The sequence below is a fragment of the Conger conger genome, chromosome 9 (genome assembly GCF_963514075.1).
Source record: "Conger conger chromosome 9, fConCon1.1, whole genome shotgun sequence".
Classification (NCBI taxonomy): Eukaryota; Metazoa; Chordata; class Actinopteri; order Anguilliformes; family Congridae; genus Conger; species Conger conger.
The window spans coordinates 36,388,845-36,523,634 of NC_083768.1; the positions used below are offsets into that span (position 1 = coordinate 36,388,845).

A 134,790-nucleotide genomic window follows, 5' to 3' on the forward strand; every position below is an offset into this window, starting at 1 on the left:
TTATTGTTGGAGTGTAATCAAATACATATCCCAAAAACGGCTCAATGTTATAGCGCCACCATCTGACAACAGGAAGTGAGGCTTATATCATAGTTTTATCCATTCCAATAGCGGCACCAACATCTTCATTGATCAAAGGGGAATTCCTGTGCACACTATACGTTGTCCTAGGAAGTAGATTTTTTCTAACTTGGTGCTTGGGCCCGCTCATTGCTGCTTGCAGCTATATTTATCATTATTCTTGTAATATATTATTTTTCATATTCATGTAAGGTGTTCTGTTTACTTTCATTAGTCTTTGCATTCATCTTCCCCTGTGATGTCTGAGTCTGAATGTTTCTGATCCAGAGTTGTAGATAGCAGTAGTATACTAATCCAACAAACACAGAATGTGTACAGTACTAATCATACTAACACACTAATATGTTCGTCAAACTAACAAACTAACATTCACTAGTTTTTTTGCCTCTATTTTTCTCAAGAAAGAGTGAATGCAACACAAATAAAAAAGAGGATAATGGGACATTTTACATGTTAAGTAACTTATACAGTGATGTTTCCACCTGTACATATATAATTACATACATGCATAAATATTTTATTTTTATATTTTTTTATATTTTATTTTATTTATAGTTTTTATTATATTAGCCTCAGGTTGTGTGTGCCATAGGAAAAATGTGTTGTCTTAGCTAATTTTGTAAATGATAGAAATGAAAGAGACAGAAGTAACAAAAACATCTGTGTCGCCTTGACACTGCAACAAATTCACTTTAATCACTCACAGTTTTTACCTCAGAGTAAAATTGGACAAGTATACTCCACATAGTAATTTTAAGAATGGACTAAAGTGCACAATCCTGTTGGGGGAAACTACTATATAATTCTTATATTTTATGCTAAAGCTGTGCAATGACACAAAAACATATTTTCTTCACATTTGCACAAACTATCAAGTCTCAGCACATGTAGGCTACTAGACAGTGAGTACAGTATTCAATGTATCTCTTAGCCGTGCACCTATAACAGAGAACATATGAATAGCTCCGTAAGATAGGAACATTTTAAAAATTATTTTGAAACATGCAGTACGTATGACACCATGATTCCACATTGAGTCACTTGTGCTCCTAATAGTGTGCTTTCCATCAGTTGTATGCCCTCTAGCAGGAACATGAATGCAGCTGCAGTGGCTACAGGTACCCTCCTAAACTTGTGTGCTACTATAAGTATTTTATTGCATATCATACATATGAACACCACTCAAAGCACATAAGTGCATTTTAACAACTGCATTTGTCAAAGTGTCAAAAATGCTTTAAATAAGTGTTATGTTGTCAGCTGGAAATTACTATTGTTGCATTTCCGTTTAGTGCTCACTTTTTCTGCTCATTTTGTTTTCTGAAAATCTTCTGAATATAATTTGTCAACTGTCAAAAATATCTATGCAAGGCATTAATCATGCATTTCTGAATACGGTTTTCAAGTTTGGATACACCCCATGTGTCTGTGTGTGTGTGTGTGTTTGTGTGTGTGGGTGTTTTTTCTTTTGTTTGAAAGTTCAAGGTTTGGTCCAATGCTTGCTACTGTCTGACTATAATATGCCACTCACAGTGCTAATGAAGGAAATACTGACTAATCAAGTCAAGACAAAACTTGGACAGAAGCACTGACATACGTAAGTCACTGGACAATGCTACTCACAGCAAGACTGACACATTCACAACACCGCAGCATGTCACCTGGGGCTGCTTCTCTGAACGCTAGCCTACAGGTCTTGCCCAAGACGCTCGATCTCTTCGATGAGGAAGTCGATGTCCTGGAAAGTGGCCGCTGGATTGGAGATGACCATGCGGAAGAAGTTGACCTTGTTTCCCTGCGGCTGGTAGCTGACCATGGTGGTCCCGTGCTCCATCATCCTGGTCTTGATCACGGGAGCCACCTGTCAACATAGAGGGACGAGTTCACAGAGTAACTGTTTCTCTGGCTCACCCTTCTCACCCTGTTATAGGGACATGAGTTCAATGGTAGAACACACAGTACATGCTTTTCTGCCCAGCTTGGTCCATAATTCACCTGCATTCATGTCAAAACCTCTCCAACACCTTCATATTTTCTCACAGTCTGTCAAATGTGAATTAGAATTATAATATGTCCATCAAATAGATTATGTATGAATGAGTGGTCTTGAATGGCCCTAATAGCCTGATGGATGGAGTGGGAGCAGAGGGAAGTTTGCTGGCTGCCAGTCATTCATCCTTTTAGATGTCATTAGATTCTGCATTTCATTCAAAATGGCTGCCTTTAAAACAACCAGAATCCAGTGTCTACCCTCAAGCCTCCTTCTCATCTGACACTGTTTCTTTGTTATTGGCCGTTCACACTATCTTTTCTCCGTTTTGTGGATTTAAGTTGGCAGGCGGACGTTTTTGTGCATTAACAGGGGACAATAACTAGTGAAAGCCTCCATTTTGTCAGAGAAAATTAAATGAAAAAATTGGGAAAAGGAGAATAAAGCTATACCTTGTGCAGGCGGCGCCTCTTTTCTTCCTTGTCCTCCAAATAGCGAATCCCCGGTGGAAGGTACCAGAAACACACATTGGTATGCTCTGGCTGTGGATGGCAGGATGGGAGGGGGGGTGTTGCATGACACATTGTTGACTGCATCATAATCAATTATCCTGCTATCCTGCTAGATGGAACTGTTATCGGGAGAAGTACAGCTTCCCTCTCTCTCCCTCTCTCTCTTTCTTCCACACACACAACAACAACAGAGATAATAGCAGCTGCTGTAGTTATCTGACTCAGTGAGAATATCCTAGCAGGATATTCAGCCTGCCAAAAGGCTAATGCTAATGGACAAATCATGCAGATGCATCATCCGGGCAGGGGGAAAATGGCTCATTTAATGACTAGACTAATGGAAGTATTTTTCCTCTCATTAAATGCATCGTATTCCACACTCCCTGGAGGGTGCATCTTCATTGCTAGTCTTCATCACTGGTGGGATAAAGCTACTGAATAAACATAAATAAGCATTTTATTTTATTGCATTCGATTAGATGGTGGGAAGATTTATTCAAATAGAATAGAATAGAATAGAATATTGTTTGCAATGGGGTTTTGTTTTAAATCCCACATAGCTAGTTAAGCTATTGTCCATGAGCACTGCTATAACTCCTTACATGGCCTGTTGGTTTCATTGTAGTCTTGAGAGGACCAGTAAATGAGGATTACTTACTTTCCCATCAAACACCAATTCAAACCCTTCCCTGTCCTTGATTTTGTTGTACAGGTATTCAGAGAGCTCCAGACACTTGTCAATCTGAGCTTCAAATCCAAATGTGCCCTAGAAATGTACAATCATAAGTGTTAATAACTCAAAAACACAGCCATCAACAGCTCCAGGGTATGTCAATATCTCTAATATAGACAAGTACATGCAATACATGTAGTTTTGAATTTGAATTAAACGCCATATCATCGTCACTTTGCATAAAAATATCAGCAGCAACATCTGTTATTTCCTGGCTAAATAACAGGAGCACACCACAATGCCTGATGATCAGGAATGATTTCACATTAAACCATCCGGGGAGGTAAAGAGGTTTGTTTTCCAGATAATAGCAATCTTCTCCACGCCTAAGGATCAGTTTATCAGGACTACCAATGGTTTTAATTTACAGAGAATCAATACAAAGCACAATGTGCCAGTGTCAGCAGTTGCCTATCTGAATATCTACCGCAATATATCAGAGGAGACGTGTCTGTGTTACAGACAATTCATTTCATATAAGAGTAGATAAACACTTGTGAATGCTAAAGAGAATAAGAGGAAAAATCGTGGAGATAGCAGTGAGTTTCAGCCTCTCCAGCGAGCGCGTGTGCTCTCCCCCACCTTAGCCCTCCACATGAGCCACAGCTTAAAGATATCCACGTGCCGGCCACACTGCAGGGCTTTGTCGCCTGTGTCATAGGACAGGTCATAGTGCTTGTCTTTCTGAAACAGGTAGCAGGCGTGAAGCTGGTTGCAGGTCTCCAGTAGTCCCTGCAGATAGATAGCAATGGGGGAGTGGCAATTTAACACAACAGGGTCTTGCATTGAGCTTGTGAGGAGATGGATTTCAACAGAACTGTCAACTCAGATAAAGTTCAACATGCCCACTGATTTTATCTTCGAGATATGGATGTCCGCGTGATGACTCTTTATCGACGCCATTTCTTCCAAGTATGTGGCATATAGGCAATGTGTATACCTGAGCATGATGAATTTTGATTCTTCAGCTTTTAAAATAATAATGCCTACCTCTTCTCTGACTAAAAGCGCAGAGGACTGTAGTGGAACGGACATCATTTTATGAGGGTTCCACGTGACCGAATTTGCCCTGAAATGAGAACATGTGAAAATGTACAAAATGTAACCACATACTGTATCGTCAACTCTAAGGCAACATTGATGCTTCTCACCTACAGCATATACAATATGTGCACACTGCATCAATACTTTTGTTTCTCAGTTTCGTGTTAATATTTCTCTATGCTCTCTAATGCAAAATGACAAGAAAACTAGAAACTAGAAAATCAAACAGTGTTCCACAATCGTTGGAAATGGCAATCCAAAAAGGAAAATAACGGAAATTCTGCACAAGTGATGCTTGTTTCTGTCTAAACTGGCGCTACAACACGAGATAGAAAAATGAGATAAACTTAACCTCTCCACTCCGTTCAGCTTCCCCCTGTGCTTGCGGGACATGAGCAGGCTTCCGCCCCAGGCCCCCTGATAAGAAACCACAGAAATGTCACGTGACCTTTCAGTAATCGCTGCATTCTCATTCTAAATAGTTCACATGCTAATGTCAGGCTGTGAATCTATCGCAGAATCTTTTATCTATAGACCAACAGATAAGCCATGTATTCACATATAAAACAAGTATTACTCTGCTAAATATATTCAGGACTACCAGCCAATACTTGTTAAGACTTTAATACCTTCTGGTCTGGCCTCATTTAATAGTTTACATTTGTTCAGGGCAAAGGCTCTGGCCTTCCAAGACATGGTTTTGTTCAGAAGATCGGGGAGACTGCTACCACCATGGTGAAATATAGTCCAAAGGCTAACCAAACCATGTGACATTTCAATGCCCTGGTGAGCTCACAGCATACAAGGAAGTACTTAGTGTGGTGATGCCATCCAGTGGAGACAAGATACGTGAATTTCTGGTTCCCAATATGGGGGTTGGGTTCTAGGTATTTCTGTACTGTGAGCTACAGAGGGGGCGGCACGGATGGTGCAGTGGGTAGCACTGCCGCCTCACAGCAAGGAGGTCCTGGGTTCGAATCCCCGTCGGCTGGGGCCTCTCTGTGCGGAGTTTGCGTGTTCTCCCTGTGTTTGCGTGGGTTTCCTCCGGGTACTCCGGTTTCCTCCCACAGTCCAAAAGACATGCAGGTTAGGCTGACTGGAGAGTCTAAATTGCCCGTAGGTATGAATGTGTGTGTGTGAGTGAATGGTGTGTGTGCCCTGCGATGGACTGGCGACCTGTCCAGGGTGTATTCCTGCCTTTTGCCCAATGTATGCTGGGATAGGCTCCAGCCCCCCTGCAACCCTGATCAGGATAAGCGGGTTCAAATAATGGATGGATGGATGGATGGAGCTACAGAGGACGCTACTGCTGCTGTAAAAGTACTGCTGGTTCATTCTCCTCTTGACCACGCCAGTGACACTGTCATGAGAGGGTGTGTCTTAAGTGGCGATTGGGGGGGGTCCCTGGGAGGTTCTGCGCCAGGCCTCACTCACATCCACATGCATCCAGACATTGTGCCTCTTGCAGATGTCGGCGATGGTGATGAGCGGGTCGAAAGCGCCGTACACCGTGGTGCCTGCAGTCGCACTCACGAAAAACGGAACCAGACCCTGGAGGGATAAACAGCGACACACTCATTCAGACTTCATCCAGAAGATTCAAAATCCAGCCCCGGTGTTTAAATAATAATGGGATGAATCGGGCTGGAGATTGAATCCACGGACAGACAATATCTCAAAATAATGTATCATCCGTCACTTTTTAGATGGATTTGATGTTTCCCCAACCCGCTCCCCTGGAAACAGACAGCACTGCAGATTGAAGCGGCAGTTTGTACACAGACACACAGTCAATTCTACTGGGGGACACAGAGAACGCGTCGCCCAGAACCTGTGCTACAACACCTGCACACAAAGCAATCACCCAAAGGCATTACAAGCTATTTTCTAGTGTGAAATTACCTTCTGTTTGGCTTCAACTATCCTCTTCTCAAGGTCTGATGGCATCATTTTGCCCCTGGGGAAGAAAATGGAATCTCGTTTCTAGTACATCCTTGCTGTCAGGAGACGGGGCGCTGCTGACGCGCTCGAATGACTCGGTGAATTAGCGGTGCTACCTCTCGTCAGCCTTGATGCAGATCACGCTGTCTGTTCCGATCCCCAGAGCCGCCGCTCCTTTCTTGATTGAAAAATGACTCTGGGAAATCATCGAAGTTCAGACATGAACGAAAATCTAAATGCACTTACCAACCATAGCAAGCTATTAACACGGTTGGAAACGTAATGAGGAGAAGACAATGAAAGTGACAACAGGTAGATCACAACGCGTTTATAAACGCTGCCTTTTTCTGTGTAGTTCTACCACAGCTGCATAGTGAGAACAGCCTGGGTTTTCATTACTGGGTGTCTCATTACTAATCACATTAGTTCATCCAGGAAACAACATTATATAAAACTGTTAAACTGTTTTACTGTATGTCCTTTAAAAGACACCAATATAATTTAATAAATAAATGAATGAAGAAATAATGGATGCAGATACGCCAAGGATTCTTGCTGAAAAATGAGCACAAAGAGCTTCATGTCTATCCACACTCATAAGCAGAGCCTCAGACTCCCACTAGACTCATGTTATAAAAAAGTATTTAAACACTGAAGTAATTAAATATTTTCTCATACAATTTAAATTTGTTGCATTTTTCAGTTGACAGTTGAGCTGATCTACTTTTATCATAAATGCAAAATTGGTTGAAGTTTGCATTTTGTTGTGTATGGCCTTCGGCCAGTCTGGCCAGCCAACATCAGTTTATGATACCAGCCCCAGACTTTCCATATTGTGTGACCTTAGAAGCAGTAACAAGCTCTTACGTGTTCGGACGTGAAGGCGGCCAAGCTGGGAATGGAAGAAACACCCTTCTCCTTCACCTCAGGGAACTTTTTGAACCTCGCGACCAGCATGGCGTACATATTAGAGATGGCGCCACCTAGAGGATGGAAATACCAACCGCTTGATTCATCCTGCCAAAGTCATGTACAGCTATTGTGTCCCACTGAAGATCCAAGAGTAAGTGTAATTATCATCATCCTGCTTCCAAAAAACCCAAAAACAATAGCTATAAGGCTGGTCAAATGTATCTGATGGCTCTGCCTAAAAAGCACTTAAATGAATGAGTGTTATGGGCATGTGTGTGAGCTATGGTGTAATTGTAGTGCTTTTACACTGTGAAATGTAATGTGCAATAAAATGCAAGTGGAAATAATTGGACACCAGTTTGTTCTGCCTTAGTAAATGTAAAATTACAATTATTAGAAAGGCTCATCTGCATCCCCATGCATAATGGCATATTCTATCATTATTCTACCATGTTCAACATAAATATTATGAGAATAGTTATTGGATTATAAATGTGGCTATAGAGTGTGTCTTCTCAAAGAATCTGTCTCGATCCTTTTTAAAAAAAATGTTATTCAAAGTAACAGAAAGTATGTTGCCCATTCACTGAGAATACCTGTCACTGTATTAAACAGCATTGCATTGATATCCACATCTGGAGACCAAGAGACCCGCCCACTCAAGCTGACACGTACCTGGTGAGAATATTCCATCCCCCTGCCCGTCCGGCCAGCCAATGATCTCCCTCATCTTCCTTAGAGTGACATACTCCAGCAGCACAAACACTGGAGCAACCTCATACGTGAACCTGACCAGGTTCAAAACAAGGAGAGGAAATATCTGTTCATGCAACCTAAGCTTTTCACAAAGAATAAAACAATGCAATTTTAAAGTCAATTAAAAGAATATAGTCACTTTATAAATATTGCTTATAGCTGGGTGTAAAAATGTCACTGTTAAGGAAATGAGTAGATTACCAAATTGGATAACATTACATTACATTATTGGCATTTAGCAGACGCTCTTATCCAGAGCGACATACAGTTGATTAGACTAAGCAGGAGACAATCCTCCCCTGGAGCAAAGCAGGGTCAAGGGCCTTGCTCAAGGGCCCAACGGCTGTGCGGATCTTATTGTGGCTACACTGGGATCAGAATCACCGACCTTGCATGTCCCAGTCATTCACCTTAACCACTATGCTACAGGCTGCCATAACATTCATATGTAGCCTTCAGTGCATTAATACGTGCCGGTTCATTAATACAGCCCTCATTATACGGTAATTAATGCAGCCCTCTCCTTTTGTGCAAACTGTTTTTAAAGGCATATTTAAATGATACCTATTTAAATGTCGTTGCTTGTGGAAAGGCCTTGATCTGAATGAGAGCAATCGGGTGCATCACAGAGAATGTCAAAAAGCAGGGGAGAGGAAATAAGCTTTCATAGCCTGAGACTGGATGTACTCACATATTGGTGTTAGCTGTGGATGTCAGCCATTCCGCTGCTAACCCAACCATATCTAATCCTGTAGAAAGTTGATTGAAGTAGCGGGGGTGACCTATAAATAGACAGCAGAGAGAACACCCAGAATGAGTCAAGTATTTTAATACACACATGCCAGTGTGTGAATGGATAACAGCATTAATAGTCTCCTGCTATGGAATGTAGCATGTTTAGCATGGTGGATATGATACGCACCTCCTAGGGTTCAACAATTCACATGAATGTTTAAAAAGAAAATTGATATGAGCAAATGAAAATGGCTTCTGGTTTGGTGTCATTTAAAACGTCATATATATTGACTGCACAGCATTCATTTAAAAATTATCACCATATAACATCATAAAAGTATGAGCATCATAAAAAACTATAACATAGAAAGTTTACTAATCTTCACACCCACTGGATTCAAAAGATGATGACGCAATGACTCCACATTAATCAGATATCGAAAGGTGTCTTGTTCATTGCATACACGTGTGCCTTGAACCACATAATTTGCCTCCTGCACGTTAAAAAAAATGTCTTAATCTTGGAAACTACGAACTGGATGAACACTGGTGAGAACAAAAATCTGGCTCACCTGTTTTGATTGCGTATTTCAGGGCCGCTCGACAGTTTAATAACACATCATCTAATGTTTCTGGTTCGTCCGAGAGTTCCCAATTGTTTGCTTCGAGCAGTTCGTTTGGGTAATGGAAATCAATCACTTTCGTTGACCTATCAAACGACTTCACAATATAAGCGAGCATTACGTCCACAACTTCCTGCAGAAAAGTCATTGTTGCCTGATCCCCGTCTGATGCAGGCAATAGGTCTGAAAGATGGAAAGACAGAGTCTGTGATAAGTTACTATGCAAAGATTGTGACTTGACCTTGAACAAGTCCGCGCTGCTTGGACTTGCACACACTCGATGTGTGTGGCTGCCATGCAGTAAACATGTAGGCTATACACATGCCTAAACCTAAACATGGCTTTTCTTGACATTTAATGTTGACTCTGATGCATTGAGATCCATACCTGTTGAGTACAAATTAGACAGATCAATGTTTCCTTTAGAACAATCGCAGGGCTTGTTGCAGCCGCAATTCTCTGTCGTACCCTCGACTTCTTTGGCGGAAGCACTGGCCGTTTTTTCGCTCTCTCCAATGTTGAACAGAGCTGCAACATTAAAAACAACTCAACTGAGAACACAGACCATGTCTGTGTCTCCAGACTCAATTAGCTGTTCGCATGCATGACTAAGAACGTTCTCAAATAAAACATACCATATAATTTTGATCCAAGGTCCCCGGACATTTTTTGGGCAGCCTGGCACCAAGCTCTTGCTAAATTGATGAAAGACATACATGTTCATGAAAAACACACATGTTTTGTGTATCTCATCAATCCATGTAAATTGTATGTATTTTATTAAAACATGCACAATGTTAAATAGTAACGCGATTTGTGATTTTTGAAGGGCTGTCACATCTATTATAAACATCCATAATAAAATGTATTAGGCTAATGAGTTCCCATTATAGTTTCGCATACTTACGTGCGTTCTGGCTTTGGTCGCTGTCATCACGCCCGTTTTCACCTTCCTGGGACAAAAAGCCAGTTGATGCCATTGGAAATTTTCTCCGACAGTTGTAGCTTCTCAGAAAAAAAGACAGGACGTATCCATGAATACGGAAAAACACAGAAAAGAGCGTGCGCTGTTCAGTTATGTGGTGCTGATGGATAGGTGTACTATCAACGTCTCACCAGGTCGAATCCTATTGCGCAGCAAGGACAAACAGTAACTCGCTCGTGCAGCGAGCACATAAAGCGCAGCTTCTATTCCAGAATTTAAACCATGCGCACAGGACTGCGTCAGAGGGAGAAGGGATTTATTCAAACGTTCAACGTTTAAGAGTAGTATATTCTGTAGACGCCGGCTCTGTATAACCAATATACGACAGGTGTCTTCTGAATTAATTGTGTTCCTTTTGTAAATTGACGACAGTGTGTGTTCAATAAATCAATTAGAATTCGCTACAGCACAATATGGGGGGACTAAGATTGCAGTTACGTCATTTTATTGTAGACTTTTTTTGGTTCTCATAAGTAAGCCCTTGTGTGGTCTTCATTTTGTCTGCAGTCCAAATTGTCCTTAGTTATCTCTATCGTTCTATTATCTACACATTAAACTTATCTTAACCCCCGTTTAACTTTTTTTCCAAATCGAAAATCTTCTATTGCGTTTGCAAGCGTTAGTCTAGACCCGGTTCTAGACTGGGGGGGGGGGGGGACTTTTTATTCAGGGCACAGAAAGGAAAAAATGGAAAGGAATATGAGGTTACAGTGCAGACTGTTCATTCTGATTTGAGGGTATTTACAGGCAGTATGATAAAAAACTGTTCTTCTGGTTGAATTGATTTATTAAAGCTTTTTATGTCAGCCTTGACTGTTGATGGAGAATGGCTTCTCTTTTTATGCCTTTGGATAGGGACCGGTGACTTTAATGTGCTGCATACCTCTCCCGGTTATTACTCTTTATGCCTTATGTAGACATGCGAATGTCGAATATAAAATATCTCATGGAAACGACACTGAATTGATTCAGAACATTTGAATCTCTTTTAGTTAACATTTATTAACAATTATTTAACCAGAAAATACCAAGAGAGACATGGACAGAAGACCGTGCAAAAACTATAAGAGCCAACAATGAATGATACATAACACATCAATATTAAGAGTTAAAAACAATGGCATACTTCCAGTACTGCTTCCTGAATTCCTTATTTGAATTAATTCAGTTAAAAGAAGCTATCAAGGAAGAATGCAGGTTATTCCAGCACCAAGAATCCAGGAAGTCGAAACACTTCTACCCCCAAGTTGATTCATACTCTTGGAATTTAAGCAAGGATTGTGGCTATAGATTGGAATAGCAGCATTTTGAAGGTTTTGTAGTTGGTTGTAAAGATATTATAACAATGTGCAACAGACTGACACATTACATCACACATGCATATCACTGTTGCAAATGCTGTTTTATGTGATTCACCTGCTTAGGGTAGTTAGAAGCCGATAAACTATTCCTAAACTTCACATTGTCAGGTGAAATAAACATAACTGAAAATGCATCAAAACAACTTTCAACTTTTAAAAATGCAAAAGAAAATTCTCATTTCTGCATAAAAGTGATTTCATTTAGATCCAAAATAAGAAGCAGTTCTCTCAGGAGGGCATATATCTTCTGCCCAGTCTGGCACTATTACCCACATAAATCAGGTGAGCTCAGTTCTGCTCTCCTACACTGTGAGTCGCTGTGGATAAGAGCATCTGCTAAATTAATGTCATGCAATGAGTTCTAATATGCATGCTGGGATGTGGATGGGAGGGTGACCTGAATGGCCATGTGATCCCACAAAAAAATACCCAGAGAGCTGAATGGTAACCATGGCAACTGTGTCTCTGTCTCGGTACCAGACCACACATTCGGTTCCTTTTCCAGCCTCAGTATCAGGTCCCCAACCAAGTGTCAAAAAGCTCTCTCTCTGATCTAGATATTCTCGACCTGTCTGCGTAATGGATTGAAATGTCTCTGTTCACGGTGACAAGCAGCTAGCAATTACACTGGCAAAGAAAGGTCAACATAGCTTGGTGAACATTAGCCTCACAGTTGCTGCACCCTGAGAGAATGTAATCTCTGTGTTCTTTTGTTATGCCTTTGTCCAACTCAACCTGAAATTCATTGTGGGTTGCTAATAACATGTAAAACCTTGCCATTGTTTTATTCAATGGGCATTTGCCTTTACTTCTTTAAATTAAAATAATTACGGGGGTTTCCTGTAATTTATCCTGCTAAAATGCAAATGTTAGACACAGTTTTGAGGACAGGTTCCCCCATCTTATATGATGACGCATGATGATGAGGGAAATCACAATTGCACAACTCCACTGCCATCCTTCACACCTGAAATGATTTTGACTGGATGATATGTATATATATCTTTTTTTCAAAGTACTTTCAATTCATGCTTTGCATGATAGATTTAAAATGTGTCCTTCGTCGTTCCTTCTTCCTTGTGTGCAAAGTAAACGCGAAGGAACAGTACGCTTATTGATATTTATCATTAGGAGGCGCAGAGGCTGCTGGGAATAATAATAGCATTTTCCCGGCGGAAGAAAAATAAAATGCTTTTTTTTCTTCTTAATGGAACATTGCCATTTATTCTGGCGCGCGCGCACAGTTGCCGCTACAACTCACCACTACCATCTACAGGACAGTGCAAGTAACAGCATAACAAATAATGAATAAAATGATATGTAAATACTTTACATTAATTTTTTACATGCTATTTTCTAGTCAGGGAGTTTTGTTTGCAGTTGCACCCGTTCATCGCAAATACTTCTTAGTCATTTCAACATTATATAATATATTACACGTAGCGGCTATTACTAGACTACTGCTACTAATAGTCTGATATTATTATTATTCATTTATATTATTGTTATTGTGTATCATTAGCGATATTAGCGATACAATTAGCGATACAATTTTCTTCCGGACGGTGTGCAAAACACTGCAATGGCCACTGTAGCTTGTCATACGGGCGTGGACAAACTCGGAACATTGCTGTCATTCTTATTTAATCACATGGGCAGAGTGCAGGCAAAGAGTGAGGAAAAGTTAAGAAGGAAACTAGTACCTCTGTAAACGAAACTAAGGCACCGGGATCAGGTGGCTCCGTTTGCGACTTGGATCCTCTTACACCATGGAGCCCACCAACTTGCAGGTAAAATAACTAAAACACGTACCATTTTCTAAAACGGAAATTGTACACTAAGTCAGTGTGTATAGTGCCCACACAAGGAATTTTAAGGAGAAATATCGTGATACATTAAGTAAAAACCTGCGTGCCCTGCTTTGTACGGTCGATTGTCGAGAATATCGTGTTGCTAGCCGAATGCTTTCCCAACTTTGAGGAAGCGACCGCGAACAAGATAAGGTAGCCAGAGGTTGTTTTAACATGTGACTAAAACTGAAACTGGGCAACACAATGATATGTTTCCAGAGCAACAGTTAAAAGCTTCGCCTATGTTTCTTCAGTGATAAATAAAAGCTGATTCTGTAACCATCACGGTCGGAATCCTCGTCGGACGAGTTGTTTATCTGGTCGTACATGCGCATGGCTCCAACAATAGTGCTATCCAATAAGAACTGGTCCTGTAAACGTCATTTATTTCTACTATAGGCCCGACAAGATACCATAATATTTCTACTGTAGGGCCTACAATATACCAGAAAACGGATATATTTATTACATGACTATCTACGATGATGACAATTTTAAAAAAATGCGGTAAATATTATATTAATTGATATAAGTATTTGGACAGTGGTACAATTTCTGTACACCAGCACATTAGATTTGAAATGAAATAACGAATATGAATAGCGGGTGATCTGTGTAGGATTTACAACCCTTTTTGTGACCTGATAAAGACTTCCTTGACTTTCATCGGCTCAACTCAGATCCTCATGTTGACAAACGCCAATAATAGATTCCAAAGGCAATCAAAAGCCTAGAATCTAGGTACTGAGCTTATACCTGCTCCAAGGGAGGAATACACCTGACTAATCAGAAACAGCTGAGAAGCCAACTGTCCAATTATGTTTGGTCCCCTGAAGGGACAATGTATGAAAAAGGATGCAATTCCTACACGGATCATCTGATATGGATGTATATCAAATAAAAGGTGTCATTCTGCCCCTTATACTCATATTAATTGTTTCATTTCAAATCCAATTGCTGGAGAACAGACCCAAAAGAACAAAAATTGTACCACTGTCCAAATACTTATGGACTGCACCATATGTATAGTTAGCTGTTATTATGTGTTAATTTTGACATATTTTTGTTCTGTTGAAAATGTACTTTAATTCCAGCAATTTTGAAAGATATCAGAAATTCATAGAATTGGTACAGTATTTTATATTTATTCAGCCTTGTTACTACAATAAACTACAGCACCTACCAATCATCACAATGATAAACCTGCAGCTACATCCTAAAATCTTTGGTTGAGATTTGGGAGTTTGTATGACAATGTTCACATCAAATATTGAATGTGAAGATTCAATATTTAATCAGTGATATCCATCCAGAAGTGAATAAAAGTTGTAGCTTTGTTTTGAGGAGTCTGGGGGCAGTGTAGTTTTGGTGATGAGTCTTCCAGTTACTATGCTCCAGCACATGAGCAGGAGAGTTCACTGAACAATGTTCTAATCTGTTTTACTTTCCTCAAATTCTTTCCTATGCCAACACTGGGAGCAGTGCTTTTATGCATAACTGTATCTGTGAAGCAGGATTATTGAGTTAGCTGGAAAACTGCACTGACTACCAGAACCCTCTGAAATCTGAAACTTGGACTGTACTAAAAAGAGCTGTTTTGGGTTTTTACTCAGTACAGTTATCCAGCTAATTTAGTAATCCCGCATTGTGATACAGGCCCCAGGTGAATCTTACTGAGCAAAGTGTCTGCTGTTTCAGTAAATGTGTCTTTATTTTCTTTATAATAGGAAAATGTCTATTATTATTATTATTAGTAGTAGTAGTAGTAGTAGTAGTATCACCCCGATGTATAATGCTTGAATTATTTCATAGGCTTGAGCAATCACTGTTGTATCTTGCCTCCATTTGAGTGAACACATGCATATTGGATTGCCTGTCACTACTTTAGCAGAATCAGCCACTACATTGTATAAATGTATTCTGGGAACAAATATCTAAGACATTTATTACATTTACTCAATGGACAGTATTGTTATAGTGATTTTCTGTGGTTTGCCATGGGTTGATCATAAGTAGTATTGGAGTACTGTCTCACAATGTGTCCTCCATTTCAGAAAGCTATACAAATTGCGAACAAGGCTTCTCAAGAGGACCAGGCCGGAAACTATGAGGAAGCCATCCGTTTGTACCAGCATGCAGTTCAGTTCTTCCTTCACATCGTGAAACGTGAGTGCCTGTGGAATTTTGTCCTGTCCTGGGGTGGTTTGAGAAATGGGCTTGTAACACAATGGTTGCAGGTTTGATTCCCAGGTGAGACACTGTTGTTGTACCCTTGAGCAAGGTACATAACATGAATCGCTTCAGTACATATCCAGCTGTATAGATGGATGCTATGTTAAGAGTTGTGCAAGCTTGTGTAAAATTCTGCAGTAATACGGATGTCTAAATATTCTGAGGCTGTTTGATCCAGTGGTTCACCCATTACTATCTTCAGTTGTTATTTATTCACCTTTATTTATTTGTGTAGTTCACTTCAGAGAATGCAGGTTTTCTTTGGCAGTGAGAACTTCCACACAGTCCACATGGGTTGGAAGCACATTGAATTGTGCTATCAGTTTTGGAGGGGGATTTGATCGTGATTAAAATGCCACTGGATTCTTATTGACAACAGGGTGTTTCAAGACCTCTTTTTAACGTGTCACACTGAAGTGTCACTACACTGGGATAGGGAAGTTTACATGATCAAGCGGGGAGACCTCCCCCTATCTGCCCACTAATACCGCTTCCAGCTGAAACCTGCTTTTGTCCAGTTTTCTCCTTATTTTATCCTGTGGGAAAACCTGCCCCTAAAACCTGCTTTTTATCTGGGGAGGAAACCTGCATAGTCTCGGGTGTGGAGCAGCAGTGTATCCTAACGGCTCAGGAACTGGGCCTGTGGGTTTGTAACCCTGAGGTTGTGGGTTTGATTGAGCCAAGTACTTATCCTGAAAATATCCATGAACAAATTAGATTCATTAGAAGAAAATGCTTGCTCTAGATTGAAAAAATGAAATGATTTATTTCTCAATACATTGAACTCTAGTATGATCACTTACGTTCATACATCTCTAATGAGACTGGTTGGGGTTTTAGCTATTTATTTTATTTTTAACTACTTAACTAAAACTGTGTTTTACACATTGGCTTACTGCAATGACATTTTACATTTCACTCCAAGATGATCTCTAGAGTACATATGTGAAAATGGCTAACGCTTCCATTTTGCTTTTTTTATTCAGGAGAACCACAGGGTAAAGTTGGCAATCAGATGATCAGAGACAAGTGCAAGGAGTACCTGGACAGAGTGGAGGAGCTAAGGGACTACTTTCAAAAGAAAGAGGTCTCTGTGAATTCTAACATTGATGTTTGCCTAAATAACCTTTTCAAGTCTCTCAGAGTTAGTCTGCTGCTGCATGGTGCTGTATTAGTTTTAGATGGTGATATTAGGTCAGTGTTTCTCAGTCCTGTTCTGAAATGATTCGGATTGCCCACCAGATGCAGCGAGAGAAACCCATGAAAGGAAGATATGCTTACATGCACACTGAATGCCAATCTCAAAGATTTTCAAATAGACATATTGCCAGATGTAACTTTGCTGTACTTCACTGACACAGAATTGAGGTAACAATGTGATTATGATATAAATTGAAGTGTCAACAGATGATGATCAGACATGTCCACTTTTGTACATATTGTCAGCATCATAGATGAGTAAGGAACTACTCTGAGGTTATTAAATCTCCAAGCTTTGGAATTATGCATATTTATTTATGGCTGCTACTACAGTAATATGCCCCTTGAAGACTTGCCTTATTGGTGATCAGTACATTTGCTCTACTCAACTAGTTTTGCAGCATATGATTCTGCAATTCAACCATCTGTGCTGAAAAATATTACCATGATCCCAATCAATACCTACCAGGTGGGTAAGGGTGAGTTGGGTAAGTCCTAATACAAAGCATGTACACTGTTCCCTGATTTTCATCCTTATTAATACCTCTTGAGCTATCCAGTGATAAATGAAACTACATAAGCCACAGACAGCTGGGAGGAGCCGCCTTGCCTTTGTCAGTGTGAAAAGGGTGCGTAGGGTGTGTCTACAGAACCAACGTCAGAACATTCTTGTAGTCACGTGAGTCCTCCAGACGGAAGTGACATTCGACATCTTGATGCGGAAGTTTTTTTCCCCCTTTTCGCCTTAACAATTATCTAACGCTCTAAAAGGAGTCTAAAAAACATCAATTTGGCTAATTTGTTGTCGTAGAATTGTTAGTTCATCCTTGGTTTAGGATTGAACGAAACCGTAAATTGAAGTAACCTGGTATTTTGGTGAATTGGACGGTATAACAGCTTTTCTTGCCAAACAGCCCAATGGCTACCAACAACAATTTACAGGTAAGTTAGCAGAAACAATAACATGTTCGTACACTCTTAGCTAGCTATTTATCTAACAGCTAATTACATTGTAAGAACACGTAAAATATTTGTTTTAGCCTGCTGGTAACATAAACATATAGCTATAGATGGTTCAGTAGTTAATTTGTCTTTATTTTGCGATTGCTCAGTTGTAAATGTCTAATTTACGAGTGAGCTAATGTTAGCCGTTTGGCTATTGTTAGTTAGCTAGCTAGCTAGCTAACTATATACTTTGTTAGCTACTCGGCTAACATTAACGCTTAGGAGTTTAATAATTCGACGTTAATAGTAGCTAGCTAGCTAGCTAGCTAGCTAGATGTATAAGGCGAACGCTTGGCTAAACTCGCATGGTAACGTTAGTTACACATCACCTAACTTGGTTGTGTTTCCAAGCAAGCTAGCTAACCCGCTTACTAGCTTCCACAAGTTACCACTGAAGCTGGCAAGATAACGCTAATATTATTATTATTTATTTATTATCGTTTTGAAGTTCCGGTCAAATTGGCTCATTTACAGACTTCACTTAATCTCTGCAAAGTCGGATAGTTCAGCTAAATAATCAGCCAGTTGGTTGAAACTGAAACAACGTGGCTATCCACTTGCAACGTAACCTAGCCCAGTCACGATTATGATAGCTGACTGTTTGGCTAACGTTAATTAATTTACCTAACGTTAGCTAGATACATTTTGATATTGAATCTGCTCATTAATTTGGCGATTTTTATAAGGTCTTTTTACATGTTCGTTGCCATTGCAGATTAGCTAACGTTATCTGATTAGCTATGTATATGTACTTGTTAATGTAGCTAACGTTAGTTGGTTATTGAACATTTACATTTGCTAGGTAAGTTAGTATTTATCACTCAATCAATCAATTTTTTCTGCCTAATTCAAATCACCCAACTATCTTGCCAACGTTCGCCCGTTAATTTAAGCTAACGGGCTAAATTAGCATTAGCTAACTTTTTGTAATTTAAAGTCATTTTTACTATTCTGAAATCTGATTTTCTAGAATATGAATTGCATTCAATTGCCAATGCACGTACAATTTCATGACATTAGCTAGCTGTGGTACTGAATAAATGTGACGGATGAATCAATTTAATCTCAACACTGATTGTATGACGTTATTACCCATCGAAACAGTTAACGCTTGGAAACGATCCAAGTGTACCCACTTGATACAGTGTCACTGTCGGTAGCGAAAGTGGAATTATTTAGTTAAGTTGACAATGATTTCTTAGTTAATTTTGTTTGTGATAAAAATACTGCAATAAATCCCCCGATTAGCCCTTGAGCAAGGCCCTTAACCGCAAGTTGCACCACGGTGGATTGTACCCTGCTTAGTCTAATAAACTGTAAGTCGCTTTCGAATGTAATGTAAAGCCAGGTAAACAAACGTAAGGGCAGTACTCTTATTAAATCAAGGGAAAGCTGGACCTGCCCTTCCAAGACGAGGTCTTTCAGAGTAAAGAAACATGAATCCGTTGCATCTGTGTAAAAATTACTTTTGAAGATGTTATTATAAAGGTACTTGCTGTATCAATCAAAATAATTAATATATACTTTTTGTGAGTTTCCCTTATTTTTATCCTCAATATTGCAGTCTTTTTATTTAGGGAAGTTGGCGGAAAATGAAAACCGAAGGGATTCTACTAGTCTTCATATGCAGAATATTAGTATGTAGTGCTACTTAATTCACCTGTCAGTCAATGTGTTTCTGTTCCCTTTCAAGATCAGTCTCTGTCCATTTGTCCTCACACTGCCGCTAGTTTATATTTGTGTAGAACTGTCATAAACCTGTGGCTTCAACAGGGGTGTCACCAAGGTTTGAATACATTTGGGGCTGAGCTGGGAAAGGGCGTTCCTTGCATTTTACCTTTGCAGCTTAAATTGCTGTAATGTTTATCAGTCTGCAGGCCGGTAACTACCATTGAGGTGCGAAAAACCTTCAGTCAAAAAAGATTCCCGGCTGAAGCCCCGGATTCCGGATGACGCCACTGGGCTTGATTGTCATTGATTATGACGGAGGCAATTCCCTGCATCACTGTACAAGTCAGGATTAAGTGTCCTGGAATGTTTAAATATGCTACATGGGTTACGCAATATCTGTCCAATGGTTGACTGGTTATTTTCAATAGGTAGTATATATAATCTGAATCTAAATCTTTTTTATTTTTTATTTTGCTTGTACAAAAAAGACACAACCAAAGTAATTATGCAGTTCATTAGTACAAGCGGTTAAGGGGTCATTAAGAGCTTAAAGCAAGTGCTGGTGTATGCAGAGCCATCCAGGAGTAGTGTGTCATTTGACACATCTGCCTTTGAAATACTTGAGAGTAATTTAAAGAGCTACTGTAACCATTGATGTCACTGTTAATCTCAGATTGAATATCTGTCATTTAAACATGATATTCACATCTTAATGAAGGTCTTTGTCCTACAAATTGACTTTTTTATTTTTATTTCAGAAAGCCATAGATTTGGCGAGCAAAGCAGCCCAAGAGGACAAAGCGCAGAATTATGATGAAGCCCTGCGCCTATACCAGAGTGCCGTGCAGTACTTCCTACATGTTGTCAAATGTAAGAAATAACAGGACTATATGTGTTACCGTTTCCTCATTCTTTCTTTTTTGACTGCCGCAGTCGGTGCATGATATGGGCTGATGAGAGAGATTGCTGATGTCCTTTGAAGGACATTGTAACCAAATATTTCATAATCGGCTATGTAAGGAAATGAAACTCCGTGAAATGTTCTGCACAGGTCACTTGCTTGGGTTGTGGTTAATGTGTCCCAATTAAGTCTATGGTTCATTTTCTAATGCAGTAGTATTTCTAAAAAGTATTTACTGTATATGGTGAATATAGCATACTAGTATTTAGTGTATATAAGTGTATAAACTGCAGGGTTCCGTTGGGGCCCTCTCCGGACTTGTTCTTACAGTGGCTCTGTCGACCCATCAAGTCGACACATCTCAACGTAAAATCTGCCACTTACTCCAATGTCATGAATAGAGGAGTTTGTTATGTACATAAAACCCTCATCAATGTGTGTCCATCAAGATTGAGGCTATTGAAGGGCTTATCTCTGAAGATGTAGCGCTCATTCTTTCAGCCTGGTCAGGTGCCGATAAATGGGCTTTAATCTTTTGATCAGCGAAGGCTGTGCTGTGTGTTGTTTGGGATGTTAATGAGCAGGGCCCAGTGTTATGACCGTGACAGCCGGGTCCTCCCTCCCTTTCCTTCCTCAGATGAAGCTCAAGGAGACAAGGCCAAGCAGAGCATCCGCGCAAAGTGTGCCGAGTACCTGGACCGTGCCGAGAAGCTGAAGGAGTACCTGAAAAAGAAGGAGAAGGCGCCTCCGTCCAAGCCCGTGAAGGAGAACCAGTCCGACGATAAGGGGTGCGCGGACGTGGCTTTAACCGTTCCGTCCAATGCTTTCTTTAAATTCTCTGTCCTGCAGTTTCTGAAAGACTAATTGAGACACAGCTGTATCTCCTCACATATTTCTGAGGCAAATCGTTTTGTGTTTAGTGTGATTCCGGTTTGACGAGACTGAATTGTATGAAATCTTTCACAGAAACGAGAGCGATGATGGTGATGACCCAGAGAAAAAGAAATTCCAAAACCAACTCCAGGGTAAATCCCTCCCTCACTGCCATACATTTCTTTAGACCTCGAAATTTTGTGTGGCATTTGCTATTTTCCAGAAAATGCATTTGTTTGGGAAGACCTACATCATTGTATATCTTGAATTTGATGGGCTTGCTATGGAAATGGCCTATATGTATTTGGACATGGTCTTAATGGACATGTATTTAGAATTTATACTTTGGTTTTTGCTTAGCATAGTTAGCTTGTACTGGTGCTGTTATGTTGTGTCTTTACTCACTGATTTTAGAGAAGTGTTTGCCAGGCCTGGCATATTTGTCCATATTAATCAGGTGAATGCACTTGTGTTTTTACCTATATTGTAAGTTGCTTTGCGAAGTTATTGTAATGGATGTGTTTTTAATTTCAAATGAGACTTTGAAAGTTTCTCTCTGTTGCAGGGGCCATTGTCATGGAAAAGCCAAATATCAAATGGAATGATGTCGCTGGATTGGAGGGTGCAAAGGAGGCTTTAAAAGAGGCTGTCATACTGCCGATCAAATTCCCTCACCTGTTCACAGGTACAGAAATCCCAGTGCTGCCTATCAATGGAGGGGAAAACCCCATTTAATCAGAAATGGGCTTTTTGTGATCCTGCCACTCATTAACTAACAGGATGTCATCATTTTTAACCTAATGTTCCTGTGCTCAGGGAAGAGGACTCCCTGGAGGGGCATTCTGCTTTTTGGGCCTCCTGGTACCGGGAAGTCCTACCTGGCCAAAGCCGTCGCCACAGAGGCCAACAACTCCACCTTCTTCTCCATTTCCTCTTCAGACCTGGTGTCCAAGTGGCTCGGGGAGAGTGAGAAGTGAGATGGTTTATTTGCAGTTGGGGAATTGTTCTGGGTCTGTAGAATCTCAGTGGTGGATTCTAAGACCAAGTTTTACTGCATTGTACTTCTATGTGACAGCAAACATATTTAATTTAAGAGAAGATTTAATGAAAACTTGCGGTAGTTGTTGTTGTAGTTGTAGATTTTGTTATTTAGAGGCATATTATGCAGGATTTATTTCCTTGCTTCGCTCCTATGTTTACACACAAACATCTCTGCCCCCATTCTCAGCTCCCACTACACCGCCGAGAGATGATTCTGGCTAGCTGTTGGTAGCTTTGTAGTACTGTTGAGAAAAAAAACGAAATATTAATTTAACCTTCCTTCCTCTCCTCCCGTCCTCTCTCCGTCCCTCCCCTCCAGACTGGTGAAGAACCTCTTCACCCTGGCTCGGGAACACAAGCCATCCATCATCTTCATCGATGAGATCGACTCGCTGTGCGGCTCTCGGAGCGAGAACGAGAGCGAGGCTGCCAGGCGCATAAAGACAGAGTTTCTGGTTCAGATGCAGGGTAAGCAGGCTGCAGAGACGCACCCAGCGCCTCTTCCCGCTCTCTACATGTACTTCGCCTCCACATTTTATTAGCGTACACTGAAGATTCCGCTTTTCCCTGCTGTATTAGAAATGTGCTTAATGTGTTTGAGAGAAATCGGTTTGGACATCCACCTGTTGAGAGTGATGGATGTTTGTTATGGGAATGCTGTTACTCATGGCTTTGTGTCATCTCAGGTGTTGGAATCGACAACGAAGGAATCCTGGTTCTTGGGGCCACGAACATTCCCTGGACTTTGGACTCTGCCATCAGGAGAAGGTAGTGTAAACTTAAGAATTATGGATTATGTCATTGCCTAATTTGGTAATTTGTGATTTCGTTGATTTTATTGAACATTACATGAATGGCATTTTGCTGATGCTCTTATACAGCGATGTACAGTTGATTAGACTAAGCAGGAGACAATCCTCCCCTCGGTTGAGGGTTAAGGGCCTTGCTCACGGGCCCAACGGCTGTGCGGATCTTATTGTGGCTACACCGGGGATCAAACCCCCGACCTCGCACGTCCCAGTCATGTACCTTAACCACTACCAGTCATGTACCACTATGCTACAGGCCGCCCCAAAGTAGTACCTCAGTTTTAAAGGGGCCTCCAATGGTAATGGTAAATGGTTGGCATTTATATAGCACCTTTATCCAAAGCGTTGTTCAATTGACGCTTCTCATTCACCCATTCATACTCGCACACCAACGGTGATTGGCTGCCATGCATGGTACTAATTGGCTCATCAGGAGCATTTGGGGGTTAGGTGTCTTGCTCAAGTACACTCCAACACACCCAAGGCGGGATCGAACCGACAACCCTCCGACTGCTCTTACCACCTGAGCCAATGTTGCCCCTTTAGCATTATGTGTGCTATGTCATGGACACATGCTTTAAAGGACTGTGTGCAAGCATGATTTATACAATAATAACAATAATTATTCAAAATATATATTATTCAAACGTGTGTGTGTGTGCGTACGTGTGCGTGTGTGACAAACGGGGAGGGAAAACTGAAACGAAAAGTAGACCTGTGAAAGGCAGCGGATTCATTTACATAGATCAAACTGTTAAATAAAATGGAAATATTTCTCAGAAAACTAAGACCATCCATTCGTTCTCATTATGAAAGACAAATGAGCAGAGCCACAATGGCACAACAGGCTAAGATCCAGCGAACCTTGCTGTCGCAGTTCAGGCTGAGTTTGGCCGGTCCTGAGTTTTGGCGAGGGAGGGGAGAGGACCCCACAGGGGGAGGCTCGCCCGCATACAACAACAGCGCCCCGATAGCCTCGGAGTCACGCTCGCGGTTAGAGACGATGCCGTCGTGTGAATGAACTGAAGGTTTACGGCAATTGGAAGAACTCAATGTGGAACATTGTGATGAGCAGTTTTAGCAGGCTCATTATTGAGCGTGAAGACTAGTTCAGCCAAATTTGAACCCTGTTCTATTAGATATTAAGTAGGTTTCACTCATAAGAAGCTTAGTGTAAATGAGGTCGGGACTTTGTCAAGAGATTATAAAGCAATTTGTCTCGTGTAATTAAATAATCAGGCTAATTTCATTGTGTGTATTTCAGTTGCCCCAGCTTATTTCTTAGCTTTGTATGATGTATTGTCGGTCTTATTTTTAATCATCTTGTTAGACACTCTGGGGTTCATGCATGAAAAGTTCTGAGAGCTTGTGAAGAGTTTGGTGTATTGTATTGCACTTGAGGTGTTCAGTAGATGGTACAGACTTAGTGAGCTACCAATGAGATGTTGACTAAGCCTTGGTCCTGCTGCCCTGTGGTCAGGTTTGAGAAGCGTATCTACATCCCCCTGCCCGAGGAACACGCCCGCTCCTTCATGTTCAAGCTGCATCTGGGCACCACGCCCACCAGCTTGTCCGAGTCTGACTTCATCACCCTGGGCAAGAAGACGGAAGGCTACTCAGGGGCCGACATCAGCGTCATCGTCAGAGACGCCCTCATGCAGCCCGTCAGGAAAGTCCAGTCTGCCACACACTTCAAGCGGGTACGTGCCTGTCCGGCTCTCAGGCTGGTGTGGACGGTTGACTCTAAACCGCGACGCTTTAGGCGCAGGCGTCTTTGAACGTGGTTTCCTTCTGCGTCTATAGGTACGAGGGCCGTCGAGGGACGACCCCGATCGCCTGGTGGATGACCTTTTGACCCCCTGTTCCCCTGGAGACCCTCAAGCCATAGAGATGACTTGGATGGATGTGCCTGGGGAGAAGCTATGGGAGCCACTTGTCTCCATGGTGAGGAGGGACCACATTTGTGACCGCATTGTACTTCCGTTTGTGTTAATGATGATTCATGTAGCCGAAGTTGGAATACACCTTTGTGCATATTTTATAGCAGGACAGCAGTGTAGCATAGTGGTTAGCTAAATGGGCTAGTAGCTCCAATGTCATAGATTTGATTCCCAGGTGGGGCACTGCTGTTGAACCATTAAGCAAGGAACTTAACTTTAATCGCTTCAGTATATATCCTCATTTGCTGTATATAGAATTTACATACATTTAAAAGAATTTACAGTGAGCTATGCGAGTTGCTCTGGCTAAGAGTGTCTGCTAAAATTAACTTGTGACATTCACAGTCGGACATGCTGCGGTCTCAGGCAAGCACCAAGCCTACCGTCAACGACCAGGACCTGGAAAAACTGAAGAAATTCACAGACGATTTTGGGCAGGAGGGCTAAGGTCGCGGCTCTGCAAAACCAAATTGGATGGATGTTGTTTGTGAAGCAGTTTTTCTGTCCTCTCTCATCCTACCCTTGGGATCATATCTTGGTTTTACTTCAATCCTTTCCATGCCTCTTTCCACACAGACAAGTGGTGACTATTGTTGAACATGGCTCATCGAGTGTGTCAGATGTACCATTTAATTGTCCTTAGTTACCAATAGAGAAATTATATTAATTTTTATTCTCCTTAGGCAACATACAAAAAAGATTTTAATGGATACCTTAAAACATGTAAAGGTTGTTTGTCCTGAAACAGCTCAAAGCAGCAATGCATGCCGTTGTGCGGTTATAGCCAGTTTCTTCAGCCCAGTGTATTGGTACCCCTTTGGTGCTGTTGGTCATTAATTAATCAGCTGGCAGCAACTGTAGAAGTAAGGTGCTGCAGCCTAGTTTGCTAACCACCTTATTGCTGTGTATTCTTGTATTTCTACAGAACGGTAACCAGATCTGTGCATTGCAGTTTTAAGTTTGTTCAGAGGGATCACGTGACAGTTGCAGGACCAGCTGCAATTCTCGATTTCATCCATTTATTCTTTGGCATGTTTTGTTCATCGTTTCCTTTTCCCCTCACACTACTTATGGATTATATTTTGCTGTTCTCCTTCTGGCCACCACTGACATGGTAATGCCTTACTTGTGTGGGGGCGACCAAAGTAACCCCAAAAGGCTTTGGAAACATTTTTCAAGTATCCCCAATTGTACAGTAAGCCTTAAGAAGGGCTTGAAATGGAGATGGCCTTGAAGCAGATGAGAGCATGAAATCCTGACCTAGCATGGCAGAAAAGAGGCTTTCTCTGCACCATCTGTGAAGGCGTCCGTTTCTAGCAACGACATACACACGTGCCTTTTGATACAAATGTCTATATTCTTTATCTTTTTGTTTTTAAATTCAAAGTTGAGATCCAGAAAGAAACCTCTTCATTATGTGCATTCGATACTGAAATAGTTTGGAAATGGGAGATGTTCGGTTAATGTTTGCGCATTTAATTATTCAACATTACTCTATATTGATTGTATATTGCTGTACTTCTATGCACTTAACGGTGTTGGTTTTCCTAAGAAGAAAAAACATACTAAAATAAATCCAATATACAGGAATAAAAGATTATAGAACTTTTGCAACATGGGTATGTTCAGTCCTGCTTTACGATTGGCTCTTAGCTTTGACCGTAAACAAGTGTCCCTTTTATTAAATTTTTACATGAAGTCAGAAGTCACTGAATTTGGCAATATTTTGTGAATAAATATATAAATATATATATATAACACTTGCAGGAATGTGTTTCTCAAAGTTGAGGGCGGACTGGCTTGCGGTAGGATTGAGTAGGATTTGGTTATTTTATTAAATCTCTTAGAAATCTATACATACCTAAAGGGTTCCATGGGGGAAAGTATGTTTTAAGGGATTTCAAAACTATAGAATTATTTGGATTTGCCTTGTTCCATTTATTTCTTGTATATGTAAATAAAGATACTATTATCGAAAATGCATTGATTCAGTCTGTAAAAATGTAATCCTCACTCATGAAAACGTTACAGTACAAAGGTGAAATATGCTGTAATGTGCAACCAATACAACAGGGTGGTTTTAATACAAAATGATGTCATGATGGGCTGTATTACCCACGTTTGTTTTTAGGCAATCTGAATTACTTGTACATGTAATAGATGGTCACGATTGTTTTATATTTCATTCCAAATAATTCTTTCAGATTTACTAAAAAAGATACAGTTCATGTAGGTTCATTATTTCCAGTTCCGTGGGAATCTACACAGTAAATTGTAGTCAAGTTTAAGATTATACATTTTGGCTGTTTTAACATTGGATTTCCTAAATTCCCCCGGATTTCTGTATACATAGTATTGTGTCAAAAAAATACAATTCTACCGCGTCTCCGAAGGATACACGCATTACGTTATCTGCGCAGCTCTTCAAGTAGCTAGCTGTTGCGACGTCCACTTTTTGACAGGATCAGCGAACAGCTGAGGGCCGTGGAACGAACTACGGAAGTAGTATATTGCATTTCGGGAACTGTAGTCTCGTGTGTTGCGATCTTCATTACGTAAAAACGGCACCCTTATCAACAAAAACTACAATTCCCTAATCTAACCACCGCAATTACAGCTTCCGATGTGGCAGACGTCAAAGTGTATGGTTCGTTTTGTTTTGGTTCGTGTTGCATCTGGATGGACGGAGTGTTTGCTGTCGAAAGAGAAAGACTCGCGGTCACAATTAAACTAGACTTCTCGCTTAGTCTGTCACGTTGCCAAAGGCTCTCAAAACTCCTCCTCTAAACGAGTGATCACCTCCCCTGGTTGAGGAGCGCCTGCCCCTCTACTAGATACGCTCCTCCCGTATTCTGTGGCTAACGATATCGTTAGCATCTAGCTAAATTTATCCATGTCCGCCGAAGAGGGCTTGAGTTCTGCGATCTCGGACTGGTTCATCTTCAATTCCTGGTGGCTCCTTCTGCCTTTCGTCATGTTGCTGGTTGTTGCTGCATTTATTGTCGCCTTTGTGCTGTTGCTGTATATGATATCCCCGCTGATTAGTCCCAAACCTCTCAAATTAAACGGGGCCCACGTCGTGGTAAGTGCGAAATAACTGTGCAAAAGAAAAGCCAGCCAACAAGCAGGCGTATTCCCAGCTCTTAATTACTTTCAGGTTGCTAGCCAACTCGCTCCATTGCCTGGCAGGCTAGCTTGCTACCTCTACGTCGTTCGTCGCATAGCTATATGGACGATATAGACTAGTTTGCAATAATTCTCATGATGGAGCTAACGCTACTAGGAATATTTAGCACTTAGGTGGCTAACGTTAGCTTGCTAAGCATGACCTTTGTTTCTTATGCTGTGAAGAAAATGTAGATATTTGACACGTAACTTAGAAGCTTCTTTCTTGGTCGAATTAACACCTAGGTTAACATGCATAAGTTACTGTAGAAGCTTTTGTTGCGTGGTCTCTTGCTACGTTGACGAAACCGCTACTCAACAGCAAGCTACGTTAACATTAACGTAGTATACAGTAGCTACATAATTATAACGTTACCAAGATAACGTGACAGCCCTTGCTGTCAAGTGTCTTGCTCTTTTGAAACGACATTGACTGACTAAAATTGGTTTAAAAATGCCTGAAAACCTATAGTGTTTTCGCGACCAGTGGTTAACATTCTCATATTGTATGTTTGTGACAATACTTTTCGATTTTAAATGTATTTTCGCGGTTCAGTTGGACTTCTCTGTTAAATTAAGCGTAACGAGTGGCAGTTAATGTCTGATATGACCTTTACTCTGCCATTCACAGGGTATCCGTGTTAACATTTGAAAAGTAGCTTTTGCTTTCAATTTAGTAGTGATTGTGACATCAGCATTAGAATTTTCATATTTTCATATTTGTGATATCGTACCTTACACACCCCACACATATCTCTTACTGAACTGTGCATATGGGTATTGAGCAAACCGTTGTGTATTTACCTCTTTTTCTGTTGTAGGACCCTGACCTGTGTGTGTGCTCAAATGTATAACGTTTTCAACGTACACGCACTCAGAGTAAAAAGTAGGTTTAGAAGAACACTCACAAACAAATTACATTAAACATTAAACAAATTAAACAAATTAAATACTGGAAAGCTGGGTTTGTGCGAGCTGGAGAGTTGCTGGAGAGTGCTCTGAAGCTTCAATCATGATTTATAATAATAATTTTCTGAAAGGAATGAACAGCTTCATTAATCTAGTCATACTTCAATACACTGATCTACAGTAGGCTCTTGGCTGATCTGCATGGAACTGTTTGATACAAACATTTGCTTGAAACATATGACCAAAAATTGATTGGTAGTTGAATAATAAACTGTCAGCAGTCTGCAATGCAAACCTATGTTCTGAATAGCAAAGAGTAAAAAATATCATTCAATAAAATGTGTCAATACTTTGTCCCTCTTTCTCAACATAAAAATCAATGATATTGTGTGGTTGAGGAATATGGTCTATACTATGTGTTTTCATAAAATAGGTTACTCTAAAAATACATTTTACGGGCTAATTAAAAAACACTTTGGCATTCTAGGGCATCCTGGTGATCTTTCAACATCCTGAATTGTGAGACGTCAGAGGAATGCGCTTTCAGACCGCAGACCTACAGCTTGTGTTATTCCACATAGGCTCTGCAGTCTCTGCAATTTCCACAGTCTGTTTTTAAAAATATTATAATGGTGTGAAATGGTTTAATTAAGCCCTCAGAAATACGATGTTCGCCCTTAATAATGGAGCTGGACGTGGTATATCTCTCCCCAGTCCGCACAGACGCGTGTCCTGTTTGTGCAGCCTGACCCAGAAAGCTGCTGGTGGAAAGAAAGAAAACGCGGGTCAGGACAAAGAATAACCGCCATTCCTCCCTGGTCCCCCCCCCCCCAGGTGACTGGCGGATCCAGCGGGATCGGAAAGTGCATCGCCATGGAGTGCTACAGGCAGGGAGCCTTCATCACGCTGGTGGCGCGGGACGAGGTGAGTGGCGCTCCGCCCGGTTTTCGTGCAGCACGGTCCCGACAGGGCACAAGGAGTACTACGTGCGTGCGATCCAGCTGGGAACCAGAGGAAGGGAACACAACTGTGAAATGTGCTCCCATTTCACACTGCAGATCACAGCGCAGAACAAAATTAAGTTTGGTTGTATGTGCTGCCTAAGTAGTTTACTTTTGGTTCGCAACTGACTAATAAATTCAATGACATCAGTTTAGGTAGTTCTGTGGGACACTGGGCACTTGCAGGCACCTTGATCATCTTTTATGAATTATATGGTGTACAGCAAAAATGTACCTAAAATGGGATAAAATAGCTTGTGTTTTACATATTAAAATATTAGAGCGAAGGCAGAATAGGTCTCTATCCTGAAAGTATGAAACGCAATGTGCAAGCCCACGTAAATTGATGTCTTGCATGAAATAATAATTGTACACCGTTGCCCAATACAGGTGTCAGTGGCTGATGGAATCTTTGACTGATTGGGCCATTCAGATTCACTGCTGAAACACATTTATGGCCTAAATGTTGCTTGCTATTTGAAATCTTACTCAATGCCGTTACTAATGGTCTTACCATACACGTGAAATTGACTTTAAGCCAGCATTTCAGTTCAGATGAAAAAGCTGTTCTCTTTAAACTATCATTGCCGCACATCACATGATTATGTTTAAATGGTTATTGTGTGATGTCACGGGAGACATTCTTGTTAGTCATGAAAGTTCCCTGAAGGCAGGATCATTCACTATGTTTGCTATTATATTTCTAATTTCTTATTGCTTGATTACCATTTCTCATTCTTTTTAATATTCATCATTAGAAAAGGCACTAAGCAATTACTTTTTAATCGTGTTGCCTTGCCTCTTTCAGTAAGTTCCCTAATCAAGTAGATGGAATTGTGTGACTGTTATTTTTGTTTCCTCCAGAGTAAACTGGTTCAAGCCAAGAAAGAAGTTGAAAAATGTGCTATAAATGACAAGCAGGTTAGTAATGACGCATCTGTAGTTGTAACCCAGAAGGTGACTTGAATGGCACTTTCTGGAGTATGAACAGCTTGCAGGAACAAGAACCTCCACTGGCTCCTGCACTTTATGGAGCAGTTTTATGTTTTTTAATGACAGTCTTTACATTTGCACCAGTGCTCTGTGAGTTGTGAATGAAGTGAATTGGACTTGGATTAGTTTTTAGGCCCATATCTTATGACTTCCCTTCTCCTATAGGTGGTGCTCTGCATTTCTGTGGACGTGTCTAAAGACTACAGCCAGGTGGAGAGCGTCATCAAGCAAGTAGGTCCAAGGCAATTAGTGTCGCGTAGTGGTTAGAGAGCCGGGTCTTGGTAAGGTTGCAAGTCTGATTCCCTGGTTGGACCTAACCTGAATTGCTTCAGTATATAACCAGCTGTATAAAGTGATGTCTGAAAATGCAAAAATTGCTCTGCTAAATGCCTGTAATGTGACATAAATGAACGCAAAATGATGATAATCTTTTGGGAAGTATTTTGGACCATATGGAAGAGGCCCTTCGGCCTCCAGAGCCTGGAGCGCTGTGTTTGTGATGGAAACGTTGGGTGAGCTCTGAGCTGACGGGTTTTCGGGTCTCCTCATCGCAGGCCCAGGAGAAGCTGGGGCCTGTGGACATGCTGGTGAACTGCGCCGGCACGTCCGTCTCTGCCAAGTTCGAGGAGGTGGAAGTGGACCGCTTCCGGGTGAGTGCTGGACACCGCGCCCCAGGAGATCGCCTGCATGTCCGTCTCCCTCACCACCTGTCCTTTAGCCGGCCGCTGTTTAAAGGCCACTTCTTTAAGGGAGTGAAGCCAGTTGATCGTATGTAGTTTACCTTGCTATTAACATGAGTGTCTATCGGCCGGGGCCTCTCTGTGTGGAGTTAGCATGTTCTCCCCGTATTTGCGTGGGATTCCTCCGGGTACTCCAGTTTCCTCCCACAGTCCACATGTAGGTTAGGCTGATTGGAGAGTCTATGGATGAGTGAATTTTGGATTTTGAATGAATGAAGTAAATTAAGGAATGATCTATATGTCACTTAAGTATTTTCCCTTGGTTTGATTTTCATCATTATTCCACCATCAGTGTTTAAATAGACAGGCTTAAGGACATCTGTTAGAGTGGCTGATGTTCTTGTCCAGGGAGGAACCACTTTACTGCAGTGCTTTCCCTTTCTATAATTGGTCGATTAGCTTCATTTGGTTGGCCGAAGCTTGCCTCTGCTGTTCACATTCCTCAGGTCACAAGCTTCTTGAAGAGTGAAATGAGTGTCCCAGAGAAATGCAATTATACAGGCATGATAATGTTACCAAAATAAACTACACATGTCCCTGTGGCTGTGCTCAGCCTTTACAAGAAAGCCCTACAGACCTGTCTGCCTTGGAAACCCTACCCAACATGGTGTATCTCTCTCTCTCTCTCTCTCTCTCTCTCTCTCTCTCTCTCTCTCTCTCTCTCTCTCTCTCTCTCTCTCTCTCTCTCTCTCTCTCTCTCTCTCTCTCTCTCTCTCTCTCTCTCTCTCTCTCTCTCTCTCTCTCTCTGTGTGCATGCGCGTGTCTCTCTGTGTGTGTGCGTGCGCATGTCTCTCTGTCTCTCTCTGTCTCTGTGACAGAGCATGATGGAGGTGAACTACCTGGGCAGTGTGTACCCCACGCGTGCGGTCATCACCACCATGAAGGAGCGCAGGATGGGGCGCATCATGTTCGTGTCGTCACAGGCGGGCCAGATCGGCCTGTTCGGCTACACCGCCTACTCCCCGTCCAAGTTCGCCCTGCGCGGCCTGGCCGAGTCCCTGCAGATGGAGGTGGGTCTCCACGGCGACCGCTACAGACTCAGCATGGTGTCTTTTCACAGGGCCTTGCCCCGAGGAGCCGAGCATTATTATTAATTATTCATTATTGTTATTATTTATTAATTCGACAACTGTGCAGTGTCATAAATATCCAGCCCTATACGTGAATTTTATGCATTAAAGAATTCAGCCAGTTCAGTGTGCCTGCGTCATTGTGGTGTGGTAGAGTGCAGATCTGGGGTGTGCGGGTTTCAGTTTTCAGGGTGGGTCACTGCTGCTGGAGTACTGCTCTACAAGGAGACTTGCCTCACTGGCTGTTCAATTCCGCCCTGTTAATGAATCAAAATTGTAGTTTTGTTAATGTGGATTGTATCTGATGAGATGATGGTGAATTTAATGACCGATTCCATTTCCGTGTACAGATGAAGCCCTATAACATCTACGTGACCGTAGCCTATCCTCCAGACACAGACACTCCTGGCTTCGCAGAGGAGAACAAATCAAAGGTGGGCCATTGTTACTGTAACACTGTATGCTTGTGTGTATTTGTGTGTGAGTTGGTCAGTCAGACACACTGACGGCTAGTAGCTCACTGTGCTAATGGCTATCTGTGCCAATAGGCATCCATGTTAAACGCTGGGAATTCAGCCTGTCCAATGTGGAGAACTGATTTGGTGAACTGAACACTGATTTTTGCTGCCCCCGCAGCCTTTAGAGACGAAGATGATCTCGGAGACATCGGGGATCTGCCAGCCAGAGCAAGTTGCTAAAGTTATTGTCAAGGATGCGGTGGTAAGTCCTCTACTTTAGCTTTTTTCTAAGACTGTTTCTTAAGAAAAGAGAGAATATATATGTATATATTTTTTTTTAATGTATTGTGCCCTCATGAATGTATGGAACAATTCCATATTCTCAAACTAAGACATTATCAGAGACATTAAAGTTTCCACTGCCTCCTTCCCTGGCAAAACCACAGTGACAGTGAGGTTTGTACCAATAGGTCAGGTGACTTTGGGTTAAGGCAAATTAGAGTGACCCAGTCTGGCTTCCTGGCTTAAACTAGTCACTCATTCCATAATCGCAGAGTAGGAAATTAACCGTCTTGTAGCTTCTGTTCGCTTGTCAGAATCTGGACAGAGCTTTCAGTATAGAGAATGCCTCCCACTCTTAAGTGTGTTTGTCAATGTCTTTACCCTCCACAGCAAGGGAACTTCAGCAGCTCTGTGGGTCCTGATGGCTACATGCTCTCTGCCCTCACCTGTGGAATGTCCCCCGTCACCTCCATCACAGAGGGCCTCCAGCAGGTATGACACACACGCGCGCACACACACGCACTCTATCTGGAGCAGTGATTTCAGAGTACAACGTTCAGTTTGTGGACTGGGTGCAAAGGTCGGAGCTGAAGTTACAGAACTTCAGTTCACTTTGTGAAAATCTCTCATTCAAACCCACAGTCTCCCGGCTTCCTGACAGACACAAGAACGGCCTCGGTTGACCCGTCACAGACTGTGGTTGTGTAGAGTGAGTGTGAGCGCACCTTCGGTGTGAACAGCATGGCGGAATGCTAATTGTAGATGGCGAAGTGCGAGCCGTGGGAGTGTGAAACGCACGTGAGGTGTGTGAGCGCAGAGCAGATGTGCCGCTGTGATTGGGTCAGAGACGAGGGGGTGGGTCGCTCGGGGGAGACTGACTCTCGCGCCTGGCCTTCCTTCCGCAGATCGTGACCATGGGTCTCTTCCGCACCATCGCCCTCTTCTACCTGGGGAGTTTCGACAGCATCGTACGCCGGTGCATGATCCAGAGGGAGCAGTCCAAGGTCACGGACAAGAGCGAGTAACGCCTGCCCCTTCTCCAGCTCGCCCTGACCCCTGCCCTGACCCTAACCCCCAAAAAAATCCCCACCACGAGCAAGAGGAGATTCTAACCCTACCCCGTTATTCACTCACACCCCCCCCCCCCCCCTTCTACAAGCCCCCAGCTATGATGTCAGAGAGGGGCAACAGGGTGAGACGGCAAGGGAGGACGTGGTGGTGGTGATGATGTCATCGCAGGGCCGGCCTTGGATGAATGACCTCCAGTGCATATCCACCTGACATAGTCCAGATGTGTGTGTATGTGTATGTGAGTGTGTGTGTGTAAACTTGTTCTTAAACTGGTGTTCTTATTTTCCGCTTTCCTTCCCAAGTGTCTCATTGTGTTTGCAGTCCCAGAACATTTCAGTTTCACGGTTTGTCTTCACACTCAACCGCACTAAAAAGCCATGTCTCTAAAACTCCCTTCGTTTTGCTCTGATATAATCTAACATTGTGTCTGTCTTTATTTGCATTCCCTGTGTACAGACATTAGGAGGAATTCTAAACACAAATAAGTAGCAGGCTAATTGTACAGCACGTGTCCTGCTTGTGCTTTTGTGTTTGTCTGGGCCAGTGTGGTGAAGTCGGGTGCGCTGAAGTAACTGCTGTGCTTGTGTTTGGTTGGGATATGTACGTGTGCTTCATAGGCCTAACCAGTTCTCTGCTCTGAAATAGGAGATTAACGGTGTGAATGTGCCTCTTTTCATCACAAATTTCACAGGCTTTGAACTTAAAGAATTGGAAAATACAGCTTAATGTTGCTTACCTATTCGTTGCTGATTCTCTCTGCTCCCATGAAATCCATCCAAAAAACCGGTTTGTGGTGTCTGATTAAAAGACAAGATTGTGTATCGGTATAACACAGCAGATTTGGGAAAGTGATCGTTTTGTTTTGCGAAGGAGCGTGGTATTCATCACACTCTTGGTTCTTTGTCTCGAAGTCAAGAGGAGGATAGAAACATATATCGATGTATTCCCTGCGTCCCATGGAAACAAAATGGGGTCGGTCACCAAACGCAAAAAATTAGTCTGGGCGTCTTTCCGTTAACTTCCAGAATTAGCTGGTCATTCCAGTTCTTTGCGGGCAAAGAATAATTAGTATTATATTTGTTATTTCGGTGTTTCACCAATATGGCAGACTGATATTTGTGCCGCGCTCAGGTCTGTGGGAATGTGTCGGTTGGTACCGAGAGAGCCCGTTAACGCAAAGCCTTTTCACAGAGCGTTACCTCTGTACCAGGAATCCGTTTGTGACAGGTGTGATATATAACATAATATAATATGAGTTCCAGTTTGAGGACGGGGCTCTTTGACCGATTGCGTTCCTGTACTTGTGTAACTTGCATGCACCAGTTTTTTGGGGCAGGGTGTATGTGTGTCAATGTTGTTATGGAAACGCGCTCCTGGGAGGGAGGGGTGGGGGCGTGCGGGCTGAACAGGCTTGGACTCGCGGGTTCGAGGACTGCCTGTGTCAGCCTGGCGGGGGCGCTGGAGGGCACTTTATTGGTCAGTGTGTCCCGTTCCAGGTAGTCTTTCCAAATCCATTGGCTGTCCTGTGCTCTCCACACCCGCCCTCCACTGCACACACACACAAATGACCATTATTTAAAAAATAATAAATGATGTCAGTTCAAGTCTTCCTTTTCCTTGTGTCACCTTTTGGGAAGAATGTACTTCAGTACTATCCTTGACATTCAGAGAGGAAGTCACCGCACCGTTGTCTGAATGCCAAAATTATACTACAAAAATCTAGTCAATGCAATGCCACTGTATTTCAATTCTGCTGCTTTGTGTTACCTTAGAAATCGTTTGCAATTAAGCCAGGCACTAAAGCAGGGCCCATTCTAAGCCTTAAGAGATACCTACGGATTATGTTAACGCTAAAAGAATGGATCCATACGTAACTGTGGCTTAGTTGTTTATAGTTTTGCCGATGGCAGTCGTTTTCATTTACGTTTCGTAAAAACGGCCTTGCGTCAACCAGTGGAATGACGGTGAGACCAGATGACTCCATCGACGATGTTCTCATCTGACTTGGGCTCGAGGTTCTGTCCAGAACATGGTTGACGGAGCGCAGAATAGTGTCATGTTTCCAATATCTGTATATTTAAAATCTGTTTTTCATACTCTCACCATTAGGTTAAACTGTAGCAACAGGTAGTTCATAGCAGTTTGATATGTAGCTTATTGAAAAGCAATTTGTTTTTAGTTGACTGTTTTAAGCTATGCAAATCAAGCCTATGTTCTGATCTCTTCAAACAAAATTACATGTGAACTCTTTAATGCTGAGCACTAGTTCTAGAAGTTGTTGATGTTCTGTTGGAAGATGTGTAAAAAGAAAATGGCCTATAATTTGTATGTGTTGAAATTGACCAGAATAGATTCCGTTCATGTTTTTTTATGTTCCTTTTTGTTGTTTTTTGTTTTTGTTTTTTGCCAATCTTGTAAGAATTTCACCTCGTGTGCCATTTTAAAGAGGAAAATGAAGAGTGGAATGATGTTACTGTCTTATTTTTCTTACATGGGAAAAAAAAAACAGAACAAAATAAACAACTGGAAAATTTCCTATTGGTTTGTTTTGATTGCAGTGGACACATCACATCTTTTCATGTCTAGACGTTATTTTATGCTGATATTTGTTTAAATATGACACATTGTAATTGCACAGTTCTCCTTTGAATCTACTACTATTGCGCCTTTCGGCAATAGGGGGCAGTGTTGGCCGTTTCCTGAACACTACAGCATAAAACAGACCGCAGAACACGGTGTCTTCTGTGATATTAAAAGATGGTAATTTGCTATCTATTCTGTGCAATGATTTTCATTTACAAATTGAAGCAAACAAGTAAACCTTGTTGGAATTCAAACAGTTGGCCATTGTGTGTCTATTTGCAGTCTTAATCCAGTTTTCATAAAGGGTGTTTGATTAGTGAGCTGCGCAGAGGGTGTGGTTGCACCCGTTCCTGACAGACGAGCACAGTGCAGCCTGTTTACCGCTTTGGATAAAGCTACCAGAAGAACAGGCTCTTCGTCCTAACCAGCTTTTCATTCAAAATTCTTACCTCTGTGCCACCCCCAACAGGGAAACCATTCAACTCTCCACAGACGTCCTTATTTAGGGTGAACCGTGTAGCTTTCATTCCTATCTATTATCCAGTCATACCTATTTATACAGCTTGGTGTTTACTGAATAAATGTAGTGTAATTGGGTTGAAGAGGGAACATAGTGCTATGCAACCTCAGCTCCTCATGCACTAGATCATATTTCTGCCATTTCTGTCCCTTCTTAATTCATCTAAAAGGACATGCAAGGATTGCTCTGTCCTTTAACAACAAAATCCCATGCATTCACTCTTATTATTGCTGACTTCAATGTAATGCATTGTCACATTTTGCAGAGCATGCAGTATACAGGTGCATCTAAATAAATACATGTATCATGGAAAAGTTTTTTTGTTTTTTTCATATAGTCTACATTCTTTACACATAATGTGAAATATTTCAAGCCTTTTTTGTTTTAATCTTGATAATTATGGCTTACAGCTCATGAAAATCTAAAATCTATTTGAATATTAAATAAGACCAATCAAAAAAAGGATTTATAATATAGAAAATAATGAACACACTTCTGAAAAGTGTGTTCATTTATGCACTCAATACTTGGTAAGGGCTCCTTTTGCACAAATTACTGCATCAATGCGGTGTGGCATGGAGGCAATCAGCCTGTGGCACTGCTGAGATGTTATGGAAGCCCAGGTTGCTTTGATAACGGCCTTCAGCTCGTCTGTATTGTTTGGTCTGGTGTCTCATCTTCCTCTTGACAATACCCCATAGATTCTCTATGGGGCTCAGGTCAGGCGAGTTGGCTGGCCAATCAGGCACAGTAATACCATGGTCCAGTTACTAGTAGTTTTGGCACTGTGGGCAGGTGCCAAGTCCTGCTCGAAAAGGAAATCAGCATCTCCAAAAAGCTTGACAGCAGACGGAAGCATGAAGTGCTCTCATATCTCCAGGTAGACGGCTGCGTTTACTCTGGACTTGATAAAACACAGTGGACCAACACCAGCAAATGACATGGCACCCCAAATCATCACTTACTGGAAACTTCACACTGGACTTCAAGCAACTTGGATTATGTGCCTCTCCACTCTTCCCCCAGACTCTGGGACCTTGATTTCCAAATTAAATGCAAAATTTACTTTCATCTGAAAAGAGGATTTTGGAGCACTGAGCAACGGTCCAGGTTTTTTTCTCCTTAGCCCAGGTAAGATGCTTACCTGGCGTTGTCTCTGGTTCAGGAGTAGCTTGACACTAATAATGCGACAATGTAGCCCATTTCCTGGACACGTCTGTGCATGGTGGCTCATGCACTGACTGCCTCAGTCCACTCCTTGTGAAGCTCCCCCAAGTTCTTGAATTGGCTTTGCTTAACAATCCTCTCAAGGCTGCAGTCATCCCTGTTGCTTGTGCACCTTTTCCTACCACACTTTTCCCTTCCAGTGAACTTTCCATAAATATGCTTTGATACAGCACTGTGCAGCCAGCCCTTTCAGCAAATTTCTGTGGCTTACCCTCCTTGTGGAGGGTGTCAATGAGTGTCTTCTGGACAACTGACAAGTCAGCAGTCTTCCCCATGATTGCCCAACCAAGTATTGAGTGCATACCTGAACATACTTTTCATACTTTTTTTCGGTTCGTCTGGATTTTCATGAGCTGTAAGCCATAATCATCAAGATTAAAACAAAAAAAGGCTTGATATATTTCACTTAATGTGTAATGAATCCAGAAAATATGAAAGTTTCACTTTTCCACGATATTCCCATTTTTTGAGATGCACCTGTATTTTGCTCTCATTTGAAGTCCTAGGGTCAACTGAAGTGGATTGACAGTGACCTCAGTGATGCCACACTGATGGTTGTCATGGTGTTCGACACAAGCAGCTGGCCTGTAACTGTTGTTGGAAGGTAGATAGGTAAGGATGAAGGATTGACTCAAGGCCATAGTGGGACCCAACTCTATGGGCCAGATGGACAAGAAAAAGACATAAAGGCCCATGTTTTGACTTGATTCATCAGAAGATTTCGATGCAGTCCTTGGTTGCAAGAGAATTTAGACTGCAAAAGAAATGAGCAAGGAAGTAATTTTGGCACAAACATGAGACTGAGGACGAACAAATGTATTACATTGCCTTTGCTTTCCTCACTGGAGAATTATAAATATCTGAACATGCAGGGATTCTTAATGAGCTTAACTAATTAAAGTAATGTTACTGTTTACTGGCCACACACTAGTATGTCACATGCCCCAGTGCTGCTAGTGAAGGAATGCAATGCTGTAGATCCACATTCTGAACAATGTTCTGTGACAGCTGCTGCTATTTCCTTAGCCCTAGTTGGCCTGACATGCAAAATCCTTCATTTACTATTAGGGCTAACTGTAAGACCGTTATCTCTGCAATAGAGCCAAATCAGTCTCCATGAGAAAAATACTACCACTGTTTATCTGCACAAGTTGCTTTGTTGAAGTTTTTTTCCAATCACAAAAATTGGATCTAGAGCTGCTATACTTGACTATAGCACCAGGTTCCAATTTGAGTTTGCTTTCTTTAAGAAATTAGTTTAGAAAAATTTTAACCTATTTTGCCGTTTATTCACATTTGTGGATCTTTGAGAGGACAATCCACCTCCAATCTGGCTGCTGATTTCAAAGAGGCCATCTGCTGCCCCTTCTTAGGGTCGTGTGTGCGGTGTTCCTGCATGCGGGATGATTCGCATCACAAGGACAACATCAGTATTTTTGCATACAAGCTGGACAGTGATATTTTCTGTATCCTTTCACCACTGCCTCATTTTCCCAGACTGCGTTGAGAGATTTCTGCTTTACTGTGAACAAGAGAGAACGCAATGCAATATGGGTGGTTGTAGTTTTAGTAATAGAAAAATAACAGAGAAATTGTCAAATTCTCATTTTAATAATTCTACTGTATATACTGTACATACACAATGTATATACTGTTGCATTTGAAATACAATAAGGACAAAAATACAAAAATAATAGTTGTGAAATTATCCTTCAATGCTTATTTGGTGGGGCAACTAAATGGAGGCAATATTATAATATTATCATATGATATATCATAATACATATCATATTATGTCTGTGAAATTGTTTTGCCGGATTGTTCAGGGATTTAATGCCATACCATACACTGCAAAACAAAACAAAACAGTCCATCTTAAATATTTTAGAATTATATTTACACTTATTTCTATTATTGTTTGTAAACACTATTTATAGTGAGGTGAGTTTTTCAACATTTACCAACGGGGTAAGATAATTCCACTTGATAAAAAGTAAGTAAAAAGTAAATTGTCTGTAATTCTTTTAGTTTTCAGAAAATCTCAATATTTCTATCAGAAAACCTGATCAATTTTGATGATAAATATAATTTAAGGAATATACACCCCAGCAGTGCTATTATTTACTCCTTTACCATTTCATATTGGGTTTTTTTTTCCAATTATTATTATTTTTTATGATTTAAGTGGTTCTTTCTGTTTTTATAAGTCGTTTTTCAGTGTGACACAAAATTATTAAGCTGACAAATATTGACTGGTGAAATAACTGCCTTAAATGTGCGCACAGTGCAGTGCCATTGCCACTGTGTGCCTACCTCTTGTGGTGGCTTTTGCTGTAAACATGACTGTTTTCTTTTCAGGAGACCCGTGCCATTGCCTTGCGCTCCAGCCACATCCATCACGCTCTCTCCCAGCACACCACTCAGCAAGGACAAAGTAGCCATTGTCTCAATCCCAGAGTCCCACTTTCACTTCAAGGAGAAATGTGTCTGTGGGTAACCTCTTTAATTTCAGTCCAGGGTCCATCTGCTTGCTTTTCATGGCTTGTGCTTTGTGTGAATTCGGCCCCAATAGCGATTTAAAGGCATTCGCATATGTTTGCATTGTTTTGTATGAATTCATGTTTCTACACAGTATGTGATTCAGTGTGTTTCTGTGTGTGTGTGTGTGTGTGTGTGTGTGTGTGAGCATATGCACATGCACATGTGGCTGTGCATTTGTGAAGGCGTGCATGGGCCTGTGTTAGTGGTTATAGGCATGTGTGTGAACTGTCTACATGTCTGTCTTTTTCTATTATTTCAGAATCCTGTTTGAGAGACTGTCTTTTGTGAGAGAGAAGCATAATGGATAGAGAACTAGGATGTAGATGTAGATTCAATTACTAGGTGAGACACTGATATTGTGTCCTTGAGCAAGGGTACTACCGAATTGCTGTAGTACTTTCTCAGCTGTATATTTAAAGGCAAATGAGAGAAAACATGAAGCGTTGTATTAGCAGGTGCAACCCGGAGGCGTGAGGCGATGACATGGGGGTAGTGCTCCATATTGTGTCTGAGCTGTGGGCAGTGCTCCGGACCAGTGCACCAACATCGCCTGACCACCAGGGGGCCCTCATCAAAGGGTCCCCCCCCCCCCCCCCCCCAGTGTCTGGCACTTTTCAATTCAGGGTGAATATTGCAATAATTTATAAACTGCAGCACTTGCTGGTTTTCTTAACATGCAAGTAGGGCAACAGCAAGGGCCTCAAGATCAAAGAGAGTTCCTTCTTACCAATAAAAAAAAGTGCATCAATTACATTTCATTTGGAAACAAGGTGTTCTGAGGAAAATGTAAAAGTGTCCTTTTTTATTGCAGTAGAACAGCTATACAATACAGTTAAGGTTATAATGTAGTATGCATTAATGTAATACCAATATTAGCAACAATAATAATTACTTGTAATAATTATATAATTATGTTATTATTGTAATTATTGTTGTTGCTTTAAGTTAAGTTCTCCATCCAGTACACGTCACGTCATGTTGAAACGAAAAATATTCTACTGCACTGCATTACACTAACATTCTCAAATACGAGCTCCACTAACCCAAAACGTAATTAGTCTAGATTGGCTAATTGCCTGTCATATCATATCATAGCATTCAAGATATGCAATATGAAATATGAACGAGGAAGGATAAACGAGAATAAAGAATAAACAAGCCAAAAATATTGAGCATCATTCGACTTTTTCCATCATTCGTAAAGTCCATTCTCTATCTCCTACTTGCTGATTAAAAACTGTGAATGGTGTGACGTAGCGGAATACCTCACGAGAACCAGTAACTTCGTAAACCGAGAAGCAGAGGGGTGTAGCTCCAGAGTAACCCTCAGCTCGAGGCTTCTCTGCGGCATAGGCTACTGTTGCCTACGCGAAACGCCGCAGTGTATTCGCTGTCAAGCTTGAACTAGGTGCTCTGGACTTGATATCTGATACAGGCTCAACACTGCTTTGTAGAGGGGCTCTGTTTGCCTTAAATGTGCAGTGGATGTCATTTTTGTGTGATAAGTGCATTACGAGGGCTTACGCTTTCTCTTCCGTCTTTTTGGAGACGGTAGGCTACAAATATCAGAGGAATCGTAGGCTATACAAACAAGGATAATCAGTGTTGCTAATTTTATTTTTAAAGATCCTGGAAGACAGTCGTCGATGGAAGAATATAAGTGAAAAAACATTTGTTATTTTGGCTAGTGTAGTGAGTTCCATTTTAATACGGATACACTGAACTTGCTACTTTCCCAAGGATCGCTAAAAGGGGCGTAGCATACCGAGGAATACTGGTTGCTACAGTATCAAAACGGCAGTGGTGCACGTTTCGCCTGCACCATGAAGTAAGTAACCGAATGCGTTCGATTTGCCTTTTTTAAACAAAGTGTTGTCTTTTTTTGTTGGTTCGTATTTTCGCTTTGTTGATTGCTGATGTGTAGTAAGCTACAGTCTATTGCGTGGATATAACACATCGAAATTACTTTTTAAAATGTCAGCAGTTTTTTTCTTTTCTTTTCTTTTTTTTATAGAAATGGATAGATTTATACGACCATAATATTTTGTATTATTTCATTATTTTTTTAAATAAAAATATGGCACAGGTACCTACCTATGTATCACTTGCTGAAATCTTTCTCGTTATTTTACAGATTACACTCTTTGTATGTAACGTATTGCGGTTGGAGAATGCATTTAGCGTAACAATTATTGGAACTGATTTCGCCGAGACCTTTTAAAACCGTAATGGCAAACGAGATTGGTCACGATAATCGGAGTATAGTGGAAAAATATATTAGTCACAAACTCTTGAAAAAGGGGCATGTGTGGGAATTCCATCTGACCGAAGAAACGGATTCTCCAAATAATCTTTCTTCCGACTCCTCGCCAGTTTTGGCACGACGAGCACAGACAGCTGCCTTCAACCGGATTCCCCAACCGGACCCGCACGCTGCGCTTCACAGGGTTTTGCGTGAAGCAGGCGATGAAATTGAAAGGGTGTATCAGGACGACTTTGCAGAGATGTCACAGCAGTTGCATTTCACACCTAACACGGCACAAAGGAGGTTCGCGTCAGTTATAGAAGAGCTGTTCCGGGATGGGGTCAACTGGGGTCGAATTGTTGCCTTCTTCGAGTTCGGTGGGACGATGTGCGTTGAAAGTATGAACCGGGAGATGACGGCCCAAGTAGATAATATTGCGAGCTGGATGACGGAGTACCTGAATGGGCCGCTGCACAACTGGATCCAGGAGAATGGCGGTTGGGTATGTGAAATCTTTTATGTTTTTGATATCGTCAACAAATTCGTAGTCTCTCGCCTTGCAACCAAGGAAGCTTTCATTGTAATGACACAACCGACAGCACAGACGTCCCGATTTAAGGTCAGGTGGTTTGCATATAGTGTTTCCCACCAATAGGATGTTCTCTCACCGTCACACCTCCCACACGCCTTCTGTAGTGACCTAATGGCGCTCTGTCATCGCGAACTTTCAATGTGGCATCTGCTGCGTGGCTGTAAGGTTAAGTATATTTGTATTCGATGTTCACATAGCCTACTCTTCAGTGATATTTGTCTGGACAAGCACTACCGGTTTAGCTAGAGAAAAGGAAAGACCAGCAAGAAATGATCATTCATAGGTTGGCTATCTGGTTTCAATATAGCCTAACATATCTATAATGTCTCACCCTGCTTTCTATTTAATACTGTTGGTTTAAAACACGATAATGTCTGACAATGAGAACTGACCATTCAGGTCGTTATTTTGCCTTGAGCGACTTCTGAAGGAGCGCGCCGTCTCGGAATTATTGTGACAGTGCATGCGCAGGATGGAACCTCCTGTCCCTGGCATAGGCTATATTAGGCTCTTGCATAAATTCATGACAATGCCCCACCTTTGAAGCTAATATTGCAATGGTATTGGATAAGAAATAACTCCTAGTTCTAATATCCTTCTAAATGAATATATACAGTGGGGTCCAAAATCTGAGACCACATTGAAAATATGGGACTTATTTTTCATGTAATTGTGGAAATAAACAGAAAGGTTTAGGATTTTGAAAATTTTAAAATAAATTAAAGTTATTTCAAAGCTATGCATGACTTTAAATCCACAATCACGTGACACAAGCCAAGCATTCAGTAACATCACGAGATGCTCTTTGGAACATTATCAAATAATGCTGGGATAACATGGATCATCAGGTTTTGCACAGATTTGTGGAGTCCAAGACAGCTTGAGTGCATGTTGCCATTAAAGCTGGGGGACATACCAAATACCAAGAAAATTCTGAAATTCATGTACATTTTTCACAAATTCAACTCTTCACTCAAATTGTTATGCTGATAATATAATTTGTAATGAAAACATTATAAAATAATGCAAAATAGAAGGTAGTGGACTAGTGGTCTCAAACCCTTGGACCCCAGTGTATAAACAAAACACCTGCTGATTTGTTCCATTTTACAGCTGAGTCACGAACGTGCCCCTTTATTTAGTCAAACTCGTGCACTGCTCTCTGATTCTGTCATTTATCCTACTGAGCAATATTGACCTCATTCATTTTTGTTGGAGGTTAATCATGAGCTCTGGCCAAGTCTCAGGTAAAGTAATGAATGATTGTCTGAGAATAAGGCAGTCAGCTTCACTCACTGTTTCCAGGACATCTGAGTGATTGCTTGCCACCTTTAGTTTAATGTCATTGTATTGGTCATATCATTAATAGGACTTCCTCGTCTATTTCAGTTCCCTGTACATAACATGGCCACAGGGTAGTATCTCATAGATTTTCAAAACCGTAAATCCTTGGTAAAGTTCAGCAATATTACACAACAGGATAATCGTAGGATACTATCTCACTGTATATTAGCACATAGAGCTCAGTCCAGTAACTGATTTGAGGTAAGTATTTCAAATGTCAGATAAGTTTTTGGTTGTAGACTTCAGTAGTATTTTATGGAGGATGATTTTATCCTTCCCTGTCAGTATAGCCTACCCCATGGTATCAGCTGTGTATATTTTTTACAGACATCATCAGTCTGCTGGGATTTCTCCATTTGGATAGGACATGAGTACTTGTGATTATAATTTGCAGGTATAATTTCAACAGGTCTTTCAATCTGGACCTTGGGTGGGGGTGAATATGGCCTACAACAGGCAGTATCCTTTGAGACAGAATGTGACTGGAATTTGGCACCTTTTTTTGAATCCGTTCATTAAGGATGAAACTTTTAATCTGATTATCTGGATAAAGAAAAAGCACATTTTCTCTAATCAGCTTCACATAAAGGAGGTCAGTAACAAAATCAGTCTTTGTTGCATTTGAATGAATTTAAATAATACATGCCTGTATTATACATTGAAACTAACAGACAGTTTTTCACTCTCTGTATGGCAGGTACATTGAGGCTGAAACAAAAGAATCATACCCAAGTAAAACTTAATATTGTTTAGGTAGTATAAATGTTTTCATGTAGGAAACACTCCAGAACTGTTAATGCTAGTTGTATAAATACTGTAGCTGGGTTTCCCCTCTTCATTTCAGATTTTTAAGGGGAAGTTTCTTTTCAGGGGAAGTTTCTTTTCATGTTACTTTTGATCATGTATAGATAATTTGACTTTCGGTCAATATTTTCCACCCCCTGTGACCCCTGTGACCCTGCGACCCTGACTAGCAATAAGCGGGTGGATGGGTGGATGGCTACATGCTAGTTTTGCTAGTTTTCCAGTTCAAATCATTTGCCAGTGTTCTGAGCAGTTTGCATCTTTACAAATGAAAGGCATTGCAGTTGTCAGACAACAGAGGGTTTGATGCAAGTGTTGATATTGACATAACCCCTCAGAGGGACAAGACTGGTCAGATAGCTGTTTTTTTTCCGGAAAATGTCCTGCCTCTGCATTTGTTTTAATTCACATGTAAATTAATGCACTTCATTAATCTGGAGATTCAATAATGCAATACTTTGACCATTCTGGTGCATCTCACAATTATTGTAAAACACCTACCTGGCAGCTTGCTTTAACCTGAGCTTTTTAATGATACCAATGCTATTTTAGCCCTCTTTGCTAACGATACATCAGCTTCGCAACCAAGCTGTTTTTCCACGTATTGGTGGAGTCACACATTTCTGGCTGTACCTGCTAAATGTTAAAAAAATGAATTACTGGGGAAAAGGAGAGAAGTATGGTGTGACAGTTTGCCTTGACAAAGCTATATTAATAGACTGATGTTACTTACCTCAGATTTGTTCATGGCTATAGGGCTCATCTTTTTGGGTTGTTTTGTTTTCAACTATAATGGTTTTATGGATAAGTTGGACACAGACTTGGAGGAAAGACGGTTATTTGAGCAGTGTATGTTTTGCCTCTGACCATCTGCTTCGTCTAGCTGAGCTATGTTGCAACAGACTGGCACGGTCACATCCAGCACAGAGGTCTCAGTGTTGATGTTTTCTGAAAATGGGGTAAAGTTTGGAGGGCCTCCTCTCACCAGAAGTGAGGAGAGCTGCAGTAACCAGGTCGTGGCTGGAAAAAGAAAACAGTGGATGTTTGTTTGTCTTCATTGGAAATAGAAAGGTGTGGGCTGTTAATTAAGCCACTGGTAACATTTGGAGAGAGAGAGAGTTAGTGAGAAAAAAAGCAAATAAGTATGGAAAGGTTTCCACCTCTGCTTTCCTGTTATTGCAGCTCGGTGCAGCTCCAGCTAGGTGTGCCTTTCTTTGTTGTTTGGGGCCTGCAAGTGGATCCTGTCAGTGCCACCCCCACACCCCCCCCCCCCCCCCCCCCCATGTCTAAAACCGCATCTCTCCTCTCCCGCATGGCAGTCTTTTTTTGTTTATTTCCATTTTGAAAAAAGCGTCCTCTCCTTTCCATCCCGTCAGAGCGGTGCAGTGTAAGCGGGGCTGGAGCGCTGCGTCTTCGCGGCAGTCTGAGAGATAATGAGGCCCCGTGTTGGGCTGGCTGTGTGGGGTGTCACCGCACAGATGGCACTGAGGCAGCCGCGGCACCCACGCTCCGCACACACCTGTGTTTATCCGCAGCGCGTTCTTCCGCCCCGTTGTTGTTTCGGTAAGAGAAGCCCATTGGACGGTGGAGGCTTCCTGGCCTCCCGAATTGTACGTCTGACCCCGCTTTGTGTAGTCTGGCAGTGGGAGACGCTCTTTAAAACATTGTGTGGGAAGAAAATTAAAACGGTGCATACCTCTCATTTGGGAAAGTGAAGTCAGCACTGAAGGAGTCGGGAGTCTGAACACTGTAATCTCAGAGACTTTTTGAAATGTCCTTCACTTGGACAGACTCCAGCCCTCAGCTGTTGGATGCAGGACAGTGTTAGTACTTGTGGGAGTAAATTAAGTAGTATCATAAGTCAAGCAGTAAGGTGCCACCAGTGAAATTCAGTAGATCTTGTCTTGCAGTGTCTTATCTAATAAAATGACACAAGTACAGTGGGGGGTGACATGGTTCAGGCAGTAAGAGCAGTTGTCTGGCTGTGTCGAAGTGTCCCTGAGCAAGACACCCAACCCCCAAATGCCCCTGACGAGCTGGTCGGCACCTTGCATGGCAGCCAATCACAACCGTTGGTGTGTGAGTGTGTGTATGAATGGGTGAATGAGAAGCATCAATTGTACAGCGCTTTGGATAAAGGCGCTATATAAATGCCAACCATTGACCATTTACAGTGAACATTAGAGTGGTTAGTCAATATTTTGAATGAAAAGTATTAGCAAGTTTGTGTTCAAGAGAAAATGACACACAGAAGGGGTTCTCACTGGGTCAAAGGCTTTCAAGAGAAATCTCTGCAGTAATTGGATGAGCCATATAACAGACATTCTAAAAGACAATCAGAATGGCACTCATTGGAGTGAGTTTCCAGGCACTCATTGAGGAAAGTTATAATGTTCATACATAATGATTTATTGCATTATTTGTTTGCATTATAAGTTGGCAGAAATTCTTCTTTTCTTGATAATGACAAACCAATGTTTTGTTTGTGGTAGTTTATGAATGATAAATTTGGGGGGTCACTGAGGTTAACTAAAAAATGTTCTTCTTCGATAAGACTGAAAGTGCTGGCTTGTCTGAAGGCTCCTCAGGTGCTGGGTTTTCAGAAGGCTCCTCAGGTGCTGGGTTGTCTATAAGACACCTCTGTAAGGCTCCTCAGGTGCTGGGTTGTCTATAAGACTCCTCTGTAAGGCTCCTCAGGTGCTGGGTTGTCTGAAGGCTCCTTAGGTGCTGGGTTGTCTATAAGACTCATCTGTAAGGCTCTTCAGGTGCTGGGTTGTCTATAAGACTCCTCAGGTACTCTGTTGTCTATAAGACTCCTCTGTAAGGCTCCTCAGGTGCTGGGTTGTCTATAAGACTCCTCAGGTGCTGGGTTTTCAGAAGGCTCCTCAGGTGCTGGGTTGTCTATAAGACACCTCTGTAAGGCTCCTCAGGTGCTGGGTTGTCTATAAGACTCCTCTGTAAGGCTCCTCAGGTGCTGGGTTGTCTGAAGGCTCCTTAGGTGCTGGGTTGTCTATAAGACTCATCTGTAAGGCTCTTCAGGTGCTGGGTTGTCTATAAGACTCCTCAGGTACTCTGTTGTCTATAAGACTCCTCTGTAAGGCTCCTCAGGTGCTGGGTTGTCTATAAGACTCCTCAGGTGCTGGGTTGTCTATAAGACTCCTCAGGCTGCCCCTGGGTTGGGGTGGCCTGTAGCATAGTGGTTAAGGTAAATGACTGGGACACGCAAGGTCGGTGGTTCTAATCCGCACAGCCTTTGGGCCCTTGAGCAAGGCCCTTAACCCTGCATTGCTCCAGGGGAGGATTGTCTCCTGCTTAGTCTAATCAACTGTATGTTGCTCTGGATAAGACCGTCTGCCAAATGCCAATAATGTAATGTAATGTAATGTAATTGTTGTCTGTAAGACTCCTCAGGTTCTGGGTTGACTGTAAGGCATGTCAGGTTCCGGGTGTCTGTTTCTCCTCACACAGGGCTGTGGGGGCAGGTGAGGAGGTGTGCAGAAGGCTGTCAGTGCAAGGTGCTCCTTGATGTGGTTGGAGACCTGCAGGCTTACTTGTGGGGGCTGGGACGGAGAAGCAGGGGGTGGCGGAGGCAGATAGATGCAGGGCTAAATTTTGGGTGCGCTTGGCTTGTAAACAGCCGGGTCTTTAATCAGCTTCTGTTTTGTCTGGTTTGAGACCGGGCAGGCGGGCGGGGGTAGGGTGCGGGGGGCTGAGCACACCTGGAAACCGGCGTGGGGGTGCGAGAGCGGGGGAAGGGCGCCCTCCCACGCACCTCGTTGCCGTAGCGAGCCGCGTTGCGACCGAGACCGCCAGGCTCTGCAGATTCCAGCGCTACCACGGGCCCCTGTCGGAAAGGTCGGGTTTCCAGCAGGAGTGGAACAGATCTGTTCCGTGGTGGAGAGGAACATGGAGGTGAATGGGGGAAGGGGGGGTGCGTGGTGGGTGGGCGGGGGGGTGCTTGGGGCTCCTAATATAAAAAGTGTCTGACACTCAGGGGCATGTTTTAATCAGTGTGTTTCCTCTACGGTACAGTTTTGAAAGAAGTTGGGACAGGGAGAAACCTACATATCCTGATGAGTGTGACATGTTTTTGAGGATTAAAAGAGGGATCTGAGGAGCGCCTGACAGCTGCAGTCAGTCCTTTTCCTGTGGAAAGGTTGTTTTTATCCCCCCTGTGTGTGTATGTGTGTGTGTGTATGTATGCATGTATGCTTGTGCAATATCTGAAATTCTGGGGGGGCCAGGGAGGGAGAGAGAAAATTGTAATGGATCGTTGGGGAATGCTAGACAGTGAAACAGAATGGAACTGCTGGTTGCCAGGCTAGTGTTGTCTGTAAATGTCTGTTTGTTTGTTGTTGTTTTGTTTTTTTACTCAGGAAATATCAGAAGATTTCCCTTTGTTGTGCTTGCATTCATCCCTTTGAGTTGAGTCTGTTTTCTGCTGACTTCAGACTGCGGTTTGAGAAAGTTTTGGAGTTTTTCGGTTTGCAGGTATTTTCCGTCCCTGAGCCATTGTGAAAGTTCAGTAAATACCACCAGATTGAGCAGCACAGAAGCATTTTAAACAACAAGGACCCACAACCCAACCACAGACACTTCATGTTTACATGGCGACTGAAAACAGCGCTTCAGGATGTGTGCCAGTCTACCGAGTGCTCCTTCTTTCAGCAGCTCCTGCTCTTCTCTTTTTGGGAAGCCTTTTTCCCCCCAGAGGAGGCATTCTTACCCGTTTCCCAAGCGAACTGGCATCGCGCCTGCCGTTTTTCTGTTTCAGACTCTACCTCTGCTCTCTTGTCACAAAAGGAAACCTGTCTGTCCTTTCTTCCTCCTTTCTTTCTTTTTTTTAACAAAACAACTTCTGAACAGTGCGGGGGCCCCTTCAGAAAAGCCTGATTTCACCACCCGTATACAAAAAGACGTCTGCATCGGTGACAGGCTTCTAGAGCCATTTACAGTAAATCCACTCAAACTCACACACACACCCAAACACGCACTCACTGTCACTCAAATCCATTCTCGGGGACCTGCAGAAGCATATGCACACACTATCACACTCTCACACGCAGACATTGCTTCATGCACATCATTACAAAGCTCAACATGGATTTCATATACCCACACATGCATTTGCTGGCATATATTTTGGCTTGAAGATGAAAGAGGGCACATCCATGTTTGTGAATCTGACTACAGGAGAGAACACCTCTTCCCTAGCCTGTTGCATACTGTAGTTGTGGAACTTCTAAATGTCCTAATCGTCTCCAGACTACACCATCCTGATGCCTAGAGGGGAGTAGTGTTTTGCCCGTTGTGGATAACCCTGAAGTGGTCTGAGTGCGGTGTGGGTGTACGAGGCAGAAGGCCATGTCGCGCGATAAAGCCAGATGCACTGTGAGAGTTGCCCCCCTCTCCTGTCCCTCCAGGTCAGGTCTGGCTGCTGCCAGCACCATCTGCTGCTCTGTTTACTCTCGTTACAGCAGGGCCTGTCATCTCTGAAATGTGGCCCTGTGCACGGAGCCAGAACAGCCCCCCAAAAAACGACTGCCCTCTAACGGGCCCCAAAAACCGGGCCTGCTCTTTGCCCCGTTCCAGGTGGCCGGGGTTCAGTGCGGTTTGGCGAGCTCCTCCTCCAAGCCCCTGCCCCTCGTCCCCCTCCTCTGAAGGCCCGACTCCGCCGACAGTGATGTAAACTGACACTTGTTATTCCTGAGGTGTGAACTCATTCTCACCTGCTGCTCTGCATATTCAGCCTGATTTTCACCTGCATTTCCATGTTTGAGCCTCAGATGTTGCCCAGGCAGGTAAGCAGTAAGATTAAAGGACAACATTGGCTGCTGGCCCAAAAGATATCTGTAGGCTGTGTCACCATGAACCTCTCATTTCACACATATATCCAGTGGGGACTTGCAATTAGAGAAAACCTATACCGAGTGTATCATGCATTGTCGTCACAAGTCATATTTTCTGATATTCCACACACAAAGCCCAACAGGTTTTCTCAGGGTTACCTTCTCTATTAGTTAAATGTAGTAATATGTCTAGTGAGAAAAGACAGAAGGCCTTTGTTTTATTGAGGACTGACTTTCACTGATGAAAGGAAAGGTGGAATCTGAGCACTATGAGTGAGTGACCTGTGGTTATAGTGCAGATTCTTTGTAACAGGCAGTCTAAATTTACTGCAGATAATGTCAGAAGCAAAATAACTCTTAGTTATGTATGTACCATACTTGTCCCATGGATTGGGTGCAAAATGATTCATGTCATGAGGAAAAATGCATATTCTAAGCTGCTCTTTTCTTTACTTATAGGTTGTCTGCAGTCAGTTGTAATCAAAGGCTTAGTTTGGCTGTAAAGATGCTATTGAAAGCTGAGAGACATGCAGTCTGTTTCTATGAAAAATAATCACACATTTTTTTGTCTTATGTAGCATAAGTGGTCTTTTGTGACAGTGCCAAGCATCTGGCCCAGGGATCTTGTCAAAAACATTGTGACATTTCACAGAAGAAGAAATTCAAGGACAGGTTATCACATGTTGCTAGCAGTAAGCCGGCTTCTGCTCAAGATTTGGAATCGCTTATATTTACCACTTTGTTGGTTTGTAAGTCCTGCATTTGGACAAATGCATTCAGAGTTTGGAGTTCAGGAGTCCGGGAAGAGCATAATAATATTATTATTAAGGTCAACCACAGGCCAATGTCCATTACCAACCAAATGTTTTACAAGACAACGTAATACTCTGTGATACTTACAGATGGAGAATCCAGTCCGTGATGAACATTTTGTGTGTAGTGGTATTCATCAAGTACTTGTGTGTGTAATTAAGTATTCTGAAACTGTGGTCTGTCAACCTTGAACCTGATCTTCCACCAAAAATCAATGATACAACCGACTCTTTCTAGCAAGCCAGTAGAATTTTGAATAGAGAAATATAAAAATCTGCCAAAGGTTGTTTTCGTCCCCCAAAGAGAACTCTCTGATCTCTTATAGAATCATTAAGGACCAGACATTGTGAGTCTACCAACGTGCGGTTTGTGCATGGATAATGATTTCATTGTTCATCGGCAAAGCAAATCTGGAGACGACACTCTGAACCCTATTCGTTGGCTTCCCCTTTGTATTAGAAACAAAAAGGTTGCCACCCTGCATATGGCACATGCTGTCACAATGGGACCAGCGACCCATCTCTAACGGATAGATGACCCTTTGTAATGTTGTAGGCGAAATATAAACTGGCATCCATTCATTAAAAGATACACAATATGTGATGAAATTTGATTTATTCCTGGTTGTTTGAGATCAGTTCTCGGTTCGTCAGGCTCACTGTTTCTTTGTTGCCTTTTGTCCTTCCACGCCCTGGCCGCTTATTTCTGGATGTTTTACTGGGATCCCTGACGGTTTGAGGAATGTCAGGCCCAGCTCAAGGACTGTAAATAAATAAACGGGAGAGATTTGGGTGTTGTTTTCCTAAGCGGCCAGTTTGGGGTGGGGATGGTTTATTCTGGGTGGACGACTGCCGGCCGGGTCAGCAGAGTTCATCTAGTAACTTGCTTTGTGGCAGACATGCCCAGTAATGGACACACTGCTGTTTGTTACTTATCAGCCATGTTCTGATACTATGGACACCTGCTGAAGAGGGAGAGAGATGCAGAAATCGACAAAGTGGCACAAGTATCATTTATTGCCTCTTTATATAGTCAGTGACCTGAAATGTATTTTCTTGATAAAACACAAATCTGTTGGAATATTTTTCCTATTCTGAGCATGGAATACAAGGTCACTGTTTGTCATTTCACCAGACAGATGGACTCAGGCCACAGGTGAAAAGCAGACATAAAGAAGTAACTGAAAGGTAGGATGCTGCTTCACTTTACAGACTTCCTGTGAGGCTTCCCAGCAGCCGATCAGGAGAACAGTGTGCAAACCTGCACTCTCCCCTGGAGACGGCGCACAATGACAGCAGCCAGCGACACACTTCTAAGGATAGTTCCCCTGTACATACAGTACGTCAGTTCTGTATCTTTGTGTCAATGACACTGAGGAGATCTTCGAATGACTGAAGTCCCACTCCTCGAGCTGTGCTCATCTGAATTACACCTTTACGTTGTAAGATCACTAATGTCATTAGAATGTTCTTCTAATGCTGATGTAATGATCACTACTGGTAACTGAAAGCAATAGAATTCTAGAATAATGACATATCATTTTGAAAAAACATTCCAAAATACCTACTCTTGAAAGTGTTACATCAGCAGTTAAAGTCCAACCGAAGCCTGCCTTCTGTGTCTAGCTGGGCTTTGCCAGCTGTCAAATGCAGTTTGACAAGGGTGAGGTTTCCACTCAGTCTTAAATTACAGCGTTGCTACAGTTTGTAGCAGGTCTAACTCTTGAGTCTTAGGTGAATCCACCCTTGTGGGTGGGGTTCGATCCACACCATGGCACTCTCTGATCTATGAACCCTTCTCTGTCTGTAGCCATCAGGAGGAGGGTGGACTGTCTGCTCTCCTTTTTAATGAATACAAATGATACTTCATTATCATGAAGTAACATGATAATTGCAGTGTTGTGGCATCATAAGGCTTTTATACTAGATGCTGCAGACCACGACACTCCTTATAGGGGCTTCTGCAGACTTGCATTGGTTTGCTCACCAATCACGGTGTCTGTAGGCCTCGATAGGCAGTTTTGAAAGCAGTGCCAGTGTCAACTTCCTCTTGTCAGCTTCCTTTTATTGTATGATGTCATGTCTCAAGAGGTACCAGACCATTTATGGCATTTACACAAAGAAAAGTCTGTTCTTTTATATTATTTGCTTCCTGTGGTATGAAGTCATCTGTTCATAAATTTCACCTCAGATTATGACTTCAGTTCATTGTCTTCTATGGTCCTGCCATGTGCTATGCATTGGTTGTGAACTCGTACCGAAACACCAACTGTAATGTAGCCACGTAGGGAAAAAGCATATTCATGGTTGCATTTTTCTGATGAACCTTCTGTGACTGCATGCCAAAGGCCGCGATTTTGTCATGACTGACGGTGGATGGCATGGGAAGAGAGAGAACTGGCACTGCAGAGTGGCTTTCATGCCCTGTGGAGGACGACCCAGGGCTGGTGGTTTTCATAGCAGAATGTGAGTCCTGCTATGCGCTGACTGTGAGTTATACAGTAATACTGCTATGAGTTGACTGAGTTATACAGAGCCTGCCCAGCTATGAGCTGACTGTGAGTAATACAGAGTCTGCCCTGCTAGGAGCTGACTGTGAGTAATACAGAGTCTGCCCTGCTAGGAGCTGACTGTGAGTTATACAGTAATACTGCTATGAGCTTACAGTGAGTAATACAGAGCCTGCCCTGCTAGGAGCTGACTGTGAGTTATACAGAGCCTGCCCTGCTATGAGCTGACTGTGAGTTATACAGAGCCTGCCCTGCTAGGAGCTGACTGTGAGTTATACAGAGCCTGCCCTGCTAGGAGCTGACTGTGAGTTATACAGAGCCTGCCCTGCTATGAGCTGACTGTGAGTTATACAGAGCCTGCCCTGCTAGGAGCTGACTGTGAGTTATACAGAGCCTGCCCTGCTAGGAGATGACTGTGAGTTATACAGAGCCTGCCCTGCTAGGAGCTGACTGTGAGTTATACAGAGCCTGCTCTGCTAGGAGCTGACTGTGAGTTATACAGAGCCTGCTCTGCTATGAGCTGACTGTGAGTTATACATGGCCCGTCCTGGGACAGGTATGGAAGTGTGAAGCCAATATCGCACTGTTGCCAGGACACGAGGTGTGAATTGGGGCGGGGAGCCAGTGCGCTGCAAGACTGATTCCGATTGGGCCAGCGCCGCCACCCCCTCCCTCACCAGACCGATGCACGTGGCACGGCACCATGGGTATTATTCCACCAGTCTGAGCCCGGTTCCGGAGGCGTCGGCCAATCGCTGTGGTTGACGGGAACAGGAAGCCTCTGTGTGTGATGCAACCGTTTCAGCATTTTGCCAGGAAACATGTTGCAATGCTGCTCCTGTCTCAAGGCCTAATGTTCGGAGGAACACAGTTTAGGGGCGGCACGGTGGCCTAATGTTTACTACTGCTGCCTCACAAGGTTCTGGGTTTGAAACCCGGCCAGACAGATCCTCTCTGTGTGGAGCCTGCATGTTGTCCATGTACACTTTCCTCCGGGTACTCCAGTTTCCTCCCACACTCAAAAACCAAGTGGCCACTGGGCACTGGAGTTGCCCACTGCTCCTAAATAACTAGGATGGGTCAAATGCAGGGGACAAATTCCATAAATAAAGTATATACACTTTATTAGGTATTTATTAGACTCATTTTTTTGACTTTGACTGCTGTGGCCTATCCACTTAGAGTTATGATGCGTTGTGTGTCCAGAGATGCTGTTCTGCATACCACTGTTGTAACGTGTGGTTATTTGCGTTACTGTCACCTTCCTGTCAGCTTTGACCAGTCTGGCCACTATTTTTTGAACCCAATTTTTGTATTGATTTTTAATTGACATGAAGATGGGAGGCAGACAAGTGCATGTTTCAGAACATAAGTTAAAGGTTACTCCATGTCTCCCCCCCATCTGCCATTTTTCTTTCAAATACACATCCACCACTAAATTATGGTTGCTTCAATAAATTGTGCTTGCCATGCAGGACCTCATCCTCATCCTCATGCTCACAGATATTTTTAACTAGACATTTAACCAGTAGAGTTGAACAGCATTGGCCAAATTATCTGCATCTTATGTCTTTCCTGCACAAAATACAGTGCTGATGGGTTTCGACTTTCACTTTCGAATGCCACTATGCTCTGTGTGTGTTGCAGAGTATAGAAATGTATGCAGCATAAGAGCTGCAGCTTTGGATGCATGAGTAAGATTTTGAGAGATTCGATAACCAAATAAAGTCAATAGAATTGTCTCATATTGCTTGTTGACTCATATAGCACATAAAGGTATTATAATGTGGTTCTGGCATTATAGAAGAATGAGCACATTTCTGAATGTAAGCAAAATGGCACTGGGACATTATGGTTGCGTTCAATTGTTTGTAGTGCCGCATTCATTTGAACAAGAAAAGGATTAAATATACTTGCCTTTTTCAGCAGGGGTAAGAGATACCTCCACAGAGAAAGGTACGCTAGCTTTAGAGAAATGACGGGCTATATATCAGTGAAAGCATGTCAATCGATAAGCATCAGCCTTTTTTTCAGTTTGCAAATAAGCCTGCGATAGTGGCAGCTCAAATTCCTCTTTGGCGTACACCCTCCCCCCCACATCCAGCAGTCACCTTTGATGTGAGCTTATAGGTTGTAGAGTGTGGGAAAACTGCACCCTTTTCTTTGTGGAGACCTATGAGGGAATCTCTGTGTGCATTCCAGTCAGATAAGGGTATGCTCACTTTTCAGGTTAGGTCACTCTGAATCTACACACTCCATGAGGGATTTGGGGTAGCTTGCTGTTGTTTTGGTCTGGCTTCTTGTGGAGGTGGGAGGTAATGGAGCAACAGATTTATATCGGGCATCTTGAAAATCTCTGTGTTGCCCTTGGAAAACTGTTTTGAAACCAAACATTTGCTTTACGAGTTCTGTTCCTAAACCAACTCTTAATTTTTCCTTTTCCGTTTGCGTAGTGGGATGGGGGTAGACATGAACGCAGACGTCTAGACTTGGTCAGTGGTAATAAATGCTACATCGCTTTGTTGGTCCCATTCAGTAGCTTAAATCAAAGTAATAAAGAGCATTTTATTTGAAAATGAACATGCTGTGATGGTGTATAATTGTTGGAAGTAATTGCAGTAGAGAGACCTACAGGGTAACTAAGGGTATCTTATTCTCAGCTCTACAGCTGAGGAAATTTGTAAGCATTGTTTGCTTAACTCCAGATTCTTTGTATTTTTTTCTTTTGTTTTGATAAGATCAAACCAGTTATTATGAGAAGATACGATATCTGTTTCACAGTAGTTACTGTAGATGGATTAATATTTAACAATAATCATACACCAAGCGACAGAATCACAAAGAGGAGGTAGTTTGGTTGTATCTGAAAATGGAACTTGGAACATTGAACTTGGAATAGTTACAATACAAAGAAGGGCCCGAGGGATGCATTCAGTCTCCAGCTCAGGTGGGGTTGGCCTGATATTACAATAACTGAAGACAGTTGAGTAACACAGGGAGCATTTTAGCAGCATTCCAAGCTGTACGTAATGAAAAATATTTCCTCAAGCTAGTAGGCTTTTAAGGCCAGTCTGTTTTGTACAGAACAAAAGGAATTGTGCTAATATATGAGCTTAATATTGTGTTTTTTTATGTGGAGGTTGTGCTCGAGAGATCCATTTCCTGCTTTTCCCAAAGTCTCAGATTATTTCTCCTTCGATAAACTGTTCAGCATGCAGCAAATCTAGAGACTGTCAAAAGCTATTGGGCTGCAGATGAGTTCTTCATTACCAGCAATGTCAAGCTAAGAAACAGAGCCAGGATAAAGTGCACATGCCTTACTTACAAAGCTCCCGACAGGTGCTATCGGAGATGATGGTGGCAGGAGCGGTGACTGGATTCCTTTGATCTGAAGAATAGTTAGAAGGGAAAGGCAGTGGGTGAGGGGAGTGGGGGGAGGTGCATGATGGGATAGATAAACCCCAGACCACATCAGACGTTCAGCTCAGAGAAACGCAGGCTTCCAGAGGACCGAGGTGGACCAGCAGGGACAGTCTGCCATGGCCCCCAGGGGGCAGAGGGGGCGCATTGTGCAGCTGGAGGTTTCAAGACCAGATGGGTGATTTAGTGTCCCTCGTGCCCCAACGGCGTTCCGAAAACCAGGGCCTCAGAGGAATCAGCAGCAGGGGCCCCGAAACCCATAGCAACGCATTCAGCAGAGCCCTTTGGCTACACATTAATTTTACTTGGCAATTAAGTTTTTATGAGTGTGCATGAGGTTCGCAAAGCAGCCATTTCATTGGTAGATTGCATGATTAGCAGCTATAAGGCAGGTGGAAAAAAACACAAGAAGAAGAGAATGAATGCTGTTTACTGCTGTAGGATCCCCTCATTTGAGCTATTTTACCATCTAGTGGCAAAACAAACATACTGTCATAACCTTGGGGGAGCAATGGCCATTGGTGTGAACGTCTTGTTAAAGCCAAACTTGAGTATTTGAAAAATGTTGGATAGGTATTTTGGCACTCCTATTTACCATAAAATACAATTATTTTGAATTGTGTGATGTCAATACTGGCTTTATTCTCCAATATTGAGATATAAAGCCATGGGTTTACATAGGGACCTCTGTAGAGAGTGCTCCAGTGCAGTGCATTAGCCACTATAAATCATACATATATTCACAAGGAATTTAACAGGGAACTTGTTCTGGGTGGAGCGGGAGAGTGGGTTGTACAGAATGTTCTGGACAGAAAGTCTTAGTGTTTGCGCTTCTGGAAGATGTTCTAGGATATGCCATTGCATCACGTGACACATGTCCCATCTTCTCTATATTCCACTTATTTGTCTATACTCTATATTCTCGACAGTCTATACTGTACATTGTGTCCTCTATACTCAATTCTCTACACTCTTTATGCTATTCACTATTTTCTATTTCCTATTCTCTACAGCCTATGCTCTACATTCTATGCGCTGTATATTCAATTTTGTATTCGCTGTCTTCGAAACATTCTATATGTTATACTCCACAGTCTATTATGGTGAGTCTTCGTTCATTTGGAGACAGAGAACTGCCCTTAAGAAGTCCAATGAAATGGCTTACATTTGTATAGTCATTCATCAGAAACAGCTTCCTCCTGAAAGGACAGGAAACCACAAAAAACCCCTAAAATGTTTGGGATTTCCCTTCACAAGTTTGTCACTTTTACCATGCTTAATCGGTTGTCCTTCCCAAACCTCCCCTCAGTCGCCCCAAATGTCATGCTCGATACTTCTCAGAAATGCCTGTAAGATAATGATCGACAGAACCACCTGTCGGAGAGACCGGCCCCGTGGCCAAACCTACACACTGAATTTCATCGGTTATGTTTAGTTTCAGGTGGTTTTTCCCACCAATAACGAAGCCGTTTGATGGAAGGTTACCGCAGCTGAAGAGGTGGTTCTGTAAGTCCTGTTTAGACTGCCAACAGTTGCCTCATATCATTCAACGGATGTTACCGACTCATTCTGAAAACCCAGATGAGTTAAACCGATCTCCGTTCCTTTATCTTCAATTCAAAACGAGATTTCGGTTGGAAAGTCATATTTTGACACTTATGCAAATTTAAAAGATGTAAAATCCCCTTTTGATGAAAGCCTTACCTCTACTTTATCAGTAAAACAGACATGTGAAAATCCCCTGCTGATATTCTGGTATTCCCCCAACCCTGAAAAAAGAGAACTAACAAACCTGCAAGAGCACCTCTTCTAACAGAAAACTCAATTCACCTGCTTTAAGTCATACTGTAATACAGTTATATTTAATGTAAAACAATAAAAACTATTATTAACAAAAAAATAAATAACACTTAATACTAATAAAGATAACATGACATGAGCAATCAAGGATTTCTTTAAAAAAGTGTTACTAAAAAAAAACACATTTCTTATTGGGCTACCTTTCCAGGATTGTATCTTCTTGGGATCAATTGTTTAGCATTTTCCCCCTAAATTGGCTCCATTTCAGGCCCCTTGATTCCCTCTGGAAAACAGGCTTCATGTAAGTACATCTTCCTAGGAGCATGAATGCTCTGCCACAGCCACATTTGATTGATTGATTGATTGATTGAAGGCCCTTTGACATAACATAACAAACCCTCTCATGGAGTTGTGCACTTTTCCCAGCATGCTGCTCTGGTACAGGGTTCAGGGTTCAGTAAATGGCCCCAGAGCAGACTGTCCTCCGTAGACAGCACAGCCCTCGTCTCTCAGTAGAACATTTCCACCCCACCTGCCACAGGGAGTTGAAGCGTGCCCTTCACCCAGAGGCTGAACGGCTCTTACACATGCGAGAGGGAACGCTGAAGACCACATGTTCACACCGCTCACAAGCCCTCTGCATTTACACTGGAGACAGAGGGGAGGCTACTTAAGAGTTTTAGCTCTCTGAGCTTTTGAGAGGCAGTAAACTTTCAGTGCCTGCCGTGTTTATAGTGAAACTAGTTTTCATATTTTGGGTGGCAAAAGAAAAAAAGAAAAAGATGAGACTGTAGTTATTATGCAGTTTGTAATCTAATACCAAAATTGAATATTTGCCCTTCATGTGGGTTAGTGTTGTTGGGAAATAAAGGCTGGCACTTTCTACAGGGCCCGTGCTCTGGGAGGCATGTAGGGTATGGAGGGGGGGGGGGGGGGGTATTTTGGGGCCAGGAGTAGGAGAGGTTCCCATGATTCTCTCCCATCTCCCGAATCAGGGAGCAACAAAGTGGGATTGTTTTGTGCCCACATCAATGCATTCCACTCATACTTTCCCCAGGGCCCTGGTGCTGAGAGCAGTCATTGAACTTTTCCCTGCTTTCCCCTCTAAGGACCCTGGAGGAGGGGGTGGGGGGGGGGTTAAACAAGTGGCATAACGTAACCGCATTACAGACCCACCCGTGCATATGTTAAAGGAAGAAAATGTTATTCAGCATGCAGAACTGGGATATGAATAGTATGCAGCAGTCTGTGCGGACACCCCCCAAGTTGTTGACGTGGTCCAGCAGCCAATAGGAGAGCCCGCAGAGGATGCAGTTCCTGCTAAGGGGAAGGGGGTTCACTGAAGGGATTGTGAAGTGGGGGGTGGGCAGTTAAGCTGGCTCAATTGGCGTGACAGAAAGGAAGTGCAGTTGCACTACTCTGAAAGAATGTAACCTTTAACTGCCTCTCCAGCTTCCTGTTCCTGGAGTGTGTGGGATGAGGTGGGAGGGGGTCTGGACAAGAAAGGTTTGAGGAAATCTCAGTCCCTCTGACATGCCCAAAACACTTCAGTGGGTTTAATGGAAGGAAAGACATTTTATTTTCCAAGCTGCAAGTACATTTTCCCCCTCTCGCTTGTGTCATTTTCCCCTTCATGGAACAGCTTGTAATAGTGCGTCTAAAAATGTCTAAAAAAAAAAACCCAGCCTGCATACTGGAAAAAATGTTTTTTTTGGCATCTAGTAAAATATATTCAGTGTTCCTTTTCAACAACTTCCTTAATGTCCATGAAACCCACAATATTTGTTTAAAATTCAGGACAGTTCCTTTAACCGCTTTCATAACATTGAGCTTGAAACATGGTCGAGCAAATTAATAATATCCTTAACTCTGTGTCCACAGCAGTGTGACACTGAGATTTCCCTAATTAGATATTCACACTGAGAGAATGTAATACACTGCATGACATTAAAAATCATAGAGTCATGCTTCAGCTCTCTGGGAGCATAATCCACATTATGTAATATTTTCTGCCCGGCAACAGAAATGCAGAGCAACAGTCCCCTTATGTAAATCTCTGAATAATTGAACATATTCATCCTAAATCATGCCATGCTTTGAGGATCCTGCCATTCCTGTATTATATAAGCATGGGACTGTGTGCCTGTATGTGTACTTGTGTACAGGTATGTGTTTGTGTGTGTGTGTGCATGTGTACTTGTGTGGGTGTGTGTGTGTGCATGTGATAAATAATAAAACATATGCTGGAAGGGAAATACTCATATTAAATGCCTTACAGTACCAGTGGCCTTCATTCACTCATTCTCATCTCCATAGTAAAACCAGTGAAAAGCTTCAAGTGAAGCTCTGGACACACACACACACACACACACACACACACAGTCATATGCAAGTACGTATGTGCGCGTACATTTACAGGCAACTGTAACAGGCCTGTGTGTTGTGGCTTAAATACAGGGTTTGGCATGGCTTGTGTGTAGTTGTGCCCTGTGTGTATGTGTGTGCAGTACAGTGCTTAAGCCAGTGTTAAGACACCAGCCTTGTTGCACTTGCTATTAGTGCTGTAACAGCCATATTTCAAAGGCGCTCATAATAAGCACTTCAAACAGGGACATGGCAGTTCCATAAATCAGGTCACTGCCATCCCTATCATTAATGGTTATGAGTTTGCAAACTGATCCTTGTTGGTGTTTACAACGCACCACTTAACTCTGCCTCTTTTAATTTGCACACTTTCCAATAGAACTCTCAAAAGGCCGTTCTGGCTATGGAACAGTGCATTTTTTATGGCAAACGGAGCAAAAGCTACACTATTATTGCTTTGTATTGTTCTGTTAAAATCCCTAATCAGACTCACGGGATGGACCATAGTAACATTAGTGTAGGGGAGTAAATGTTTCAGCTATGAAATGATAAATGCTTTTTAAATCATTTTTAAGACGGATGAATGATAGAAAAAGAAGCAGGAAAAACACTGCTTGGTGCCACTGCCACAGTAGTATTCTATTTCATAGTTAGACATTTCTCAACATATATTTTTAAAATTCTGACTGGACACTTACACACTCAGTGAGCAATTTATTAGGTAGACCTTTACACTAATAATTTAATTAGCCAATCATGTGGCGAGTTTGCAGAGAATGGTGCGAAAAATGAGAGAGGTCAGAGGAGAAGAGTCAGTCTAGTCAAAGCTGACAGGAAGGTGACAGTAATGCAAATAACCACACATTACAAAAGTGGGATGCAGAAGACTATCTCTGAACACACCTCTTAACATTAAACCTCTTAAGTGGATAGGCTACCGCAGCAGAAGACCAATAAGTTAAAAGAATAAGTCTGGGCGGCCGGTAGCATAGTGGTTAAGGTAAGTGACTGGGACACGCAAGGTCGGTGGTTCTAATCCTGGTGTAGCCACAATAAAATCTGCACAGCCGTTGGGTCCTTGAGCAAGGGATTGTCTCCTGCTTAGTCTAATCAACTGTATGTCGCTCTGGATAAGAGTGTCTGTCAAATGCCAATAATATAATATGATATGATATAATGTATGTATATATATAAGTCTAATAAATACCTAATAAAGTGACTGGATATGGTGTTTGGTGTATATACATGTGGATAAGATAAACAATCAAAACACGATTTAGAATATTCTTCTCTATTATACATATCAGGGTGTTTACTGTAGCATGAATTCAGGGCACACCTCTTTCTGTATTCATGGGTTTACGGTTTGCAGAGCAGTTAATCAAGATCTTTGTTGGAATATGGTTGTTGGCACCAGGAAACTCCATCTATCCCTTTCTGGTCTGTCAGTCATCTGACCTGCTGGTCATCATGCTGCTCTGTAAACCACAATACATTTCTTTACATTTCAGCATTTTCCAGACATTGTTACTTTGATTAAATTTAGAAAGAAAAACAATCCAGATGGATATTTTCCATAAGCAGTTCAGGATAATCGGAAATGTTCTGATAACAAACGGGTTCTTCTATATCGACAGTGAAATATATAGCAGTCCCAACACTACAGACTAATTGGGTAATTTGTACATATAAGTATTACTGCTTAAAATATAATAATAATAGTATTGAATAAAATAAATGTCACACTGTGGGGCAAAAAGTGCTTAAAACCAAGTACCTGTTAAAGAAGCTCACATTTGGGTTATAAAGATGTTGGAGCTTGCTGAGCTCAAATAAAACACCCCGGGCATGGTAGGGAAACTGGTCCCCTGTGAACTCTGCTGAAGGCATCAATGACAGGTCGGTATTCCTGCAACAGGAAGTATGCTGCAATGCCATGTATCTCTATTTTTACAAAACGTCTTTTTGTCCTCGTGTCATTCAGTTTCAGACAAATGTACGACATTGGAACCACAGAGGGATGGAAGGGAAAATACATTAAATTATTATTATAATTGTGTTCCAGGAAAGCGGTTATTGCTGCTTTCCTGGAACACCATTGCTGTCAATCATAGTTTCAACACATTCCGGAGACTTCCTGTCTCCTGGCTTTGCGTGTGGTGATGACTTTGGTGACCGGTAATAGGTTTGATGAGAACATCACAGTGTGAGCATTTCACAGAGAAATGACTGAATAGGTCCAGACAGCCTCGCTCTCATTGGAGCCTTGCACATGCACTGTGAATGGGAATTACTTCCATTTATTACACAATTCTGTTTATGGAAGAACGTGCTGAAAGGTGACACAATGTTGGTCATTCAACACAAAGTACTTGAATTGTACCTAGGCAGACTATGACTGCTCCAACAGCCAAACTAATGTAAAACTCCACACTGGGAGCATGTCTGTCGAGAGCGGAAATGTGGTAATTGAAGTGAAAAGCTTATAAAAGACTACCCCTCCACACAAACACGTGCACGCACACATTTTTTTTAAAATATATTTTTTAGGCCTTTTTCAGCTTTATTGGACAGTATATAGTATAGAGAGACAGGAAGAACCGCCGACGTCACGGCTCGCAATGAACATGCGGTCAGTGCTCTGCAGGCTGCACCACCGAGACACCGTGCACGCATACTGTATACAGACACGATTTCAGAAATTTTGTGTGACCAAAACTTTTAATTCTTTTTCATTAGAATTCTTTATATTTCAAAGAATTCTTACTAATGCTAATGAGTAAAAAAGGCCTCCTAGAAAAGCACCCTAAACTTCATTGAAGTGAACCCAGTCTTACTCCCTTTGCAGTGAGGCATTCCTCCCAACTAATTGCATTGGAGATGCATCTTTGTTCTCTAGTTTGAGCTGCAATAATTACATTACAGCCTGAGACACAGTAGGCAGAGTTATTTTTAGAGGTAAAGCTAAAAGTGTTCCAAATATTTACATGTTAATCCTCCCGCCCTTTGACTGAATAGCTTCTGGCTGTTTGTGTACAAACAATATGCAAATTATGAAATTACAATACACAATTCTGCTGCGGGGGCAGTATTCAGGACATGCAAGTTTGTAATATTATGACACAAGGCACGGAGTGTTGTGTCCTGAAGGAAATTGATTGCATTGATAGCTTTAAAATATGTATATATAAACAGACCTGTGTTTTGACATTTTACATTTTAATAAAGAAGAGCTTTCTTTAATCCCCTCCCAGTTTTACCGTATGAGAGAGAATCTGTGTCTGATTTGAACTACAGTTCAGACTTAAGTTTATTGTAGTTCACTTTGAACAGCTCCTTTGAAGTAAAAATAAATGGTTACAGATTTATCTGCTGAGGACATTTTCAGTAGCAAATTACAGATTTTAACGTTGATCACATTTCTTTTACCACCGTACGTGCCATATGGCCAAAAACACATCTTCCTGGAGAGAGCGACTCAGGAGCTCCCGCCTTAAACACAGTGATGCAGCTCTGGCCCAAGCCACAACGATGCAGAGGTTTGGCTGTGGTATCCCATGTGTCTGATGGCGGCTCTTTCTAGCTGGGGTGGAGCGCGAGGGGACTGTCTGCACACATGGTGGGATCTGAAACACTGCTGGTGGAGCTCCAGCTCGAGGCCATTCCTGTGGATCTTTCTTGGATGATTCAACATGCCGGAGATGGGAAAGAAGGCCAGTGTGCGCCTTGAGACCTGAAATAGACTGTAGGCTTAGCACAGGGCTGCAGATTTAGGCAACAGACTTAGATGGGCCTGTAGGTTTAGCACAAAGCTACAGTCTTAAATTGGGGCTGCAGGTTTAGCACCAGGCTACAGGTTTAGCATGGGCTTGTAGGTTTAGGACCAAGCTACAGTCTTAAACTGGGGCTGCAGATTCATCACCAGGCTACAGGTTTATCATGGGCTACAGGCTTTGTACCAGACTACATGAGGTGCATGCTTAGCATAGGCCTGCAGGTTTAGCGTGGGGTTGGAGGTTTACCTTAAGGCCTTTCCTGTGAATGTAGAAGCTTTGTTACTGGTACCAATTACTGAGCAGTTATACAGAACCTCTCCCCATTGTTACTGCTACCTGTTTGTACTCCCTATCTAGCCTCTTGGGCTCACCTGTCCTGGTTATGCATAAAAAATGGTTCACCCTGGCGTCAATGCGCCAGGGCTTATGGGCAGTGTTTTCCCTCTGTAATACGATGAAGGGAGCTGATACTGCAGTTTAGATTGTGTTATACCGCAGGCTATTAATAGGACAGCAGACTCAGGAGTCGCATCCTGCCCGGAGCGCAACCTTCACCTTCGCAGACGTCATACCGTCGGCCCCGTCCAGAGGGGCGTCGGCCGCTGACCGCGATTGTTCCGCGGTGAAGGGGAATGACACGCACTTCCCGCCCCACACCGCCCTCCCAAGCGACGCGCCGGTTCTATCCCAGCATTCACGTCACCCCGCGCCTCGCCGGAAGCTTCCCCAGGGATGAAGCCCGTTTATTGGATTGTGCCGTTATTTATAGCGGCAGCCTTCCCCCTCCCCGCTTCCTCTGGGAGCGCGGGCGAGTGGCACGCTGTGCCTCTGACCTTTTAGCGATGACTGGCACTTTGGCTCTGTGCCAGCCAATTTGGGGAATCGCCGTCAGAAATTAGCGCAAGCTTCAGCGGGCCCGCCTTGTCAGATCACTCTGACAGGCCCTCGTCAATCCGTCAAATCTGCTCTTTAAGAACGGCGAGGATGCGTATGATCCAAGGTTTCAAAGCACCGTCACGTCCAAGGATTCATAATTATTTGATTATTTATACATTCCACTTTGCAAGTGAAAGACAATTTCCTGTAAATATTTAATGTCTTAGATGCAACCCTGTCTTACTCAATTGTAGAATTGATTTTCACTTAATGTACAAGTTTTACTCATAAGGATGGATGTATCTGAAATGTTTCACATTGTTTAATTATTCATAAATGTCACTGACAAATCCCTTAGGATTCAAATCATGGGTAAAATGTCTCAAGGGAGCTCTTTTTGATTCATAGAAGTGCTGCATCAGTTATCCAGTGCTAAAAGATTAATGCAGAAACTATCTCTCATGAATATAAATTAATTCCTAAAGCATCTACACAGTTAGATTAAAGTAACAGTAGAAGTCGTTCTCTAAAGCAGACTGGAATGCCCATACTGGCTTGACAGTGAACCAACATGGAGCCACTTGGACAGTGACAGCAGGTATTGAGAAATTGTCCCTTCCAATTTTTTTCAAGAATAACCTGCAGGACCGATATCAAGATCACTAAAGTAATGACAAATGGTAAGATACATGTCTAGCACATTTTAAAATCTTGGTCCCTCTTGGTCATTACATTTATTTGGCAGGTGCTTTCATCCCAAGCGATGTGCATCTAGTTCACACTGTAAAGTTATGACATGTCAAACTAGAAGCGAGGCATGATTCCAAAATTATAAGAGCTACAATATCAAGATGGTCATCATATGTGTATATGTTGGCCCAGTTTGTTTCAGTTCAGAAGGGGCAGTGCCACTCCTAGCCAACCAATCAACTAAGTATCAAAGCCTTTTGTTTGCAGTGGGATGATGGCAGTTTATAAAATCAGTACATAAAGCAAGGTATTGAATAATTGAATGGTTCACTAGCGTCACAAAAGAGGTGGCTGTTTAAAAGGGCGGGCGGGCATTGTATTTCAAAGAGGGCCTCGATGACGGAGCCAATGCGTGACGACTATCCTGGCACAGCTCGCTGTTCACAGGAGCCGACGAAATAAAAAATAAATAAAACAAAGACTTCCCAGTGACCTGACACATCGCCTACGGTAGCGTGACGCGGAGTCCTCCGAAGATTTATCTATCAGGAAAGCTACCATCAATAAAGATATCCACAACAATGTTAGCATTCGCGACAGCCCCCGATGATTTAACAGATGCGTTTGCAGGCACATAAAAAGGTATCCCTCGGGTGCATCCTGTTTGGTATGCGGAGCTGTCGACGTTTGTCTTAACGTTACAGAAGGAGAGGGGCCCATACGAGAGGCAGAGTTCTTCCTTTTTTCCTTCAGGTGACTTAGACACCCGTCCCACACACAAGGCTGTCTGCTCTTCTGACGAGCTTCTGTAAGCCGAGAGGCGCCGCTCACCCGAATATTATCACGCGCATTAAGATGCTTTACAGTCGTCTCATTTCTGCGCCAAGCATAACAACGGCATGCGAGCTGGCACCCCCTCTCCTAGACGTCAACTGAAGATATCTTACGCACGTACGGCGAACTGGGCTACAGCATGAATAATGCACAGCGTACGAGTGCACTGCCACGAGGTCGAGCTGTAAGCACTTGAGTTCATTTGACATTGAGAAATGTTATAGCTTCGTCCAATTAAAGGGCATACATTTTGAGTGGAAAACGAAGCGCCGTGCTTGGTGTATTGAAATGGCCGGTTGAGAGTTTTGCTGAAAGCACAGTTTCTAGGTTGTGTGATCGCAGGAGGGGTGGCTGTCTCATCGTATGCACAGCTTTCCATAAATATTTTTCTTCCCTCTGTTTGTCTTTGGCTTCGCAGTCTCATTAAATCAAAAAGGCAGTGGATGAGGAGGTGATGCCTTTCAAGGACACTCTCTGCTGACCTGCACATTCTAAATGCATCGACCAGCGCAGAAAGGGCTTCAGTAATCAGTTTCTAAGAAGCAATCTATCGACTAATCTCTGCAGTCAATCTGACTGACCTAGACCAAAGACAAAGGTCGGCCGTGGCTGTCTGATGTGTATGTCTGATGTATGAGCTATATTTTTGTCTTCCTGTTTGTGAAGAAAAAAAAGCAAAAGAAAGGACTTGAATTTATTTGTCAAGGTTACAGACAAATGTTGATTGGGCCATCGTTTCTGTCCAGTGCTTGTGAATGTCCATTCTGTTTTATCCAAACTGGCTATATTTAATTAACAAAAACATTATAAGCCTTGGTGGTTAACCATTAACCAAGTGGTTGGCTAGCTTTCGGTAACATTACAGTAGCTAGCTGCCATTATTAGCCAACTAAATTCAGTTTCGTACCTCAGCTGGCAGACCATGATAGCTGGGTCCCACGGCACAGTGCTTATATTTTATACTAGATTCCACTGGAGTATTTTCTTTCCTGGGCAGGTCTCATGCCTAGACTTTAGCAGTGTCAGGGTTAGCAGTGGCTAGTATCACCACTAGCGATGTTTCGCTAAATAAAACACGAGTAACGTCAGTTAAGAAGTTAGCTAAAAAGCCAGTTACAAAGTTAAGCATGTGTGGAAAACAGTTTTGTGAATCATATTAGACTGCAGTTTTCTTAACCCATTGCTACCACACCATAATCTGCAACGACCAGAATCAGCTTGCGGGTGTTGGCGGGTGGGGTTGAGAACGAGGGCGTAGACATTTTTTCATGCAGATAAACAATGGGCCGCATCAAGGCCTAACATTCTGCATAGTCTGGATCATCTGCAGTACACAACAGATTTTGACATAGCACACAACAAACTACAATGGTGTGCGCAGGGAGGAACTTCTTTCTGTTCAAGACAATATATTGTGGTTAGCAGTGGCTCCTGAGATGTATCAGAGCTGATTCCACAGTAGTTTCTATGTGTCAAAGTCAGCAGGCGGTGCTGCAGTGGCCATACACCTGGCGAGATACTGCTCTGAAAGCTGATAAGGGGGTGAGGAGCAAGGGCTGTGCACAGCGCTCCAGGGCCAAGCTACAGATCAGACTTCAAACCACCGCCGGCCCATTGTTGCCACCTTCTTTCCATCTCTCAGGGAACCGATACAAAGCCACGCATGCAGTAACTGAGATACAGTATGTACTGTAATCATGATAGCTTGCTGGGATTTTCACAGATCCATCAGCAAAACAAATATAACATGAAGTAAGTGTAGTAACCAGTAGTTATGACCGAGAGTACAGTAGATAATGGTTTCTTGGCTCGCTTTTTAATTGAGGAGGTGAACCATGTGCCTAGAGGCCGTTGTTATCACAGTGAGAGTGATCTTACTCTCACTGTCTCTTGAGTGGAGGCCTGCCATGGGTATTTCCTAAGTTCATCTGTAGGTCAGTTCTATCTCTCTCTCTCTCATTCAGACTCTGTGTCTTTCCCTCTCTTTCCCTCTAACCACAGGGCTTGATTAATGGCCCATTTCTCTGTTTTATTTAACCGACATCATGAAATCCCCTTTCTTGACAGCTCCTACTCTGAGGCAGGACAGGGAGGTGTCTTAGAACAAAGGATTGTGGGATAAAGGTAGTGTGTGACAGGGTGGAGGCGGTTTGCAGGGGATAGAGCCATGATTTAAGTGCTGAGTAACTCCACCCCACACCTCCTCTCCGCTCCCCAATGAGCCCTGTTTCCATGTTCTTCTCCGTTACACTGAGACACGTTTCTAAAGGGAGGCATTGCACAGCACCATTTATACAGGGAATAATCTATGCCTGTCATCTCAAAGGAAATCAGTGCCCCTAATAGTGAACATTTAGCAACTATTTTGCCGTGAATTCAATATGTTTGAGATCTTTTTTTTTTGTTGTTTTTGTATAAACCAATAAATACTTAGGAAGGGCAATGAAAGATTATGCAAAGGCAGTGCTACTGGACACAGAAGGGTTCATGTCAGACGGTGAAAGGGAAAAAGAAAAGTCTGTTTGACTTTTATTTTTGCAGTCAAATCTGTTGCAGTCAGGTTAAGCTGAAATTGTGGGGGGTGGACTTTGCCCATCAGCAGCCTGCATTTGGCAGTAAACCACTTGTCCACCCCCCAGAGTTTCTTATTAGAAGTGTATTATTAAAAAGGTGGACAGCGAGATTGGGTTCTCGCTCTCTTTTTTTTCTTTTTTACTGTTGTTTGCCTAGTAGACACAGTCATGGTAACATTCATATTGTATATTGCACACAATGCCCATAACTGAACACTGACCCAGTTAGTCAAGGGTACAAACAACAAGGTCTTGGCTGTGTCCAATTGTGTTGCGTAATATTTCGGGAATTGGATTGCGACTTATAATCAGGTGCTGCTAATGCTGAAATGTAATTGAAAAGACACTTCCCTAACCACAGATAGGCAGGGAGGATTAATTTTTTGGAGTGTTGTAACAACGGGCGAGATGAGATCTTGAGATCTGGTGCCTGATGACTTCCTTGTGATTGCAGCTGACCGCTTAAATTATCTGCACAGGAGAACATCAAGATGATTTCCAGTTACGCCACGCGCCAAATCTTTCGTGACGACAGAACCCATGATTGGAAGTCAGTATGTCTCATGACTGCGTTACCTCCTGCAGGAGAGAAGGGGGGCTTTATCCATCAGCACTGCATCAACGTGCATCATGGAAGACTGTATTGCCTGCACCCTAAGACTGTGGCTTCAGAGGCACACAGCTGATGGTTCAGGTGTCGTATAAAGCTGAAAAAACCCCCAACGAGGTGGACAGGAAAACAGAGTGGTTACATAACCACTGTCCCATGGTACACTCTGCTCTCGCCCATGTTTACTGTTCCCTGGTCCAGTGACTCAGGCTTCTGTTGTTGCCAACTGGAAAGGGAAAGTTTCAATGCTCAAAGTTCATAGTGTAAATGCTGGAACCATGCCCAGGGACCTATAACAGAACAACTGTGGCAAGCAGGGGGTCCTTAAATGACAAATAAACCAAAACAAAATCATTTTTACGTCACCTTCCAAATTTTACTATGTATCAAAAAGTACAGTTGAGGCCAAAATTATTAGCCCCCCTTGTGAAATCAGACAAAACCTTTGATTTCTCCATGGAAATGTCCATTAACAACAAGTGTTTATAGTTTGTTTGTTTCCAAAATATCAAAGACAAAATGCCCACTAAGTTTGATTAGAATATTTTATTGATGCACTGAGTTGAAACAAGAAAAGGCAAAAATGACACGGCCAAAATGATTAGCCCCCTGCCCATTAATAGTCAATAGTGTACCCTTTCTGGGCCACAACTGACAACAACCTCTTAGTAGTTCTTCACAAGGTTGGCACATGTCTCTTGAGGGATTTTGGCCCATTCTTCCATTGCAAATTGTTCCAGCTGGTCCAAATTGCATGGTTTCCTGGCTTGGACATTCACTTTGAGCACCTGCCACAGATCCTCAATAGGATTGAGATCTGGGCTCTGTGCGGGCCACTCCAGGACCTTGGTTTTGGTGTCCTTTAAGAACTGTTTTTGGACCAATTTTGAGGTATGCTTTGGATCATTGTCTTGTTGGAAGACCCAGCAACGACCTAAGCCTAGATTAAGAGCAGATTTCTTCATATTATCCCTCAAAGTATCAATATAATTTTCTTTTCTCATGATGCCATGCACCCGAACAAGGCGCCCTGTGCCTGAAAAACAGCCCCACAGCATGATGCACCATGTTTAGCTGTGGGAACTGTGTTCTTAGGGTTGAAGGCCTTGCCCTTTCTTCGCCAAACATAAGCAACATCCATGTGCCCAAACAGTTCCAGTTTAGTCTCATCAGACCAAAGGACAGACTTCCAAAATTCATCTTTACCTTTCAAATGTTCACGGGCAAACCTCAGTCTGGCTCTGATGTGCCGCTCTTTGAGTAAAGGGGTTCTTCTGGGACGATGGCCCTGAAGCCCACCACGATGAAGAGCCCTCACAATTGTGTTCCTAGAAACATTAACAATCATCTTGGCAGATGTCCGGGGCTTCTTGTTGACGTCTCTGACTATTTTCCTCTCCAGAGTTCTTGAAATCTTGCGCTTTCGACCATGCCCAGGTTTGTTTCTTACAGAATTTGTCACCTTGTACTTAGCAATGATGCAACGTACAGCTGTTCTAGACACTGTAAAATGCTTGGAAATGGCAGTACAGTCTTCTCCCTTATTATGAGCCTCCACTATCTTCTTTCTGAGCTCAAGACTGATTTCCTTTGTCTTTGGCATGGTGAGTAAGAGTAGTCCCACTCAATGTGTTCAAGTGCCCTGTTCTTTGGAGTCCCTTAAGTAAAGCTCAATGCTGATTGAATGCTCAGGTGTTGTTGGGAAGCTAATTGACTGCACAGGTGTGGTTTGAAAGCTAACTGGTTGATTGTATGTATTTTGGAAGCAAAAATGCACATGAGGGCTAATATTTTTGACTATATTTGATATAAAGCAAGCCTAAAAATGTATTTTACATTCCAAAATGTACCAAAAGCTACCAAATAGCACTGATGAATGTTTGATTATATCAACTGATTTTAGCAATAATGCAAGCATTGGGCAGAATTTTAGGAAAATGTTCATAATTCCTGGGGGGCTAATAATTTTGGCCTTAACTGTATGTATGTCTTTTGCTTTCATTGGACATGACGTACTTTCATTCGACATGATAAGCGTGCTACAACTGAGCATTTGATATAGGAAAATGTACTCTTCAAATTATATTCTGAGGCACATCTGATCTGCCCTTATCCAAATTATCAGCCTTTTATAAATATGAGGCATTAATAACTATCTGTGGAACATGCCATCGAGGTGCTCCAGCTACAGTAATGTTGGAAAAGTTGGGCCTGAAATCCACTTCACCAGTCGATATCATATCAGTGGCATCAGACAGGAAATGTTTTTTTCTTTCCCTGCTTGGTATTTCCTCAGTTAATTAGTGTCCCATGGGAACACTCTCAATATGGGAACACATGAACATGTGACCTACAAATTATGTATTATATCAAGGAGTGTATTCTCTTATGGATTCTTATAGAGTATACAGGGCCAAAATGATACTGTAGCAGGTCAGAGGCCATTCACAAATGGGATAACATGTTTGTGGTGGTTGCTTCATCATTAGCTGGTCATAAACAAACTCTTGTATCTCTGTCCATTAGAGTACATTTAGGCTTTTAGCAGAGACTAAATGACTCCCAAATGACTTACAATCCATTCATACAGCTGAATATTTTCTGAATAAATAAGCACCTTGCTCAAGGCCCTGCCCCAGCTGGGAAGTAAACCCACAACCTTTCAGTCGCTAGCCCAGTTTCAACCACTCTGCCACCCACAATTTGGGCAGCTGCTCTGGGTTCTATGTAAAACCTCAAGCATAGCAGTGTCTCTGTCTTTAAGGAATGCAGTTTTTTGATCTGGTCTGTTACATAACAGAAATAGAATGACTTAAAATAAAGCGCACAGGGAATTTTATGGAAAATTGGTATTTTTTTGTCCTTTTGAAATGATGCTCAAGTTCACGATGGGGAAATTCGAGGAAATCCAGTTGGATTGCGAGAAGCGAAGGACTCTTATCTTGGGTGTCTAATCCAAGGACTCCTGCTGCTAAAACACACAGTGTTTTAATAAGCGCTCTCAGCTGGAAGTTGTCGGGAGTGATGTACTTACTAATTAGCACTTGATTAAAAGCTTTATAAAGGGAGGGCCAGGCCTTGGGGAGCAGAGGCACAACCTGATTGGTCTACTCGGGCTGGGGGGAGTATGACCTACATCTGTAGTCTGTGTTTCAGAGCCACCCCCGTAGCTGTAGGTCATCCCACAAGGTGAAGTGTGTTCTCCACAGCCCTGCGGGCCTGTTTAGAGTCTGTGTGGTGTTGGGGGGATATTATGGAAGGTACCTGTGGGGCTGCATATCGGCACCGCTGGGCCATTCAGGCACACTGCCTGAGGTGCAGAAACGCAACCGGAGCCAGAGGCAGGAAATCTTTTTGTACAGAAAAAGTGTTTCACAGACGATTAAATGTGTTATTATCTTGGTGTTACAGTGAATGTGTCTCAAAGTCTGCAATTAAATTTTTAATATGAATGTGTCTTCATCTGTTCATTTTGTCAGGGTTTTTTTGTAGATATTAACTTTTACATGGTGGTTTTACACAATTTTCACAGCATTAAACCAAAATGTCTTAATTGTGAAGAGGCTGATTTGTCATAGGCTCAGTAGTATGCTGTAGTATTTATCTACTCATGCAAGAAGTTTCCGGAGCCTTCCCTCCTGCTAAATGCTCTTTTTTTTGGCTAGCATACTTGGGAAAGCCCAACAGATGCTCTTCACATAACCTGGACTGGAGCCAAGCTGTGCCTTCTGCACTGGAGTTAACAATGGGAGCAAAGAATACTTCTCTCAGCCAATCACTTTCTGAAATTGAAGATGAAAGCACAGTAGCCAATGGGCTTTCAGCACTGTAGTATTTGAGTAAACAATAAGACACGGCCTCTCAGCTGTCGAGAGCACCTTCTGTGCTGATGTCATTCAGCAGTGTGGCACTGGATACTCCATGCAGACCACTGAGACAAAACTTCCTGTACAGCGTCTGTTCTCAGAAAGCTATATTTGTAGATGTCTCAGTTTCTCCATCTGATTTACCTCTCACAAGCTAAATCAGTCAGTTCCAACAAGCATAGCCGTATGTGTCAATCAAAAACTCTGTGCCTTTATATTGCATTACATACTGCATATTACATATAAAAAAATTAACCAGAGCAAAGTTAGGTAAATAATTTCATCATATGTTACGTTTCAGTGAAATGTATAAATACATTTTTGAAAGGCATAAAATATAAATGATGTGAATCTTGCCTAACTTGAATTTCAATTATGTAACTGCACAATTCCGTACCGCTGACTTTTACCACATGCCCCATTCATAAAAGGAAGAGACACTGCTAGGCGTGTTTGAGAGTTTTATGGACATTTAAGGATGTTGCGGGTAATGCGTCATGTGAGAATGCTTGCTGATGATTGTTGTACTCTCCAAAAAAGGATATCCTTCCTCCCCCGCAGCTGCTGTAGTGCCTTTGAATGCCATGCATCTGTATTAGGTCTTCATCTGACCAAACCTTTCAAATTCCTGTTGGGTGAGTCTGAATGCCTATTTTGATAAGCATTCAGACAGGCTGTCTATATTTACTGTACAATATGCAACTACAATTCTAAAAACAGCAAGCTAGCCCTAAGGATAATCATTATCAACATCAATACCTGACAGCATCTAAGCCAATCAACGTTCAAATGTTGTGTTAGTAGACTGCCAACATAAGATGGTGTATAGTACAATTTAGTATTACACCAAACATTACAAAAAGTTTCATTATTGCGCATTACCCTCGGTAACTGCACCAGGGCCCTTGTGACAATGTATTGTTATTACATTCAAGTACTAAACAGTCCTCTGAGACTTGACACCAGGTTATTGGTGAAAGTGACATGAACTGGAAACGTTTTTACATGTCTAATTAGATTTTTAACACTCCATAAATAGCGAAACAAAAGAGGAACACAACTGGGGATCTGATCTCATCTTAAATGCAAGAAGTCTCACTTCCTGGAAAAGGAGATGCGGTTCATTTCTGTGTATCTGTGAAACCAGCAAGATGGCCATTCATAAGAATGCCTCTGAGCCAATCGGGGTTGGGGGTGGAGCTATTCTTAGACGCAGCCAATGCGCTGGAGCATTTTTTCAGAAAGGAGAGGTCAGACCCCTCCGGCCTTGTGGTTTGAAAGTGAGACCTTCCATGGAAGTGGCTCTGTCCTTCAGCTCTTGAATTAAGAACTGACTCAACCGGCGTATCAAGCTCGTATGTCCTTCAATGCTAAATTGAGCATTTCTGTAAAATGCTTGTCGCATGCACAATGGCTTCTATTGTCGTGATGGTTGCTTGTGGTCATAATCGTGCTAATGGCTCTGACATCAATAATTGGCCCTGCGGTGAACGGTTTCTCAGCCAGTCCCTAACACTTAGGCTGGCTCTGCATGAGTTGGGTGTTGTGAGGGTGTCCTGCCATTGGATGATTTATTTTAATAGCCCCTGCCAAACTGCACCTAAGCTGTTCCACTAACTTCTGAAGCTTTTCAACTGGGGCGATGAGGGGTGCTACTGAAAAGGATCAGCCCACATTCGGCAGCTCACGTTGCCTAAAATTGTTAGTGTTATGATCCCATTGACCTTCCTCTCTTCCTCCCTCCCTCATTTTACTCATCCCTGTCCCCCTCCCAACCACACACCAGGAGAGAGAGGCTGGGCCTGTCCCTTTTCAGGCCATTATCACAGGAGAGTGCAAACACAACCCGGCCTTTTTAAACACGGTGCGGAAGCGGTGCTAATCCGGATGTTTGCCACCTTTGCAGAGCAAACATGGATTAGATACCAACTTATCACCACTCTGACCAGCCCTGTCACTTCCACTGAAGCCTGGCAGAGACCGGCCGAGAAAGAGGCGCGCTGGTGTTTGTTCTGTTACTACTGTCTGTGTCTGCCCCTGTCCAGCTGACGCTCCAGATAAGCTGCAAGGAAAGGCGTAGGTAGTGTTAGCTTTGTAAACAGGTGGCTAAAATTGAGTCTCCTGTGTCATACATTCAGTCTACTGTGTCATGTAGTTTCCGTTTGCATATGTTTAGTCTGTCTCATACAGCCAGTCTCAAATGTCATACGGAAGTAAACTTGATCCAGACAGAAGCCTTGTGTGATGGCTAAATATACAATATACTTTATAGACCTATACACCAGCTTGTTAATGCAAATACAGTCAGCCAATGTGGCTGCAACCAGATGCATAAAAGCATGCAGATGTGGTCAAGAGGTTCAACAGTTTTTCAGACCAAATGTCAGAAAGGGGAAGAAATGTGATCAAAGTGACGTTGACCAATGAATGATTGTTGGTGCCACACAGGGTGGTTTGAGTACCTCAGAAACTGCTAATCTCCTGGAATTTTCATGCTCAACAGTCTCTGGAGTTTTCAGAGAATGGTGCAAAAAATGGAAAAAAAGAGCAGCAGTTTTGCAGACAGAAACACTTTGAGAGAAGTCAGAGAAGAAGGGCCAGATCAGTCAAAGCTGACAGTAAGGTGACAGTAACACAAATAACCACACATTACAACAGTGGTATGCAGAAGAGCATCTCTGAACACAGAATGCATCAAACCTCTTAAGTGGACAGGCTACAGCAGCAGAAGACCAATAAGTCTACAAAATAAGTCTAATAAATAGCTAATAACGTGCTCACTGGGTATATGTTGTTTCCATAATTTGAACAGTTCTGTATGTATCTGTTCAGACTTCTAGAAAAGGGGTAGTGTTGAATTCACTGATAGCATCAGTGACATTATGCATGTCTATGCCAGCGAAATCAATCTGAATATCTCAAGTGAGAGATTTCAGTCATGAGACGTCCTCAGGCTCCATCCCTCTCCCCCATTTCTCTGTCTCTCTGTCCCTCTCTCTCCCACATCCCAGGCATTCTCTCCAAATCTCTCCCCCTCTCATCTAATCCTTTTCATCTTTTCTCCCTTCTACATGCTCCTGAATAATACAACCCGAAAACACATCAACTGGCTTCATCTTCTTGCTCCTCTTCCAACATAGCCAGACCCCCAAACCCCCAAAATCCCTTTTTCAGCTCAAATAAAAAAAGAAATACAAAACAGGCTATTTACTTATTTAGGAGTCTGGCCTCTTCTAGCGACTGGCCTCAGAAGGAGATTTCAGGGATAACCCTTATGGTTAACCTCCCTCTGCTGGCCGACTCTCAGATCTTCACATCTCATCAGGTGAAGCCCATTTCTACCACATGTAAATATATATTAGTGATAAAAGAACATATTGAACAGTACCATGCTGTGGAGGGATACTCGGTCTGGGATATCTGACCAATCGCAGTGCCTTCCTGAGAAGCAGAGAGAGGCTGAGTTGGGTCTCTGCACCAGAGCATCACTGAAAAACAAGGTCTGCAGACTTGCATCAGTTATTATCAGTGCCTGTGAAGATGTACAAGAGCTACTTGAAAGCATTCTTTGAAGTGTTTGCCATTTCCTGACTAGAAACGAGTTAGATTATGTGTACAGGAGTATTACATCTGTGCAATACGGAGATACACTATGCTCATGTAGATCTGGACTATCTAACCTGAGTTGTTTTAATGTTAGGGATTGATTTAATAAACACTGTTCAGTGTGTCGTCTAGAGCACCACAGCTCTGCCCATGAATACTTTACCCTAGCCAGATATCTTGACAAGTGGGGTTGACTGGCATTACATGAGATTGTAACCATTTGTAATCAAGGTTAAATAGTCTTGCAGATACGGTGGTCCTCAAGACCAGGGCCAAACTATGAATGCAGTCCAGTATGATTGCTAAGAAACCATGCTGTAGTCTGAGTTGATTGTAGCCATTGATTGTGTTTTCATTTATATGTTGGGCCTTGAAAAGCACCTGACAGTTAGAGGAAAAGGAGTGCTTTAGGATAGATATTTGTTGGGGGGAATTGGGCCACAGAATCGCATGTTGCCGGGTCACATCTAAACATAATGTGGAACCCTGAACGTGCTCACCCACGTCCAAAACGCCCATCGTCCAAGTCTGAAGGATCCTGAGTCACGCGTATCACAGTCTATGTGGAATACTGTTTCTACAGATCTGTACAACTGTACTGTTCAGAGCAGTGCTGTTGACGCAGTCTACACCATATGCTAGCTGCGCACTGACACAAACACAGACAATACAGCGGGATTCAAAAGCAGTACTGACAAGTAGGGGAAGGGGGGGGGGGGGGGGGGGCGTAGCAGCTGTCACATGAAATTTGTTATATTTTCCTGAAATCAAAGAGCTTTTTTGTATATGTACTGTATATTCAGAACTAACCAAACAAGTTTACACATTCTCCCTGTATAGATAGTCCTGGGTGTATTAATGAACAATGTATTCTTTTTTCTCTGTGATTTGGATTTACTCATCTCTCTCTCTCTGTCTCTCAGGATGCGTTTGTGGAGCTGTACAGCAGACAGCAGGGGGCCATGTCTCACTGCTCATGGCCGTACATAAAGACGGTCTTTGGGCTGGCTGCTCTGGGTGCTGCGGGCGTCACCATCGGCGCCTTTTTCACAAAGAAGTAAAGAAATCGGGAGCTCTTTCCGGTCATTTCTTGGAAAGGCAGAAAGGATACACGCACACGCAGGCACACGTACACACGCACACACATACAGGCACCCAAGCCAAACTGCTCCTGAAAGTTTAAAAGCCCTTACACTCTAAATACTTCATACAAGAGACTTCTGTTCCAGAAAGCCATTATTTCAAGACAAAAACAATACAAAATCCAATATCATGCACACTCAATGTTATGTAATTTGTTTTCTCTTACTATACATATAAAAATATATATGTAAATGGACTAAAATAATATTATTTTATTTTTCTTCTTTTTTTTTTACAATAGAATCCTGAAAACTATGTTTATTCAGTACTTCTGCATGAGAATGTTACAGTTTGTGCTGTGGACAGATGCCTTCCATGCGAATGTATGTACAACTCCCTCCATCTCTATGGGTGAAAGAGAAATCAGGAAAGTCTATACCCTTCTGCAAGACTAGACTAGCTTCTGGTGTCTCCCAGTTATGATTGTTTAACTGGAGAAGGGGGGAATCTTTTGCATTATGGTCTTTGTAAGGAGCTCCCCTAATTCACACACACAGGCAGCCACACACACACTCACACACACAGGCACACACACACAGGCACCTACACACTCACACACACAGGCACCCACACGCACACTCACACACACAGGCACCTACACACACATTCACACACACAGGCACACACACACACTCACACACACAGGCATCTACACACCCACTCACATACACAGGCACCTACACACTCACACACACAGGCACCCACACGCACACTCACACACACAGGAACCTACACACACACTCACATACACAGGCACCCACACGCACACTCACACACACAGGCACCTACACACACACTCACATACACAGGCACCCACACACGCACACACACACAGATATGGTAATATAGTCATTGTCTCTGACAGGTTCTGTGATCATCATTTTCATATTAGTAACCGTACAATATAACCATTTATGATTTTATGAGTACTCAGCCTCATTCTTCACCAACCCCCTCCCCTCCCCTCCTCTCCCCAGGTGCTCCTACACACAGCTGTTCCAAAGCCCAGTCTCTGTTCTATTCTTATATTTACTGGCCTTTATGAAATTATGAGAACCTTGACATTATCTTCTTTCATGATTATCATCTGTCCATGTCAGAGGCCCTTCATTTGCCTGTTTTCATTTGCCTTTGAGGTCAGACAGGCCATGATTTGTGTGTAGAGTGTATTATGGCTTTATTCCATTTAATATTCCCTCTGGAGAGCCAGACTGGGGAACTACCGAAACGCGAGAGGTCAGGTGCAACGTGGTGTTGTGGCTTTTTTTTAAATGAGGATATATGACATATTTTACAAATAAGATGGTCATTTCAAAAGGTCACATGATTAAGGTATATCAGACCCACTCAATCAAACTGGCCTTTTAGACAGGTAGGATCTTTATGTTCGGACATGGCAAAGGGAGGTGGGAATTCCCAGACTCACAGAGTGTAGTTACCAGCCTGGACCTGAGGCTGTGACTTTGGTTGATGTTAGTTTGCTTTTCCCAGCTGTTACACTTTAACTTTTACACTTGGGCCGTGAACCGTGCCAGGAGGGGTTGTGTTGCTTCTTGTATTGTGAGTATGAAGGGCAGTGTAGTCAAACGCAATTATCATTGTACCCTGTTCTGTGCCGAGCAGCACCACCCCTGGTTCTGTTGAGAAGATGTCTGGTAACTGTTGAGTCACTGTCCTCTGGTGAAAGAAACCCGCTGTCCTTTGATGAGGAACAGAATGCTCATCAGAGCTGGAAAGAGATGTACTCCAGTGAGAGGTCGCTTTGTTGGGAAGGTGGGAGGGAACAGAGGCTAGAAGGGAAGGGAGAGTGTGAGAGAGGATGTTTTGTAACTTGATTTGTTGAAATAAAGTTAGAGCACTTAGAGTTTTCAAAAAGAAGGTGATGGGAAGAAACAGGAGAGGGGGATTGAGAGAAAGATGTGTTTGTTTTTGGTTCAAACATGGCCAAAGTTCACAGTTCACAGCCTTGCATCTCTTAGCTTCTTCTGAAACAGGAACGCTCCTCCCAGAGTCCTTTCTTCTTACCTTTCTGGGTCCTGAATGGCAGCAGCGTAATGCTCAGCAGGGTGGGCTCATGTTGCAGGGAAACGCGAGCCCACCCTGGCAGGCCTCTGGCAGAGCAGGCTGAGGGGGTTCCAGATGGACTCGCACTGAGCACACTCACTAATGAGGGCTCTGCGAGCCACGTCTGGCAGCATCGGGGAAACAGCGCCCCCTGGTGCATGGCTGTCCCACTTTTGTGTGGATAGTGGAGAGCTACCAAATGCTGAGATTGGGGAAGGCTGTGGTTCATACAGCATTTCTGAATTCTGTTTGCTGAAAATGGACAACATACCGCAGTCACATGCTTTTGAGTTTGCAGCCAGCATTGGTTTCTCATGAATAACTGTGTGGCGGAACGTGTCTTCTTCCATAGCACCATCGGACAGAGGCCTACATGGTTTTCACTCACAGTTTCCATTTGCCCCTTCTTCAGGAAGAGAATATTTGACGATGTGTGCAATTTTGGTGAAAATAGCTTCTTTTTTTTTTGCAGTTAACTTTGCCTCAATGTCTGCCTAGACATTTATTTTTTTTCTCTTCCCTAAGTTTACATCTGCTGTACAAACATGATTTGAAAGGTAAACATGAATATGACTGTTGTGTGAGTAAGCTTGTAAAATGTGTTTATTTATTGTAAGGTACTGAAAATATAGTTACTCACTGCAGCAAAGTACATAATGTAACCCTTTGTTCAGTAGGGTGTTATGAAATGAAAGCTTGAGGTTAATCAAGACAATTTTCTCCAGAACTAGCAGTCACACTGTAACAGCTTGATGCTTGCGGGCGTTAATTAATGAAGAATAATCTGTAATGAGTTAAAAATGTCCTGTGAGAGCAAATGAGTTCTGAAGGAAGTAGATATTCCTTTACATTGATGTTCACAATTAATTTGCCATTTGAAAAGGTTTTTATATTAAACAGCAAAGCTGCTTGTAATGTAGAATTACAGGAAATACTGCCATTTGAGAACTCTGTACAGGTCCAATATCGTCAGAATATTGTCCAAAGAATTGTCCGTTCATAAAAGGTGAATTTCTGTGATGAACATGAGCAAGGTCTTATATAATGTGGACTGGAAACTGAAAGGAGTTTTTATGATGCTCAAAATTAGGAAGCATAAAGAAGTTTGCATAAAGAAAAGTTTATCCAAAAGATGCTAAAGTTCACAAACGTGATAGGGAATCTCCGCATTGATGTTCTTATGAAGCAATGGGAGAACCTTAGATTTAAAAAAAGATGTTATTATTAACTAACTTCTTCCTTCTAAAATTTTGAGCAGAATCTGTCTTTTCTTTTAGAATGTAATCACATTCCACCGAGGGAATCATTTAGAAGGAGTGGAGAGGAGTGTGCGTGTGCACGTGTGTGTGTGCGTGTGTGCGTGTGTGCGCGTGTGTGTGTGTGAGTGTCTAATGAAGAGTGTGTAAATATTCTATTCTGTCAGAGAGAGCATGAAGATGCATGCTTATGGGTAGCAATAGGCTACTATGTTAACTTGCAGTGCAGCATTCTATTCCTCTATTAATGTAATATTTCAGTGGCACCTGTCAAAGAGATACTGACAAACCAAGGGTGTTTCTGTAGTGCTGAGTGACAGAGTTGTTCCATAACGTAACAATGTCTTTAATGTGTGGGACTTTAATGAATGTGGTTTATTTCCTTGAGACGCCGTTTGCTGTAATGTACATAAACACCACCAGCACACGTTTCAATGTTTTTGTGTTCAGACATTTATTTCACTTTTGTTTGCTCTTTGCTTATGTAATGTGTACCAGCAATGTTACTGAGTAATGTGTATCAATATGTATGCGAGTTAATTTTAAATCGCACTGTTCACAATATTTGAAAGTTCATAACTGGACAGAATTAGCATCTCTTTTTCTCTCTCACACAAACAGGCACACGCACACGCACACTTACACACATTATATATATTATATATACGTAATTTTAAAGTTTGTGATGAAGGCTAAACTGTTATGTTTATTTTAATATTTCTTCATTTTAAAAAGAGGTTACTTTCTATTTAAAAGTATTTAAGAAAATAGCAATAACTATTGTTTAAATTTGATCATTATTCAGTATTTGAGTGTAATTACTAGAATCAGTGCTGCAAGTGGTGTTACTTGTGGTAGTTAGAATGAAATTCAGGCCAATGTGATGCTATGATCATAAAATCAGTATACTGTACATTTGTAGCTTTACCATCATTAAGGGCAGCTAAAACATTAAAGTCTAGCTTTCAGTCATAGCCACTAAAAGCACAACGAGATCGCTGGTGATTCATTAACCTGAATGCATAAATATAACTTCTGAATATTAAATATATGTCTCATAACATGTATGAAAAAAAAAAAAAACAAGCTAACTTTGTAGCTTGGTCAGTGCTCATCCTTCCCACATTACAAGCAAATCTGTAATATTTATTCAATGTGACCATTTCTGTCTTATGTAAATTCATTGCTACCTGTAAGTGTGTCATTCCTTCATTTTGCTTGTGTTCCTTCTCTTTGTAATGTTATATTCTTTATCTGAATATAGAAATCATGAATAAATTGTTCTGCTTGTCATTTATATTGTAATGTGTGCTAAGCTTATTTTTTCTGTTGTTGCATCATGCACTGTATAAGAATCTTGTCTGCATTATAGTGGGTGAAAATAGTGACACAGAATATAGCAAGTAAGAAAAAAAAAAAATCACTACAGAGTGAACAATGGCTACACTTGCATGCACACCAATACCTGATTATTTGGAGGAATCAGTCACATAGGTGTTCTGGAGTAATGATATTTCTTTACTGCACGTACAGACTCATAATAAAATAATTGTTTTATAGAGCACCTTTCTAGCAATGAACACAAGGTGCTGAACAAAGAAGAACGACAAAATGACAGTAAACACAAAGCATTAGAATATATATTAAGCTAAAATTACCAAAATACTAGTACATATTAAAGTACAAATATATCTAAATAAACAAACAATATATACAGTAAGCAATCAACACAAATAAATAATACATTGAGGAAGGTCAGCCTGTCCAAATAGATTTTAAGATTAGATTTAAAAGCTGAAACTGATCTAACAGATCTGATATGAGAGGGGAGGCTGTTCCAGGGGCTAGGGGCAGAGACAATAATGGAGCCTGGTCCCTGGAGCTGCCAGAAGTCTGAAGTCCTGAGTGGCCTTCCTGTGGTATATGGTACAGGCGTACTTTTAATACTAATCTAAGGTCTGCAGAACTGATGTAATAACCCACTTCTGCAATTAGATTACGCATGAAGAGAGTTTCTGCATCTGTCCAAAAATGATTACTTTTATTAATATGTGCACTACACGTTGTGCCCCATGTTGGTTTGAGTTTGAATTGTACAAATATCTGGACCTTCCATATGCGCGGTTTTAAAAAGCCTAAGGAAATCCAAATAAGTGGTTTACACGCACCAGTGTCAACTCCTATTTCTTCGCCTCTGATTTTTCTAGTCAGTTAGGTGAAAAACAATGGAAATACAATTAATTCAATGACATCTCGCTTTAGACCACAAATCACCACATGACCTATCCAAGAGCTTGCAAAGGCAGCTGGTTCTCTAAACGCCTGTATCCAAATTATCTTTCACTTCACAGAAAATCTTTCTGCGCCAGTTAAAAAGTATAAAACAAATAAGAAAATGCATTAATGATTTCACAGAGCCCAGAACAAAGCCCCTTGCTTTGAAGAGACGAGCGCTCAGACAGGAACCCGGGAGCGAGCGTGTGTCCTCAGCAGGGGCGATAAGTAGAATCCCTCAATTTAGACCCGGCTCATGTTAAATTCTAATCCGAGGGGAAAAAAAACACCCTCCCCGGCCCTGATCTGTCCCTGCTTCATGGCCATAGAGCGGCTCAGTGTCACTCCCTGTTGTAGTCTCGATACCGCATTGGAAAGGTAGGACATTCCCACAGACAACAACATGGCAGCATGACCAAAGGTCCATCCTTTTATACTACAGATGAAGACTCCCGCAGCATTAAAAGGCGTTTTCCCATATGCTTTAGTAATGGGCTGAGGCGATTGGTCATGTTCGGTCATATTCCACAGGAAATATGTATTCCCAGTCCAAGTACAATGCCTTACTTTCCGCAGGACGACGTCTTGAATTATTCATAAACAAATGGAATTATTTTAGGTGCATGACATAAGGCATGTTATAGAAAACATTCTCAGTTTTGGAATAACACGTGATGGCACTTCACAGGGTTAGTATTCCAAGCAGAATTCCTTGGAAAATGCTTCTGAAGGATGTATAGAGTAATGAAAGCATTACAAAGCAGTAATAACAGCTGTAACTATAATATATGTAATATCAGCATCTATGTGAATAGATAACGTCAGACAATTTACAAAACAATAAATGATTTTCAAAATGTGTCTATAATTGTATCACTAGCAGTGCGGCAGGGATCAAATCTTTTCAGCTCAACAGTTTGAAACTCATGCTTACTACCAAGTCTCAATGTACAGATGCCATTATCTGGATACTCTATGGATGAAATCCTTTCTAAGATGGCTTCCCCATTAAATATTTGCTTCTTGCTCCAGTTTGGGAAGTGGAAGGTATTTGCACAGGGGCGGGTAGAAGCAGACAGGAGCATGTCCACCCAGAAAAAGCCCACTGCAGACAGCTTATGGAGAAGCAAGTAAATATTCTGACACGCTGACAGCACATCCTATCTACCCTCAGCTGCAGAAGAGGCTCTGGTATGAATCTGCTCGACTGCAGAGAACTCTTCTAACCCCCGTTTTTATATCACTGCCTGAGAGAAGAATAAAACTTCCAATTACTTGGGTTTCACAGGAGCTTGCAGTGCAGTCCCCTTGAAATCATTTCACACTCTGGGCACCGCTGTACAGAATTTTCAATTGCGACTGTCACGTGGAATGTGCCTGTGCAGTCCTTATCAAGAAATTCATGAAAAAAAAACCTTTCAACCTCTAAGCCTTTGCAGTAAAAAAACCACAGAAAAGAGACAATTATAAACTGAGGGCTGGGAAATCCACACACTACACGAATCATGGGGATGCTCTCTCTCTCTCTCTCTCGCTCTCTCACTCTCACTCTCACACTATATATATGTTCAACTGAATTCAATCATAGTGTGCATGTCAGGGTCTGCATGATCTTGTAGGGCCCAAATACAGTTTGGTATTAAGGCTTGAGAAGATCTCCATACATTTAATACAAACTAGATTTGGTGGCAATAAAGCAGATTCCCTACTATGAATGCACCCACATGCAAGTGCACAAACACACACACACACACATATATATATAAAAATAATATATGCGGCAAAAGTGAAAACCATATTTGGTATAGCTTTTGCTTTAGATACAGTGCCACCCCGTGGCCCTTCCGCAAATCAGCTTCTCAGAAACCTCAGAAATGTAAGTGATATGGATTCATATACAGTGGTGTGAAAAAGTGTTTGCCCCTTCCTGATTCCTTTTTTTCTTTTTTTTTTTTTTTTTTTTTTGCATGTTTGTCACACTTAAATGTTTCCGATCAAACTAATTTAAATATTATTCAAAGACAACACAAGTAAACACAAAATGCAGTTTTTAAATGAAGGTTTTTATTATTAAGGGAGAAAAAAAATCCAAACCTACATGGCCCTGTGTGAAAAAGTGATTGCCCCCCCCCCTGTTAAAACATAACTTAACTGTGGTTTATCAAACCTGAGTTCAATTTCTCTAGCCACAGCCAGGCCTGATTACTGCCACACCTGTTCTCAATCAAGAAATCACTTTGTCAGGCAGGTCCTATTTAAGTGAAGTAGGCCAAATGATCCTCAAAAGCTGGACATCATGCTGAGATCTAAAGAAATTCAGGAACAAATGAGAAAGAAAGTAATTGAGATCTATCAGTCTGGAAAAGGTTATAAAGCCATTTCTAAAGCTTTGGGACTCCAGCGAACCACAGTGAGAGCCATTATCCACAAATGGCGAAAACATGGAACAGTGGTGAACCTTCCCAGGAGTGGCCGGCCGACCAAAATTACCCCAAGAGCGCAGTGACGACTCATCCAAGAGGTCACAAAAGACCCCACAACAACATCCAAAGAACTGCAGGCCTCACTTGCCTCAGTTAAGGTCAGTGTTCATGACTCCACCATAAGAAAGAGACTGGGCAAAAATGGCCTGCATGGCCAAGACGAAAACCACTGCTGAGCAAAAAGAACATTAAGGCTCGTCTCAATTTTGCCAGAAAACATCTTGATGATCCCCAAGACTTTTGGGAAAATACTCTGTGGTCTGACGAGACAAAAGTTGAACTTTTTGGAAGGTGTGTGTCCCATTACATCTGGCGGAAAAGTAACACCGCATTTCAGAAAAAGAACATCATACCAACAGTTAAATATGGTGGTGGTAGTGTGATGGTCTGGGGCTGTTTTGCTGCTTCAGGACCTGGAAGACTTGCTGTGATAAATGGAACCATGAATTCTGCTGTCTACCAAAAAATCCTGAAGGAGAATGTCCGGCCATCTGTTCGTGACCTCAAGCTGAAACGAACTTGGGTTCTGCAGCAGGACAATGATCCAAAACACACCAGCAAGTCCACCCCTGAATGGCTGAAGAAAAACAAAATGAAGACTTTGGAGTGACCTAGTCAAAGTCCTGACGCTGTGGCATGATGATGCTGTGACCTTAAAAAGGCGGTTCATGCTCGAAAACCCTCCAATGTGGCTGAATTACAACAATTCTGCAAAGATGAGTGGGCCAAAATTCCTCCACAGCGCTGTAAGACTCATTGCAAGTTATCGCAATTGATTGCAGTTGTTGCTGCTAAGGGTGGCCCAACCAGTTATTAGGTTTAGGGGGCAATCACTTCTTCACACAGGGCCATGTAGGTTTGGCTTTTTTTTTTCTCCCTTAATAATAAAAACCTTCATTTAAAAACTGCATTTTGTGTTTACTTGTGTTGTCTTTGACTAATACTTAAATTTGTTTGATGATCTGAAACATTTAAGTGTGACAAACATGCAAAAAAAAATAAAAAAATAAAAATAAAAAAATAATATTCAGGAAGGGGGCAAACACTTTTTCACACCACTGTATGCGTTGTGATAGAACAAAACCCACAGAAACACACAGACAGATTATGTAATGCTAAAAGGAACACTAAAGATGCTCAGGAATAATCATGTAAATCTGTTTTATTCTATGCATTTAGAGTCAAAAGTTAATTTCCAGGTCCAGACTACATTTTTGAAATGGGTTTCTATATGGTGCACTGATGTGTAGTAACATTGCGTATGTTGCACAGGATCAAAAAGCAAGCATCGTCCAGCGGTCTGCATTTCACTGAGAAATGTGCATACAGCTTTACAGCTAACTTCAAGCATCTTCTTCAACAGCAGTGCATTGTATTACACCAATTATGGCCACAGCAAATAATGTTTTCTGTTTCTTTGTAGATTTGGCAGATCCTATTTGTAGATTTTCCTTGCATTATCTATATTCATTTTTGAAAGCATGTTTACCTCTACTGTTATCTTTTATATGCCTTGTATGAATATCTGATGCAGGCAATAGGGCAGATCATGCCAGTTTTACCTATAAAGGACATATTTCCTCAACTCAACCGATACCATCCACCAATCCCAATTTCATTGTGGCTGGAGAAATTATTAATGCCGACCCCGATGACTAGCCACTCTGTACTGCAGTGCAGTACAGAACACTTTAATGTATGAATACATATTAGATAATCATTATTAGGTTTGTAAATCAATGATATAAAATTATAAATAGACCTTACTACATCAGGGCAATGTATGGATTCACACAAACGGTACCTTTGGTCACCACTAAGGGGCAGAAGTGTACTGAAGAAGCAGCAATGCTTCACCAGGGTTTATTCTGAACACCAGTACAGGGGTTCCACTGCTCGAACCCCCAGTGGTTCAGTCCTGCGGGACCCCTCTGTATGCATGTTTTCATTCCAAGCACAATTGTAATCCCAGAATTTTAATAAGATGCTATTTTTTTTCTTCTTTTTTTTGGTTTTATGGAATTATCTATCCTCTTGAGCCATAGTATGTAACAAACATCTACATGCCATTAAGAATTGGAAGTCCTATATTCCGATTGTGCTATATTACAAACAATTGCATCTAGAGGTAAAAAAAAAACAAGAAATTAAAAAATGAGATGCATAAACAGGCTTCCAACTGGTGAAGGTGTGGGTGCACGGCCGCCAAAACTAAAAAAGAAAAACGGTGTAACCTATAATCAAAAATCTAAGAATTAAAATGAATGAACCATACTACAACTCAGTTCAAAAAGGGTCCAGAACTGGCCCCAAGTTTAACAGCTGGCTTTAGCATTTAGCATTTTCAACCCATGATGTGCGCACGTGCTAGCACTAAACCACACCAAAACATACGGCCAGATTTACTGAGCCTTTTGCAACAATTTTCAGGTGCACGTATGATGCATTCTGCTCAGAAAACATGCTTTGTATGCTGGAATCACAGTAGGCGTATGATCTCGACGAGTCATCACAAGCTGTGCTTCTCTGCTTAATGTAATGCATATGCATTTATGGGTGGATCAAGCAAATAAAGGGTAATAAATACATATATTATGTATTCCGTTGAATTAACTGAAGTTCACACAATTAACAAAGGTCGATTTGTGCGCAAAATTTAACCTCCTCTAAAAAACAGGCATAAACCGAGATGCGAGAAGAGACATAGGCCCCGAATCTTGAAATAACCTTTGCAACAAAAAGCACACAATTTCAACTCCAAGAACTCAAACAGGTAATTAATATGAAATAATGCAGCCAAGCAATAATAAAAAACCAGAGTTGTGGGAAATTACTGACATAACGTAATACGAGTCAAGGGTTGGTGAATCAAGCATTTCTTACCGTTTACATTCATCATCTGACAACTGTCCAGTAGAAATAATCTATATTTTGTCTATACTAAGTGCATATGGCAACATTAATATGTAATGAATGTCGGTGAAGAAATGGATAAGAGCAAGTGCTAAGTAGATCTGAATAAGTGTATGGAACACATGGAATATACTGTACAATGTCACGTTAAAAGTTATTGTGGCTGATGCATTAATAATGGGCAGGGACATGCTTGAACACAGCGTTCCAATATGCCCCGGCTGTGGTGGTGGTACTCCTGCATGGCTCACAGTCTGTTTGCACGTGAAGTGCCAAAACTAGACTGCTTTATAGCCCACAAGACAGTGATGTAAACGACGTATATTTGGAGTGGCATTCACACATCACCAGTTAATCGACAAACACTTCGGTGAAAACACATTATTTTCAGGGTGCTAAACACAGATCTGTTAATGGCCCCTACGCCACATGCAGTGAAGATATTCAATGCACTAAACGTGTGTTTTAACTGTGCTGTTTAAGATCTTTCGCTTTCCCAAAATGCGGTTTGTAGGCAGTCCTATTCGCTGATTACATAATAGGCTACTTAGTAGGCACCACTTCAGTGCACTTATGCTTGAGTGCCCACCATGTCACCATAAGTTTGAGGGTTTCTGTTTCCATCTGGGGTTCAAAAGGTATATAACACAAGTTACTATAGGCAATAAGGGGGAGAAGAAACCAACCAAAGTTCTTTGCCCTGCTCTTCCACCATGTCTATAGAAAAGCACATTTACCACAGAGGTAAAAGATTCAGTAGCACTGTTTATTTCATTCCTCAAATCAGCAAATTAAAAAAACAGCATGTATTGTCACTATAGTGTAGTCTGCATGCTATTAACGCACACTTAATGTCGGATAAAACGTTCCCGTCTCTGAAAACCAGATAAACAATACATACCACAAATTAAATTATATTTTTTTAAAATTACATCAGCAGTCATACAAACAGCATGATTTCTTTACATTACAATCTGCAGAAAAATAAACCTTTCTCTGGCACTTGAAGTCTCAGTATGAAGCTCACTTCTTATATACAGTACGATACGCAGAGAACTAGAGTCAGGCATGCAGAACCCATGGAGGACTGTGTGGCTGTTTGGAAAGCGCCACGCCTCGGTCTCGCTCTCTCTCTTTCTCTCTCTCTTTCTCGCTCTCTTTCTCGCTCTCTTTCTCGCTCTCTCTCTCGCTCTCTCTCTCTCTCTCGCCCTCTCCCTCTCTCTCCCTCTCTCGCCCTCTCTCGCCCTCTCTCTCGCCCTCTCTCTCTCGCTCGCCCTCTCTCTCTCGCTCGCCCTCTCTCTCTCGCTCGCCCTCTCTCTCTCTCGCTCGCCCTCTCTCTCTCTCGCTCGCCCTCTCTCTCTCTCGCTCGCCCTCTCTCTCTCTCTCGCCCTCTCTCTCGCTCGCCCTCTCTCCCTCTCTCTTTCTTTCTCTCACCCTCTCTCGCCCTCTCTTTCTCTCGCCCTCTCCCTCGCTCTCTCTCTCCCTCGCTCTCACTCTCTCACCTTTTTGCATTGTTATGAACATAAACAGTAGCGCTCTATCACTTTCATGCACGAGGTGGGAGCTCCTGCTTTCCACTGCACTCAATTCAGCCCCCTCCAAAAAATATATATTTTAGAAATTTCTATCAAAAAATAAAGCTTTAAACAATCTTTCTTCACAGCAGGTTTCAAGACACAACTTGGACTCCTTTTCGAAAAAAATAAAAATGTATTTTGAAACAATATTTTGAAATAATTTTGCTTCATGACAGCAGGCATTGTTCTGCCATTATTGTGGTGTTTGAAGATTTGCGTGTGTTAAAGATTTAGTGTGAGTAAACAGACCCACCTTCACGTTACCAGCACATGCATGGTACTAATGACACAAGGCGGTCAAGAGAGACGGATTTGCAAAGGTTTGTGGGGGTTTGGTGCATGGCCGATGAGTATATTACTACCACCTTGAGCCTTTTTGGGGAAAAAAATAAAAATACAAAAAGGTGCATGAGGAGCCTTTAAAGGAAGATGAATAAGCTTGAGCGTCCAGTCGTTTGCATGTAAGAACACACACTGAATTATAAATAATGATAAAAAAACAAAAAAACAAAGGCCCGGTCCACATCCGTTTGTGTTCAGAGTCCGATCAAGTCCAGGAAGTGACATCACTAACTCAGAGGGGTGTGGCCATGATAACTGCCTCCCTCCGACAGTGAAAGGAAAAGCACTCAGCCCCGCCCCCTCCCCTTTTCCCCCACTGGCCAGTAGTCAGTGGCCCCCATCTCTTCATCTCCCGGAGTGGATTTGGGATAGGGGCCCAGTGGGGTACCAGTGCAGCCCAGCTCACTGTCCTCCTGAAAGCCCCTTCAGCTGAGTCACTCTGCCTCGCTGTCCTTAGTGCTGGAGCCTGCGGGGAGAAGAGATGCCCCCGTCAGAGGAAAACACTTCCACACCCAGCCAAAACCTTATTCACCTATTGTTATGACACGTTACCATAAAGTAAAATAAATTTGTTTGCGCAAGCATTCATCTGTCCCCATGAGATTCTCTCCATTGTTTTCTCATCGGTTATTGAAAATATACGCCATACTTCCTAAGACAATAAATATCTATGAGGCAAATTTGAAAGGAGATTTCAGATCAAAATCTTCTTGTAAATGACGTAAGATGTTTGTTTTCTTCCCCCCCCGGTGCAGGGATATGGAATTCTTTTGATGTCTGTGTCTGTGCAATCTCACGGATTGCGGAAAGCTGGAGTAACTCCCAGGACAGCTTCCAGCATCCCGTCAGCCGAGCTCCCGTGAGGCTTCCAGAACGACACGTGCTCCTCACCGTACGCATCACAGCGGGGAGCCGACACACAACCACACAGCACCCGGACAAAAGGCGGCCCACCAAACACATGCGCTGTCTTTTAAGTCAGAAACCATACAGTCTGACAAGCTTTCAGCACAAGATGCTGTTGTTTGAGCAAAAGTGTCAGCGTAGTCAAGCTCACTCCACTCCTCAAGCATCTTAACCAATACTGACGGGGGCTGAAGGGCACGCCCACTAAACTTGATTGGAGTGACAGACTAAGATGCTGAGGAGCTGCCACAGACATTGCCATTACTGACCAGATATTCAACCCTGTAAGCTTATCACTGAAAATACTGCAGTTGCCATTGCTGATGCTACAAGAATTACAGCACTGACACCGAGGCAGAAACCGCAAAATCTCCTGTTCCCAAATGGTGCATTCTAGATGTTAAAACGCAGGGTAAGATCACAAAGAGCTAAGAGTCACAGAGCTGGATATCAGTATTTAGAGCATATTTGGCCCTGCTCTGCCCCAAAATCCCAGGTTGGGGGGAGAGAAATGGCTGGAATGAAGTTTGTGTGGCTCCCGTGGGGTAAAGCAGGCTGAGGAGATTTAACAGTGTGGGGAGCAGAGGTAGGAGGGCCGGCCCAGGGCACTCAATACTGCAGCTCCAGACCCACAGCTGAAGCTTTTATGGCCGTTTATGCAGGGAGGACTAATAAACGGTACACAAACAAGCGTCTGAGTCACAGAACAGAGGGAGGTACAGCCAATAAGACTCCAGGACCAACCACCATCCAATCACATCTGAGCGAGTTTTCAATATTGAAGGCTGCCTTGACAAACAAACACCCACTGAATTAATCAAATGGGTAGCCAGAGTGACAGTGATACGAAATGAATAACTGAAATCCGAGCCTTATCGCTACAGCTAGCCGCTAGGACACAGTGCTCAGCCCACTGCTGTTTTTAGAGCGGAGCGGTTAGTATCAACCAGGCGACGACACGCTGTTCAGGCAGCAGACACAGGCCTCAACGCTGCCCTACCTGCGGACCTGGGGGGAGGTCAGAGGTCATGGTGCCCAGGGAAGGGGGGTGGGGTTAGGAATGTTGCGCGTCTATACCTGCCGGGCTGAGGACCAGCGCCTGCAGGATGTCCGACAGAGAGATGATCCCCTCGATGCTGCCACTCCCATCCACCACCACCAGCCTGTGGACCTGCGGGGGGAGGGAGAGAGAGGGGGAGAGAGAGGAGAGAGGGGGGAGAGAGAGGAGAGAGGGGGGAGAGAGGGGGGAGAGAGAGGAGAGAGGGGGGAGAGAGAGAGGAGGGGGAGGGAAAGAGAGATTAGCCTGCTGTTCATTGCACATCCAAAAAATGCTTCCACTTTTACCAGTAAAACTGAATTTTCTTGTGACAAATACGTATCAGACAATTTTCTTAAGTTCCCCAATAAACTACAATTTTTCTTTTTTAAAGAGAACAGTGCCCTATAGAAAAACACAAAAATAAACATTTATATCGCCATTACGCTGCACACACATTTTTCAAGGGTTGTTCAACAAAACATTTCAGTTTTCAAGCAAAAATGAGACGTGGGTTGCAAGTTGACCTTCTTGGTGAAATGAAATGAAACGGAGCTTGTGACAGAAACACTACATTACATTAATGGCATTTGGCAGATGCTTTCATCCAGAGCGACGTACACTTGATTAAACTAAGCAGGAGACAACCCTCCCGTGGATCAATGCAGGGTTAAGGGCCTTGCTCCAGGGCCCAATGGCTGTGCAGATCTTATTTTGGCTACACCGGGATTAGAACCACCGACCCTGCGGGTCCCAGTCATGTACCTTAACCGCTACGCTACAGGCCGTCCTCATGAAGACGCTGCACCCGGGGCGGGTCAGAACAGAAGAGCTTCAGTTTGGTGAGCGCTGGACTCACCTCTGCCTTCACGATCCTGTCCACGATGGTCTCCAGAGTCTCCAGCCTGTTGCACTTCATCACCCCCTCGAAGTACTGCGAGCGGTGCCTCAGGGCCTGCGTTACGGTGATGTCCAGGTTGTTGTACGTTTTCTCTGCCGCCAGGTTCTGCTCACGATAAACAGGCTCTTTTTAACAGCTGCCCAACCCCTGCTATTAAGCGCTATTAAACGCTATTAAACTTTAACACAAACTATCAGGAATTATCAGCAGGGGCGCTAAGTGCCACTACTAGACTCTCGGCGGCGTTTTGACCATACAAAGTGAAATAAATGAACAAATGTATTTAAGAGCTTCAGTTAAAATATAACAGTTGGAATTTAAGAGTACTTACTATGACATCAAATTTGGAATAAATGTCAACAACCTTCCCTGAAAGATGAAATGAGAAGATAATTAGGAGGCAAGCTTTTGAAAGAGCTGTGGGTTTATGGGATTGAAGCGGATTTAAAGAGCGCACCGGACTCATCCACGACGGGCAGTGCAGACACCCTCCTCTCCACGAACATGTTGAGGGCTTTGATGATGGGCGTGTTGGGGTGGATGAAGGCGATGTCGCTGTAGGTCCCGATCCCTAGCTCCGTCAGGGTGTGCTTCATGAAGGCTGGCTTTGGCATCTCGCACACCTGGAGAAACAAGCGCACACATGCTGAGAAACAACACAAATATGTGCACATATACGCGCGCATACACACGCACATGCACACGCACACACAGACACACACAGAATGGGAGAGACCGACAGACACAACACACACACGCACACACACACAAAATGGGAAAGACAGACCAACACAAAACACAAACACACATACACACGCAAGCTTCAATATCACAGCTGTCACCATTACATTTTATGTAGTTTCACCCTGCACTAAGCGTCTTCTTATTCCCAGTGACACTGGCAATGCCATGAGCAGATCTCTACACACTACAGTTTTATTCAATTACATTCATTTAACATTCATTGGTAAATAACAAAAATCTACATGTAAACTTTATTTGTATTGTGTTTTTTTCCGGAGGCACTGAAAAACAGAGGCTTAAAAGGTCATTATGAAAAATATACCTGTGGAAATACCAATGTGTCTCAACAGGGGGCAGCATAGTATAAGGATGGATACCTACACCACACAGGTCTAATGTCAGAATTTACTTCCCTCCTATCTGACTATATGGGATTAACCTTCCCAAGACACTCAGCCATGCCTCAGGCTCCAAGTGAACACGAGGCCCAGGCTGTCGATAAAGTTTTCACTCACGAAGAGCTGGAGGAACTTCAGGATCCTCTTGTGCGTGAGGATATACAGTGCGTTTCCTGTGACCGGGTCAATGACGGGCAGCCGGTGAATTCTGTTCTTGATCAGCGAGTACACCGCGTCGAAAACACTGCAACGTGAGACAAAGCCAAGTCAATAACAGCCTCAGTGTGAGAATCACAATGCTCAGTCTGTGTTTACTGGGCCTCTTCTGCTGGCATGAGTGCGTTCTTTCCAACCTGACAGCATAAATATTTACAGAGAACTACGGGCTATAAATGGCTGAATAGAGGCTATGAATATCCATGATGAGCCACAAGGTGTAATCACACACGATGCTGAAATGGACCCCAGAAACACTGAGCCTGGCTTCCGGAATAATCTACACAATAATAACCATCCACTGTGGGGTAATTAAGCCCTACGCAGAAGAAAACAGATGGTCTATGCGCGGAACAAATCACTGGCATTTCACGCAGTTATTCAAGGAGGAGTGCCGAGTCTAACACACCAAAATACACACACACACACACACACACACACACACACACACACACACACACACACACACTTATACATATGTAGAGAGACGCACACACAGACACTTATACATATGTACAGAGACGCACGCAGACACGGAAACATAAACCTGCACACGCACAGCTGCAATGCACGCACACATTTAAATGCAGACACATGGTCAATTAAGACCTTAGGCCTGGATTTTGCAGGTACTGACAGGAATGTTGTGTGTTTAAGTACTACCGCTCTACCCTGCTTCATCTCCACAGAACGTGATTCCAGAACACCCAAATGTGCCAAACAGCACTAATACATATAAACAGTAACTGAACAAGGAGATGGGACAGTGGGTTTAATGAGCTGAAGGTGAAAACAGAAACTCAAGAACACTGAAGAGAAAAAGCCAACTGTTTTCCAGCACTAGTGTAAGTAATAGTAGTAGCAGTAACAGCAGTAACCGCAGCAGTAGCAGCAGCACCATTGAAAGCTGTGCCGCATACTGTGGTGCATTTAAGCGCACAGTTCAACAAAAACTAAATAAACAGTCTTACCTTGCATCAGGTGATATATTTACTAATGGCTTAAATGTTTCTTGAAGATAGAGCTCTACATAGGAGGAAAAAAAAAAAAAAACCCTATCAGGTTTCATATAACCTAACATCACAGATATGTGAGGTATATTACAAATGCACAAAATGCATATTTAAATGAGCTATTAAACAACACATAAAAGATCTAAACTAATGTAGTACACTGCATAATATTACCACAAATCATGTAATGCCCCATTGCTCAGGAAACCCCTTCACAGGAGTTTGCCATAGTCCACTGACAAAAACTCCCCATTATTTTTTAATGCGCAATAATAAATATCATTAAATGAGAGTTGGAAGGCTGTTGCTGCCATAGTGACGATAAATAACAATATAAATCATACCTCTCCACGTCTCAATCTTATGTTCTTCCAACTCGTATATTTGCACCTTAAAAAAAACAAGTAAACAGTAGATTCAGCAAACTGGAAATGTCTCTGCATTGCTGCTTAAAAGAACCAAGAAAGCAGCAAAATATATTCTCATGTTTGACCACGTTTTGACAATATAATTTATGAAATAGATGTGGCTTTCACTGTATCCCTCAATGAGGCTTCCTTTGTTTCAAACATCCAAAATTAATTAGCAGAAAATAATTCATATTTCGGTGTTGATACGAGAACACACAGAGTCCTCCCATGACAGGCTAGGTGAAGAAAATGTCAGGTGTGTGCTCAGTGACAGATATATGGCAGAGATATCACACAGTACAGCACACATGAGGATTATCCAATAAAGCACACTGCAACCTTCCGGTACGTTCCATTCAGCTTGCTTGCACATTTATGGGAATATGGTGCCATCACTGTGCAGTGGTTTTAGAGTGCACACGTTAATTTTATCTGGCGCCCTCTTGTAAATGTACTCTGTTGAGCACTGATATAGCTAGTGTGAAAGTACACATGTTGTAATATGCTGTACAGGAGTAACCCAAGGAGTTCCCCCACCACTCACACATCTCAATAGAGTAGATAATATAAAAATATTGAATATAGAAAATATTGTTTTATTCTTTGCTTGGCAAGTGAAATCGTCTTACCCCTTTGACAAATCTTGAAATGATCAAAACTGTCACCTCAATCTTTTTGTCTTAGCAAAAAAGCAATAGAAGTAAGATGTTAAGCCTGAATATAAGACCTAAATACTAAGATTTACTTAGAAATATGCCTCTCACAAAAAGTGCTTTAAATAATACTTTCAGTTTTATTTTTTTCTCTTTTTTGCCCTAAGAACAGATATATATATATATATACACGACTTTATTGAGACAGTATTTGAACATAAAATATTCACATACCAGAGGCGATTTGTAGTATCTTTGCAGGATGATGATGAAGTCTGTGATTGTTAACATTCCTGCAGGCACAAAATCAAGTTGATAAGCAATTACATGTGCCATTTTGGGAAAAACAATAGAGCAAGATTACAACGCAATTTGCTGTACAATGCGACACCAGAAACCGCAGAAGTGTTGTCTGCAGTCTCTCAAATGTTCTTTTCATAACAGTAGAACAAAGATAAGCACACGCGAAAAAAATAAACACAAATTTAGAAATGAAAAAAATTGAGAATGCAAGATTAAAATTCCTAAAGGCTTTCTCAGTCATAGTGTACGAGACCACAGACAATTATCATTGTAGACTATTGAGCAACTGCACACCACATTTGGAGCAAACCTTTTTCCCGTATGCTACACAATGAAACGGTAAAGCACATTGACATTCACATCATCATTGTACACATTGTACAATGCTCACAGCCCACCCTGACTGTACACAATGCGTTATTGTGAAGTGATCTTCTGTCAGTGACATGATGATAGCAGAAATGCAAAGAGAGGACCATACATATACTTGAGCTCAATGTATGCATTGAATTGTGTGTGTGTGTGTGTGTGTGTGTGTGTCCACATTAGCTCAACTCAAAATCTTCATACTTTCCAGGACAGCAAAATATATTGATGTGAATGAGTGGCTTCAAAGGCTACAATAATGGCCCTTGTAAAATGCACAATGAACCCTCACACTAATGCCTCCAGCAGCCGTAGGTTTGCGATGGCTAAATGAAGAACAGCGCTCCGAACTCTATGAATAAGTTAAAACCCGGCCTAAATGGGCCTTACTTCTCAAAAGCGCTACCCAGCTGTGGGTCTATTTTTGGAGCCCGCTCCGCGGCTGAACTCATGAGATAGCGCTTTCTTCAGCCGTGAGCCTGCATCCTCTCTCTTATCTGAGCGGTGAGGAAATTGACGAGCTTGGCTCGCAGAGCCCCACCTCCACCCCTGCAGTGCGCTGTGTGGGATTATTTACAGCACTTTCATCCATTTTCCTCTTTCTTCCTGTTCTGTGAACTTTCCGTCCCTCCATCAAGCCAGCACGGGAAGAGCGTTTGCTTCACTTCGCCCGACTGGCATTTAGCCGACGCTCTTCTCCAGACTGTAAAGACCGGGGATCGATGCGTCGTAATCCCCCAGAGGGGTAAGGCGTGGCCCCAGGAGAAACCGCGTCTGTCGCCAGGACGCTCCGGAGAGCTGGAGGGTAAGGACGTGGTGATGAGGGACGAGAGAGGAACAGAGGTGTATTTAAGGCCAAGTGCCATGTGGAATTGAAATGGGATGAATCGGGGGAGGGTGTGGGTTGGGTGGAAGAGAGCTCAGAAGGGCAGGGGTAATCCAATATGGCATCATTCCACAGGGCTTTGCATAACCGCTCAACAACCATAGAACTGACGGGGAAACAGGGCGTAACGGAACGATTGGGTCTTTCTCTGGATTTTACTCAGGGTTTACTATCAAACCACTAGGGGGCAGCAGACAGTTCCACAACTACCCATGCAGGGTGAGCTGGGCTTCACAGCACCTGAGTCACACACATATCCTGTCACCTGCACTTCTGGCAGTATAATCCCCACGGTCCTCAGTGGGCCAATCGGAATAAAGGTGTGTGGTCAAGGCCAAGGCTCAGCCTATCACAGGTAGTTTGTTGCTGAAATAGTCTGAGGCTTTGGACAGGGACACACATCACATCAGGCTGGTGCGCACCCCACCTGGGAACTGAACCCACAACCTTCTGCGTGAAACACAAAACCTTTACACTAGCCCTGCCTCTATAGAGGCATGTTTCACCTCCATAACCAGCCATTAAAACACACACGTCCATGCCACACATTCTCTTTCATACGGTACTGTTGTTCTGACCCCCCCACATGCATTTCTTTCAGAGAAATAAATGATAAAATAATAATCTTCCCTAGCATAGATACGAAGGCTGTCACTGAATGAGGAACTCTGAACTGCCCCCCTTCCCTTGTCTGTCTGGAACAGACGTGTGTTGTGACTGACCGAACCAGACAACCTAAATACAGAACGTGATCAGCGCTCGTTTAAAGATTTTTCCCTCAGATAAATGTGCAGCGTGTCCCCTTCGCCGGAGCGATTACTCAGAGGCTAACGGCCCCGCGCGCAGGGGCCCAACTTTACGGCGGGCAGGAGATGAGACTGCAGGATTTGGGTCGTAAACACGGGCCCCGTGGGACGCCCTGACAGACCGTCCGGGGCCTGAGGCACGCGTAAAAAGGTCAGCGCTGATGAGTGATGTGGCCCCTGTTCTCAGACCTGCTCCAGCAGAGAGGACCTTGCCCATCATGACCGAATCAATAACATCCGAATTAATGTGGCGCGCTTTACAGCCAAATTGCAGTGAGGATCATCGTAAAAAAAAAAAAAGTAATTTAAAAATGTATAGCTATATACGTATATAACTACGAAGCACATTTTATGCGGCGCATTTTAAAAAGGCGAGATTAAAAGCGCGGTGAACTCTGTCTTCGACAGTTCCTGGATGATTCATCCTCAGCTGCAGTCGTAACCTCCTGTTTAACACGGTCTTCGCTCCGAGAGCAGATGGAAGCCACAGCACACGCTCAGAATGAACGAAGCAGAGCCCAGTAACAAGGCCGATTACGAGGAAGGCTCCTGGCAACAAAAATCTACATTCAAACGACGCGTCAGAGACGCATCTCGACTTTATCAGCTCCTGAACGGTGTGCAAGACTTGGGGGAGAATTTCAAAAATGTGAGTTTAAGTGGAAGTTAAGTGGAAGTTAAAGTATGTCGGCACCAGTTCCTGTCAGAGGAGAACATGCCCAGAGGGGTACCCTCAGGGTGTAAAACAGCCTGTTTGTACAGATACGGTGCCGCTCTTTACACAAGCTCTGTTCAGACCTGACCACACTGTTAACAACAGTGCTCTAACCCGAGAATACGCACGCACAAATGTCAACCAATCAAAAGACGCGGGCGAGGCACCTGCTCAGACAGCGAATGACAGTGGTTTCTCCCGCAGTGCTGTTTTCTGAGCACGTGTGTAATTAATAACCTTGCAGGGAATTGGCTAGAACTGAAAAGTAAGGCATCCAAAAAATTTATAAAGATAGAGGTATGGGACACCCCAACACCAAACAAATACTAAAGCAGTCTAGTCCGCTTACTAATTGATAACTGGATTGGTAGCAATAACTCTTTCCAGTACATATTCATCTATGCAATATACATGCATAAACATACTTAATCGATCTAGTCAGCTTCCTGTTTTGTTTTCTTCCCCTTAAGAGTTGCTCGGTAGCAATCAATATCTCTCCCCATGCGGACTACATACCAGCCAATGGAATAACACAATTAACTTCCATCCAAATGTACAGATAGCTGCTGCCACTGCAGCAGGCTGGGAGCGGGGTTTTTCCACAGACAGACGCACACAATTACATCTGGCCATGGCCACAGGGAATCCTCCATTTTGTCCACTCACGTCCGCAAACCCGCATTAATAACCAGGCCAACGAGGAAGGCTTATTCACCCGTGAAACGCTTTCACGTGCCGTTAGGAAGCACGCAATTTCAGAGCTGCAGCGTCCCGTTTCAGATGCTGTCGGCCCCCGAAACGTGCGCTGCATTTTTTAATCTTTCGGCCAAACATTCAGGACAGTTCCTCCACGCTGGCCCATCGCACACAAAGCCTGACGCGCCTAGGTGATCACTGAAGTGGAAGGATGAATGGGGATTCATGTTCATAATCCCTGTTTTTCTTTCATTTATGTAAGTGGACAGCAGTATGTCTCCCATAGTGGGCACCAGACGTCCTCCGCCCTTCCTGCGCCTAGCACACGTCCGTATTAGAATGCAGACTGGAGCAGAAGGTGGAACGCACGCTAAACCCGCTGAAGATTCATTAGGAGAGCCAAGCACCGGAAGCACACGCGGGCCTGTTTAATTACCTGGGCCACAGCGCTGACAGATAGGGTTTTATTTATGCGCCTCTGTCATAAAGTGCTGGTGTAGGCTGAGACCTTATCAGCCCACTGCGCTCTCATCACACTGACAGGGAGGGCCCGCTCAATACCGCCGGCTATTTTTTCACACCTTCACCTTTTTTTTTTCTTCTTTTTTTTTATAAAGCCACGACCGAGCTGCGTTGCGAGGGCGTTGCTCTTCGCATGTTAGACCACTGAGGTTTCATCGCACAAATGCCTAGATGGGACCGACCAGCTCCAATTTCTAGAGGAAAACAAGTGTGTGGATAACCATAACCATAACAGTTACTTAACATACAAATATCCCATTTCCAGTCCGAGCTGGGTAGTTAACTGCACGTCCAATCAGTTATGTTTCCACACAACCATCCCAAGAGCCTTTATATTACTTGCAATATTGAGGCTTCTGCTGACAATTTTACTTGGTGGAATGTAGGTATGGTGTTTAATGCCTAAAAGACAGACGGTTTACTCACCCACAAAGCTCTGCTTTTTTGTCTCCCACAGAGGAGCTGCCCGGACCCCATTGGCTACCAGGGCAAAGAAGGCCTTCTTAACCTGGAAGGGTTACAGAAAGTGGGGTTATAAAAAAGCATGGGAGCATCCCAACACACAATATTATCTGAGCTTCTTTATTTTCAACTTTACATCAAAAGGCCTTTTGCTTAACTTTTTGAACACAGGCCAGAAGATAAAATGGCTACCATTCTTGAAGCCCTTTGGCTACAGGCATAATCCTGGTCTCTTCCGGTTTTGTGAGCTTGTTTTCATTGATGCACAAGATGCATAAAACCTTGGTAAACCTACAATGTAATGCCAGCTGTCCCTATATTTTCATCCCATAGCAATGCTAAAGAAATCAATGACCTCAACAACTCCCTGCCACTTTCATTTCATCTAATGTAATTTGATCCAATATTGAATGGTCTCAGAAATGTTTGTTGCCATTCAAGAGAGTAACATTCTTAAGGACGCTCTGTATGTCCCAATGAGTCCCAATTATGAAGTGGCATAGGTTACACAGCTTATTTTTATGCAATAAATGCAGCGTATTATGCAAGTCACCTTCTGCTCGTGATTATTTTAAGTCTTGAAAAGACAGAGCAAACAAACATCTTAATGTAAATATTTCAAACTTCCTTCTGCGCCATCCTGCATCTATTTACAGGTTTTTCAGTGCCTAACACACACACGTATGCACGCACGTAGTTCTTTACATTTCTTCGCTTCGGTAATGTCTATGGGGCCAGACAAAGAAAGAAGGATCTTAAATGTTTGTTCAGTAAACAGGCTCAACGTTGCAATGCATCCACTTCCGGCTCCGTTTGGCTACTGCATCCTACTTTGGTCTCTGTATCCTACTGAGCAAGACACATTCTTTCCGTATCTGCCAGCACCACAAAATGCAAATGTTTGCGCCTGTGAAATACTCAACTGGGGGAAAGATAAAAGCAGGCAGGACGGTTTATCATGCTGCAATAAAATATTCATCAGCATCGAAGGCACTAAGGAGAAGAATAAAAGCAACTACAGAAAAGTCCTGACGCTCGGCAGGGGGTCTGAGGATAATGGAGAACAATGGTTAACTCTTTATTCACCAAGGTTGGATTCTTCAAATAGGGTGTCTATTCAGGGAACGTACTGAAAGATCATTTAAAAATAGACTTCCTGAACTGGCATTCAGAAAAGAATCTTTAATTACCAGCCATACTGCTTACAAATATCACATGGGTCTAGATTCTTTTTACGTGAAGAAACAATAAAACATTGCCACGATATTTGGTTGTGGCTTTTCCCCAGAAGTCTAAAGTACAAGTTGGGAAGGGCAGGAGCTCCATATTTATCCTGGGACAGCAGGCCCAGGATGGACTTAAAATGGCCGCTTACAGATCGCCTCATGAACCAGCAGCACCATTCTTCACTTGACTGTGCATATCTGGCCTCAACTCAGCTTCACAAATACAAGCTTGTTTTCTCTATTGACAGCATGCTGCTCAAGACACTGTTGCATACAAGCTTTACCCATTACACTGCCCTGCTGCCCCCTACACCAAGCTAAAATTAGCTTCAAGGAGTCACTTTAAACCCACTAAAGACTCTTCCACAGTCTACTTTCTAAAAGAAGGCACATGACGGTACTTACTTGCAATGCAGTGTCGAAGACAACTAGCTTGGAGCTGGTAGGGACAATGTCATAGCACTTGTGGGACTTCATGAACCGCATGTATATATCACTCTCAGGTTCTTCAGCAGCTGCAAGGACACAAGCACAAACAACAAACTTGATCACAGATACGGTTTTATTCTGAAATCTAAGGAAGAGGGCAGGAAAGATTGTACTCAGTGGATATGTGACTTTTCATTCAATGTAGTTCGGCTTGAATTAATAAAAAGGAGCTCAATATTTCTGCAAATAAAACAACCATTTTTTCCCTGAAACATATAGAGCCAGTCTCACGCACAAAGATTAAGCTCTGCTAAACTAATCTCCATTCAAAATATTATTCAGTCTCAGACTAGGCTGAATTACCCCAATCAGACATACTGCATGAGATACACTGGATATGCATAAAGTAACACAGACATTATAATCCCAGTCACATCTACTGACAAACACTGCACGGCTCCTGGTCTGCCCTGCAGTGGCTGCTGGTTTGAAGATAAATCACCTATGCATGACAGGGGCAGGCTGGAAACACAGGCCTATTTCTAACAGATAAACACCCTCCTGCACACAGCATGAATAATACAGCTACATCCATTTGAAAAAATCACATACAATACGGCTATAATTACCTCTAAAACAATTCAAACAAGATCTCAATTTTTCCATTTTCTCTTCATACATCATACGTGGCACCGAAACAAAATTCATTAAAATAAGAATAAGAATTCTACTGCATTCAAATTTTAGAAAATCTATAGAGTCAGCCAAGCACATCTTTTACTTGTGTACACCAGACAAGCGCAGTAAACCATAAAAAAGTTTTTGAATCCTAAACAATTATGCATTTCACCCAGGTCTGCTAGCTATATGGTTTCTGAGTCTTATTCTGTACCACTGCACATAGGCTACTGTCTATGAGAGAATGCTACCACATTTTTATCAAAACAACACCTGATTACACACACTTGCACACCAATCCCTACCATTCAAGATTTCCCTATTAATGAGGACAACTAACTAAATCAACATGTTAAAACAACCTCATTCAAGATTGCTGAATGTTGGTTCAATATGAACAAAGCAACTGGAAAAGCCTTCTTTATTCTCAATTTCAAAACAGTGCCTGTGGGATAAAAGCTTGAAAAGGCCAGACACAGTAATGCTCTGGCTGTTAAAACCAGTCCTGCAAAATTGCACCAAACCGCAGGCATAATGATTCCAAATTCCGCTGCGCTTTTGGTAAAATGGCCTCTTCCTAGTTAGCGCCCATTCATTATTGGAGTGCTGTGTTCATGGCAGGCTTCTGAGCTACTGCAAAGGCTGAGGAAAGAGAGGTTGAGGGGAACAGGTAAGCAGTTGTGTCCGGCAGAGCATGGGAGCAATGGTGCAGTGGTGTCCCTTTAATGAAGGTTATTCTAAGCACACAATCAAAAGCAAGTGTCCTCCCTTCATAAGATAAAAATGATATCTTCTAGTTCGGTCAAATTATCTGATTTTGAGAACTAAAAATGCAACCTCTGTGTTAACAAGACTTTCATTAAACTGGCTAGCAACTTGGCTACTCACATTCCCAATTTTTCCAGCCCAAGTTCCTTTGTAGGTACATTTAAAAATGCTGACGATGCAGAAATGGACCAACACTTGTATACATTGGAAACAACATAACAAACCATAACAAAATCTCGTCAATAGAGACAAATGATGCAACAGAAATGAGAACTCAGACATTTCAATTCCACAAGGTCTGGCTTTCTAGCTTTTCTAGTCTGCGGGCTCATAGAAATAATTAATTTATGATGCCGGGTAAATGCCAAGTAATGCTTTTATAATGTACTGGAGCACTGCCTGAATAAATGTGATGACAAACTAAGTCATGAATTTGGTGGTTTGACTGAAGGTGACACTCCCATGAAATTAATAGTGTTCTTAGTTCTGCATATTACGTAATTAGCTTTTTCAATTAACCTGTGCCAGCCGGCGGCTGATGGCTTCCCCCCTGAGTCAGCTTCTGCTCAGAATGCATCACTAGCCAGGGAATTTACCCTGGCTACAGTCACCCTAGGCTTTTGTGAGCTTCATGCCTGCCTTAGGTGTGGTTCAGGCTGTAAAGCTGTCTGCAAAGCTAATGTGGGACAATGTCCTTTGTTAAAAAATCTCTATATGAATACAATTTCATTGAAATAGAAATTGAATCGGAGGTGGCTCTCCCATGGCATGGTGGGATGTTTCAGTGGGCACAAACCCTGTAGAAAATCAAACACTGCAGAGAACGGCTTAATTCTGTCCTCTGCAGGAGTCGGTAAAACATTTCACTTGTAAAAACAAAGCATATGAGAATTAGAATGTCCCACAATACCAACACGTAATGCTCTGGCAGGCCTCCATAAGCGTCTGTCTGTGAATTCAATTACAACGGAATGGGGCTTTTGTTGCAGGAAAGCCCAGATTAGTCGCGTTTAACTGCCACAGACTTCTTCTGCAGCTGCGATTAAATCTCGTACTGCTTCATTTCAAATGAGAAACTGTAGTGCTCCCTAGCTTGGCTAAACTCATAATCATCTTGGGAGTTTTACAGGATTTTACAAACACACAAGTTACAAGTTACCATTCGGCTACATATTTGGAGATTCCTTGCTGACAGAAGCCCTGTGACATTGGCGGCTTGACTATTTATGATTTCTCTCAGCGCCTCATGGAAAAACACCAATAACAGAGCTTGTAACATCACAACTGTAAAATCACGATCCAGGCTACACGCTACAGCATCTTATCTATAGCAACCACATACAACCAAAATGCTTGTAATTTACTTTAATAACTGAGAACACGTTAATATTTAGTCATCTTATACCACACACCCTTCAAACAAACCCCAGAATCTACTGTCCCAGCTCTCCTGATCTACACTATGAGGGTTGTTACTCATCCTTTAAAGATTTTTCTCAATCTCCAAACCATGAATCCAAAATTGGCTAAGCTGCGACTGTAGTCTGCTTCTGTACAGTCAGAAATCTAAATCTGTATTTTTGTATTTGTATTATAATGTCAATGGTATAATGGTCCAGATTGCGTCTTCCCATACTAACATCCTGTACAAATAAGCCATGCTTTCTTCAGCCAAGGTGTTGATGTCAAGGGATCCTGTGCATCCACACTTCCACCATGGGAAGGGTCTGGATCAACACAGGCAGAGCTGCCCCGAAATGACAGTCTGGTTTAAAGCAAGATGACCCATCCAAAGTAATCTTGGTTGAGGGAATCTCCTAACCCCAACCACTGTCTGACTTAGTCTAGACTAGCTAGAGGGACGTTGCATCAGCAGACAGGATTGCTTGGATGAGGCTGCTTTTCCAGACAGATGTACCTCTGGCATCTACAGTAAGAGCCTATTTGAGTGGACTACTGACTGCATCAGACTGACAATGGCTGGGGGGTGTTCGGAGGCTGCATTCTTGACTCCAACAGACTTTGACGTTTGTTCACTGTGATCACGTGACACCTCAGCCAATCAGAACAGAATCTTTTAATAGCGTGAAAAAAAATGTTACCACTCCACCATTGATTACGGTAGACATTATACCTTTTATGTCTCTTGCAACAGTGTCCTATTCTTTTTTAATAAAGAAACCATCACAAGTTGTGCACAATATGGAAATTCTGGGGCCAGTACTAATAGCCAATAATTGTTTGGCCATATTGCTGATGAAGAACAGGGTTATGGTCGAATATGCTTAGAAAGAGGGGATATTCAGCTAGGCTTGATTTGTCAATCTTTGTGACATGTAAAATGTCTAATAATTTGTAATCTACAACACATCGGAATCTGAGGAAGTGACAGGGGACTCTCAACGGCTATCTTGCAGACGTTAAGCCTCGTCACAACTGAATCTCAGGGAATATCGAGATGTTCGATGTGCATATATTGTAGAATATTATTGCGCTTTTCCACACTAACATGAACAATGTTTCCTTGGGGGCCAAGCAGGACAGGTCACGCCTCTCAAAACTATACAGGGAATGCGCTAAAGTTCAATATAAATGCGCAGGGCTGCATAACTGAATAGCATTTCTAAAATCTGCGTTGAACTACTACCGTAACAGTATAGGCGTAATTGGTACGATACACACCAAGCACACCTTGATTGCGCCTGAAGCTAACATGATCAATGATGACGACCGCATTCTCAGCGTACGGCAGGAATCCCCATTCCCGAAGAGCGCCACCGGGGGGAATCTGGCTTAGAAACGACGTGAACGATTGTCTTTTGTTGTCTTTCCGAACAACAGGAAACTCTGATCGTAACTACGCATGAACGCTATCGATAAGATGAACATTCTTTTCGATTTACAATTTGTGAACATTAAGGTGATGGCATTAGAGGCAGAATGCTTAAAAAAAACCCTACAAAGAAAAGTCAACATTTCCACATATTGGTTAAAAGCGAAGATTATTTATTCTATGACTATATATAGGTTATGACTTTCCCAAGGTGCTTTGGTTGCGTTCATTTAATATTGAAAACATGTGCCAATGAATATGGTCATTGCGCATATAGTTGCTTTATGACATCTGGAAGTGAAACGGTATGCACATTAAGGAATGTAAGCTTGTTGATGGGGGAAAAAATAGAGGCATAGGCTAAACTTCATAAGCATACAGTAAATGGTACTTTATTTAAATGCCACATGCTAGGTTTAGCCTATATTACGCACTTAAACAAATGTGTATTCTTAAAATATGGCTGTTGCAGTAGCCTACACAAGAGTAAACCTGGGCTGGAAACTAAAGTTACATCATGAAGTCACACATACATCATCATAATATGAATGGAAATGAAAGGACTTACCTTCAGGGTCTAGTTCAAGTTTCTCAAGCATGCCTTCAGCTAAACCGTAGACCTGTGAAAGAGATGCAGAGGTAGAGAGTGAACTGCTAAGTATTCCTCTCTTCCACGTCTCCTTCAAGCAAATACAGGTGCTGTACTGTAGCGTCGACAGGCAGACGGCAATCAAGAAGGCTGCCAGAACCTATGGATCGCTAGTTTAAAGTAAGCCGCCCTCCACTTTTCACTTGTAGGATTGCAATGTGGCTTTTGATACTATAACCACTAGCGTTTGACTGCTGTTGTCAAGTCAAAACAGCTTGAAATGAAAGAAGCGATGTTTCGTGTACGTGTGTTTCCTCGAATAGGCACACGACCAACACTCCTGAAATTCCAATTCAGTGCAGATACAAAAAAAAACTGTAAAGCATGCCGCTGCAAGGACAAAGTGCACTCAAACGTAGGCTATCTGATTCAAGAACTCTTCCTTCCGCAAGTGCGACAGCTGTGCATTCTCCGGGACATTCTACATCCAACTTCAAATGTAAATATTAACACACATACACCCCCAATCATAGTGAAAGTGGAACATTCCTCTTGCAGCTTGCTGCAGTCACCGGCATTTACTATTCCTTGCAACTCAGCGTCTGTCATGGTAGGGAAACCCTGCTCCATGTAAAAAGAAACTACGGCAGAGCAGTAATTTCCCGAACAAGGCGTTTTAATTATTCCATGTGATCACAGATCACGCGAAATTCATATATTCAACTGATATAAAAATAATGGAATGGCAGAAAGATTCAATCGCCGGGAGTTATAATCGTTAAAAAGGAATGGATATCGAGAACCACCCCTGCATTCTGGCAGTGAACTACCAGTACCAGCAAGTTCTTTACCATATTAGGAAATCCCCTGTGTTACCTAGCAGCGAAAAGCCAAGGCTTTCCCGACCTTTTCTTGTACTAGAGGTCATATACACACAATACGCAATATCAATGATTGAAGGGCTATACAACAGTTTTATGCAAGAGCGCAGATAATACGCCTATATCTTAAGACAACATAATCAATTTACATACGGAGCTCTAGCCTCTCACATTGGATCTGCAAATTCCACAACGTCACATTCATTTTCATAGCAAATTAAGCACATGTCCCTTCTATCCACAAGGCAATCATGCAGCCAAAAAGGCAGCAGGTCAAGGTTATGGTTCAAACTATAAAAGAGTGACTAAAAAGTGCACTCATTTTTTATAGATATGGGTCACACGTGCTCTATGGCTTTGAGAAACATAAATCCAGGACAGGGATTGCAATACGTACATTTATATTGAGTCAGTAATTTAAAAATTACCTGCTGAACTGAAACTGCACAGTGTGTATGGATGCAATTTCTAACTACTAAGCTACATTTTTGCTGCGTTTGCCAGGTTTCTTTTTTTTTATTGTTTATTTATTTTATTTATGCACGATTATCCAAATAGTCAAGTCCAAAGCTATTAGAAGCTAAGACCAATTATGACCAACATTAAACAAGAGGAGGACTATACATATGGTCAGTTATACATATTTATGTTATGTGCCAATGACATAATTTATGTAAACATTATACACAAGCACAATACAAAAAGATGCTCAATCAAATGACAGCAAAATAGCAATTTACAAATAACAGCTTATTCCAAAACTATAATCCCCAGGCTAAAAATTGAAACAATGTTATTTGTTATCAGGAGTGAAATTAGTACTGGTATTAGAAATGCAGTCCTTGTTTTGCTGATTGCATTTCAAAATAGAGGCAGAGTGATGTGGCTCCATAGACCAATACCCCATAAAGCTATGTGGTCCTTGAGACAGGGTTTAACCATCGACTGAAATCACAGAACATGTAAGTTCTATTGTCGCCCGACACAGACTGTGGTCGTTGTCTTTAGCATAAAATATATAAATACACTCAAGTCGCACAGAGTATAAACCTGCGACCAGCGACATCCATTGCAACACTCTGTCGTGGGTTTGTAAACTGCCCTTTATATTCACCTGTGCCGTTTCAACAGAAGTCAAGGAAATTCACTATGAATGATCTTTTGTTCATTTGCAAGTGCATGGCTCATTTGCTTGCCATTTATTTACATAATTTTCTTCTAAATACATGCAGCTGACGAGAGCACTTTGCTTTACCCACAGTATGTGCATGTGCATTAGCTGTGCTAAGCAATGTCAGCGGTAGAATGAACTCCAAATTCAGGGCAACAACTTCTGTCAACAAAATTTACAGGAGAGACTTGGGTTGGGCTGTCTTGTGTTTCTCTCATGATTCAATTATTGTTATCGTTTTGGAATTTTTGGGCCAGTCAGATAATGTAATATCAAAATTCAGATGCAAAGGTTTGATTGCAAGATGGAAAGAAAAGTTTTACTTCAAATGAAAAAACTTTTTTAAAGGAGAGCAGGACAGTCTGCCCTCCTTTCCATGTTTTTTTGCTTCATTCACACAGGTCAAAGCAGAGAGTAGCAGATAGAGAAGGTACCACAGCTGAAAAAGTTACAGGGGGAACCATGTTAGGCTGGGAGTCAGCTGCTCTACAGACACATATCACGCCTGGAGTAATATGTTCTACCTCCACATGGAATTATAATGGCACCTGACTGTCTGCCAAAGCAGTCAAATCGCTAAATCTCTAATGTTGTAAAGTTTTACACAAAAAACGTGCTGCAAAGTCAATACAAAGTAGCAGACCACTGGCTCGGAACGGCCTGGTAATGTCCCTTTGCATAATGCAAAATGCAATAAGTATTCTTCTTATTATTTTTGTATATGCTTCTCATTGGCCTCCACTGGCTTCCTATTGCCGCACGCATCCGATTCAAGGCCCTAGTGTTGGCATTTCAGGCTGCTAAGGGGACTGCCCCACATTACATACAATCCCTGATCACTCCCTACTCCCCAGCTAGACCACTCCGGTCTGCCAGCTCTGGTCGCCTTACGATTCCCTCTCTACGGGCACCTGGCGGTCGAGCTGCACGTTCACGCCTGTTTTCCGTTCTGGTTCCTCAGTGGTGGAATGACTTGCCTACCACTGTCAGGACAGCAGAATCCCTCCCCCTATTTCGACGCAGACTCAAAACACACCTCTTCAAACTCTACCTTAGTCCCCCCTCCTGATTTACCCCGCCCCCCCCTTCTGATACCCCTATCCCTGTCTAACCCCCCCCCCCCCCCCCCAAAAAAAAAAAAAAAAAAAAAAAAAAATATTGCACTTATATGACAACTATATGTTTAGAACAGCAGTCCAGGTGTATTTTTCTAGTTCTGGATGTGATGCTTTGACTTGTGGTAGAACCTATGCACTTGTAAGTCGCTTTGGATTAAAAGCGTCTGCCAAATGAATAAAATGTAAATGTAAATGTAATTATGGAACATATAGCACAGGACCGTGTATCCCTCAGAAAATGAGTGTTATGCGCCCTGCCATAAAGCTTCGTCACCACCGCAGTGTCATAAAGGAATACGACATCAAGCCCAAGGTTCTGGGATTGCTGGCTGCGAAGCTAATCCCTGCGGTGGAAGACTTTGTGCTGCTGGACCTCAGTGCATCCTCTGCTCTGGATGCTACGGCAGTGTGACACAGCAAGGCTCACACGAACCTGCGCCTGTACAACAGCCCGACCTGCGTGCTGATCATATTTCCCCATTTTCCTACAGGAAATGCCAAAGGCAGTCAAAAATGCAGGGGAGGCTTGCTTGAGAGCATAGGGAGCAGCATGTTTCAGACCCACTGGAGGTGCAGTTAAGACTTCTGCACAGTACTGTATATAAATTTAAAAAAATTAAAAAAAATTAAAAAAAAGTTGCTTTGTCATTTTCAATTACTGGACATACTGGCACTGTGAACGAGCGGACAGGAGTGTGAGCTGTTGATGTCAGGACCCAGTGTAAGCTGCGGCCAGTTCTATTCACCAACCCCCCTCACCCCCAGTTACTCTTGGGGAGGGACATTGGGGCAAGCGCTGGCAGTTCAACCAGAGGCTGTGGTGAAGGGCGCCTTCTTTCTCCCTCACAGTGCCAGTGACCGCTAAATGAACTGGAAATCTCAACAGCTACAATGTCCCTGACAGCCTGGAAATGGCCAGATTTGCCGCTATTCACTTCTGACAAACCGAGCCACTGCGGGGGTTCAGAATACTTGCTAACTCAAGTGACAAGGCCATGGTGTTGGCACTGAGCCTGGGTACAGGGAGCGGGTCTGTGGAGGCCAGTGGTGTGAAGGCTCTGAAGAATGCAAACGGGCACAGAGAGTAGTGGTACATAGACACTGGACTGAATGCTTGTGACAAGTTCATGAGCCAAACCTGGCAGCGATTGCGCTTCCTTCTCTATTAATGCTTCAAAAATAAAGACCATGCAGGTTGAGGAAAAAAATAACAGGAATTTAAACTTCCCTTTATACAACATTATGCATTTTCCCACTAAAATCATAACCTTCCAGTTGCAAAAGTCCATTGTGTAGGAACTACAACTCCCACAATCCCACAGGACAATTCCGCGAGGTCCACCCCGCATGACGTCTAACTTGGTTCAGCCAATCCCGTAATGGCGGGAGCAATAAACTTTCCTGTATAAGAGCAAGCCATGTTCTCAGGATTCCTCCTCTTCTTTCTCTTCTTCCACCCTTCCTCGACGCACCCTTTTTGGCCATTCGCTTCAGCTCATCTGCTCCAAGACTCGCACAGAGGCTGAATGCTGCGCAGCGCACTACCAGGCCTACGGACACACCTAGTTACCTCGCGGTAACTTTGTGGCCTATAGCGAGTGGAAACTGGTGTATGCAGAACGCAACATCAGTTTACCCCTGCAAAGTTCACCAAGGAACAACATCAACAAACTTTTCCACCCGGAAAAAGGACCAGCGAACATCCTTCCAGCAACCGAGCAGACTAGACAGCAACGCGCGGCTAAGACGGGAACGCCCCAGCTTTGCGCACCTCTCCAGGACCCGCATTCACAGCACCATCGCGGCTCCTATAAGGACAGCACGTCTTTTGGATCCAATGCGTATGGACTCAGTAAGAGAACAAACATTCAGGCATAGCCAGTGTTTAGTTTAGTCTATATTTGCCGTCTTACCGTTTGAATGTATTTTTGTTAGCCATATATATACCTGATTGTAATTGATTTGCCGTCTTTCGCGTATGTAATTAGAGTAAAACTATGCAAGTAGTCTCTTCTCACAGCTAACTCTATCACTGACACGCCCAATTTACCTTTACTTTGTCCAAGGGACATGTGCGCACACACACACACACACACACACACACACACCCTACTAACTTCCCCTACTAACTTCCCGTTAGTTTATCTGTTCTGTGTTTGTACGTTAGTTTCATAAATATATTTTAATAAACCCGGTGTCTGTTTTGGCCTCACATAGACATGAGAGCCGAGTTAAAGCAGTCTTTCGAAGGACTTCCAACCTTCAGGTTATCGGTATGTTTAATCATTAATATTGGTTATTTTAATTATCAATTAAAATACTAAATTTGTGGTTTGATATTTCTGATAACATTAATTTTATGAGACTGATTACTTTTTGCAGTTATACTGCTACATAACATTAATTGGCGCCCCAGTTTCATAGAGAGTAAAATCCTTACGTTATTTGGCGGCCCGTGCGAGGACCCTACATAATTTGGTGCCCTGTGCGAAGGACCCTACAATTGCAAGTGTTAAAGTGGAGAAATTATGAAAGGCTATACCAGTACGCTATTTGGTACTCTTGCACTTAGCAGGTTATTGAGTCATTAGAATGGCACCATTTAGGAAACTTATATTAGACCGCTGATTGCTTCCATGCTAATGCTCACTAAGAAGGGAGAGGAGGAGGTGATGCTGGAGTCTGGAGCCTCACCAGTCTCATAATCCTGCAGGAATGTGCCCTCATATCATTCCTGGCCTGTGCAGGCACTGAACAGATCTGAGATCAGTGATTTGTGGCAGACTCTGGCACAAAGGGCTCTGAGAAGCTGAGAGATTCTCATCTTCCCTGTTAAATTCAGCTGGTGAAATAAAGCAGGGGCTTCCTGGCTGAGAGTCTCTGAGATTTCAATCGCTGTCAGCTACTGCAACAGCAGGGCCACTGGACCACATGCAGCGCAGCTGCTGCTACTACTGCTGCTGCGACAGCTACTACTACTACTGCTACTACTATTATCATCATACATGTGACATGCACACTGTATGCATGGAATTTGTGTTTATGCGTGTGTGTGGGTGACCGTAGTGTGTGTGTAGGATGTTACCTGACCTCAGGTATGTAACACCCCCTGATCTCATATAAAAATCACATAAGAGACCTACCTGCCAAGAAAGACCGAGGAAATGGCTGAAAGAACAGCCTGGTGTAATGCGATTATGATGCAGGCTCCATAGTGTTGGATGTGAGGGAGGACTCATTAAAATCTGCCTTTCAAGACTCACTGATAGCGAGTGTTTAAATCAGCATTCGGCTCACACCACCCCAGCACAGCGCTCGATGGACCCCTGCACATAGCCCTAAAGGGACAACTATCAGCAGAACGGATACGTCTGGCTCGAGGCCTGTTTTACACTGCTGTATGTAAAAGGCTCTGTTCTGTGAAACGATACTTCGGAAGCTGAAGCTGTCTTTATCTGAGAGCAATTTCCTCACTTTTCAGAAAATTCGAGACTGAAAACCTGCTACTTTCAGAAATGGCATACTCTGCCAATCCAAGAGAGATTATTCTGAAAGAATCTCCTTCTGTTTAAAATGATTTTACATTGTACAGCATCCTAAGCTATGAAAATAAGTGACACTCTACACGGTGAAATTCTGTAGTGCATTAAACTCGACAACCTGCGTACAGAGAATCCGTGTGAAAGGACAATCAGTCACAGTTTGAACTCAAACTACTGCCACAATTGCTCTCTTGCAGATTTAGTGAGTTTAGACTGCATATCTGAGCAGTTTCATGTTTAAACATCAGCAAACGTCGTGTTTAGATGCTGTAAATTTGCCACATCCACCGTTTTCTTTCCCCTCCAGCACATCATTTGCACATCAGAGGAAAAACATGCACACTGACAGAAATTCTGACAGCACTGAACCAAATCATCTTCTGCTTATTATCACTTGTCCATGTCAGAACATTACAGATGGCAGCCCATCCAAAATCAACTTAACAATGACAAAACAGCAAGTTTTTATGTCGCAAAAATAAGAATGACATTTTTGTCAAAACACATGCTAATTGTGCCAATTACCAAAACCAAGTGATTGGAACTAAGTACTGGGGAGGACTTTGTGAACCGGAATCTTCCACCTCTAGCAGGACTACAGACAGCAGATACACACCTGCGATCTGGACACGGCAGCCATGGGTCGTGAGGTAGAGTTAGAGATGGTGGCGGGGATGGGAGGCTTGGAGGAGGGGAAGGCGGGCCGCTGACTGGTGTCCAGAAGCAGGGATGAGGTGCGCACACGCACCTCCTGCCCCTCCGGATCATTCCGGGGGGTCTCCGGGGAGAAAGAGTGCTGTTTGTGCGTCTGGGTCGGGGTCGTGGGCGGAGTGGAAAGCCCTGAAGCTGTGGAGGTAAAGGAGGAGGTGAAGGTTAGGATTTTAAAAAGGGATAAAAGAACGTACCCCATATGCTAAATCTGCTTTTAAATGGTGCCGGATTAGGACACAGATCATATCCAGTTTGGACTATACAAGGGACCGGTCCCATGGCATTCACTCTTGCCCAGGTAGAGCCAAAGGATCACCAGCTAAAATCTCACATTTAAATCAGCACCCAAATTATACCTAAGAACCTAGGTGCGGTGAGTCAACAATGAACACTGGATCTGTAAGCTGTCTAGTCAACTGTAATGTGTCAGGCCCAATATAGCTTAAAATAGTGAAATCAATGACTCTATAAGCATGTCTTTTTTGCATTCACGCACACATAGACAATATTTACCAATATGACCATGACTGACAGTGTTTTTTCCCTGCACAAAAAGCCAACATGATCTGGATTCCTGGTGTTGGTTTTGACTTGACATTAGCGTGTCTCTGTACCCATGTGTAGACTGCAAGCGCAGAAATACTTTTCAGGAAGTAGGAAGTCAGATTACTTCACTTGCCAGCATTTCTCCCAGAAACATCACACTGTGGATTATCAGAGAGCCCAACAAATGATGAATATATGACATGCCTGCACTCCCTAGAGAGGTGAATTTATACAGAATACAGAATAAATTGACTCAACTGTTATTTTTTTAACTGCTATTGCTACTCTTCATATAAATAGTAACACTATAAAGAGTTGGCTTTTATCAAGCATATGAAAATATTTTTAATTCATGGATTTAAATATACGTTGATACACCTATTTTTTCATTGCAACTCACTTCCAGCACTGTTGCAGTAACCATGGTTTTGTAGCGATAACCTAGCCCACGGAAGGCACACCCAGCTGATAGTTCAACACTGCAATGCACACAAATACTGGAGAATTTCAGTGCTGCAGTAAGCACTCTAGTCTCTGAATCACTGCCAAGGGAATATTACTCTAAATCCTAATGTCAGCTGCGTCAAAACCTCATTATTCACTGACAAAAAAATCCCTTTCAGTGAATCTCAGTTCAGCTACCACTACTGTGAGCCACATTCCTGTACCTGTGTATTTCTGATAAACATGTGCATACATCTCAAAAATAAAAACTAGTGAACAATACTGGAAAAGCTATTTCAGCAGCCCACAATCCAGTCATCTCCCTACAAGCCTTACATTCTACTGCACATTATTGGTTGGTGTTAAGTCCATTTAATACTGTACATCACTGGGATGGTGTTAAGTCCACTTAATAATGAAGGCAAAATGAATTCCACCAACCACCAAATGCCAGTAGCCTTTGGGCAGTGAGACAAAATTGCATTGAGTGGCTACAAAGTCAGCATGCTTCCTGGGATTGCAGGTTGGTATTCCTTTGATTTAGTCAAGGAAAAGATCACAGTCACATTAAGGTAACTAAAGGGTAACACACGCACACACCTACATTTGGCTGTACATGAACATCAGTGAAGTACAGAGAATTGTTCATGAGCGTCTCCATCACAACACGAAGGCCTGCACCATGCACAATGGACTCTCCTTTTGAATATTCAAATTCAGTCAATCAAAAGCAATGGATCCTTTTGAATATTCAAATTCAAAACCAGAGGGTGAAGCAATTGATCCAGTTTTAGTTTCAGTTCGAACAGAACACTAAAGGGCGCATTAAGTTTTGCACTATTTTTAAGACAGTACGTTCAGATCAGCAGATCACATCACTTCTGTCAGGGGAATACAAATCTTACATGGCACAGCCTTCAAAAAATATTTTCAAAGACCTCTATGGACCCCTATGGAGTGCCACTGGGCATAACATTTTAATATAGGATTGCTATGCTCTGTAAGGAGGCTGTAAGGTCCTCCCAGTATACTCACATGACCTCTGGTGACCCCTGGTGGTGCAGGCCATTATAAACCGTGACCCATAAACACCTGTCAGAGGCCACTCTCGGACATGTCAGGCTGACCGGTGACAGGCTGGGAGGGAAAGTCCGCGGCCCCCACCAAAAAGGAGGGAGAACGCGCGTCCCGTCAAATGTCACCTCTCACATGGCGTTCAGCACGACCCGCTGCAGCTCAGGGCAGGACACGTCACGAGGCCACACCCCCCGGAGCACTTACAGCTGACTCCTCCAATCCGGAACCCCTTCCCTCCTCCCTCCTCCTCAGGCCATATTTGGAGTGCTGTGCTTTTAGGGGCGGTGATGGCCTTTACCGTATGGATTGTGTTTCTGTGACTCGGGTGGCGTCTGGGATGACCCGCCCCTGCTTCCTACACCCCCGACCCACCCACCTGCTGTGCTTGTCCGATTTCACACAGAGCCTCCTTTTTAAATCCATATCAATTCACATTTCCAGTTTAATCCAGTTCCCCACTCACTTGTCTTTCCTGTACATGCTGGTGAAACAATTTAGCAACGTTAATGGCAACAGCACTGACCAAAGCAGAACCCAACATGGGGAACCTCAAAGCTTTAAACCTACCCACGACACAGAAGCCTTTCTTAAATCTTCTGTTCACAATAAATAGTGTAGCTAACATGTTTTGTTAAGTTAAGGTGGTCAAGTAAGGTCAATAATCATATGTTGTGTTTAGTTAGCAAAATGCAGCCTTGATTTATGGCCAGCCGACATCTGCATGTTTGATGTTGTTGACTTTTTCCCAGAAGGTAACTGTAGCTGATGTCTTTCTTAGAAGAGCCAGCACACATGCTTCAAGCCTGTAATGCTGCCGACACTTTTTACATCAGTGGGTGATTTAAACCCATGGAATGAATTCCACAAAGATACTGCGTGTACAATTTCCTGCTTTAAAGAAAAGTATCGTCAGAAATGTTCACACCACTGAAAGCGTACAGGTTGAGCGGCGGTCTGAATTGTAACTTTCTGCCGCAGGTTCAGTGAGGAGAGGGTACACGAGGGCTCCTGTGGCATGCGTACACAGCTCCATAAAACCATTTCGGCCACAATGATGCCACCACCATTTTGTACAGTTTTACAGAAGACAGACCGTGATCTGCGGTTTCCTTTTGCCCACTGCCTCATTTTCCCCAGACTGCAGTGCATGGCTTTCATGACTGAGGGCACGAGAGAAACACACTCTACTTCATGTCATTTTCCATCCATCCATCTATCCATTATCTTAACCCGCTTATCCTGAACAGGGTCGCAGGGGGGCTGGAGCCTAACCCAGCATACATTGCGCAAAAGGCAGGAATACACCCTGGACAGGTCGCCAGTCCATCGCAGGGCACACACACCATTCACTCACACACTCACACCTATGGGCAATTTAGACTCTCCAATCAGTCTAACCTGCATGTCTTTGGACTGTGGGAGGAAACCGGAGTACCCGGAGGAAACCCACGCAGACACGGGGAGAACATGCAAACTCTGCACAGAGAGGCCCCGGCCGACGGGAATTCGAACCCAGGACCTCCTTGCTGTGAGGCGCCAGTGCTACCCCACTGCACCATCCGTGCTGCCTTCATGTCATTTTAGTAAGCTAAATGGGAAGCTGCTAACCAATAATGTCCTTTCAATAATTGTATCTAGAATAGCTTTCTATTCTATGTATGTACTACTGTATTCATACTGGATTAAAGGTACGGTAGGTAATTTCGGACTTCCAACGGTCAAGAGAGGAATTGCAGCAACAAACACCTTCAAACCACAACACTGTTTATCCCACCCCTTCTCTATGAACGCGCAGATGTCGTCAACTGCATATTTTGAAACCCGAAATGAAGGACTATAAACACAGGCAGAGGGTGAGTCAATATGTCAATGACCCTTGTTCAATGATAGGAAGGGATTTACAGTGGTCTTGTAACAATGTTTTAACACAAAAATCTTACCTACTGTACCTTTAAGGATGAAGGACAACGTAATATACAAATCTCCTTCTGATCTCCTTCTCAAATCATTTTGGCAGTCACCCTTCAAAAGAAAGGTGCTTTATGAAAATAGAGAGGCAGTGCAGCATAATGGTTAGGGAAATGGGCCTCTTATTCTGAGGTTTGACATTTAGATTCCCATGTGGGGTATTGGTGTTGTACCCTTGAGTGAGATACTTAACCTGCTTCAGTGAATATCCAGCTATGTAAAAGAATGCAAGCCGTCTAAACCACTTGGGACAACAGTGTCCGCTAATTGCTTACATGAAGTGTAACGGATACCTTAACAGGGGAGCAAAGGCAGCTAGACTTGGGGGTTACTTGGACATTCGTAAGGGCAAAATAGTATAGTTGCACATATCCAAGGCGCAAGTCTTTCTACCAAAACCTGTCCGCAGAGTGATGCGTTATCCCTGGCTTCATACATAGAGAGCAGATCTCAATACGGTGGCACCTGTGAGGGTTTAAAACACACTAATGAGCAGAAGCTGCTGGTGTCAGTGGAAAGTGGGGTGCCACACTAAGCTGTAAGCGATCTGCGGAAGGAGAAAGGGCAGCCATATGAGACAGAGGTGTGGCATTACTGAGGGAGCGTCTATAAACGCACATCCCCGGCTTTTAGCAAGGGACCGAAAACACGGGAGACGTTGGCCAAGCTGGGCTTTGGGAGGGGATAGACGTTTACAGTAAATCTAAAGAAATCTGGCTCTGGAATCTGCATACTAGCCGGGCCCCCCACCCCTCGCTCCAATTCTCTTGAAAGCACTGACACCATCATAAACTAGGGGGGTAGCTTAACTGACCAAGACACGGATTAGTAGAGTGAGGTGGAGATGGAAGCCTTGAGGTGCTGTGTCCTGTACCTGGTCCCAGAGAGCAGCAGGATATTCAGTTCTTCCTGTTTTCTCATTTAAATAAAGCAATTAAATACAGTTGCCTCCCCGCACTTGATTCATTGGGACTAAGCTAGTTGCTAATGTCAAAAACAACCTAACACAAGTGATGTTGAAGCCAGCCCTCAGTTACAAGATACCATGAACCATAGGTTACATGCTACTGAGACAGATTAAAACAGTTCAGTTTGATCCAAAGATATACATTCAAAGATTCCTCATATATAAAATGGATTTGAATTGTAGAATAGATTTTGCATGTTTTCTTTTAGAGTTGTGTCCACCCTGTTGCAGAATTTCTACTTTCATGCAATTACAATGAATTAGATCGACATTTAATGATAAAATCCTTCTTTTTAAATGAATGTACATTATCGTTTAAAAGACAGAGTGCAGTTAATTCATATTTAAATATACTTTAATCTGTGCAATCAGTCTACTGTCCCATGGCTACTGAAATGTCTTCAGATGTTTAATTCCTTCTGTAGATTTATATTTTCAATCCAGGTTTAACTTCAGTTTCACTCAATTTTATATTTGGGTTAATTCCACATTTAACTAATTTAATATGCTTTCAATATCTCATGTGGGTTCAACTTGACATTAACTGCCTCTAATAGTGGTGTAATTACATGTAATTACACAGTAATTGCGGTGTAATTATAAAGAGAATACAGTGCATGGAAGAGTACAGATGAAAGTTGTACAGATGAGATCTAGAATTCTCGACTTACTATGTGCTCTGAAGGTCCTGCACAAAGATACTCTATTCTCGTAACACCTTTTTGAATCCAGAGTTTGTGGCTCAACTATGGCATTCCAGGGCATTGACACGGTGCAGCATAAAACTACCAAGTGGCCCGTGTCTCCCGCACACAGGCTGAATTACTGCTGGTAAATAATCTCACATCGATCTTTTCAGCTGTGTGAGTGACTTCCATTTCATCAATACACCCACTCAGTAGCGCTGCCATCCGCTAGCCTGCTATCAGCAGGCAGAACTCAACAGAACAGAGTGCAGAATCACTTAAGCTGGGCTAGTGGGGCATACAAACATTAACAAAACAAAACAAACAAACAAACAAACAAACAAAAACGGCTATTAAATACCATTTGTTCACTGTGACTGCAACAGCAAACTCATACGCAGCTTCACAATCAATGTTGGCAAAATAGTTTAGGATGTCCTGCACTCACAAGATGACCAAATGCTTCCCCATTAGAAAATGCCGGAAGGTCGGGGCACAGGGTGTCCACCCTGGTGGGAGGGTCATGTGGCTGATTGACAGGTAGGGAGCAAAGTCCACTGGCCCATGTAGGAGCTGGGCCCTGGAACAGCACATGGCCTATAAACCATCCGGCAGAATCCAAATCCCCCTATATATGGACCCCACAGTCTGGCAACAGTTAAGTTAACACTGTTCTAGAGTATAGATGAGCCCCAAAAACTGTTATCTGTGAAGTCACTATTCTAGTGCATAGATGGGCCTGACGTTTCTATTTCAAATACACGATACTTAGTGTAAACAAGACAGCTTTGGAGTTGCTGTTAGGTGCATTTCTTCACTTTGAAGGAAGTAGGGTACTACACCTACAGGCTTCAAGTCTTTATGCTAAGCTAACACATTATGCTAACATGGAAATTGAGCCAGTGAATGCACAGAAATTCAAATGAAATCAAATCTGGTCTAAGCCTGGGAAAAAGGTATATTTCCCAAAATATTGGTGTTTTGCTTTACGGTACTGTTCTATTACATGGATGTGCCAGATGGCCTGGCATTGGACGAGCAAAATGGCTGCCGACTGCCAAAATGTACCGCCCCAGGGGTCTAGTTGGGCGCGCGAACAACTCTGCGACAAGGTGGACACAACTCTGCATCACACCCAGCGGTAAAAAAAGATCCACATTGAACTTCCTTGGCCCAGTTCCACACTGCAGTGCGTCCCCCTGGCAACCGATGGGCCCGATCACAACCATGAGTAACGCTGACAGACCCCTGAGCAGGCTGTCCGCACACCACCACAACAATGCTGAGGGTTCGCCAGCAGTCCCGCGTTAGCCAGGACGTCCTGTATTTCAGCAGTAGTGCTCTCCTCCTCATCATCATCGTTTTCACAGGCTTTTGACTGCTGCACACACCAGGCTGGCTCCCGCACCTCCTGGACAGACTGGAGCTTGTTGGAAATCGCCGTGCCGCAGTGACGCAGTGACGTTTCCGGGCCTGGAGAGACGCGCGGGTCAGCTCCTGATAATCTCAGTGCTCCGGTCACCCTTTGCATCACAGCGGACACGGCTTATTATAGCGGCAACATGGTCAGGCGCGAGAGTACAGATAACGCAGAGAGCCGCAGGGCTCTTTTAAACACGCGGGGGGGTTAGACTCGCGCCCGGGGCCTGAGACTCGCGTAAAATAAATACGGTGGTGTAATAAAAGCTTCATTAGATTGTCTTCGGCCCTGATCTAACTTGTCCACATGCACAACAAATTAACAGGACCTCCAGTTAATTGAAATACAAAATACACAACTGTACTGGATCATTTAGAAGATGCACTATTGAGATCTTCTGCTTCAGAAGATGCATTATTGAAAACACAGCAAAACTGCCAATTTCCACATTTAAAATGTAGAGAGCTGAGAATCGGAAGGTTCTATCTGCATTCTGAGTGGTTTTGAGATATTGAACGTCAAAGATTCCACAGTCAATTGGCTCCAAGCAGATGCGACTGTTAAACAGTATTTTTATATTAAACTTCAGCCATGTATTTAGTGCCCGATAAACAACATATTTATGACACCAAAAATTTTTTGTCAAATGTCAGTTCAAACCTTATCGCTCGTCTTCAGCTCACAATTTGCCTGAGACGGGACAGCCACCATAACTAAGGTTTGGAGACAATCTGAAGCTAGGAATTTCAGATGTGCGGTTTCATTCCAAACATGACTTTGCCTGTGTAAATCATCATGTTGTGCATCCAAACCACACCATGTAAAAACAGGGCAGGTTCCGCACGAATATAGACACATTTATAACATAACTGAACAATTGGACGCCGATTTAAAATGCGAGTGAAATCTCCAGGCTATGCCACAAGCTGGGTAGTCACATAACATAACAAGGAGAAAGCCACAGGATGGCAGTCGGGCCCATGTTAAAATAAACACCAACTATATAGCAATTCACAGATGGCTTCTCAAACCTGGCAGCCTGGCACTGAAGCCGTATAAGGTTCTGTAAGGTGATGATTGAAATGTGCGATTGTGTGTGCGTGACCATGCTGGAGTGTGGCGATGCGGGAGCAAGCTGTGAATTCATCTCCAGTGGCCTCGTATAAACTGGAAGACACCCGTCATTATACAGGTTAATAGAGGCACAGGTTGACTTCTTATGGCTTTGGGTTTCACACTCCTGCATTTAAATGTCTCTTAATTACAATGTACCCATTAATGTCAGCTTTATGAAGCAGGTACCGGTCAGAATTGCTTGTTCATAGCTGCGGTCATTTTTAGTACTTTGAGAATACCTTGCGAGTATTCTCGGGAGTACCAGTTCATTTGTAATTTGCAAATCAACTACCTTATAGCAATCGTTCAATATTCGTCCATCCTCTTCTGTAAATTAACTGTATATATTTTTTTCATATGTTCATATGTATACCTTTGAAGAGTAACCCCAGGGAAACTGGTTTCCCTGCATTTTAATTTCACATATTCTGCCACGGGCGCCTGTTAGATCTATGGCCGGGTGTCACAACGCGTGCAAACCGCATGCAAATGCTCATTTCGCTGGGAAATGGGGAAGCTGACACAATGGCCACAGCCGGGGAGGGGAAATGAAATGCTGGGCGGGCTTCGGATCGGACCGGAGCAGAGCCGGGACCAGACAGCGGTGTGGCACACTGCACGGGAGTACAGTACCGGCCGTTTCCTTCCAGAAGTCTTTCTAGGCCATCTATTTTCAAAAGTTTACCGTTCAAAAATAGAGCAGCAGTTACATGGCGAGAAAACTGGACACGAGAATAGCGCATTAGATTCGTGTTCTGGCACTAGGCGCTGAACACAAAGATTTATCTGTATCTGCTAATGACTCATAGAGCAGTTAGAGTGTGGAGATTGCATTTCCAAAGAAAGCAATTCTTACAGTGCAGTGGCCGTAGCTCTTTTAATAATACATAAAGTTTTTTCTGTGATGAATGTAAAAAAATAAATAAAAAAAAGAAATAAAAAAAGTAATTAAAGTTCTCTCCTATAAATTTGTAAAATATATAACCTTATTCTGAATTAGTTGCACTTCTGATTCTTCCTTTATATCAGCAGCTCATGTGTTCCAGTACCCCTGGAGTAGCAGTTATCTGAGAAATTCTACCTCTGCCAAAAGGGACATCTATCAAACTCAGTTGGAGGGTGAGTTTGGCTTGGCATCGCACCTTGTGACGTCATTAGCAATATGCCCGGCCAATCAAAATGCAGAAAACTGCATCAGCATGCACAATTTCTTTAGAGATCCCGCACTGACACAGGCAGCCATAAGACATGTCCACAGGCACTTTAGTAATTAAAAATCGACAAGCTTTTCATCTGGCTGGCTGCCTTCCACAGCCATTCGCATCACGGCAGTTACGCTAGGCTTCTTAAAACAGCTCCACTACTACTCCACCACCAGCCGCTGCAGTCGATTCCTCTGCCAAACGGTCCTACGGACTCCAACAATCAAACAACGGGCGTTTTAACCCGGCGCAGTGCCCGTGGGGCGCGGGTTGATGACATCACTCTTACTGTACCGAGCAGGCTGTGCAGAGCAGTGTGCTGCGCTCTGTCGTTCACCCTGTCCTGCTCCTTGCGTTTCTTGGTCCTCCGCAGGCTCCCGAAACGCTTCATGGGGAACGCTGGGCCTCGGAGGGGGCACTGGAGAGGGGCATGTCCTGGTCAAACATGGAGGGGCAGGGGCTCCACCGCGCCTCGCCACTCAGTCGAGCTCCACCCCAGACGACGTGTCAACAGATATCGAGAGTTCCGATTGTGTGAGCGTGTCCGCCCTTGTGAGCAAGGCCCTGCTGCTGGAGAGCAGGACAGGCCACAGGAAAGTCCTGTAGAGCAGGTCAGTCCTAACTAACACAGCACAGATCCTCTAGAGCAGGTCAATCCGAATGAATAGAGCACAGATCCTCTTGAGTGGGTCAGTCCGAATAAACAGAATACAGATTCTGTAGAGCGAGTAAGTCCTAATTAATAGAGCACAGATCCTGTAAAGTTAGTCCAAATGAACAGAGCTCATATCATGTGAGGAGTCGGTCATCAGTTGGAGTAAAAAGCTGATCCTCAGGAGATTCCCAGCACTGTCAGCGGGAAAGAGGCGTAGGCTCCTCCGGACTGCTCCTGACTGACGGAGTGTTCCAGAAGTCCGCTCCTGGTGACAGCGGTGTGTGCCACAGGCAGTCGGAGCGGCGGACAGACCGACAGGGGCAGGCTGTAAATTTCACAGCGTTCAGAAAAGCAAGATGCCCTCACACACGCACGGACACACTCTCTCCGCACCGCTCTCGGCCGATACAGGGCTCTGGGCGATCACAGGCACTGCTGCAGCGTGCTGCCAAGTGCAGCTGTACATGACGTCTCCAAAATAACTCACATGGCAAGTGTCTGTAAAAGGAACCAAGTCTCTGCAGACTCCGGTGGCAATTGGCTCAGCTAACCCCTCCTTCTCACCCTAAACTCAGCCCCACTTTTCCCTCTCTCTCTTTCCCCTCCCTCACTCCCTCCCTCCCTGTCCACAGACCCTCCCTTCTTCATAGTGGCTGGTAGTGACCCAGAGTTGCATGTCTGTGGTAATGAACTTCTCTGCAGTCATAAAGCTTCAGTCACAGCCAGGCAGCAAAGTCCCTGTGAGCACAATTTATTAGGCCTGGGTGATCAGTGCACAGGTTATTTGAGTGTGTGTGCATGCACACACAAGAACACAAAAGCATACACACACATACACTTATATGGGGTCTAATATCTGGTCAACTTGTGCTGTACTAAATTACCTTTCCTTTCTGCAGCAGGAGTGAAGCTATGAAAAGAAACATTTCCACTCAAGGGAAAGACTAATGTCTAATCTGCGGTTCTCTACTGGCTTCATTTAATAAGAGGCTACTCAGATCCTCCATAAGACTTTAAAAGGCAACCAGAGAGAGAGCAAGAGACCCCCATACACAGGTGCACGCAGACACACCTGCGCACACATGCTTTCAGAATAAACCATATGGGGTCTAACACATGCACACATTCTCATAACACACAAACACACACACCGACTATTAATGCGAAACGAAGGTGTTCCAGTTGTTTGGGGTGCCAGATTAAGGTGTCAGGTCCATTTAACGAAACCACACTAAACACTGCTCTGACCCCCTGAGGGTACACCTCCAGAGCCTGTCACCAGAGGACAGACAAATGAGAGCGTAAGAGCGGAGGAGGGCTGTTATGGAAAACCACACGTCCTTCACAACACGCTGCATACCCGAAGACCCCGCTTCTCGAACAGGCTGGAACACAAGCAGGATAGTAGCGCTTAGGCCTGCACACTGGCCCCGGAGATTCACAGCCAAGATCAAATTACTGGAAATTCTCCAAATTTGGGACTCTTACAATCATAAATATGTTATTATATTAGCCCAATTAAATCCAGATTTGAACTCCAGTACGCATGCAATAAAAATGTCAGCGTTAAATCAATTTTGAGGGTGGGTGAGGTGGTCGGGAATTCTGCGGAGTAGATTTAACACTACTACACATTTATGCTAACTCACAGTCCTCGATGATTTCTCCAACCATGTTAACCTGGCTGGCACCTGTGCCATCTGCCCACGTTGCGTAGTTCACTGCAGTATCTGCACAGCATAGCTGCTGGAATACAAATTGAAAAGAAGTGGCAGTTGGTTGCATGTTTTTTTGGGGGGTGCATGCTGCTACCCACACAGGCACCCACCCAAAGCTGCAGTTAGCATGACTCCATGTGGCAGTCTCATTCAGTGTTGAATGCCATCACAGGTTCAATGGCCTGATATGGAGCACATCCTATGACACTACCATTAACTGGAAATGGCCTCTACTGTGATGATGTCACAGAAGTGAGAGGTGCATGTTCTTGGAGGGTTCAGAGGCTGAATGAATACATTGGAACTTGATTTTACCTGACTGGATAACAGAACGAGTATCCAGTTCAGGTGGAGAACATATAGGGCAGCCTGTAGCGCAGTTTAAGGTACATGACCGGTGGGTTCAATCCCCGGTGTAGCCACAATTTCACCCGCACAGCTGTTGGGCCGTTGGGAAAGGCCCTTAACCCCACATCAAGGGGGGTTGTCCCCTGCTTACTCAACTATATGTCACTTTGGATAAACGCATCAGCTAAATAACATGTAATGTAACGTAACATGACAAAAGCCTGACTCTGTGCTCACGCTAATACACAAGCTACTCACCACACACAAACGCAATTCAATGTGCATCCTGGCTCCTGTTCCACCAAGCAGCACTTTTTCTAATGAAATTATTTGTAATGTTAATTAACGTAATGTTATGTAATGTAAATTCCCCTTTTATTGAAATGGAAAGCCTAATCCACGCAATAAATAAAGCGTGCCGATGCCCTGTCGAGCGCTAATAATAGCATCGTTAACGGACATCATGGAACAACTGAGCAGGACGCAAGGGTACTGATTGCGAAATCTGGCAAGGTTTACAGTACCAACACTCCCAGAATGAGGGAGGGGTGATGAAGTGTTTAAAAGCCATTTAACTATGTCAGGTTATTAGCTGCCTGGCTGAAATGAAGCCTGAACTCAACATCAGTAGTCCCGCATACAGCAGCAGTAGCAAAACGCGGAATAAGATCGGACCAAGACACGCTCTGAGACGAGATACTTTGAAGTTAGTTCAAGTCTATTTTCTGGCTTTAGTCCACAAACCCTCTGACCGGCCCTATACCGGCCATTGTAAGGCTGGCTGGTCATCAGAATCCTCTGGAAGCAGTTCAAACATCCATTGTTTCACAGAAAAACTATGAGCCTATTGAAAACTCACACTAAAACTAATACAGAGAAAGTAAGATATACCTTTAAAAATGTAAGACTCTGCTAGGCCTTTCAGACTCCTTTGAGAAACAGCTTACACAACGCTGGGATTTCTGTTCTGAAGGCAGTGACCTTCACCACACTTGAGCCTGGCGATAGCTGTTCACCCCACAGTTCAGGGACTCCACGGATCTGGGCTCGTAACTCAGTCACAGGTTCCATTCCCACTGTACCCTGCACTCTGTCCTGGTGCCTAACACCAGCGGCTTCATTAAATATGCAGCTCTACAAATACATCACATGTAAGCCTTCTGGTAAATGCCAACTTTATTTAAACTTTACCTTATGTAGAGATCCTGGTGCGAGATTTCAAATAAACAACAGCTGCGGATCTGTCACCTTCTGCCTGTTCCAGAAACAAGACCAAAAAGACGGTCAAAGTGACCTTTAAGCAATCGTGCGCAACCTTATGTCTCAATTCCTAAGAGGCACAGACTGTGCTGTAGTACAGTGCTCCCGGCCAACATGGCTGCAGGGACGATGTTTAATTAAAGCAGGTTTCACAACGGCCTTTTGGTACCGCCTACGGTATCATCCCTACCCAATTATCCGCCCCGTTTTTTTGCATCATCTTACAGGACTGTTTGGCACAGGTCTGTACTAGCTTTACGACAAACGCGGGGAGGAAAACGCAGTCCTTACTGCCGAACTGGCCTGCGCACTTCCTGCCATGAACATGCATTTATAAATAATTAGCTGACAACACAACCAGCGCAGCGCTTAATGGACTCCCTTTGTGCCAAAGAAATAACAGTCAACAATTAGAGTGGTGCCCACTGCTAAATTCTCTCAGTACACCTGCATACCTGTGGTGTTTTAGTAGCCAATATATAAAAAAAATAAAAAGCAATAAAATAATAATTTTCAGCCTTCAATTAAATAAGACCTAATCCTCCAATGACAAACAAAGAATATATAAAATGGGTGTGCTGCTGCAGAAAGTAGAATGAATGCATGTAATTATTTAACTGACACTGTATACGACACACTCACACACACACGTTGGCTGATAAAATCTGGCCAGTTTCTCGCGCAGTCAGGAATGCCACTGCCCCGCACACTGTCTGTGCTGAAGTGAAATATCGCCGTGGCAATGCCTGAACTGGTCCTGCGCTAATGACATTTCCGTGGAGATCCGTCCTGAGAGAAAGTGACACATCAGCAGATCCCTCGAGCTGGCATAGTTCTCTGCACCCCACCCCTGGAATCTCCCTCACACTGAGAGGACAGGGTTTCACACACTCATTTACAAGAACACAACACATAAGCTTTGCAGGCCACAAATAATGACTGGAATTCAATCATTACTGGCCCTCTGACTAACAAGTACAACCAACAGCTAGTCTGACTAATACGTACAACTACAACAGCTAGTCTGACTAATAAGTACAACCACAACAGCTAGTCTGCCTAAAAAGTAAAAAATTATATTATGACCAGAAGGTGGCAGTGTGGTTCCAGAAAGATTGTGCTCTATTGTTGAGGCACAGGAGCACCCCCTGTTGTTGCTGAACTGCATTGCATGGTGCTTATCTAACCCTCTTAAATTCACATTGCCCCTCTTTTAAAAACATAAAAGGTTGTACAGGAACAACCTTTGTCATAGGAAATTCACAAAATGTGTGTTTTAATTCTGACAGAATATTAGTAGTTTCAAATTGTTTGCGAGCAGAATACAAATAACTATATTAGATCAGAATTATGAGGCACAGATTGTGATTATGAGTTTGATGGAGACGCTGCTAGCACTGAGAGAGACATGGGAACTGCCGCTCTAAAATAAGGCTGGCATCTCAAGGTTTCTATCCTGAGCTGACCATGAGAATATTCATCATAACCGCCTCCAGCAGAAAACCGCGGCAGCCTTGAGTGAAGCTGCAAAATCAGTGGCAAGGCGCATGAGCGCAGCCTTGGGGTGTCGTTCGTACCAGAACCACAACAGCGCAGTCGGCCAGAATTCAGACACAAGACGAAAACCATGCACACAAAGGTGACATTACGATATCCGGAAAAAAATTGATTTAAACCACTTTCACGTGATACATGTTACAAAATCCACTGATGCGTAGTGTCGAAACCTCAAGGATGAGAAAAAGTATGTTACATACGTATGTTCTGTTACACAACGTCTACCAAAGATGTCCATCATGGTTACATCATGAGTCACAGCCGAACTCACATCTTTATGTGCACTGTGGGTACCGAGGCACAGCCAGAAAGAGTCTTCTGTTGCAACCACAGCAGGCTAATGCAGCATGAAACTAAACTCAGCCACTGCAACTGAATGTGAAAGCATGTGTAAAACACCGTAAGGTGTGCGGTAACTGAGTGAAAGAACAGCTCTACCTGCTCTGAGAAGGGTTTCAGACTGTGTGTG

General features: G+C 42.8%; 5 protein-coding genes across 11 annotated transcripts in view; 3 read left to right on the forward strand and 2 right to left on the reverse strand.

The window, feature by feature from the left end:
* Positions 1-751: 751 nt before the first annotated feature.
* Positions 752-10,525, reverse strand: LOC133137116 (glutamate decarboxylase 2-like). Its single transcript, XM_061255167.1, has 16 exons — positions 10,235-10,525; positions 9,963-10,022; positions 9,715-9,855; positions 9,277-9,510; positions 8,661-8,751; positions 7,889-8,001; positions 7,169-7,284; positions 6,418-6,497; positions 6,263-6,317; positions 5,795-5,911; positions 4,713-4,777; positions 4,307-4,385; positions 3,899-4,048; positions 3,242-3,349; positions 2,524-2,613; positions 752-1,942 (listed from the first exon to the last, which is right to left on the reverse strand). Exons 1-16 carry the CDS (start codon positions 10,305-10,307, stop codon positions 1,769-1,771), a joined length of 1,746 nt encoding a protein of 581 aa, XP_061111151.1. The 5' UTR covers positions 10,308-10,525; the 3' UTR covers positions 752-1,768.
* A 2,799-nt stretch (positions 10,526-13,324) lies between these two features.
* vps4b (vacuolar protein sorting 4 homolog B) lies at positions 13,325-27,174 on the forward strand. 2 transcript variants are annotated; one of them, XM_061255718.1, is made up of 13 exons: positions 13,325-13,463; positions 15,578-15,689; positions 16,742-16,842; positions 20,390-20,501; positions 21,170-21,320; positions 21,499-21,557; positions 21,971-22,090; positions 22,222-22,378; positions 22,766-22,914; positions 23,133-23,214; positions 24,736-24,955; positions 25,059-25,199; positions 25,541-27,174. In XM_061255718.1, the coding sequence occupies exons 1-13, from the start codon at positions 13,443-13,445 to the stop codon at positions 25,640-25,642; spliced, it is 1,527 nt and encodes a 508-aa protein (XP_061111702.1). In that variant the 5' UTR covers positions 13,325-13,442; the 3' UTR covers positions 25,643-27,174. The 2 variants fall into 2 exon arrangements, with proteins under 2 accessions (XP_061111702.1, XP_061111703.1); XM_061255719.1 differs by lacking the exons at positions 13,325-13,463; positions 15,578-15,689; positions 16,742-16,842 and adding an exon at positions 17,599-17,897.
* A 656-nt stretch (positions 27,175-27,830) lies between these two features.
* kdsr (3-ketodihydrosphingosine reductase) lies at positions 27,831-37,418 on the forward strand. Of its 3 annotated transcripts, none has more exons than XR_009709619.1 (11): positions 27,831-28,277; positions 30,104-30,193; positions 31,135-31,191; positions 31,429-31,494; positions 31,818-31,913; positions 32,822-33,013; positions 33,424-33,507; positions 33,710-33,793; positions 34,204-34,305; positions 34,456-34,616; positions 34,719-37,418. XR_009709619.1 is itself a non-coding variant. In XM_061256100.1 (11 exons), the coding sequence occupies exons 1-10, from the start codon at positions 28,089-28,091 to the stop codon at positions 34,519-34,521; spliced, it is 1,026 nt and encodes a 341-aa protein (XP_061112084.1). In that variant the 5' UTR covers positions 27,831-28,088; the 3' UTR covers position 34,522; positions 34,719-37,418. The 3 variants fall into 3 exon arrangements, 2 of the variants coding, with proteins under 2 accessions (XP_061112084.1, XP_061112083.1); XM_061256100.1 differs by having other exon boundaries at positions 34,456-34,522; XM_061256099.1 differs by lacking the exon at positions 34,456-34,616.
* Positions 37,419-43,047: 5,629 nt separating this feature from the next.
* Positions 43,048-86,086, forward strand: LOC133137510 (apoptosis regulator Bcl-2-like). The gene is made up of 3 exons (XM_061255828.1): positions 43,048-43,583; positions 43,890-44,502; positions 81,250-86,086. Exons 2-3 carry the CDS (start codon positions 43,984-43,986, stop codon positions 81,385-81,387), a joined length of 657 nt encoding a protein of 218 aa, XP_061111812.1. The 5' UTR covers positions 43,048-43,583; positions 43,890-43,983; the 3' UTR covers positions 81,388-86,086.
* A 7,118-nt stretch (positions 86,087-93,204) lies between these two features.
* Positions 93,205-134,790, reverse strand: part of LOC133136467 (5'-AMP-activated protein kinase subunit gamma-2-like) — a 67,694-nt gene continuing 26,108 nt past the window's right edge. Inside the window, exons 1-14 of one of the 4 annotated variants that reach the window (XM_061253976.1) lie at positions 129,078-129,928; positions 119,263-119,492; positions 111,914-111,965; positions 107,043-107,152; positions 105,376-105,457; positions 100,890-100,948; positions 99,937-99,982; positions 99,551-99,605; positions 98,481-98,607; positions 97,679-97,844; positions 97,553-97,590; positions 97,180-97,326; positions 96,362-96,455; positions 93,205-94,844 (exon numbers count right to left, since the gene is read on the reverse strand). In XM_061253976.1, the coding sequence (XP_061109960.1) occupies positions 94,813-94,844; positions 96,362-96,455; positions 97,180-97,326; positions 97,553-97,590; positions 97,679-97,844; positions 98,481-98,607; positions 99,551-99,605; positions 99,937-99,982; positions 100,890-100,948; positions 105,376-105,457; positions 107,043-107,152; positions 111,914-111,965; positions 119,263-119,492; positions 129,078-129,174 (1,335 nt within the window). In that variant the 5' untranslated portion in view covers positions 129,175-129,928 and the 3' untranslated portion in view covers positions 93,205-94,812. Of the gene's footprint in view, positions 94,845-96,284; positions 96,456-97,179; positions 97,327-97,552; positions 97,591-97,678; positions 97,845-98,480; positions 98,608-99,550; positions 99,606-99,936; positions 99,983-100,889; positions 100,949-105,375; positions 105,458-107,042; positions 107,153-111,913; positions 111,966-119,262; positions 119,493-121,382; positions 121,432-129,077; positions 129,929-134,790 lie in introns of those variants that run through there. The other 3 variants (XM_061253977.1, XR_009709533.1, XM_061253975.1) reach the window with 3 other exon arrangements.

What these genes read in the sequence shown, in the direction of transcription:
- LOC133137510 (XM_061255828.1), top strand. Translation starts at nt 43,984, where the DNA reads ATGGCAAACGAGATTGGTCACGATAATCGGAGTATAGTGGAAAAATAT. An exon ending in TCCAGGAGAATGGCGGTTGG is followed by an intron (nt 44,503 to 81,249) that starts GTATGTGAAATC and finishes TCTGTCTCTCAG; the next exon opens with GATGCGTTTGTGGAGCTGTA.
- kdsr (XM_061256099.1), top strand. Translation starts at nt 28,089, where the DNA reads ATGTCCGCCGAAGAGGGCTTGAGTTCTGCGATCTCGGACTGGTTCATC. An exon ending in GTGCTATAAATGACAAGCAG is followed by an intron (nt 31,192 to 31,428) that starts GTTAGTAATGAC and finishes CTTCTCCTATAG; the next exon opens with GTGGTGCTCTGCATTTCTGT. An exon ending in TGGAGAGCGTCATCAAGCAA is followed by an intron (nt 31,495 to 31,817) that starts GTAGGTCCAAGG and finishes TCCTCATCGCAG; the next exon opens with GCCCAGGAGAAGCTGGGGCC.
- vps4b (XM_061255718.1), top strand. Translation starts at nt 13,443, where the DNA reads ATGGAGCCCACCAACTTGCAG. An exon ending in TGGCTCGGGGAGAGTGAGAA is followed by an intron (nt 22,379 to 22,765) that starts GTGAGATGGTTT and finishes CCTCCCCTCCAG; the next exon opens with ACTGGTGAAGAACCTCTTCA. An exon ending in GGGAGCCACTTGTCTCCATG is followed by an intron (nt 25,200 to 25,540) that starts GTGAGGAGGGAC and finishes TGACATTCACAG; the next exon opens with TCGGACATGCTGCGGTCTCA.
- LOC133137116 (XM_061255167.1), bottom strand. Translation starts at nt 10,307, where the DNA reads ATGGCATCAACTGGCTTTTTGTCCCAGGAAGGTGAAAACGGGCGTGAT. An exon ending in CGCTTTTAGTCAGAGAAGAG is followed by an intron (nt 4,049 to 4,306) that starts GTAGGCATTATT and finishes ATCTATCTGCAG; the next exon opens with GGACTACTGGAGACCTGCAA. An exon ending in GGCTCATGTGGAGGGCTAAG is followed by an intron (nt 3,350 to 3,898) that starts GTGGGGGAGAGC and finishes GTACATTTCTAG; the next exon opens with GGCACATTTGGATTTGAAGC.